We start from the raw sequence: 105,356 nt of genomic DNA on the forward strand, positions 1-105,356 counted from the left end.
GAGGCTGTTCTGAGAATCTTAGGTGCTTTCTTTACTCACCATACTGAATAGCTTTTCAACATCCTGGTACCAAAATGCTTCCTGAAGTGTCTTGGGGACAGTAAGTTATAACTAAAGGCACTCAGTAAAGGGTACAGCTGCCTTTTCTTCATCCCAAGTTAAGATTCCAGAAGACAAACTCTGCATTTTGAGATGTACACCTTGCCTTTAAACAACCATTAATTTCTTAGTCTTAATTCTATAATATAAAGACTATCCAAAGTTTGGATATGCCATATCCAAATGCCATAAAATTAAGTTATGCATCCAATAGAATGGAATGTAGATTGCAGAGAAGATAGTGGATATGTGAAAGACTTCTTCCATTATTCTACAGTGCCTCTTGATCCTCATTTCTTTAGCCACACTTTAGTAAGAATTAAGAATATCTCATTTCATCAAATAGACTTATTCTACTGTGAAGGACAGATAACAATGATATTTAAGTCTTGTAAGGTAAGATCTTAAATCTTGTGAGTACTGGAAGATATGGAACAAATATAGAAATGTATTAATGTTTGCAAAGTATGTGAAAGTCCTCTGGTGACACTTATTGTTGAGTCACTAAGAATCATTACTAATTATGTTCTTCACATGGAAGCGGAAGCATGCTATTAGAGCAGTAGCAAAAGCAGAAGAGCCAGTAAATACATTGGAACAGTGGACTGGGGACTGAAAACAGTGATGTGGAGCTCAGTCCATGCCTCTGACATGTGGCAGGACAGAGATGCTCAGGCTCCCTTCTCTGGGACAGGAGATCGGGGCGGTGTTTTTTGTTTCTGCATTCCCAGTCATCCTCCCTGCTCCCACTGAAAAGGCTGTTTTAGCAGAGCATCTTGTAGGAAATCCTCCAGGGAGATCTCCAGCGATGATAGATAGTAGCAATGAAACCGACTCCATCACCACCTTCACCTTTATTCGATACACCTCTCCTCCCCTGGCTTTTTGAGGAAAGGCATCACTTGTGAGCCTGGCTTCCTGCAGGGCCTCCATGTGAATCATTTCTTCAGCTGGCCACACCATTAACAAATGTCTTTCTGGTAATTCTTGCTCCACACCATGGAAAGCTCCCCAGCTTTCACAGATTTTAAAGGCATAACAGCAGATCCCAAGGTGCTAGTCTCTGATTTCAGTGCAGGGAGAAGGATGCACTTTCAGATAGTATTTCAAGGGAAACCAAAAGGCAGAATTAGGCTGTCCCTTGGGCTTTGCATTTCAGAAAGTCAACCAAAGTAGATCTAGCAGAACCATTACCCCTTAATAAGGGTCTCACCTTATACAGGTATGCCTGAAAGATGGAGTACGGGTTTCTCATAGCCCATCTCTCCACATGGGCTGCCTTTACCACGTAAGGTATTACTTGCTAGGGTTAAACTGTCCATTGGGGAAACAGGACTAGGCCATATATACATATGCTCCATTTTAAATAGAATGGAATTTGAATAGGATTAATCTTCTGCCTAGAAAAAAATTGTTCTTATTAGTTCCTTTAATATTTAGACAGCTTTTAACATGTATGTTTAATTTGTATTGTTCTTTTGTTCCATGTTAATATTTAATAAAATGTATGGCTATCAATAGTGCATACCTATACCTGCAGTATAAGTCCTTTGTAGATAGAATTGTTAGGAATATTTTTACAAGAGGAACTGGGAGATGGCAATGAAAGACTTCTGGTCTCCTGCATTCTTTTAAGTTGGTTGTTTTTTAACACAACCACTATAGCTGGCCATTCAGATTACAGTCTAGCTGGCCAAGTGTATGACAGGACATAAGATTGAACAAATCACCAGAAAGCAGAGACATTTGAATTAGTTTCTCCAAATTTGAGTTCTGCTAGGTGTCACATACAATTCTCAAGTTCATGAAGCACATTATAGGCTAAGTCCAATTTAAGGTGGATACAATGGTATAGTGTGCCAAACACCAATAGCAAACATTCCTCTTTGGAGCACTGTTGAGGTGGTAGAGGACACCGCAGAGTTGTTCTGTGTTGCAATATGACCTTTCTTCATCCCAAGACAACCGGCTGGGGCCACATGCTGCTCAACAGACCTCAGAGCTCTTTCTCAGCACACGACTGGGGACCTCTGCCCAAACCGCTGCTCTGCATTTCCATGGAGCAGGTCTCTAACAAGTCAGGCCTTTCCAAGACACAGGCGGAGTGCTGACAGTCATAGATTCAATTAGGAATGGTTCTCTGAAAGAGAGCTGTGCGGAAATTTTGCTGATGAGTGAAACCTCTGAAGACTGCTTGTGTGGTACAGCTGGTGTTTGAGAATAGGCCAAGTGGTAGTGAGAGACGGCAAACAAACCAGCACTGAAACGCCTTCTCCTCGCCTGGCCCACAGCCAGGCTGCCCCTCTGGTGTAACATAGGGCATCCTGGGGGCTGCTCTGCATTATGCTGCCTGTCAGTGTCTTTAAAAAGCTATTATGGCTGCTGGGAATCTCTGCAATGAAGGAAGACTTGAGTAAGCCCTTCCCTGCCAACACATCCAGTGCCAGGCAGCAGCAGGAGGGTGTTTTTAGCATGACTTCATGCCAGAGGTTCTCTGTACGCTAAACAGTCTGGCAAAATACACAGAGCAACAGAAACAGGTGGATCTGGACTAGCGTGATCAAATGGATCTCATAGGGCATTCAGTATATCTTTAATGCAAGTGTGCCTATCAGCCATTTCATGCAATGCACGGTTCTTCAGTGTGAGGAATGATGCCAAAATTGCCCAAATATGAGCCAAGTCGCAAGTTTTTCAGTCACACACACAGGCCTGTGAGTTTACTAAGGAGGTACCATTTTATATGAGAACCTGAACTCAAAATTGAGGCTAAACTTTCACCTCTGCAACTCCTCCGCACTTCCTTGGAAAGTCAGCATGCCTGTCTTGTGGTAGCATCCATGACTGAGTAAGAAATGAAAGTGTTTTTATGGGAGTTCAGGTGTATCTTACAATACATTTTCACACTATGATAAAATTAATTGCATGTTGCTGACAGTATTCTCTTATTTTCATAATCAGGCAGGTACAAATTTTGGTCTAATAGTTGTGTAAACAAGATAAGCTATGATTTCTAGGAACATGCTTCTATAAAAATGCAATAGTCAGAGTATTAACACTAACCACTTTGCACTTATGGAAGATACTGCATACTTAATTGACAAATCAATTAATGCTGATGCATTTCCAACAACCCACATGAGGATAGAAAGAGTTTTTATAGAGTTTTGAGAGGCACAAGAATAGCATTTCTGAAAGCAAACAGGGGATCTCAAACTGTGTATGAAAGCCATTAGATGAATCATTTTCTTCTCCCTTTCTCACTTAACCTCCTTTCTTGCCTTCTTTTATTCAGCAGGGTCAGATTTTCAGAAGTGGCAAGTCTATTTTAGCACATCTGTCATCCTTACAGCTGCACTGAGCAGGCATCAAAGCAGTTATGCAGAAATCCCAACTTCACTGTTTTACTTGCTGGAGGCATTACCAGCCCCCAGGCTCTTGCATATCCCTGTCACTCACAGCAGCTGCTGAGGAAGCTTTCCCCATGCTCTGAAATAGCTAAGATCTTGAAGTCAGACCTTGATCTTCCCAGCCTTACCGGTGATAAGCTGGTGGGGGGCTCTGCAGGTTGGCAGGGCAGAGCCTCTACAGTCACAGCCCACCCCACTGCCCCCAGCCCAGAGCATCAGGCACCTCCATGGGGACAGAGACATCAACTCATGAGTCAGGGTCCAACTAAGCAGGAACCACAGCTAGGCAAAGAGGGCAATTGCTCTGGGCTGAGCTTTAAATAGATCCCCTGCGCCAATGGGTGGAGTGTGGTGGGGGTCCCAGGTGGGGCTGTTCAGGCCCATCAATGGGGCCTGAGACAGGCAGTGTCTCAGCTGCACGTGGAGCCTGTTTCTCCACACAAGTGGTGGGTTTAGAGCAATAGGTTTCACATACCTTATGCTATATGGGACCAGCATTTGGCTTTTAAACAAAATCTGAGATCAGAGGGGCCTGCAAGCAGGAGCTCCCAGAAGGGAAACAGCTTCAACGGGACTTTGCCCTGGTTTCCCTGCCCGTGCTACTGCACAGGTCCGCACTGCCTTCCTTCACCCTCCCTGCCAAACTGACTCTACCTTTGGTTCCCTTGGATCCAACCTGTGTTAACAGACTGCTTCCATAATTGTCTATCTTTTTTTAATCCCTAATTGAGCAGACACCAAAAAATCTTCTTTTAAAGCATGGATCAGGACTGCATTGTCAAAACGGCACAAATGTCAAAGCGGTAATCAGGACTCCAACCTGCAGTAGTGATGGCTCTAAAGGTTCATCCTGGTATTTGTATAGCTCATACTGCAGCAAAATCCTGATCCATCTTGTTAATGAAAGTAAGAATAATTGTTCACAGTTTGACTGTAGGCACTGGTTAGGCAAGTCTTCTCAAACTCTAAAGATGTTATCTGGAAAATTAAGGAGCTGCAATTGAACTCAGTTTCTGGACAAGTGTGGTAAATACTGAGGAGGTTTATTAATTCATCAAAGCTCCTTGTGAGAGGGTCTAAATCCTTCTCTGGAGGCCGGCATAGAAAGAATTAACTTTTTCCTTCTTCCTGTAGAAATGATCGCAACTGCCTACCCTGCATGGAGGGAAGAGGCAGCTGTAATGAATTATTTATCTGTAGCACACTGTAAGAGGGATGTGCTGTGATTAATTGTAGAGCTGGGCAGGAAATGGTTTCCTTGTCCCAAAAGATTTTTGAGATTAAAAATGTGTTGCTATTCCACACTGGGATAAAACCAAAACCCCTTTAAAATAGAAATAGAGAGCGAGCAAAACCCACCTACAAAAAACCCTCATCAGTCATATGTGTAGGATTCTTTTGCAACATGAAAGCCCAACAGAAAATTTTAACACCTAAGAAGAAAGTTTGGTAGAGAACTCATGGGGTCCAAACCATCCCATTCAACCTCCATATCCTTGGGGAGTGCTCTAGGGAGGAGACGAACATGCTGGAGCAGGGACATGAACCTTGTTGATCTCACGTGAATGCCACCTCTACTGAGCCGGGATGGGGCTTGGCTTTTGGCTTTTCATGCTGTCCGTCTCACTTCAGCAAAAGAGTCGTGACTGGTTGTACCTATTTACTTGGTCCTCAGAGAAGCAACCTGTTGTTTATACTGACTTTTCTGTTTTTACAGCTAAATGCTGCAGAGCTGAATGATCTTTTATAAACTTTTTGCCTCCAGATGGGAAACCTCCTTTTTTAAAAAGCTTACATGGAAATGACTTTTTATTTTCTGAATCATTTCCCCCACATGTCTCATAAATAAGAAGCTTTTCTCTAGTTTTTTTGTCAACACTTCCAGTTTAAACACGTAGCCTGACCATACAGGAGTGCCCTGCTATATTTTTAAGGGAGGGTGAGGATTGATTCACTAGATATGACATAGCAGAAACTTCAGAAGTTGAGTCTATGCCATCTAAAATCATTGTCTTGTCCATAAAAGGAACAAGAAAAGCTTTGCCGTATCTTCATTACAGCTGTAGAAGTTCATACTTGACATAGTTTCTCCCCAGGGTACAACTGTGGTAAGGAAAAAAATTATGCTGACTGAAATAACTTGAATGTATATAGATTAAAAACATATGGTCTTTTTAGTAGTGGGTATGAGTTGGTGAGGCTGGGTACCTCCTCAGATTTGTGAGGAGACGTGGCAGATCAGATTGATCCTTTTCCTGGCACCAGTAGAAGGATGTGAGAAAAGCACCAGGTGTCTCCTTTGGTCTTTTTTGAGACCAAGCAGCCAGAAATAAAAAGTAGCGCAGCAATGATTTCAGAACATTTTGCAAAGAATATGCACTTTGAAGCTTTTTGAACGCTGGGACATGGAAAAGGAATGCCTGATTGAGAAGTATTTTGAGCCACATGAGCCAGATTCAGTTTCCATTAGTGTGCAGAGAGCACAGGCTAGCTAAATTCTAGCCTAGTCCAGCTAGCAGCCATGTGTAAGCATTGACATCCCCAATCCATTACCTCCTCTCAATTCCCTGAAGGCTGGCAAAAGTTACAAGAGTAATGTTGTTAGGATCTGAAGCCTTCTTAGTCAGATGTTCAGAATTAAATGTGTTTAGCAAAATGAATGCCTGGGCTTGCCAATATATCTCAACTCTAGTACAGAAGACTTACACTGATGAGTCAGAGGGCCAGTCAGTCTGAACTATCAGCATAGTTGAACACAGACAGGACCGATGCAAAACAAGCCCCAGGACTGACAAACCCAGCAAATGCCAGCAATTGGTGGCACCGTTTGTATGTCATGCAGCCACCGGTGAGGCTCAGGCTAGCCTGCGGCTGATGAAGGCTTTAGGAAACAAATTGCAGGCTGGCAGTGACCGCAGATCTGGGTGTCCTTGTGTGGATGTGACCACTGCCGGCAACATCCAGATATGCCATCACCTTTTTATTAAATACAATGGATTTTAAATTTAGGAAAAAATCTTCAGAAGAACAGGCCAGAGCCATGCTCTTCCAGTTCCTGCTGTGTGCACGCCTTTGAAAGCATGGCTGTCTGCCTCTGCGGTGGGTGAGCCCTGTTGCAGGCCTTAGATCACAGGTGACGGACACAACAGCATCATAGATGACACTGACAACATGCAGACAGGATGTAATGCTTTTTTTCTTTTTTTTTTCTTTTTCTTTCACATTTATGATTAGCCCCAGAGTTGTGATAGTCCTTTTCTCGTGTGGCTCTTGCTGTAACAATTCACACCTGTGAAGTCCCAAATCAGATTACTAAATCTATTTGATTTGGTACTACATTTGAAAAGCAACCAGAAGCACCAGGTTGTCCATTTCTTAAGTGAGACGTGACATTAAGAGTGTTCAACAGTCCTGTCCCATTTTTTTGAATTGTCAGCCTGGTCACATTAAAATGAAAGTCACAGTGCTCACAGTGCTGGTTATAATGACAAAATTTTACAAAATCTTGGACCTATTATAAGGCATCACCCTGTTGCGTGCACTGTGTTTTGGGGTCTAGTCTCTCCAGCATGAGAAAACGGGTTTGATAACCCATTGGTGTCATGTACCTACCACGCTTTTACTCAGCTGAATTTCTAAAGGGAAAGATAGATGTTTTTTATTGATAGGCTTTTAACACTGTTTGATAATTATCATTGGATTTGATACACTCGGACATTGAAGAAAATGTCACCCCACATAAATGGTATAATTCATAAATCCATAAATGTATGGGTTTTAAAAATAATTATTCCAATATCTATGTTTAACATATGGATCTGATAGTAGAGATTGCTGGGTTTAGAAACTGTTTCCATTATCTGGATAGTAACTGGGCAAAATCTGATCTGTGAAGTCATTACAAAATTTAGTGAGATTTTTATCTATTTTCAAATACCACTCTAAACTTTATTGTGGTTAATCTAGCTTACTTGTTAAACGAACATAAAAAAGGGCATTAGGAATGTAGATTTAGTGTAGTACAACCATTAAGGTGAAGAATAATGGCTGGGAAGCCTTAGCTCTCGGGTTCTCCTGCTATACTAATGTCACCAAAATCATATTACTGGGACGCGGGTGTTTTTCATGGGCTGTATGGGCAGAAGGAATGGTTCCTGTTGCCAAGCAGAAGCATCTCTCCTGATCCGCTGAATTCACACGTGGGTATAATTTTACGCACACCCACAGCAGCATGGATCGATGCATTGCAAAGGTCTTTGTTCTCCATGTAAGGGCACAAGCACCCAGGTTAGGTATGTCCCCCATGCTGCTGGGTGTAAGGGACTCACTCTAAGGCCAGGGCCATGGGCCAGACTGCTTGAGTTAGACCTGTTAAACATTTTCATAAGGCCATCCTGGTTAAAAATGATATGCCATCCTGGTTAAAAATGCCTCGGTTTCCAGAATAAACTGAAATTTTTAGTGGTTTATTATTTGTAACACTATGCTTTCTGATGAAGTGTAGTAAAATGATCTATTTTCCAGATGGTGGGAAGTCTGATAGGCTGGTAGAGGATGAACTGACTGTATTTGTTCATGTATTTGTTTGTTTACTTAAACGGCTGGTTTTCAATCTGCTAATCACCAGGGGATGTTGCCTTTTGAGGAAACAAACCCACAAGAAAAACAAAATTGTTTATGAAAAGCTCTTTTCTGGGCCAGTGGTCTAAATTTTTTTCAGTATAAAGGAAGCCTTGTCCTGCTTGCAAATAGTTCTCAGGACTGTATCTCTATCTGAGATTTTAGCACTCTATGCAGCCGTAAGTTTAAGCCAAGGAAGATTCACATGTTGCACAGCTGAGGGTTACTTTGTTCACTTGGCTGGTGCTCAAGAACAGCAAATTATTTCTGGATAAAACTAAAATACAGTAAGACACTGGCTCTGGGAAGTGTATTTTCCTATATATTGTCCAGAATTATTTGGGGGGCCTTTTAGAGATATGGTTGGGGAGGGGGGTGAATAACAGACATTGTTATGATAGGGAGCGGAATGATTTGTCATTTGGTTCACCTTCCTTTCTTTCAACAGGGTGCCTTTTCCTGGCCAAAGACTCCTCTAGTTCACTGAGGAAAACTTTAGGAAAAATCATAAAAAATGATGGTTGAGATTGAGTGAGTCACATGTACATATAAGCTATATGTAGCCATATGTTGCCAATAGAAAAGTATGCGTTTCCCCTAAACTTCAGTCACCTCTTAATGATAAACTGGTAGTAACCATGTCTTATCTGGGGTTTCTCTCCATACCTCTTTCTCCTTGGTCATCAGGGATTTGCAAGTGTTCTCGGGATTTCATTGGAATTTAGGCTAACAGAGTGGTGCAGGACAAATCATAAGTGTGATTTATTAGCTGTTAGAGACAAGTGCTTGGAACTACAAGGAGGTCTTTCCATTTTGTAATTTTGCCTGCAAAGATTTTTCTTAAAAGAGGTAATAGTCTGTTCTCCTCTACTAATAATCTGTACCATTTTATGCATAAGCCACCGTTCCAGGTTTTACCAATAAATAGAGGAAATGGCACACTTTTAAAAGGAGATTAAAATGTGGTGATTGGGTTGCATGTTTTTGTTTTCTGGCTTACTGCTCTGTTCTTTCATGCTCAAAATAAACCTGTATATGCAGCTCATACCATAAACCGGAGTCGTTGGTTTGACCCTCAGCAAAGCGTTCCCTGTGCTATATTTGCAAGCGATAACATACTCATTCAGTTCTGCATGGGAAGCCAGATACCCAAGCAAGCCTGGGTTCTTGCCTAAGCTTGGTTTTCAAAGAGGTGTGATTTTCAGTTATCACTTACCTATCCAAAGGATGTGAAATCTCTACATTCACATATACCACTTAGGAACAGTAATTTTACAACTTTTTTCTCCTTGGAAGCCTTCCAAATCAATATTTTTGTTCTGTTTCAGGCAAAATGGGAACGCATAAAAAAGATTATTTTGTTCATATCCCTTTGTAGCCTGTGGCCCTTTGAGCAATAGTCAGTAGGCAAAAATTAATATACGACTGAAATAGAATGGTCTTTCTGTGGTTTCTAATGATGTTTGGGGGAAAATAAGGCCAGGAAATAGTATTTTCATAATTTGTGATAAATTATATGGTGGTGGGTATATACTGAGGCAAGTCTGGAATATTTTGTTATGATTGCGGTGAGAACTGCAGCTTGTGCTCTTACCTCTATCTGCCTAACTTAAAACCTGTTTCCAACTGCTAGGCATCAAATTGAGCATGTGTGAGACACAACTCTTGGGATTAATGAATCTTAGACCTTATCTATCATTTATTTGTCTCATGTGTGCACCCATGTATATCACAGGCATTTTTATTTAATTATTCAGGAATTGGCACATGACTTGCATTAGCTCCTTCCTCTGGGTATCTTGCTGAGAGAACGGTGCAAAGGAGCAATATCTAATCCTCATACAGTTAAAACTGTTTGTGAAGAAGAAAGATCCTATTAAACTGGCCCTGTCATGTGAGCAGAAATTACACTCAATACTAACTACTGGTTCTTAAGACAGAATATAGTTGTGTTCATACCAGCAAATTGATTCAGACCGCCATAAAAGAGTTGTAAGGTTTCATCTTAATTTGCAAGTAAATCTCTCTATATTCAGGCTGTGTCATTTTGATGGATACAGAACTGTGCACTGCTACAAGGCCGGCACATGTATTTATTTATTCAGGAAAATATATGGCATGAAAACATTCATTATAAAAGACTTAGTGTGCTCTAATGGCCTGATCCAGCACCACTGAAATCAATGAGAATCTTTCTTTCCATGTTGGTAGCACAGGAGCATGCCAGCAGTGTGGAAAACGTTCCTCTAGCCTGAAGTGCCTAGCACAAATCTCAAAATCATTAGGAAAATAAAAGGCTGACAAACCGGCAACCGCATAGACATGTGACAAATTTGGAGGCAACTGAAAACAGAGCTGTTTTCTAAAGTTCGCATGTGAACCATATGCTCTTGGAAAGACGGGTTATTCTGGCTACATGTCTATGCTTATTTGTTGTTCAAAAAACCAAGGAGTACTAACAGGAGACTTGATAAAAATGTACCTTAAAAGCAGCTGAAAAGGGTTGGTTAGTAGTTGACTTGCCTTTAATATTCAGCTTGCAAAATAGATTTGATTTACTTGAATTTTCATGAATTTTACCAGATTTTGCTTTATTCTGCTTTAAATAGCATCTTCTCAAAAACAGGTGGCAGAAATACTACTACCTATTTTTTAATGAATGATCAGCCTGCAGTATAAACACTTGTTTGGTGTCATTACTTTAATAAGGAACTGCAAGCCACATATTTTGGTTGCAACTAGTTTCATGCGAGTACTTCAGTCCTGAGAATTTTTCAGTGATAACCCACGAAGTGAATCAGCCAGTGGGACATGAACTGTAACACCACATACAGAACAAAAACATCCCTGTGTGCATGCACAACCGCGAGCTTCTAGCTTTCTTGTACTTTCCAGGTACAGTCGGGATATGATGTGTAACCAAACATGTCTGTCTTGGGAGGTCCCTTCCCTCAGATGCCCACTGCGGGGGCACCCATCTCCTTGCCGAGGAGGCCTCCTGCCCCCACTCAGCCGTGGGCCTGCTGCCACAGCATCATCCCAACATGCCTGCCCGGCTTTTGGGAGCACACTGTTTCCCAGGGCTCCCACCAACCTCTGCTGAAGCTGCCATTGGTGGTGGCTTCCCAGTCCCTCGGCAGAAGAGCAAGTCTTCATAAGAAAGCCTGTAAGCAGAGGGACGCCTTGGGGAATGGAAGGTATTACAGAGAATAAGTATCCCCTACATTGCGGGCTTTCTGACTTGAGACATCCATCTTCATCTTCTCTCTGTGTTTCTTTTGCCCAGCAAGCATCCAACAAAGACCAACAGCTGGGGCTGGCTTCCAGACAGGAACCCAGTTCTCACAGGTCCCCTGAGATCCGTCTCCCCGGTGCTACAATTTGTTCTTCACCCTGAAGTCCAACACCCAGCAGAAATCTGGAGCAAAGAGAGAGTTGTCCAAAATCATTTTGTCCCACAAATAAATAAAATCACCTTCCTGTAAACCCAGATGTCATTCCTCTCCGCATTGCTGTTGTGCTTTCCCACTCACAGGCAGGAAAAGAGTCTAAACTCGGCTCCTTTGTCCACTTTGATACTGTTATTTTATCTCTGGGAAAGATGAAATTGGGAGAAGTGAGGATCACTGGTGAATTTTGCACTTGTATGGGGTAACCAGTCGTTGTCACTCCTTTTGAACAAGTACCCCAATAAAAGACCCAGGAATCCTCTTGGTCTTTTGCTGGCAGAGGTCTGTGGTCAAACCCAAGCATCTTTCTGCACTTTAACAGGTCTTGAGGTTTTGCATGTGGTAAGATTTGTTGCAAACTGATTTAATATGGTGCATTTCTTTAACCATAAGGTACAATCACGCCTGGGAGAGCCGGATGATCTGAGAGCCTTGCCCTAGATGCTGTAAGAGGCTTTATATCGTCTTGTCCTTGCCCAGGCACACACGAGAGGCGCTGGGAGCCAGCAGAGCGGCTGCTGGCCAGTCCTGGGCAGCCCAGAGCCTCTGCAAGGAAAATCCCAGCACCTCTGCAGTTTGAATGGGAAGAGGTGCTCCTCCTAAGACTTTATTTCTTTTAAAACCTTCCCTCACAGTTACTAAACAGACTTTGGACTAAATCCGCCACATCAGGAAAAGGAATGGGAACAAATGAGGAATAAATACAAGCATAAACAGCCTCTTTTTTTTGCAGCAGTTTTGCGAAGTGTAGGGCAGAAGACAAGGGCCCTTTTTTCAAAAGGGGATCTTGGACTCATACAGGTAGCGGTGACCATCCCTGCCCCTTCCCGTGAGAGGAAGCTTTCCCTGCTCTCCTCTGCTCGGCCTTCTCGGGGTTTCTTCCCCTCTTCTGCATGAACTCTGCCTGAGCCGGCAGATCTCTCTTTTTAAATGCCAAACGAAGAAGGGGTCGGGAGCTTGGGGCAGCCCCCTCGTGCGCCCACCGCCCCGCGGATCCAAAGGAGCTGGCGGGGCTGCTCTCTGCTCTGCCCGGGGGGAGCGGCAGTCCCCGTTAGCTCCCAGCTGCGCCAGCCCGCTGCCTCTGCCCGGCCCGAAACTGAGCAGCAGCGTTTCGGGCTGGCACCTTTCCCTAAATCCTCATAAATAAAACTGTAAATAAGTTGCAACAGAAAAAACAGCGGAGCTACATCGCCGCCGTCCCGCGTGAAAGGACACCTCGGGTGCCCCGCCGGCCGCAGCTTCCAGCCCAGCCCCGACGTCGCCGACAGACCCCTCCGTGGGGGGCGGCGGGGCCTCATGCGGGGCCGCCCGGGGCAGCCGTGGGCGCGGCGGCGGGGGCGGCCAGCGCCTCCCGCTCCCGCTTCTTCTGCTTCATGCGGCGGTTCTGGAACCAGACCTTCACCTGGGCGTCGCGGAGGCGCAGCGAGCGGGCCACCTCGAGGCGGCGGGCCCGCGACAGGTACCGGCTGAAGTGAAACTCCTTCTCCAGCTCCGTGAGTTGCCGGGTGCTGAAGCTGGTGCGTGCGGGGCAGGCGGGAGGTTCCCCCCCGCACGGCGCCGCGCCGCCTGCAACGCCGAAAAACACCGCGCTTCAGCGGGGGCAGGGAAAGGGAGCGGGGCAGGGGTCGGGGCCGGGGCAGGAGTGGGCAGAGGGGAGCCGGGATGGGAACAGCCCCCGCCCGCCCTCCGCCGCCCCACTCACTTCTCCCGGGCGGGCTCCGCTTCGCTCGCATCCACTCGAAGGTGCGGGGCGCCGCCGGGGCCGCCGCGGGGGCCGGGGAGCCGGGCGCGGGGGCGGCCCCGGGGCAGGGCGAGAGGCGCCGCAGCCCCCCGCCGCCCGCGCCGGGGCAGGGGCAGGGGCGACCGGGCTCCGGCGGCGGCGGCGGCGGGCGGCCGCTCCCGGGGAAGATGGACGTGGCGAAGCCCGGCGGCCCGGCTCCGCGGGTCGGCCGGTAGCCGGGGCCCGGCGCCGCGGGGGGGGCGGCCGCGTACCCCGCCGCCCCCGCGCAGGCAGGCGGCAGGGGGAGCACGGAGCTGGCCGCGGTGCCTAGTGCCAGGAAGGCGCCGTCCCCCCGCCGGGAGTAGGGGGGCTGCGGGGTCCCGCGGCACAGCCCGGGCGGGAAGGCGAGGGGAAAGTACCCCAGGTCCATGGCCCGCGGGGCAGCGCCGCTCGCCGCACCCCGCCGGGGCAATATTGCACTAATATAGGGCCGGGAGCAGGGCGGCACGTCCCGCCCCACGGCCAATGGGAGCCCGGCGGGGAAAGCCCGCACCCGGGGTCCCGGGCGCCGCCGGCTCCCCTGCCCACACTCGGCTGCCCAGGGCCGGCGTAGGGCTGCGGGTGGGCAGCCCCCCCGACCCCTTCTGGGACCCCCCTGGGAGAGGGCCGCTCACTCTGGACTCGCCCGAGCCGCCGCGCACTTCGGAGCCGCTTGCCGGGAGTTTGGAGGGTGAGTGAGACGGCGCTTTCCCGCTACCCGAGCTCCCGTCCCAGGTTAGCTCTGCCCCCTCCCCTTGCCCCGCTGCCGGCCAGGAGGCTGCCGGAGGTTCCCACGGGAGCCCACGCAGCCTGGGGGAGTAGCCGGGAGCGCGGCGGGCTGCGCAGGCACCCCCAGGCTGTCCGCACCCGGGGCGGGGGGGTCTTGCTGCACCTCCCGGCACTTAATGGTCTCGCTCCATCAGATAAGTGCTCTGCAGCCTCTCAAAAGTGAATCCCCGGGCTCACCCCGTTAATGGGCTTTCATTTTTTCCCTTGGCAATTCGGCATTGTTTACTGCGCGTTTGCAGCTGGCAGAGAGTGCAGCAAGTTGCACTGCCCAGCCAAACCCTCCAACTCTCTCTTTTGGTTTTCATCCCCCCGGAATGGCAGGAAACAGGAACAGGCCTGGAGGATGTGAAGCCTGGACTCCAAAAGTGATCATCTCTCCCTAAATGGCTCCAAGTGACGCTTGACCATCCAGTCTGAGCTACACATATGCTTGATTTGGGTAATGATGGGTTTCATCCAAGCCGTCAACTGATAACCATGTGTCAGTGCAGTTCAGAACAGCAAAAGGTTGTGCTGGGCAGAACATGCTTGGGCTTTGGTGACATAGGACTGGACAGGCAAGGAACATGAAGAAGGGCTACATCATGCTGCTTCGAATTAGACAGGTAACCTTCTAAGTCTCAGGAGGTGGAGGTGGACTCAGCTGGGAAATGCAAGGGTGGTACCTTATAAAAAAGATATTTTATTTCAAAATAAAAGCCGGAAATTGAAATACCTTCATCCATCATCCAGTGCCTTCCACTCAATAGCCCAAAGAGCTCTACAAGCTCTTGGCCAAAGTGCTGCTTGCTGTGGTCAGGAAGAGGCCACAAATTTTGCGAGTACCAGACATGGTGTCAACCACCCGAGGGCAACCAGGATCCCCAGAGAAGGAAAAATTCCACTGGGTCTTTTGCGGATTTCAGAGGGCTGGGCTGGTGGCAGGGAAGGGACACCATGGGGAGACACAATCAAACCATTTCACTGACTCAGCCTCAACTCTTTCCCATGGAGACTTGTGCTCTGCCGCTCAGCCCCAGCTGCCCCACCATTATGCCCAGCTGATGGTTCAGAGCAGGCCTGGTTTTCTTTCCTGCAGAGGCCCTGAGAGGACACATCCCTGGGACAGGCAGACATAAGCCTGCAAGGACATGGGAGCACTTCCCTGCATATGGGTTCTGACAAGTGATGTGGCCTTCTACCAGCCCTGCTTTCTCCCTAGCTCATCCATCCCATCTGCTATAAAGCAACTATTACAGAGCAAAGGCTGGCTATACAGATTACTGCTTTAATGTGTTTGGGACTGAGAGTCTACAGACAGAGCAGTCACTGTAAGCCCAGAGACCCGAAGTTAGGTGTTCTCCAGACACAGACTTGTTCACTGTTCCAGACTGTGCTACCCTGCTGCACTAATAATGGGATATCACCTGTATTTCCATTTGCAGAGGATGCAGGTATAGATTAGAAGAACAGTTTAAATCAAATACACCTTGTCAGGAACCTACATTTTGAGGGAGGCGTTAAATTCTATATGATACAAACTTGCTCAGCACACCCATGGCAATCAGAGCAGTTTGGAAAATGTCATCTTCTGACAAAACAGAAGCGTGGGAACACCACGCTTTAGCAGAGAAAGGCTGTCCACGCAGGAGAGCATCTGTGCTCTTCAGTCTCCCCTGCTGTAAAAACTCCTGCCCGCAGCGAAGCAAACAGCACTGGCTCCAGAGGAGGGCTGCTGCTTTACTTGAGTCTTCTGTTTGCAGAACGCAACTGGTTTAATTACACCTAAAGCTGTGTTTTAAACACTAGAAGAGCTGTCCGTGTTCACACCAACATAAGATCTTTCCATTCACCCAGCTGGATTCTGTTACCGGGTTTCTCGTTCGCTACCCATCTGTTTTTGCAGGACTGTTCAAGGATGAGGAAAGCAGGAATCAGTGGCTAAACACAGGCAAAGCGTCTCTTGTTGCTGCTCTGGCTTTTAAGGGGGATGCTATTTTCTACGCTCCTGAATTTCACAGTGTTCAGACTTAAATAACTAAGTCCCAGTGATACAAGGTTGAGTGACTGCAGCTGTTTTTTTGCAAGAGGTCTAATGGGAAGGAGTCCCTGAAAGTCAAAGGAGGAAGAAGAAAAGTGGGTTAAAAAGAAGAGTGGGAGGAACATGATGCTGTCAAAGGCAATTTGAGAATGACTGGGAAGTTTAGGGACATCTGTGCAAGCAGTGCAGTGATGGCATGAGCCAGGGGAGCTGCTGGGGCAGAAACCTCTGTGAGAACAATGGACCAAACCAACCCTTGTGCCACCACACTTCTGGAAACGTGGGCCACTGCAAAGCCTGAGACAGACACTGTGAAATTAAGACATGATATAGGAACAAGCCCTGCCAAAAAGCCCTAAGCCCTGTTGAGTGCAGACACTTACCAGCAGTGCCCTTGGAAGGCTGCTTGTGCAGCACGTGTGTTGAAGGCAGTGGCAGCCCTAAGCCACAGGGACTACTTTGAGGTTGGGGCATGTTGCCTTTCCTCTCTGGAGCAAGCCTCCACGCTCTGTGCTTGTCACAATAACTAACACACAAGAGATTCAACAGATCCCTCCCCAGCCCTCAGGAAAATGATGTGGAAGGTCTGGTTCAAGCATGACCTTGTCCTTGCCCCTCTGCTGCCAAGACACTGCCAGCTGGGGAGAGCTGGTTCTCAGCGGTACGTGGGGATGTACATCCATGGTGTGGAGATAGCCAGGGTGTGGATGGGCATCCCGAAGAGAGGTAAGCAACCACTGGGCATTTAAGCAGTGGCCCTGTTAACACAGGCAAATCATCAAAGGCCCCTGGGAGGAAGGCTATCAGAGAAGAAGGAGGAGAAGCTCTGGAGAGTTTATTTTGTAAAGTGTGACTAAAACCAGGGATGTACAGAGACCCAAGGGCAAAGAAGGGGAATCGTCCTGCTGCTCCGGGGGAGCCAGGCTCAGCTCCAGCACAAGCACAGCCCTTCCAGGTGGGCAGGGTACTTCATGCTCTTCCTGAGGAAGGTGTGTTGCCCTCTGCCATTGATACTTCCCTGCCACAAGCTCCCCTTTCCTGGCTGACCCCTGGGGCAGTTTCACCAGGACTGGGACAGGGACCTCTGCTCTTCCAGTACATGAGATTAACTACAAAGATCCTCCTCATGAACACAGAGAAGAGGAAAGTCTCTCCCTCCTTCTGTAAGGATTTCACCAGAAGAGTGATTCCACACGGGCCCCTGTGCCATGTAATGCCCTGTTTCCTGTCCTGTGGCTCTGAATTTGGTAGGAAGAAAAAATTACGCATATCAGTAACACAGAGGTATCAAGGTAAGCCATACTGCTGTGTGCAAAACAGAGATGTCAAAGGGTTTGCAGCCAAGATTTCTGCCTTGCCTAGCCCTTCTTGCTTCCAAAGATCCTAAAAGGTGGCCCAGGTTCCTTGGAGGAAAGATTGAGGCTACACGCCTCACTCAGCATGGGGTTGTCTACCCTCTCCGAAAGCTTCAGCTGTTGCAAGAAAAACTGCACGTCAGCAAATAAATTAAAAATTAACCCAAGTGTTCAAATTGTACATTCAGGAGTACTTTTACCTGGAAGACCTCCATCCTGCCTAGTACAGATCCCATGCTAATTTAATTCAGCTTTGTGCTTATGGTCATTGCAGCTGAGTCTTTTTGGGGTTCATCCCAGAGCAGTTCAGGGAGCTGGTGCCCTGGGCTCTGAAGGTGGAGACAAAGGCCCACCTCTGCTCCTGAGCAGCATCTGCAGAGGTCTGGGGACATGCAGGCACAGACACCTCACTGTGTCCCCTTTTGCATCTCAGCCTTTGTGACCGAAGGGGTTTGGTCCTGTCCTGCCACGTTACTCCGTGGCTCTCGGGCTCCGGGACTGGGCTCTGCCTCTGCTGGACAGGGTTTCTGGTCGAGTCCCAGCTGGTTCAGGCCCAAGCAGAAGTAGGAGGAACTGCTGTCAAGTGAAAAGTGCTCATCATGTGATTGATGACCCTTTATAGAGCCAGCCCCCTCCCTCCTCCACCAGCCCCACTCCCAGCGAGGACCACGGCATACCCACTGCCGCTGCTCACATGGGAATGGAGAGCTGTTGCCTGTTCAGGGATTAACCTGCTGCTCAGTCCCTGGAAAGTGGCTGCAGCCAATGGAGTTCTGGTCCAGCCCATCTCGCGCCTTTTAAAAGCAGAGGTAGCCGGTTAATCAATATATAACATCACGTGGTGCCCAGCCAACCACCGCGGCCCTAATTGCCCCGGCAGCACCAGCCCCTTTGTGCTGCCCATCTGGCTCCGGCTTTTGTTCCCAGGCAGGTCTGCGGCGGCAGTGCCGGATGCCTGGGCCTCTCCACTGCACAGCACGCTGCGCCTTTGCCAGGCTGCCATTGTGTGCAGCCACTGGGCACACACGGCAGGCTGGCACGTAGAAGGACGGCATCGCAACCTGCAGCTCCTTCCCTCCCTCCCTGGCCAACAGCTGTCAGTGAGGCACCATCCCAGTGGCAGCCTGGCAGCCCCATCCCCTTTATGCTCTTTTTTCTCTAGCCAAGTAGTGTCTGGACCTCCTTCTGTGTCTGGACCTCCCTGCAGGGCTTCCCATGGGGCTGGAGGGGTGCAGAGACCCCAGTGGTGGATCCTGCCTTCAGACTTCTTGCCATGGAGCTCCAATGACTCAGCTGGTCCCCAAGAAAGTTGGGGGCTTCTAACTGGTGCTGGTGGGCTCCTTCTTAGCCAGCCTCCCTCCTGCCTGTCCTTGCCTCCTGGGTGGGCAGCCAGCTGCCTCCTCTTCACCCGTGGACAAGGTTGCCTGCAGCCCCGCGTGACTCAGCCGTGGTCCCATGGTGGCAGCCATGTGGGATGCCCAGGAGTCCCTCCCCAGCCTGCCCAGGGACCAGCGCTGGGAGCCTGCAGTGCTCTGCCCAGGGAGCACTTGCTAATGGAGCAGGAGACATTTGGCTTTGTTTTCCCAGCCCCACACAAGTGGTACCTGCAAGACAGTGGCATCCCTGGGAGCCCCTGGCTGTGCCTGCCTAGGTCGCCCTGCCCAGGTGCAGCTCACCAGACCCTAGACAGAGGGACATGGATGGGACCCCCCTCAAAAGAAACAGGGTGCAAAGGGGCAGCTCAGCCCTGCACAGACTGCACAGAGCTAACACAAAGCCTCATCTCCTTTTTGCAGCAGGGAAACTGCTGCAGCCCCATTAAATGGTGGGTTACTGTAAGGGCCAGACCAACCAGTGGAGACCCAAAACCCACTGATCTGAACAGGAGAACCTGCATGGCCTTGCTGAAGCTCGGTGGTGCATCCCTGACGCCTCTCAACCGGTGCTGTCGGCAGCTCCCCATCCCAAACACTGCTGCAGCGCTGCTGGCATTTAGAGGCCCTGGCTCAGTGATCCTGTTACGGGTCTGGAGCTGATGGAGGGAGCAGGGAAGAAGGGAAAAGGGTGCTATGGCTCCTATTTGCAAAGAAAGGCAAGGCTGGGATCAGCCCCAGGCCTGGCCTTGGCTGACGAGTTGTGTTTTAAATGGGTGACCGGAGTTCAGCACATCAGATGCTGTTGCAAAGGAGCTGAGTTCCTATTGAGTGTGAAAGGGGATTGTTTATAATTTATGGGTTTTAAATGATGGGCCAAGAAAAAGTCTGGCTTGTGCCAAAGTGTCTCTCTCTAGTTTGCTGATGCTTGTACAAACATTGTAAAAATGCCAGCAATCTCGCTAAAGTAACATTACTTCTAATAATTAGGTTATCATCACGGAATTCTATCGCGTTACAAACGAGACGCCTCTGCCAGAGTCACGGGGAAGAAAGTGAATTTATTTACAAGAAGATTCCCCCTCGCACATGCTCCTCCTCCCCCACTGGAAACCAAGTCTGCAAACCCCATCTCTCTGCAATATGAAAATAATTCAGGGCAGTGCGCCTCAGTAACACTGTGTTTGTGGTCAGGGTTTCTCTGAAACTCCTTTCTTCCTCAGATCTGGGGAAGGGCTGTCTATAAACGGCCTTTCCTTTCTTAACAGATTTAATGAAGGACTGATAGTGTAAGTCAGAGCAGACACTGCTTGAAGAACAGCCTACAGAGCACGAAGGTGGGAAACACTTGGGAAAAGCACATTGGATTACACCAGGGACGGCCCTGCAGAAATGGTGGTGCTTTGCCTTTTTGCAGATAGAAGCAGGTGATGTGAAATACATTGTGTTTTCAAGAACACACAAAAAAACCCTACATGGACAATTTCAGTTGCGGGTACATTGATTACAGAAAGTTTTGGAGATACAAACCTATATATATACATTTATGGAATATTATAGAAGTATAATTCACGAGTGGTGTTTAGCCTTACTTTTTGTGTTGTCTGTATGTTTTGTTTACTCCTGGATGGAGCTTCTAAGAAACAATTTGTGTGAAAACTTCTGTAGAAAACAATTTTAGGGCTCAAAATGGTTAAAATATGTCTCCGAACAAAGTAGTTTATTCTGTTCTGTTTTGTTTACAGATCTACAACACATATATCCAAATTTGCTTGGGTAAAAGTGAAATTTAACAAAAGATACACTTCTCAACGTAGCACGACATTGTTAAAATCGCACAGAGGGGAAAATAAAATCCCAAGTAATATTTTGAATTGTTACTGTCCAGCCAAACACAAATACCAGAAGGCGAGGAAGAAAGCACAGAGGAGAAAGAAAGGAAGAAGAAAAGAAAGAAAGAAAACTTGTCTGTGTTGACCAGAATTGGAGGAGTTAAAATATTTCTCACAATAGGAATGCCAGGTCCTGTCATTAGAGGATGGAGTAGGAGCTGCAGTGTTTGTCAAACTGGGAAGTGGCGCGTCAGACGGTTTGGTGGGGAATACAGAAGTTCGGATTAATCTCTAACTCGACAGTTTTAGAAAGAGATAAGAATAGTCTTCTCGGAGCGACATGTACCGTCAGGAAGAGACTTTAATGACAACGTTTACAAAAGAAGTATCTCTGTAAATCCAGCGAGGGATTCAACACAGCCGTGTAACTAGAGAGGAGGAAACACGAGGGTTCAGAGCACCGATCCTTTTTTTTTCTGTTTTTTCTCTCCTTTTTTTTTTTTTTTTTTTTTAATTCTCCCCCGTGTTAGCTGTCCCGTTCGTGGCAGAGAGAGGCGGCGGTGCCCCTCTGCCGCGGGCAGAGGGGACGGGACCGTCCTCGCCGGGCGCGGGGGGGAGCGCGGCGGCACCGTCCGGCCGCTGCCCGCACCCCGCCTCGGCGGCTCCCCTTCGGCTGTATATATCTGATTGTCAATTTTCGTTCAAAGTGTATTTTTATGAAAAACAAGAGGAAAAGCTCGGGCTTCCAAAGATGTCTAAAAAATTGATTTATGGTTAGTATAAAGACAACAGTATAAATAACAAAGGAGGCGGCAGCTGCTGCGCGGATTGCTATGGAGACCCTAATGAAATTAGCACTATCAGAGGGCTTCTAATTTTTTTGCGTTCTAAGCTTCTAATTTCTTTCCTATTTCAGATAGCCAGAGTGTAATTAAAAAAAAAAAAAAAAGAAAGAAAATAAAAGAAAATAGCGCACCGAAATAATAATATGTGCGATAGCTACCCAGTCAATAAATAAATGTTAACCTCACCGAGGTTTTTGTATGCAGGATTTGACCTGAAACAAGATGGCCAAGCGCCCCACTTTGTAGATCGCCTCCTCAAAGCGGCTACGCTTCCAACTAAAGGTGGCTTCACCCGGCCGAGCCAGCTGCCAGCCAAGTCACCGAGGCGCTCGAGTGGGGCCAGCCGGTTAGAAATAAATACTTTAAAAATACTTTCGATTTTTTTTTTTAAGTGTAACGGCTCTTTGTGTGATGTCACAGTTTGTTTTACTCTATTAATGACTCACGACTTGCTGTCTTAATTAATCCTTACATAAACTACAAACACCAGCCACTGTTACAACTGTTCAAGACTACTCTCTCAACTAGCTCAGACCGAATATACTAAATAGGTGAAATGTAAGTCACCACGGACCTGAATCGCTCTCCCGAAGTATTGGTGAAGAAACTCTACAAATACCCACATAAATACATTAAGACGAGGATAAATAATCAGTGATACAAAAATGTCTCGCTTAAAATAATAAATACATATCATTTAGTCCGATGCGATCCTTACGTTTCGGAAGAATCCATAAATTAACTTCTCTGAAATAAGCTTACGCGCGGGCGAGTTCCCACCGCTCACGACTGGTCTAAAACACCTCAGCATGACGCGCTGCTAACGCTACGGCATCTCTAAGACTTACCTTCAAGTACATCATCAAGCTTACCAGTCCCTCGGTTTGCAGTATATTGCACTGTCATGCTTAACACAGCTCTAAGAGAAAGGCTCCTGCTCACGGACCTACTCGGGGCTGCGGAAGAAAGAAGGGAGCTGCTAGGGGAGACAAATCCACTAATACTGTTGGCACTCGAGAGCAAAGTAACACTGTCCCGTCAGAAAAGTGAGGTAATTGAGAGGGGAGCGGGCCCCGCCGGCCGCCGCCCCGCTACAGATGCGTGAGCTTGGGCGCCTCCTGCATCCGTCCCTGAGAGGTGTGGTGAGAGGAGAGGTCCGTGTAGGTGGGGTGGGGGTCGCAAGGTCCGTGGTGGTGGCCGCCGGGGATCTGGGCGGCGCAGCTGTAGTCCACGCTGGCGGAGGAGGGGTGCTGCAGGTGCCCCAGGTTGAACATGGGGCCCGAGGCCGGCATCGAGTCCACGAAGTTGCCCCCCACGTAGACGGGGCTGCCCTGCAGGCTGGGGTTGGCGAAGCCGCCGCCGCCGCTCTGCATGGGGTGGGGGTCGTACTCCGCGCCCGCGTAGCGCTTCTGCTGCGGCAGGCAGCTGCTCAGCGGCGCCGTGTAGGCGGCCAGCCCGTACATGCTCTGCTGGGATTTGGCGAAGGAGGTGGGCGAGGGCGCGTCGTAGCTGAGGCTGTTGACGCTGGGGAGCTGGCTGGAGTAGCCGACGTGGTTTGGGCCGCTCAGGGGGGGGCTGCGGTCCGGGGACTGTCCGACGGGGGAGTGCATGATGCCTTTGGCTTTCTGGTCCTTTTTGTACTTCATCCGGCGGTTCTGGAACCAGATCTTGATCTGCCGCTCGGTCAGGTTGAGCAGGTTGGCCATCTCCACCCGGCGCGGCCGGCACAGGTAGCGGTTGAAGTGAAACTCCTTCTCCAGCTCCACCAGCTGCGCGCTGGTGTAGGCTGTGCGCACCCGCTTGGAGGCCGGCCCGGGGGGGCTCTTGTCCTCGCAGCTCTCTCCTGCGGGGAAGAGGCACAAAGAGCCGTTGGTCCCCCCCGAAAGCCCCCCCGGGGTCCCCCGGAGCCCCGCCGCCCCCTCCCGCTCTGCCGGCGCTCGGGGGGGCGGGGGGCGCAGGGAGCCCGGGGACGGCCTCCCACCCCTCCCTGCCCGGCATACACACACCCCCGCAGCTGCCTCCCCCCAGGGGCCCCCAGCGGCCGCCCGTCCAGGCGCTGCCGGGACCCGTCGGGGCCGCGCCTGCCACCGCTGAGCTGGCAGGGGGAGCAGGGCGGGAGACCCCAGCCTGCCCCATCCGCAGCGCCCGGCAGGGCTGGGACCCCCGAGCGGGGGTGGGGGCGGTGGCAGCTGGAGGAGTAGGGGACAAGGCGTAGGGCCAGGGGGCTCAGCTCGAGGGGTTCAGCCCGAGGGGCTCAGCCCGGCTCCCCGGGCGGGCAATGGGCCGGGGCGGGGGTGTCGGGCTACCTGAGGGGGCGCAGGTGCTTTTCTGCTTGGAGTTCTGCCGGGACTCCTTCATCCAGGGGAATATCTGCTTGCTGAGGGTGGCGGTGGCCGAGCCCGAGGAGTTGGGCCCCCCCTTGGCTTTTTTCGGAGGGGGTGCGCTGGGGGGAGGGTTGGGCGGGGAGGAGGGCGGCAGCGCCGGGGGCTGCTGCTCGCTGATGCCCGGGGGCTGGCTGCCCCCGGGGCCGCCCCCGGCCGTCCGCATGCAGCTGCCGCTCAGCTCGCTGCCCTTGTGGGCCGGGGCGCGGCCGGGCGCCGAGCCCTGGACGGAGCAGGCGGAGCCGGGGTACTCGCCGTCCAGGCCGGCCTGGCCGTAGGGCTGGTGGGCCGCGCCGTAGGGGTAGGCGTCGGCCTTGCTGTAGGTGTAGCCCCCGAAGAGCCCCGCGTTGTCGTAGTAGGCGGCTTTCTGCATCCTCCGCTCTGCGATCGCCGAGGCCCGCGGCCCCCGCTCAAATAACATTGACCGCCGCCCCGCGCCTCACGTCGTCGGCCCGGGCCACTCGCAGCCACCTGGGGAGGGGGACAGCGGGGACACAAAAGAGACCTTCAGTGGGGGGCGCCGGCTGGGAGCGGCCAGGACGGCCCCGGCACGCCCCGCACCCCGGCACCCCCAGCCTCGGCTGGGCGGGTGGGCCCGGGGGCAGCGGGGCGGGAGCGGGAGGCAGCGGGGAAGGAGCGGGGCACGAGGGAGAGACCGGGGGACACCAGGGAAGGACCGGGAGACATCGAGGAAGAAGCAGAGGACACGAGATTAGGAGCAGGGGACATCAAGGAAGGAGGAGGGGACACCAGAGAAGGACCAAGGGGCACCAGAGAAGGAGCAGGGGTCATCAAGGAAGGAGCAGGGGACACCAGAGAAGGACCAGGGGACACCAGAGAAGGACCAGAGTCGCCAGGGGGGGAGCAAGGGACACCAGGGAAGGAGCAGGGTCACCAGACGAGCCAGGGCAAACCAGGGCACACAAGGGAGAGAGCAGGGCACGCTAGGGAAGGACCAGGGGACAGCAGGGAAGGAGCCATCTGAGAGCGATGTGCTGGGGGGAACGGGGACACATTGGCGGCACTTGCCAGAGGCCACTTTTTGAGGCATTTTGGGGGACGTTTTCTTGCTTTGTTCTGTCTTTGGACCGTCCCCGCACGAATTTCGCTGGATCGGCCCCCGCGGTCGCAGGCAAGGGCTCTCCGTAAGCGACGCGAGGCCGCGCTGGGTGGTGTCCCCAGGGACCCCGCCGGGCCATTTCGGCTGAGAGCCCCCCCGGCGCCCCCTCGCCCGCCCGCCCGGCACGCGTGCGCACGGCCGCGCACGGCTGACATGATGGATTGAGCCCGGGCTGCGGCCGGGCAGAGGCAGAAAAATCCCGTCCCCTTTGTAAACCCGGCCTCCTTCTTCCCCCGGATTCCTCCGGAGTTAAAGTATAACCGGCGCCATTCACTCCCTTCACTTTGCACTATAAAGGAAGTCGCAGGTCAGCTCCCCTATTTTAATTCTGTGATGAATTAAATTCCCTCACCCAACGTTTCTCGTCCCTTTTATTTGTCCTCAGTAGAAAGAACCTGAGACATTGGAGATCCTTTTTAGGGGTTTCTCTTCTTTTTCTAGCCCGCAAACTTATGGCGCTCCCCTCCCCGCCCCCCTGGCCCCCCCATCAGGCTGCTCAGACTGAGAACGCACGGTCCCCTTAGGGCAGACGTTTTGGGGCAGGGTGCTGTTACCTTTCCCCTTGCTGCTCCCGAAACTTCGCTGCGCTCGTTGCAAGATAGAAAGTCGTCTGCAATTTTGTTGCGGCTTTTTAATATTCCCTGTTCTTATTTTTCTTGTCGGATAGGGGTTTTCTCCGACATTTTTAGTTATTTTGTAAATTAGCACATACTTCACCTGACAATGTAAGTCTGTAACTCAACGTATCTTAAGAGTTCATTGTATTTCTTCAGGGTTTAAGCCTATTAACATACCAGAGAAGAGTAGCTAGAAATTTTTGAAGTGTTCGATAATTATCATTCTCCAGCCTATACTTAAGCAATACTACCAGAGTACTGCTTTCTCCCGCAGCAACCGGTACCGCCAAGTACCGCTGATATGTTTTCTAAAATTCACCGGGAAACACATCTGTGTAACTCCGAATAACCTCAGCGTGCTGCGATCCGCGGCTGCTGTCGACGGTTTATCCCCTGTCACAAACCACCGCCGCCGTCCTTTTCGTCCCTGAACAAAAGCCTGGGGTGATCTGCGAAGCTGATGGAAACGGGAAAAGAGCTATTTTCCTCTCCTGGAAAATTTTAGTAAAAAAATATCCATGGAAATGGACGGTGGCGATTCAGATGGGTTTAAATGCGCTGTGATAATCTTGACGAGTCTTGAAAGTATTTTTGTGCAAAATAACTCTGTCGCTCGTTTTCCACTTCTATCATCTACATTTTCAGGAGCGGTCTGGACTGAGGACTTTTGTTAGCACAACACTGCCTTAAGCGTAGCTTTTCATGTGCCTTGTAAAATATAGTTCCCAAAAGAATACGCAGAATCTTAAGAAAGAATATTGCTGTTAAGCTGTTAAAAGCCTTATTTCTTTTCTGAAATACCAACTGCTTGTGAACTCTGCTTGAACCTAAAAAGGAGGCTATGGGCCATAAATCACATGGACAATGCTCAACTGTTTGGTGGCTCATCTTTAGATCTTAAAAAGGGAGAGAGGGAGAGAAAGAGGGAGAGAGAGACCTTTCCAGGTTTTGATTTTCCACGAGTGCAAGGCCCGGGGTGATGTTTTTATAGGTAACACCAAAGCAGGGGCTCAACACTTGGTGGTTTGGCCAGAAACAGCATCCAGGAAAAGAAAAGAAAGAAAGAAAGAAAAAAAAAAAAAAAAAAGAAGTGACATCCAAATGGCGAGGCCGAGCCGTGGGAGGTGGGCTCGGAGGCACCGAGGGTAGGACACCGCAAAGTATCCATGTCTATGTTTCAGATTTCCCTTCCTCCTCTCCAGAAAGGTTAACCTCATCTGAACTGTTAGGCGTTGCACACGATAATGGGGGTCTGTGTCCCGCCACTGGTTCCAAGTGCTTTTGGAGGTTGCCGACCCTCTCACGGCTCTATCTGGGGAGCAGCCGGGAGCCCACGCGTCCACCCCGCGCGTGTGCGCGGAGCGCGACCGGCCCACGCTGACACCGGCCCGGCGCTGCCAGCCGCTTTCCTCCCGACACTTTCGTATTAAGCAGTTCTCTACTAAAACTTCCACTACACTTAATTCTGCTTAGGATCAATATCTAATATGATACCGAATAAATAAGAGGCGGTGAGAGCGGCCAGCGGAGCGGTTATTAAAGCAGCCGGAGCTCTCAGGGTGCATATCAATGCACCTGTCATTGCGGTTTGTAACAAAATTTATGACTGCTAGCGCCGTGGCAGTAAACGCTCCGGCCAGGAATGAAAAGGAAAACACTTCCCAAGCCCCGGCACTTTCAGAAGTGCAAAGCAGCCGGCGCGTAGGAGGGAGCCCGGCAAAAGAATCCCCCGCTCGGCACGTTTCCCGGCCGCCGGCTCGGGGCAGCCCCGTATATAAGGAAAGCGCTGGAGCCGCCGCAGGACCCGGCCGCCGCGCCGGGCCGCGGGCAGGGGAGCCGGGCGATGGGGAGCCTCTGCCCCGGGCGGGCCTCCGCGGGCGGCCGGGCACCCACCGCTGGGGCTGCGCCTGAGCCAGGGGGGGGTCTCGCCTTTGGCGGGGCTGAGAGCACTGGGGAGCACGGAGGGGCCCCGCCGTCGGAGGAGCGGCGGGGGGGGCTGGCTCCGGCACGGAGCGGTGGCCGCCGTGGGGCCTCTTAAACCAGCTGCGGAGACCCCCCCGGGGAGCCACCCGCTCCCCCCCCGGCTGGGTCCACGTCTTGGCTGTTCCCCAGCCGGGCTCGGCTCCCTCTGACCACGGGCTGCTTTCAGCGGGGCTTTCTCCGGGCTGCTATTTATTTGGCGTGGAGGGCGGCGGCACGCCCCGGGCGTCTGCGGCGCCGGGCTCGGCCGAGCAGCGCTCCCGCTCCGCGGGCCGGCGGCCGGGTCCGGGCTTTGCTCCCTGCGAAGGGCCTGTCACGCTGGGGGAGCGAGAGGTGGATGGAAAAGGAAATTTAGAGAACTCACCACACTTATGTTTTTTCTTGATTTTTGACTTTAACTGTGTGGGTAGGATCTTCAGGTTCCTTTGGATAATCCGTGGGCACGGACCTGCAACAAAAGTGAGAAGTCTCAGCGGAAACTGCTTTGTTTGGGACTTTCTTCCTTAGGACTCTGTTAATAAACGCACCTCTCGTCGGCAGCCCCTCACCGTGTCTCTCCATCCGCGTCAGATCTTTTACCAGACAAAGCGCAGATGCTTCTCTTCATTTATTAATAGCGCTTTGAGAGAGGCGGGGAGCAAAGAAACGAGCAAAATACCCCGGCTGCGGGTCGGACCCGGGCAGGGCGGCCCGCGGCAGCCGCTCCGCCGGGCCCCGCGCGCCGGGCGCGGCCGCGGAGCCGCGCCTGCCTCCCCGAGCGCCCAGCCCGGGCCGAGGCGCGGAGAGGCGCGGAGAAGCAGCGCACGGGGGGTCGGGAGCGCCATTGCAGGGGAGCTGCGGTCACCGCCGTCGGTCACAACCACCGCACCCGCCGCCCGCACTCACGGCCCGCGGAGCGCTCCGCGGGAACGGAGCTAGCGCGGGTCTCTCTCCCTTCCTCCCCCCGGGTAAGACAGAGAGAAAGATAAGCGAAGAAACCCCAGCGCTGAAAATACGCCGCAAATATTTGCGGCTCGAAGTGAGCATTTTGCATTTGGCTGTGTAACGTGTCGACTCAGGACTTTAAGAACTTGAGCGCCAGAAAATCCCCCACAAAGAAGCCCGGGTCATTATAAAGACGATATCTAGCCACCATAAGCCTTTGAAATGACCTTTGGCTCGTATAGCAATAACTCACCACTTAATGAACAACCAACGGAAGCGCCTCCAATAGCTCACAACACAACAGACCTTACAACTTTCTACCGAGTCTTCTCTCTCCCTACCCAAACCCAGTAGGATGCAACATTCCCCCTCCAAATCACCTTAATTTATGCTGGCAAACTGGAGTTAGGGAAGTGGAGCTTCATGATTACACATGATGCTCGCTCAGGTTCTTGGCCCGGGCCTGTCCCGGTAACGTCTTATATAATGTATTCACGTGGGCGTACGTCAACTTTAAGTGCTTTATTTTTTTTTAAAGAGAGTTCATTAGAAATAGCACTTTACAGGGTGTCTGAAGGCAGCGTAAGTTGGGTTGCACCTTAGCCCCTGAGCGAAGAGATCATAATATTGCAAACCGAGTCATTGTTAGCCGCTGTTGATTAACACGGTAAGTTTTCATTTTGTCCCTAATTAATTATCGACTTCTCATCCCTTTCCGAAGCAGCTCCTCAGCCTCACAAGCGATAGCCTTCTTGCTCTAGACACGGTTTACTTCGCAAGAGCCTGGCCAAATACCGAGATTTCCACGGCCACAGGAATAGCCCCCAAAGTTTGCTCTGCGGAGAGGGGAGTCCGGGCATGCCGAACTGCTGTTGTGCTCTGCCCCCAGCGCCGCTCCTGCAGAGCCGACCTCGGAGAAGAAGTTGCCAGACCTAAACCCAGGGAAATCTTTAGAATTATTCAGGCGTGGGCCCAATATGGGTATTATTGAAATTTTAGGTGAAGTTATAAGTGAGTGCTTCCATCGAGCCAAATGAAATGCTGCTTGCAGTAATTGGATTCAGCTGACTAACTTGGCAGGCCAGCAGCTTGGAGGCATACAGCTAAGAAAAATGTTCACTGCCTTTAACTTCTGATCGAGCAGAGCAACACGCAACAGAAAGGAAAAAAAACACCCCAACTTTCTCCCCTTCCCCTCACCCCCCTGTCCTGCTTCCCGCGGGACGCCTCGGCCACCGCGGAGGACTCGCCCGGGTGACTCGGGGCAGGCAGGGTCCGGCGCAGCCTTACACCCGCTCCTGCTCGCCAGCACAAAGCCGGGCTTTACGCGGGGACTCTCTAATAAACATAACCCGCGAGTTCACCCGGGCTCCAGGCAGGCCACAAGCCAGTGGAAACAGGCGCTCCTGGGAGAGCCGGGCTGGTTGCAACAGCCCAAGAGGGAGCTGAGCTGCAAATGTATGCGGGGAGGCTGTGTGGCCGCTTCCAGCCCCCCAGTCCGCCCAGAGAGGCACCGGTCCCCCCCGGGCACCTTCCCACCGCCTTATTGATCAAACCTCACAAACGCAGGGCAAGAAACTTCGCGGTAGATAAATATCAAGCCGTGCTTCAAACAGCGTGTGTAACTCGAAGGCGTGAGCGTACCGGTAATATCAACACTACAACAACTGGGGGAGGAAAACAACAGCCACTGAGGAACACGAATGCACGGCGAGGGGAAAAGGTTCGGGAAGCCACTTGGCAGGAATATTTAAGAGACCCTATGTAGGGGCTACATTACCGATGAGCCTGTTTTAAATCGCCCTTTACAAATCAACACGGCTACCCCCTGCCCGGCTATCCACGGCAACGCATTAACGTGATGCTCAATCTTACTTTGGCAATGGGAGCATCTAGCAAAGTTGTCTCTCCCTCGTTTCTTTACTTATTTGTAATTCCCTTCCTGAAACCACCGAAAATTGGGAAGAGGATAGGGGTAAACGTCTTCCCCTAGCCTTTGGGAAGGAGTCCACTTTTTATTTAAAGAGCATAATAAAAAGAAGATACAGCTTAAAACGTTCGAGGAGGTGGAGACCACTCCATGCGTTCGCAGCCGTTGTGGGCAGAGATTGCGAACAAATTCCAGACAGTCTCTGAGTAAAGGCGATAATGCAGCCCCTGTGGTTAAAGGTCCCATTTTGTCATGCAGTTGCTTACCTGTGTATCAATTTATCATAAACCTGGGCTCCTCACTTTTCAGGATCTGCGCTTGCAGTTGTTAGAATATATCCTTCACCCTTTGTCTGCAGACAATACTCTCCTAAACCTGATCTTGCGGTTTTACAGACATTTCCATACACCAGAATTCCCGATAGAACGAAAACAGGCTGAGGCTCAACTACCAATAAAAGAGAGCGAGTGGAAATCGGAATTTGTTGGGCTTTAAAAAAAAAAAAAAATCAACACACAACCCTTTAGCCATCAGCCTCCTGGAACCAAAGGCAGCAATTGGCCGGCTCGTGTTTTGTTTTGGTTTTAAATCGTGCGGCCATTGATGAATTTTGGGGGCGAGCAGGAGAAACCCCTCTATAATCAGAAATATAGGCACTGCCTTAAAATACAGGCATATTCGCCCACGTGATGGCAGGAGCCGCTCGCCGGGGCCGAGGCTGGCGCGCTCCCCGCGGCCGCCCGCGCCCCCGCGCAGCGGGGCTGCCGCGCCGGGCCCCGCGGGGCGGGCTGCCCCCCGCGCACCGCGCTCCGCGCACCGGCCCGCCCGGCCGCGCTGCCGAGCCCGCTCTCCTCCCGCAGAGCTCCGCGCCGCTCCGCACCGCTCCGCTCCGCACCGCGGCGGCCGGCGCCGGCGGCGCCCGCACTTACGCGCCCCGCGGGGCCAGCGGAGCTGGGGAAAAGGTGAATTCCGCGGGATGATCCCAGGACGCAGAAATTCCCGGCGGAGAAGGAGGAGGTATTTGGGACCGGCTGCAGCCGAGAGTCTGCGCCGGGGGCAGCTCCGCAGCAGCGCTGCTCTGGCGGAAAGGCGCTGGGGCTCACTGGCGTGCGCGAATTTTTGTTTTCTCCTTCTCCGTGCCGGGAAGATGCGGGGCAGCGGGGACTACCCTTGTCTGGAAGCTAAAGAAGCGCTGGGGGAAAAAAAACCTCATGGCATTTGTGCGTGTGTGTGTCTGCCCTGAGTCTGCCTCCCCCCTCTGTATGTATGAAGAGACATAGAGCAAACCCGATGTATATCCGTCATGTGTGCCCACAAAGCTCCCCAACAATTCCAGTTCGGCCAAAAAAAAAAAAAAAATTTGTATTAGTTCCTCTGTTTGATTTTTCTAACGTATCTGTAGCTATAAATACACCACACCTAATCTAACATCTGCTATGATTTCATTACCATCCAAAGCATGGGGATGTGACAGTAACGTATTACCTTACAATACTAACCGTAAGTGCATTGTAACATTTATCTAAATTACATTGCTTTTCCTGACTTTGCAAACCAGTTATAAAAAGATTGCAGTCCAGTGATGGAAACATAAGTTCAATGTAAATTATTGTGTACGGCTTCGGATTTATAATCCTATATTTCTTCGAAACGATGCACTTAAATCTCGCCTCAAGTAAGAGGTAATGGTTCTTTATATCCTTTTCCGTCAGCCATATATTTCGGCGTCTGGGTACTTTTGCAGAGCCCCCCGCGCTCGCGTGTCTGTGTGTACATACAGCAACCCCTACACGCACAGCGTGTTCTGCATACTTGTGTACATACACACAAAGCCGAACATAATTCTGGCGGCTGTTTAGACATTTTGGATGACGGAGAGGGCTTTCGCTTCCCACACAAAAGTGCGAGAGAGAAGTTGGGCACCGGTCGAGCAAAGAGCACGAAGAGGATTCAGAAGAAAATGCCTTTTTGGAGGGCAGTTCGGAACCCCCTGGAAAAAGCCCCACAGCCCTCGGGTGTCTTTTCAGAGGCTAGGGCTAAAAAAAAAGAAAGGCGAAATTTAATGTAAAAATGGAGGACGGCTGAAAGGAAGGTGCACCTTCGCCACCGCCACCAGAATTAAGACATCGTAAAGGGGACTGAAAAAGTATTAAGGAAATGTTAATCCTTTGGCTGGTGGGACTCCAGCTTTGCGCGAATTTGTCTCCAGTAAAGGATCTAAGACTTCTTCAATCGGAGCATATGTTCATAGAGCAATAAAACAGAAAGATTTACAGTCTCCGCCCGCCCCCCAGCAGCCTCGCACCCTTTCAGGAATTACTTATGATGATTTATAACAACAACTCCGGCAATTGTCAAACTGATAAAATAGCCCGGGTTATATGCGGGAATAAACGCTCTTATGAAAGGGCTGCGATTTATGTTCGGGTCCGTTTTACTGCGTGTCTTGGCGGAGTTTGGTTTCTTTCCCGGACCAACAGGATAATATAAAACTTCATTGATAAAAATGTAGGAGTTCTCGTGAAGTAGCAAATCTGTTCCTTAGTCACTACCAAAGCACATAAACATTTGTCATCTTTGAATAATTGAATTAATGTGTTATTGTTTGAATGTATAATTCATAACATAGGAAACTTTGTCTCTGTCCTGCCACCGAAACGGAAGTAATAAAAAGCTACAATCTAGGGCTTTTTAGAAATTACTCCAGCAAGGGATAATAAAGAATATCCTGTTTGCAGAAAGTATTTCCAGCTGACTCTGGGATTTCACAGAGAAATCTCAGTCTCGTTGTCCATATTCTGTGGAGTTTATAGAGAGTGGCTTTGTAGAAAAACACAAATCCCATTTCCCCCTAGTCCGGGCTATTGATCGAGGGCTTGAAAGGCGGCGTGCCCGCTTCGGAAGCTGGATGCGCCCGGGCTCCTCCGCAGCCCCGCGCCGGGCGGTGAGGCTCGGGCGGAGACGGGCGGCGGCCGGAGCAGGGGCAGGGCTGCCGGGGCCGGGGCCGGGGCCGGGGCCGGGGCCGGGGCCGGGGCCGGCCGGCCTTTGTGCGGGCGGCGGGGGGAAGGCGCGCTCGGCGCTGGCTCCGGCCCCGCTGCAGCCCCGCTGTCAAGACGCACGGCAAAATTTACGACCCCGCTTGCAAAGGAGCTGAGGGCCTTTCCCCGCCGGTGGGACCGGGCAGCGGCTGCCCTGACAGCCGCATTGTTCCTGCCGCGCCGCGCCGCTCCGCGCCTCCCCGCGCAGGCGGCCGCGGTCAGCGCCGCCGCCCCGGGAGGCGGTCAGCCTGCCTCCTCCGCGGGGCTCCGCGGCGCTCCGCGCTCGCCCTCTTCCCCCCGCTCCCTGGGAAGCAAAGGTCACCGCTTGCGCCCGGTCCGGCTCCCGGCCGCTGCCGAGCTGGAAATCAGGAAGCAGCGTGCCCTATTTGTCAAGCGTTTGACAGCTGAGTTCATTAAGGCTTAAATAAGAAGGAATAAAAGTAAAAAATATTTACGTACCGGGCGTCTCTTTTTCGGCAGCTACCAAAGACCTAGGTGTGCAGAGAGAGGGACTGCACCCTTTGTATATTATATTCTTGGGATCTCTTCAGTTTTCAAGTCTGATAGAGTCCTTTGCTTGGCAGATTAATGACGACTCCGTGTTTCTTAAGGGACGTGCTGAATTAATTATTTCGCAAATCACGTGGTCAGGACTTGTAGAAATCTATTCTTATCATCTTCCTTGCACTTTGAAATTCTGCCTGTTATGACTGTTCCTAGCAAGATTATTTTGGTCTCTAGGCTTGGGGGGGGGGTGGAGGGGGGGGGGGGGAAAGGAAAAAGAATCAGGGGAAAGGGCTAACAAACATGGCCGTTGGAAGCGGTGTGGCTCTGCACCGAGAGGTCCCTATTTACTGTACTGTACAGTGAGAGGGGTTTGCTATTGACTCTGCCTTTCCTCTTCATTCTTACCTTAACGACTAGTGGTGATATAATATACAGAACTGTATTGATGTATCGGGAGTAACAGGAGGAGCCATTAAACAGGAGAGAGAGAAAGTATAATCACAAAATGTGCCTCGATATTTAAACTTAGCGAGTGTGTGCTTAGAAACGCACACGCACCCTCCCCTCCGTGGACTCCAGGCAGCAAGGGCACATGCCTTATTCTGTGCACCACGCTCCTGTCCCGGGCTGAGCAAGAGACTGTCTTTTTGGACTCGTGCCTTGACCACGCTCCAGGAGAGGGCAAGTCCTCAGTGACAAATACTTATGACAAAAATAGTGCAATCGACTTCTCCTGGCCAGAGGTATGTGTTATTGTCTGAGGTGCTTACGCAGGGGAGAAAAAAATGATGTTTGCCTTCTGTGCACGGGAAAGTTTAAACTCTCTAAGTTTGTGTTTTCTTGCGATCTTTCGTTTGCATCGGCTGAAAAAGTGGCGCTTACTGCTTAGAGACAGCTACTCACTGCATTTCAATTTCAGATTTTCGTCTCTTTTTAAATCGATTCCTTCCAGGACTCACCTAAAAGGCACACATCTGTGTGGGGATCGAGGTGACTTCAGGTGTGGCTCCTCGCCTCCTACCACACACACATAAATCCGGGAGTCGTTCTAGGAGGGCTTGTTAAATGCAAAGCAGTAGCAAATGGATGACAGGCACTTTTAACTGCAGCCTAAATTTAAATATAGACTCCAGCTTGGCCTAGAGTCACACCATTGTGGCTGGGGCAATCAGCAAACCTGTTCAAAGGGACATTTGGAAGGATGCTATGCAGAGTCACTCATCTTTTAACACTGTCATGATGGGAGGGACCAGCATTTTCACAGAAGAGAGACCCACCTTGTAAGGACTGTTTGTTCAAGGTACAAACCAGAATCTATTTCTCTACACCTTTTATTATTTCAAATGTATATGGAGGGCTTACATCAAAACTACAGGCGACAATTAGTATAAATAACGCTTTAATCAATGGCAGCAAAACATTGGCAAAGTCTATGGAAAGCATCACACTTTAACAGAGATGAGAGTATTGCTGGACAATGTGACCGTTTAACAAAGGCTCCAATGCACAATGTTTCACCCATGATAAACAAAAACAACCAGCTTCCCTTCCTACACAAAATAACTCTGGAGGAGAGTTAAAAACCAATTTAAAAAAACCCTCAGGTTCGTTTTCCACGGGATATAATGAGCAGTGGGTGCTCCTGGTCGTTATTACAGACATTCCTGACCCTTCAGAGCATTGGCAACTGGACACAATTTCTTTAGGTACTTTCTGCCTCCAGTTCACGCATTCTCTCTGCGAGGCTACAGCGCAATTACAGCTATGTAAACTTACAGTGCCCCAGCCTCGCTCAAAGGGGACTTGCGAACAGGGTTGTAAGAGCTGTGCCTGCTGAACCCAACACTCCTCCTGGAGATATTAACATTTCAAAAGACGATGAGACAAATTCTGCTCGCAGCTACATCCCTGTTTGACTTCAGTGGGCGGGGGAAGGAAATCTGGGAGCAGAATTTGGCCCTTTAACTTCGGGAGCCGTCTCGGTCGATAAGAAGCACAAAGCAAGGATTTGCTTATCCAAGGCCATTATTTTCCAGAACTGTACCACAGATGCCAAAGTTGGTAGCTCTCCCTCGAATAACACGTTTGCCTTGCTCCCAGCCAACTTATCACAGACTTTAAGTAAACAGCGGGGGTCCGGGAGGGGGGATTTTCAAGAAGAGCAGCCAGAGAAGTTTATCTTCTCTTCCTCCCCCCCCCCCCCCCCCCCCTCCTTTCTTTCCCTAGGTTTGTATGAAGAGCAAAGGGAGGGCTTTGGACAACTCTGGAGACGAAAGGCCGCTACCGCAGGAACCGGGTGTAACAAAACTTGAAAACTTGTCTCAGGAATTCCCTCCTCAAGCGCTGCTGCTAGCTGCTCTCCATGCCAGAGAAAGGGAAGGGTAGTTTGGGTCCAAAAGGTTAAGGGTTTAGAGGTCACTCTTCCCGGCTGAAATACAACTAATCGAATAGAAAATTTGTCCTCTGGATGAACCTGTTCCTGCAATTTAGCCGAACTTCAGTAAAATACCTTTTCAGCTTCTCAACGTGAAGGCGTCACAAAAAAGACGTCTTTACTATGTATGAACTCGGTGCTTTTTGTCATAGAAACAATGATGCGAATAATGCGGGAATATCCATCTTTAATATCACGACGTGGAGATATTCAAGTATTGCCATGTGCAAGTCTGAGAACTGGGCTAACCCTAAGGAAGAACAAAGAGTTTTCTCCAGGCTCTAAAACAAAAGACCAAGTCTTACAAGACACTTTGCGGAGTTCTAGGGATGAGAAAAGGGCAGAAATTAACCGCTGGCCACAGTTAATGCTGCCGAATACACTCCTGTTGAAAAGCTCGTCTTTTATTTTCGAATTCATTCAAGCCCATTTTGGCCAGTGTTTTCCCGAGCGAGCCCAGAAAGCAGTGAGTCCTCGGTGGGGAGCACCCAGCCTGGAGATGGGCACGTTAACTCACCCCCTGCTCTTTCCGCCTCCTTTCAGCGTTTGCTCTGGGTTTTCTTCTTTGCCCCTTTTCTCTTTAATAAAGGGATCATCTCGTTACAATGTCGATGATATGGTCTCTCTCCCAGGCTGCCCTGAGGGTACAGGAGATAAAGGCTGAGCTTTAAAATCGCCTGAGCGGAGGTGTGAGTGGCTGAGGGAGCTGGTTTGGCTGGGTTTGGTAGTTAGAGCGCACTAAAACTTTGGCACGATGCAGCCAGCAGCCAGGGACAAATCCGTGGGTATTAGACCAGCTCTGCTCCCATCCAAGCCTTTCCCCTTTCCCTGAAAGCAACTTGCTGAGATTTCCAACCATTGCAGACATGTGTCGTGGTTTGCTTAAAAACAATCACTGATCTTCAAAAAAAACCACCCCAAACAGACCAAAATAACCCCAAAACAAAGCAAAGCAGCAACACACATAGCCTCTCTCCCTCTTGGGCAGAAAAGAAATTTAAAATCTGATTTAAAGAATGCATTCAGCTTTCAGCTTTGAATGGCTCAGGTTATATCAGAAATCGCATTCATTTTTCACTCTGGGGTTTGCTTTTTATTTTTTTGTTGGGGGGGGTGTGATTTTTTGTGGGTTTTTTTTTCCCTTCCCCCCCCCCCCCCCCCCCCCCATTTTTAAATGAGGTATCAATGGTTTAAAGCACAGCGCTGAGCAGAACAGACTTTGGAAACATATTTCAAGCCTGTTAGCCCTGGATGGCACACGGTAAGGAGCAGGGACGCTTTTCCTATTCACAAAGAAGGAAATTCAAAAAAAGGGACAAGAAAGTTGTGTACGTTCAAGACAAGTAAACATTATACATGTGTTCATGAGACTGGCAAGGAGAAATACTGTATTCCAGCTCCCCTCCCCCGTTTTTGGTTTGACTATTTTTCTTTTTATCTTCACTCTTCTACGTAACAAATAAATAAATATGCTAACACCATCAGTACATAAAATAACCCGTTTTCACTTATTCCTATGCACATCTTCTGAGACGTTATGGAAATGAGCAATTATTTTCATTACACCAAGAAAGGTAAAGCAGCACAAAAAGTTCACAATTACTAGTCTTTATGTTCAAATAAAAGACTATGCTACAAATTTCCTGTCCTCAACTTGCCCAAATGCATCCTCCCGAAATTGCACGGGATAAAAAGACAATTAAAAGTAAAAATCCCAGAATAAAGCATCAAACCTTCACTTTCGAATTCAAAACTGAAACACAGGACAGTTTCATTTTCAATGATTTATTACTTTTTATGGACAGAAGGTCTCGTTTAATATTTTCCCAATTCCCACTGCCTGCATGATGTTTCTTTTTTTTTTTCCTTTCTTTCCCCCCCTTTTTTTTTTTTCTTTTTTAGGTTGTGCTAGCAGAGGCAAATAAAATAAAGTCCAAAGTAGCGTCATTTTGTCTCCTTTGTACAACAGTACCTTAAAGAAAGATGACAGTTTCTCGAGTCCTTAGCTGCTACATGCAGGTTCTGCTTGGGCAGTGTCAGTTATGTACAGTACTGGTCAGAAGCGAAGGATGAAATGGAAAATTTCACCTCTTCTACAAAGTTGTCAAGTCAGTCTGACGGTCCTTGGAACCAGTCTGTAAATGGGGGTTTGAACCAGAGGAAGAAGACCTGCCCTTCGTGTTGGGCAGTTTGTGATCTTTTTTCCACTTCATTCTTCTGTTCTGAAACCAGATCTTGATCTGGCGCTCAGAGAGACACAAAGTGTGGGCTATCTCGATACGGCGGCGCCTGGTCAGGTACCTGTTAAAATGAAATTCTTTTTCCAGTTCTAGGACTTGCTGTCTGGTGTAAGCTGTGCGGGAGCGTTTAGGTTCCCCTCCGTTGTAATTGGGATTCACTGGGAAAAAAATACGGAGAACTTTACAAAGCTAATCTTGACTTGCCGGTTCGACTTTACAAAAGAAAACCTTACGAGCTGCGAGCATGTGGCCGGGCTGGATTCGTCCCAGTTGCTTACAATGGACGGGCTGCTCTCCCCCTCATTTAAGGCAGGCACTACAGGCACACGCAGCTAGGTAGGCTGGGAGCCTCTAGCAGGCTCCTAAAATGGAGTTTTCTCCTGCACGGCAAAGCCCCGCATGGCCAACGGCCTATTTCCTCAGCAATAAAAATTTATGACGAGTGTAATTGGCTACCTCGGCTTAAAAAGCTCGTCCACGAGTCTGGCAGGGACTCGAGCGAGCGTCGCTGAGGACGATCGGAAGCAGGGTAGAAGAGCAAAGTAAGAAGAGGATCCTTACCCGAGTTAACATGGACTTTCTTCATCCAGGGATAAACTACTGCTGGCTGCTTAAGTGCTGACCCGTTTGGGGGTTTGAGGGCCGGCTGCTGGCTGCAGGCTCGCGAGTTGGACATTGGAGGCGGTGGACAATGCTCTGCTTGGCCGGGGAAGTGGCTCGCTGGGCCGGATTGCTCCTGTCCGTGACCCCGCGGCTGCACGGCAGAGCCTTGGGCATTGCTACAGCTAAAGGGCTGCTCGCTGTAGTTTGACCGTGGGTAGAGTCCCTGGTGCTGGAAATCAGAGCCCTGCGAGGCACTGTAGTACTCGGCCCCCTGCTCGCCTAGGTAGCTATTCTGCAAATATTCCTCGCAAGGAGGAAATTTGGGATCCACATACTTAGAGTTCACCATATACGAACTCATGGCCATTAATTTCTGAAGGTAGAAAATACTAATTTTTCTCGTGTTGTCTTTTTTTCCCCTGCCATAGAGCCCTCCTACTTGCTGTCAACTGAATAAAGTTAGGCGGGCATGTGACCGGCCCGGCCAATGGGGAGGCGGGAGCCGATCACCGGATTTCTCCGCAGCTCAGCATTTCCACCGATTTCACTCAATAACATCCCTGTAACCGAGTGACCCCCTTCTCCGGCGGGTCGCACCCCCCAGAGCAGGTACCAGAGGTGTGGGGATACTCCTCGGGCGGCGGCCGCCTCCCCGGCCCGCAGGTAGGGCCAGCCTTTTGTCTGAGCTGGCTTCCCTCAGCCCCGATGGATGATGCCCCGCCGTCTGATTTACCAGCCGCAACCGCCACCGGGGTTTGTGACCCCGCTTTAAATAAAATATCGAAAGAAATATACGGAGCGAGGAGCTGAAGTGGGGTTAAAAGGGAGGAAACCGATAGGGAGGCGAGGAAAAGAAAAGCCGTCAAAGAAGAGGGTAATATGATGTACAATAGATCTGTCCTGTCTTTGTCTCCCAGAGGTCATCCAAAAGTTACCAGAATTTAGTTGTGCTGAATAAAATTAGGCAATCAGTAACTTCTCATTCACTTTCAAGCCTCAATATATATGTGTGCATACGTATGCGCGCACACACGCAAACGCACACGTGTATATATAAATCTGTACGCCTATGTATGTAAAATCATACAGGCGGCAAGGAACCGTTCACTTTTAACTACTAAAGTTCAATCAATTGAACTGAAGACGGCATTTAATTAGGTTAAAAATATCGCGGGTTTAATGAGATAAATTCGGTCTTCATTCATCAATATCATTCCTGGAGCACAAGTAAACACATTCCAGTGAGGCGAATGCTGCTTTTGCTGCTGTCGTAAATATTTTGATGCGATCTGGACCCTTGACAGGAAAATTTTGCTAACGTCTGGCATATCCAGATAATTTATGAGTATCTTTTTAAAGATTCATTCACCGATTGGTAGATAATTTTTTTTTCCAGAAAATTTGGTGAGATTAACTGTTCAAATTCACAGTCTGTCAGTGAAAGTCACGACTGAACGACAACTGAAATTTTAAGAGACGTCCTAAAACCTAGCAAATAGGAGCGAGGCAGCAAAACTTTTATAATTTCTGAGTGTTCAGCACGCACATGCCCTTTGATTCCGCCAGTATTTAAACTTCTAACCATTTGCAGAAAGGTGAAGTTTTTGCATCGACCATATATTCCCCTAGAATCGAATCTGTGACTATATGAATATCACACAAATTCGGTTCTACAGGGTATATATAGACAACGTAATAACATTCTGTTTTCATCTACAATATAGCAGGTCTTTGCAATTCTCTTAGTCCTTACTGTCTTCTGAGGAATGCAAACTATTCTGCTGGGACTCAGTTCTGAAATACGGATTTGCAGGAAGGTGGGATTTCAGAAAAGATTCACGCTTGTTATTATTGCTGCAATAGAGCTATACGACTCTCCACCAATTTATAGCGATGAATATCGCCTACCAAATTCTCAGAAAGACCTGCTGCTCACTTTAAATGCTCTGCCGTTTACGTCCTCGCTACGGAAAACGGACGTTACCGGTCAAATTGCGCTATTTAGGATAATAATGGTTAAAATAATTTAGAAAAAAGCCTTTATCTATTTAGGCTACCACGAATCTGAAGAGATTCTCCATAATTAGAAACACACACACCCCCGCCCCAGACAAAAAAAGAATTAAAAACAAAATCGAAACAGAAGTAAAACAGCCGACAACAGAAACAGCGATTGGTGAAAAAGAGGAGATTAAAGGCTGGAGTTAGTTGCTCTCGGGAAGAAGAGAGTTTCCAAATTTACCTTCGTCCCATTATGCTGGTCTACTATTATCCCCGCGAGCTGCCTGCGAGCCGCAGCCTCGCACCCTCCCAGGTTCTCCCCGCCGTAGCGTTTATGGTGAAGGGCAGGGCGAGAGGTCAGCCGAAATCATTTACAAACATATCACAAAGTTTCATTATTTTTACTTTGTCGACAGCGGCACACAGGAGTACAAAAGTTCATGAATTGTGTCTGACCCAGCTCCTCACTGCTGTCCTGCGGTCAACCTCTTCTCCTTCCACTATTTAAAACAGGCACCATAAGGACAAATAATGGTGCGGGTGTGATACATCCAACCACTGCGGAGGGCAGATTTGGGGGTGTTGCGTTTATCCGAGCGATGTGTACCGGTTTGCTTGCCTGCCTCCAACTCTCAGCTGCCTGATCTGGGGGATGCTATTTTTAAACATCTGCTTTCTTAGCACTGCGGTGGTGTCTTCTTCACAGCAAGTGCAACTCGAAACGACTTTGTGTCCCTAATCTCCCCCCCCCCCCCCCCCCGGATTATTTAAATCTCCACCCAATTATTTTCAGCGGCTCGCCCCGCTTTCTCCTCCTTTCTCTGAGGGGAGGGTGGATACCTCCCCCCCGGGGGGGTTATTAAGCACCCGGCTGAACTGGCAGGGTAACACTCACCCCCCAAAACCGAGCTTGCGTTTGGGGCAGCCCCCGGGAGCGGACAAGCCCGCCGAGGGCTGCCCGGGGAGAAGCGATGGGGCTGGGGAAGCAAGCAGCTCCCCGCTCTGCTTAATACTACACATTTTCATATTTGTTAGACGCTGTGACCTGCGTTTCACCTTATTGCACGACTTGCTCAGACAGGTCAAAGCCAAAGAGTTATTGATGAACAAAAGCGTTATATATTCACCTCCTGTTCAACTGCCCATACGAAATGCTTTTGATCTATCAGGCTTTTTGTATTCTGGTTCATAATCAGTATGCTAAATGTACGTTGGCAGAAAACAAGTAATCCATACATTTAGGGCCGGCCCTGGAATAAAATGCCAAGGGCATCTACATAGCGCAGGGCTGAGCTGCGGGGGGAGGAAAGTTACCTATGGTAATTAAAACTGCAACGCTGGAGGCGATTCTTCAGTTCGTATTTAAAGGGCTCGAAAACCAATATCTCAACGTAAGACAAAAAGAGAAGGAGAAGCTTGGCACAAGCAGTGAAAGAGATTATTTATCAGCAAGCAAGGAGAGGAAACAGGGAGAAACGCGAACACAGCTCCGCTCCTCTACATGCTCCCGGTCAGAGCGGGGCTGGCAGAAGCAGGGAGGGCAACGTCTACCTAATGAATCTCCAAATATCGCAGGCTTCCTTTTCCTCCTTGAGAGACAAGCCGGTCTCAGTCTGAAGCACCAGGACTGATGCACTTAGCTCCCTCCTTTCTGCAGCCAGAAAGGTTCCACTGCACTTCCTGCTCCGCACTGAGCTGCTGCCCTCCCCTCGGTCCCCCCAGCGCAGCTCGTGCGGGACCATCGGGGATGCGAAAACCCCTACGGTACGAGGTTGCCCTCCTAAGCTCAGGTACCCATTCCCCTCCGTGCCTTCACAGCATTTAAATCCACTTTTGACTCTCCCTTGCCCGGAGAGACCTAGTACCGGAGGATCAGCGCTACCGCCCCGCACGACCCGGCTGCGGCGTGGGCTGGCCCGGCTGGCTAGCGCCGACAGCCTCCAGAGCTACCGCCTCTTTCACTCATTCACCAGGCTATGCCAAACGAGGTTAACATTCGATAGCAGGCACAACTCTGCTTTGAATCCCGTCTGGAGAAAAGAGGGGGAGTAGCCAAGGTTATGAGGCGCTGGGACACAACGTGATCCGTCCGGGCTCTGCGCGGGGAGGCGCTGTACGGTCCCACCGAGTTAAAATGGAAACGCTGCTAATTGCCTCGGAGTGTGAGAGCAGGAGGACACCTGTACAGCCCTATAATAAACCCTCAGGAGACTGCACCTCTACCTTTAACGCTAGCCAGGATTATGACACGGTACCGCAAGCCGACTCCACAAGAGCCTTCACATGCTGACATAGTCTTTTTTCCTTTTTTTTTTCGGTAGCAATATTCAGCAGGGATACATCGGTTTAAATTCTTCCAGTCTGAAGGGAAGGAACAGGATTTTCAAGCATCACAAACTCTACGAGAAATAAGAGGTTACTTACCGTGGGTGTCCTCCCATGCTGCCGAACCTGTTGCAATAAAAACGTTTGTTACTGTTGTATTCCACATACGGGTGATATTTCTGGAGAACAGTTAGAGACCACGTTTGATAGATGAAGGCAGAGAGGAGCTGGTGGTAAATCCTGCGAGCAGCGGAGTGGTGGGGTGGAAGCCCCTTCCGAATGAGGACCACGTTGCATTCAGGCAGTTTTTTATGAATACATGCTTTCCCTGTGTCCGGGATGTGATCTTTCACTTTTAATATTCATAGCCTAGATTTTATACCGGATAATTTCTAAAGGGATGAAAAGTCAGACCTGCCTCTTTCACTGATGGAAAAAAAGAATAACAAAGGCCTTTTTTTTTTGTTCTGTGGCGATCCAGTCACTTACAAATGAAATATTCAGATCACCTTTGCTAAACCATCACCCATAAAATGTCACAATATGCCACGCAGCATCGTATCCATGCTGAGCACAGAAAGAACTACAGTTTTATAAGAATAAATCTCGGATTACTCTAGGATAGGTCCCCTTTAAGATCACCTAATTAACCAAACAGTAACCACGAGACATGCGTCTTTGTTTGCATTATAGAAGGACGAATTTGACTTGAACTTTCCTTCAAATCTTTTAATAAATACTTTCAAAGATCACATTAAGGAAAACAAAAACGCGCTCAGTCTAACGCTCTTGAAACGCGTCGTATATTTGAAAGTAAAATACTAATATTGGGGGTTTCTTTTCTGTAAGCGATTTTTCACCCCTTCTATTGCCTTCCTGCGATATCTTGGAGACTTACTGTATTGCACACAGAGCAATTGCCTCGGTATCAATAGTTCACTAGATAGAGCTTCCCAAGACTGTTTTTGTTAAAAAAATATTTTTTTAGTTCTGCCCACGCTTGATAGCATTCAGAGCTTGCAAGGACAGTGGAATAATATCAGCGTTTCGGCACTAAACATTCCCTTACCATTCCTTTCCTTTCTTTTTTATCCTTTTTTTTTTTTTTTTTAATAAAAAAGGTCAGCTTCAAGTAAGATGTCCCATGACATTCGGAAATCTCAGGCGGGAAGCAGCCCGCTCGTCCCGGCGCTGCCCTAGCCACCTGAGCTCTACCTGTCCATTTTCCCCAGCAAAGCCGTTCCGCATTGCCGGGCGGAGCGGCGCTGGTACCCCACTCCCACGGAGTTTCCAGGGGCACAAAGAGAGCCCGAGCGCGGCGGTGGCAGTGGGGAGGCTGGTAGCGGACTTACTGCGCGCTCCCCCCCCGGCCGGGGGGAGCCGGGAGCAGAGGTGCCTGCACGGCCGCATTCCCGCAGACGGTTCCCTGCTAACACTTTCCCGATTACTGCTTCCAGGAACGAAAGCATCTGCACTTGTATGCTCTTAAACTAATTTATGGTGGGAATTATATTTTGGCTTGTCAACTCTCAAGCCATAAAACAAAGTTTATTGGAATCACGTGCTTCTAAATAGCCACTCAGGACCTATCTCTGTGGAACCATAAATAACCTTCAGCTTTAAACTTTTATTCGCTAAATAAAGGTTCGCTGAATCTGTCCTGTAAAACGGGACTGGGTCGGAATAGCGGGGATGGGCGGAAGGTCAGCTGCGCGGCATTATGCCGGCCTTTTTGAGGAGCGTGTTGTAGGGAAAGCTGCTAAGAGGGGAGTTAGCGCTCCCAAATTGCTCTCGAGAAGGGAGCCGGGTGCCTTTTGCCGTGGGTACCCGTTCAAACCTTTCTTTGCATCTCTTCGGGGACAGGGAAGCCCATCGTCGGGAAAAAACCCAGAGGTACTGCGGGGAGAGGAGGGGGTCCCCTCTCTCCCTTCCCGTGATGTTTACGGCATTTTGGTCAGGCGCCCCTGGAAAATGGTTTTGACTCATCCACCTCCTGAGCCGTTGCTCAGGCGAGCTGTGCCAGGGGCTGCGAGCTCGCCAGGCACCCGACGGACCTTTGCAAGCGACCAAACTGCTGGAAACAGCGAGGGCACCGGGCTTTGGAAAGGGAGAAAGTGTGAAGCCTGCCACAATGAGATCTTTGAGGACTGGAAGTTTAAGGAGGGTTATAAAACAATAAAACAGCCCTGGTGTGAAGGGAGCAGGGTGTGAGTTAGCAAATGAGAATTTCAAGGAGCCCGAGCACAGGAAGTCAAATGTCCCTGGCAGTCACACAGCATAAAGGAACCCGGGCATCAGCTCCCAATCTATCACGGCTAAGATGAGGAAGTCGGAGCGGCCAGCAGCTCCTGGTGCCTCCAAGGAGGGACTTGTCCCTTCCCCACAGGGCGTGGAGCCGCGTCCGCCCCGTTGGGGACCGGCCGCGGGCAGAGGCGACCGGCCGCTCCCACAGCCCGCGGGTGTGGATGCGCCTCCGCGCAGGGGCTCAGCTCTGAAAAGCGAACCAACTTCAGCTCCTTGCTGGGTGGTGGCACCAGCTGTCACCAGCTGGGTGGTGCCTGTCTAACGCCAGAGTTAGGTCCCTCCTGGTCTGCTCTTACTTGGCCATTTCCTACCGAATCTGGCTATACAAGTTTGAAATTGCCTAAAAGGGGTAGCTTAGCTCTCGCCGTACTCTTTAGGTGGCTCAAATCACAGTTGATCCATTCGTTTTTCTCCAGAGAGCAAGAGGCGTCCTGAGCTCCTTTCCGGCTCCTTCTTTCCGACGCGGGGTTATCTTGCATTCCACTATTTTCCTTGCTCTGTGTCAATGCTTTAATCATACGGCATCACCTTCGTGTTTTATTAATGGCCTAAGCTGGGGAATGGCTTTCTGCCTGCGCCCTCCCCTGCCCAGGACAGCTGGCGGGGGCAGTGCGTAAGGTGACATTTCAGCAACTTTATCGGGCGGCCGATGAAAGCCCGGGGGATCCGGCCAGGCGCCCCCGGGAGAGGGGTGGGCTGCCCTGCGTGGGGCTGACTTGTGGGTCGCTTTCAGCTGGAGCACGGCCCGTGCTCCCAGCCCTGGGCAGGCAGGGGAACCGCTCCACGGGGCTATACCGCGCTCCCTGCTTAGGCACCCGGGCCTGGGCACCACAGGCGCTGGACCAGGCACCGTGGCAGCCTCCAGTCCCGTCGTCCCCCCCCAAACGCCCGGTCCTCACTGGCCTCCGGGGGAACGACTTCAGCGACAGGCAGCTGCAAAAAGACAGGACGCCCGTTCCCTGGGAAGGTGGGGGAAAAGGCTACGGATCGGGACGTGAGGGTGCCACGGGAAAGTCCAACAAAATGTGGGGAAAACAGGCCGGGACGACAAGAACCACGATGCAGAGTCAAATGCGTTTGCCCCGGGCCTGGCAGCGGGTGCTGGGTACGACGGAGGTCCGGTCCCGGGCAGCGGGGGCCACGGGTGGGCTCCAGCCCCTGTGTCGGCACGGGGAGCGTGTCACGTCCTTCCCCGCGTGTCTGCGATGGCTTTTTGGCGCATCTCGTGGGCAAGAGACGCTCACGGTTTCGGGACAGGGTACTGTCCACCAGCTCTGTTCAAGTGGGTGCGGGAGGAGAGGAGCCGTGGCGAGGCAGGCAGCGTGGCCGCACTGCACTGAAGCATCAACCCCTGGCAAACGGGGCGGGAGCGGCGGCCCGGGCCGGGCATGTGCTTCGGGCAAACGAGTCCGGGAGGCTGGGGCTGGGAAAGGTGAGGCTGTGGGAGAGTGAGGAGTTGATGAGCGAGATTCAACTCCCTGTGATCTAGGGGCAAGATGAATGATTCTGCAACTGAGTAATTCTAGCCCTGAGATTTTGAAGAGGGAATTTGGAGATTTTCGCATTTCCTATTCTAAAATGCAGATGTGGAAGTTGACTTTGCAGCTCTGGCCAGTTCATTCTCCAGGCTTTTATGCGAGTTCTCATATTCGGGGCTGACGATCTGGAGATGGATAAGATGTGGAATGAGGTAACCCAGTAATAGTTGGTTTCCCTCTGGTAATTGTCGCGATAAAAGGGTTGGGGAAATTGAATCGCGTGTGTAAACCACCGTTGCTTTCGATGCTACTTGACAGACACGAAGACCAGCATCCTACCCCGAGGACCACACCGCCAGAAAATGACAGGTTCCATCTCTGACTTTGAAGACCTACCGAACGCCTTGATAGCGTCCAACGCATTAGCCCTCTCTGCTTTCATCATAACCCCGACCTTTCAGCAGTCACCTCGCCGCCCATGCCCTCGCCGAGCAGGATGTGGGCATGCAAAGGCCCCTGCCTGCAGCACCCCGCGCCCGCAGCCAGATCCGGCGGCAGCAGAGACCCGGAGCGGGCAGGGCGGCGGCGAGCCGCGCCTCGACATCAAACGGGGGCAGCGGCGGCGGCACCCAGGGTCCGCGGGGGAAGAGGGCGAGGAGCACGGGGCAGGGAGGGGAGGCCGGGGGCCGTGGGAGCGTCTAGCTGGGGCAGGCACGGCCCGGGGAGCCGGGGCCGCCAGGGTCATGTCCGGGCACGGCTGGGGAAGATGAAGCCTGGAGGCAACAGGTGAGGCGGAGGCAGGGAAATCTGCCGGGCCCCAGCTTGCAGCGGGCAGGGGGGATGTGCGGGGGCCGGGGGCTCTGCTCGGGGGAAGGGAGCCGGCAGGGAGGCGGGTGCGGGCCGCCACGGTGCTCTGGCACCCACATCAAAGGGGCAGGGAAGGAAGCGGTGGCTGCCCGACATCAAAGGGCGGGCCGGTGACCGGGAGGGCGACGGGGCACTCGAGGTGAGCCCTGCCGGCACCGTGGGGAAGGCAGGGAGTCCGGAGGGGCGCGCACGGGTGCGAGTAAGGGCCCGCGGACCCCGGGGCGGGCGGGAGGCCGCAACGCTGGAGGTAGTGGGACAACTGGGGCCCAGCTGAGGGGGTCTCCGGGGACGCCCGAGAAGGGTGGCGGAGCCCCACCCGCGCCCCCCGCCCGTCGGTGGGCCTCTCCCGTGGGCGGGCGGGCGGGCGGCCGGGTCCGGGGCCCGGAGCAGGCGGCGGGGGGCGGCGGGCCCCTCGCCCAGGCGGGGAGAGCGGCCAGGCTTGTCCTACAGCGCCTTCTCCTGGAAGAGGCCGTGGAGACAAAATGGCTGATGCCGGCGGCCAGGGCCTGTCGCGCCCCCGGCGGCCGCGCCGCGCCCCGGCCCAGCCGCCCGAAGGGCGGGAGCCGCGGGCAGGTGACCCCGGCCCGGGCCGTCGGGGCGGGCGCCCACCCGCTGGCAGAGGCGGCGGAGCCGAGCCTCGGCGGCGGGGCCGGGCGGGCGGCTGGGCTGCCCCCTGCGGACCCCGCACCCTCGCGCACCCTCGCGGCGTCCAGCTCGGGTCGCCCCCGGCGTGGGGCGCTGGGCGGGCGATGCGGGCTGCCTCCCCCGCCTCTCGCCGCCCCCTCCCCCGCGGGTGATGGGAGGCGAGTGCTGGGTTTGGGCAAAGCCTGCTGCCTCTGAATGCACTTTTATTGCCTCTTGTCTCTGGCAGAGACCCTTCCTCCGCGCCCCGCCCGGCCCCCGCGACCTGCTGCAATGTTTATTGTGCCTCATCTTTTCCTTTCGCTTCCTGTTTTTTCCTCTCCCGCTCCAGCAGCATTGAGTGCCGCACTGCAGTAGAGCCGTAAATACCTTTAACAGCTGCCTGCCAACCGAGGGGTGAAATACTGTCTTTGTTCGGATTTTTTTCTGCCCCAAGCGCTCATAAAACACCCCGTGAGAATTATATTTGTTTGGGGAAAGAGAAACGTTATTGGGAAGTGAACGAATCGGCGGGATTTGCTGTTCTTCAGAGCGCAAAACCAGCGTGTTTTCCTCGCTGAGTCTTATCGGGTTTCCCGGGTCCGCAGTCCACATCGCCTCCCCTCCTTGCACCAAACCCCTGCCAGACTCGGGGAGCAGAAGCTGCACCTCTCCTCCAGGCAACTTGCAGCAGCTAAGCGGGACCCAACCTGACTTCCCAAATGGCAGCCGGCGCCAGCGATACCTGGGCACTGCCAGAGAGCGCAGGCTGCCGTTTCCTGCTGGTTGTTTTGTGGTGGTGTTATTTTACTGCCCGTGCGTCAGTAAAGTGTGGGCTAGGGATCGGCTGTTTCCTTTCGACAAGAAAATGAGATGAGTCATAAATTCTGTCGAACACGTCGGGAAACAAAGCAGGTGTGAGGAATGTGAATGTGAATTCTGTATTCCGAAAATCACAGCACACCAACACATCTACACACATACAGGCGCTCACATTACATAGGTGTATAAATAGATATAAAAATACAGTACTCATGTGTCATATGTGTATATACACGTACATACAGAGTTTGTTATGAATACTCACGCACATAGGTATATTTAAGAGCATACACATACCTACGTGTGCTTCAATGCTAATGAAAGAAATGAAAGAAAAAGGAGGGGGGGGGGGAAACCAAACAAGAAAAAGAGAAAAAGCAAGGAAGGAAGGAAGCCGTTTAGGAGGGGCCGAACTCCCACATAAACCAGTGGGATCATAAATGCATATGTGTATCCGTATGTGTCAGCATATGGACCCGCACACACACATGCACATTAGAATTCGTTAGAACATCCTGCTTTTGTTTTCTTCTTTTCCCCCAGGCTACGAATAATTTGAAAACAGCTCAAGGACGGGATTTTTCGAAGTTTTTGGAGAGATTTATAGCCGAGCAGCTATAATTACTGTGTCACCTAGGAGGGATTCTGAGAGTGAAACCTAACGCAATACATACTTTCCAAGTTACTCTTGAAGACTGTTGCTATGTTGAAAACGATTCCTCCCAAATAATCCCCAAGTCCTTCAGCAGCGCCGGGCGGTCGGCTAGCGCAAAGAGCCAAAGCATGAGGGAAAGGCAACCTTTCGCTTACTGTAGCGGGGCTCGGGCTTAGCAAGCTGGGGATGGTTTAAAGAAGAATTTCTTCTGCGGTTTCAAAATATGTAGCTGCGGCACGTCCCACACCTTTCCACCCTCACGCGGTATGGTTTAATCAGGCATTTTGCTTTACCGTTAAATAAGTGTCTGCTTTTGAGGTAAATGGCGATTCGGCAAATTCCTGCAGTGCAATGGCACGGTGCGTTTCCATCACTGACCAACGATGTAAACACTAAATACCAGGCAGCGGGTTTTCTACTGTACATTAACATTTTGAAAATGAAGAGGAGATGTGTAAAATATATATACGTTCGAAATAATATACTTCCAAAGAATATATGTTCTAAAAGAGAAGTAAAGGTGTAGATACGTATATACACGTATATAGGTAATGCGGATATGGACGTATACACATACATAGGTAACGCAGATACAGTTTACGTGACTGTTCTACCTCCTCTACATATTTCAAAATAAACCTGGCGGGTTTTTTCGAGAACTCGTCCCCCATTTAGCCTCTCATGACTTCCACGTGGGTTAGGAGCCGTGCTGCGGGGGTGCGCTCCCGGCCGTGGCTCCGCGCAGCCCGCCCCCGCGCTGCCCGGCGAGGAGGAGCCCGGGGCTGGGGCCGCCCGGGCGGCCCCGGCACCAGCCGCCCGCCCGCTGCCGAGCCCGGCCCGTGTGCCTCCCGCCGAGCCGGTCGGAGCGGCAGCCCTGGCTCATGCACGGTACAGCGGGAAAAGGGTGTGTTAACCGTCCCGGCGGGGCGGGCGGGAGCTCCCGGGGCTGGCCCCGGGCACAGCCCCCGGCCCGACCGGCTCGGCGGGGCCGCCCCGCGCCCTCCGCCCCCGCGGGAGCACTGACCCCGATTCTCCTGCGAAAACACCTGTTAAGCTTTAAAGTTACGCGAGCGCCCTTCCGCCATGGGGAAAACAAACCACGGCATCACCGCACCGCGCTTCAGACCGGCAGGGGGAAAAGTACCCAAAAAAGGCCTTTTATTGGAAGAAACCCAGCGGCAGGAGAGGCGCTGCCTGCGCGCACTGCGCCCGAGCCTTACGCCCCTCGGCGCGGAGGGTCGCGGCTCGCCGCGCCATCGCGGCCCGCAGCGCCTTTCCGCGCCAGACCGCGCAAGACCCGCACGCACCCCGCGGCATGCCCACAACTATTATTGATAATAATAACAACGATAATTACAACAGCAGTAACAGCAACAGTAATAATAGCAATAATAGTAATAGCAGTAACAGCAAGGATAAGGGGCTCCGAGGGACAGGTGACCAAGCGGGGCAGGAGGACAGGGGAGCCGGCGCCGTGCCGCGGTGCGGGACGGTGCGCGGGCGCGGAGAACCGGCGGCCAGCCCGAGGGGAGCCGAGTGCTTACCGGTTCGCGGCACTGCCCGCCTGCGGAGGAGCCCGGGAGGATCGCTGTAATCCATTTTGCGCCCGCGTAGCAATCCGTGTGCCGGAGGAGATAGCGTCAGCGGGGGCAACAAGCGGCGGGAGAGGAGCGGGGGGCTGGAGGCGGCGCGGCGGCGGGCGCGGGGCTCCGCGCATCCCCCCGCGGCCGCGGGAGAGGAGGCGGCGCGGGGCCGGGGAAGTGTCAGCGCGGCGGCGGCGGGACCGGCCGCGGGTTTCGGGGAGCGGGACACAAACATGAGGGCGACTGCCATACACCTCAGCCTAGACAAAGGTTAGGAAAAGAGGGGCTGAGGCTCTCTGAAGGCAGAATGCAGGGGGAAATTCGCCAGGGAAATCAGGAAAAGGCCATGAAAGCGCTCGCTGCCTGCACATGACCAGCCGCAGCCAATGACGAGCCCAAATAGGTCATAAAAAGGTCTATTACCAAGTTGTAAATTTTCTTCAAACAAAAAGGAATTTACTGCAATTCCTTGCGGATTTTGCACATACTGCTTCCCAGCGCCATGTTTCTTTCGCTGCGCGCTGCGCTTTTACTGACTCCTCGGTCCCGCCTGCCCGCGGCCAACGCGCCCCGGGCGCGGTGGCGGGGCCCCGCGGGCTCGGCCGGGGCGCGGGAGATCCGCGCGGCAAGCGGCGAGCGGGGCGAGACCCCGCGCAGCGGCCGCGGAGCCTCACAAAGGGGGGGACCGCGCTGCCCCGCTGGGTCCGTGTCTTGCCCCAACGAAAGGGAGCTTTACCCGCATCTCCCCCCCCCCGGCTCCGCCGGGCCCTAAAAGAAACCGCATTTCCTTTAGCGCCCACTACTGAAGCCGAAGCCGTCGCCGACCTAAAAATAGTCTGAGCCGCTTCCCCACCCCGAAGCGTGCGGTTCCCACAGGTTGCGCCGGGCGCTGTCATCGCGCCCAGGCTGCCCGCAGCCTCCCCGGGAGGGGCTGCCTCCGCCCCCCATAAAACCTTCCCGAAGGCGCTCGGACCTGGGGCACCGACAGGGAAAATCCTATTCTTGGAAAGTGCTCGAAAAGACTAAAACCGGTCCCGTGTCCACAGGGAATGCTCGGCTCGGAGACGGAATATTGTGGGTGTTTCTTGCGCAATTTTTGTTTCAGGGAGTAGCCAGAGCCCTCCATCAGCGGCCTCCGTGTTGCTTGTACCTGCCTCGAAAATAAAGCTAACAAAAATAAACACTCCTAAAGCTGTAGAGTCTTTTTAAAACGCTGCTTCTGGCAGTTGCACACCCGTGAATATCACACCCGTGCAGCGTGTCCCTCGACCGAGGCACCGGCACCTTTCGCCGTGGCTCCGCAATACCCACGGCCGCGCAGAGCTGCTCGACGTGGGAACGGAGAAATTCCGCGGAAACCAAAGGCGCGGTACATCCGCGCTGCGGCTGTCACAGGCGGCCTCTCGCCGCCGCTACAGCCGCGACCCGCGCAGCTACCGCTTTTCCCTGCCAAAATACCCCTGCTTGCTCCGGAGCTCGATGGCTACAGTTTTAACGAGGGTTTACTGACCGCCCGGGCCAATTTCTGGCTCGCTTTTCTTTTTCTTAGCAGGACTCCAAGTAAGAACGAGGGAGAGATTCAGCTGCCAGGCTACGAGGGGAAATACCTTAACAACTACAGGAATTTTTTTTCTTTCTCTTAATAAATAAGAGAGGGACGATCCCAGTTACCACTAGGCCTTCTCAAATGATGTGTGCACAAGGAAGTCAGTTTTTGCCTGCGTGGCTGCGTTCCCAGTCGGCCCAGGGAGAGCGACGCTAACGGAAACTTCGTCAGGAATATTTTAATTTTATTCTCTTTGTCTGGAAATTAAAAACAACTACGGCAGCAGCTCTTTCCCGGGCAAATATTAGCCTAGGAAGTACTCCGCTCGGATGTGCAGGTCTCCGTTATGCGTTTCCCCCCGCAGGCAGCCCGGGTTTGCAGTGGGCGGCAGCAGCCCGGCTTTTCCTGCGGCAGGGCCCGCCGAGACCCTGCTGCGCCCAGCCTCGGCAGCAGCAGAAGAAAAAGGCTCTTTCCCTGCCCGGAGACCCATCATGCCGGTGCCACTGGCAGCGGGTATTTTTTTGAAAAGCGAGGTTTTTTTCCGCGTCAGGCGACTGGGTTTCCTTAAACCTGCCGCCACCAGCCCCACATCCTTTCTGGACACTAGGGATACCGGTGTATTTATGCAAATCCATGCAGCAAAATGTTTACTTCACCCCTTTGCTGCAGTTTCCCTGCGTTTACAACCTTTAACCAATTACGCGATTAAAATAAACCCAGAACAATAGCTCCACTCGCTTGTGCCTCCCTCTAGAGCTGGCGCTTTGCAGGAGTGGAAGCGTGCCTGGCTCGGTGGCGGGGAGGGGGGAAGAGGAAGGGAAAGCCAACTAAACCCGCCGTACAAATCCCGACGCCGGGGACGGCTGTTCCGGAGCCGTGGGTGCGGAGCAGGGCCCCGGTCCGAGGCCCCTGGATGTGACTTTCCGAGCGGGGCCCCGGCTCGGTCCCTGCTCCGTCGGGAGCACGCTCGTTCCTCGGGCAGATAATATAAATTTGTCATGTTTGTCGCAGCGGCTGGCGCGTCCCTGCGGTTCCCTTCACGGAACCATCACTCACGGGGGCGTGAGGCGGTGGGGAAAAAAATGACGCAGAAATCTTGGTAGGGATTTATACTTCATACCTTAGCCCTCTGCCTGCTGTTCCTAAAAAGGACTGCTCTCGGCCGTCCTCTCAGATACCGCGGTCCGCGGGACCCCGCCGCGGAGCGGGAGAAAGGGGAGGGAGGGGAGAGGGGGAGATAAATTAAACCGTTTTACTGATCAGAGCGGACTTCTCTTCCCGTGGCTGCGGGCAACGGTACGGCAGGCTCTGCCCTCGCCGGCTGCGGCCTCCGCTGGGAAACGCACCCAAACCGTGCGATAATATTTAGGGGGGAAAAAATGCCCTTTTTTCCGTTTACGCATGGTTTGGGACCACAGGCCATTACAGCCCCACGCAAAGCCACAAAACCTTTGCATTTATCTGCTCGTCCGCCATCCGCGGGGGAAGCTAGGCCTGGTGTGGCCGCGGTTTGCATAGCGGGGCTGGAAGCCCCGCACCGGTCGGGAGTAGCCGTCGGGGCCGGCGGGGGCCCGTCTCCCCCCAGCCGGGCTGGCAGCGGACGGCTCCGCGGGGTTAGAGCCCGTGTTTGTCGGCAGCGGCTCCCCTGCCCCGCAGCCCGGCAGCCCCGGGGGAGTACAGGAAAAGGCGAAAGCAGGGCCCAGGCGCGCACGTCGAGGGGCTTCCAGGGCCGGGCCGCAGCGTAGGCTTAGCCCGCGGGCGGGGCCGCAGCCCCCGCTGGCCGCTGCTTTGAGCCCGGCCTCGCAGAGCCCGTGGCTGGCGGCCTCCGAAATGTCGGTGGCGGTGGCAGGGTGTGCAGGCGGCAGGGAGCGAAAACCAGGTTTTGTACCCGATGTGCCCTTCCCAGACCAAACAGAAACGTCCAGCGTGGGAGGAAGGACGGGGGAAAGGCGCAGGAGAGAGTTAGTCCAGACGCGGAGAGGCTCTGAAGGGTACTGGAGGAGTGGATTACAAAAAGTATATCAGGAAGCCGATATATTTTATATCTGAATAAATTTGGTTTATTTTAATCAAATATCAATAGCAGAAGGTTAAATATATTTCTAAGATCTTTTCTTCAAATTTATTAAATTTATTTAATTTACTTAACATAAGATAAGAACAAGAATTAAAATAGTACAAGTGCACTTGTCTTGATTAATAAAGCATTGTTAAATGTCTTGCTTATTGGTATTTATTATTAGGAAGTTTATGTCGTTTCCCGCAATCACCGTCTTTTAAGACTGCAAAAAAAAATTGTATTTATATATATCATTAGGAATGTATTGCTACAAACTCTGTATCAAATTTCCAAAAGAAGTAGATGAACTGTTAAATCTAGAGATTGTTCCGGATACGGTTAAAAAAACAAAACAAAACAAAACAAAACAAAACAAAACAAAACAAAACAAAACCACAAACAAGTGAAGCACCCGAAGCAGAGAAATGTCAAGCGGAGGGACACGGGGTCACTCGTCCCCCGGCAGTACCACGTACAGTGGGAGACGGGCCGAGATGTTGGGCTATGGAGCTGGTTATTTTTTGTAGCTTTTCACAACGGCTTTTAGGGCAAATTTTAATTCGTCTGGCCTTCAGCTCTGTCTTCTTCCAGATCATGTGCTTCCTTTTTGGCTTCCCCTTCCTTTCCCTCCTGTCTGGAAGCGGGGAATTTGTCCTTGTTGTTCTCCTTTTTCCATTTCATCCTCCGGTTCTGAAACCAGATCTTTACCTGCCTTTCGGTGAGTCCTAGTGCGTGGGACACCTCAATCCTCCTCTTCCTGGTCAGATAGGGGTTAAAGAGGAACTCCTTTTCCAGCTCTAGAGTCTGGAATCGGCTGTATGTTTGTCTTCCTCTCCTCCTACCCGGCGCTGCTGTTTAAAACAAAAACACAGGGTTTTGGAGGTTGGTGTGGTCGTTCAAAACGAGGCGCAGGCAGGGAGCGAGGGCTCGAGTCCCTCTAGAAATCCCTCGAGAGAAGTCCCGCAGAAACGCGAGGGGGAGAAAGCAGAGGGCACGGAGGAGTCTAGAGCTTTACACGAGTGCGGGAAAAATAGCGATAGCAGATGCACGAAGCGCCTCAGCTCTCCCCCTGCATCGGGCTTTACGGGACCGAGTTTACGGGGTCACTTTATTATCTGGTAACCGGCACCCCCCGGCCCTGCACCCTTCCCGTTCAGACAGCGGCGGCGGGAGCCGGGCGACCGTGTCAGCTGCGCCTCTGCGCCCGAGAGGCGACTTGAAGGCTGCTTTTGGGGTGGCAGCCGCCTTCTGCAGAGGTTTCTCTTTGCTTACTGTATCGCTTTATTATCGCAAGGCACCGCGGTGATAGGAATCGCGGGGAGAGAGGCAGGGAGAGAGGGAGGCAGAGGCAGGGAGCGAGAGACAGCGAGAAAGAAGCGGGAGAAGGAAAAGAAAGTTTCAAACTCAGACGTGAGATGGAAGCAAATTTTTTACTGCGTCCAACCTTGTGGTCTCATCCAGGGAAACATTTGAGCAGGAGACGAGCTCTGATTTAAGTGGTCTGGTTCCTCGCCAATATTAGCACTGGACGATTTACAGTCAGGATATTGTACCAGCTCGGCCTCTTGCTGTGTCGTAAAAATCTGCTGTCTCTGTAAGTTATCGTATCCGTAAAATTTAGCGGGCTCCCCGTGACAGGTAACCCCGCTGCAGGGGGCAGGAGGCGGAGGCGCGGCGGGGGGAGGAGGAGGCGGCTGGTAGGCGGCCGTGGGGCTCCCCCCGGCCGGGTGGTAAAAGTCCGCGGCCGCGCCGCCGCCGCCCCCCGCCCCGCCGGGCGCGGGGTGCGGGAAGCCGGCGGCGGCCGCGCCGTTCCCGTAGAGCAGGGCGGCGGCAGCGGCGGCGGCGGCGGCGGCGGCGTGGCGGCCGCTCACCTCGGGCGCGAAGTGACAGTCGTAGTACGGGGGATTGATGGGCTCCCCCGCCGCCGCCGCCGCCGCCGCCGCCGCCGCCGCCTTGTACTTGGAGTACAGCGGGTTGACAAAGTAGGAGCTCATCGGGGAGGAGGCAGCGGCGGGCGGGGGCGCGGGCGCGGGCACGGGGCGCTGCTCCCGCCGCCGCCGCCGCCGGTGCCTCTACGCCGCGCTCATGCTGCCGCCGCCGCTCGCCCGTGCGCTCCCCGCTCCTGCTCTCCGTGTATGTGGTGACCAGGACTGGAATATAATCGCTCTCAAAATGACCTGCCTCACTGCTTTTACTATTTCCTATTAGGCACACAGCAGCCCGCGCACGCACACGCGCACACACACACACACACACACGCTCATGAGCTCAGGGGGGACTTTTGGCTTCAGTTTACATGTGCCGCTCCTCAGGCAAGAAAAAAACCCGGCCCAGCCCTGCCCGGATCCACCCCAGCCGCGGCGCCCCCGCTCCCCCCGCCGGTGCGCGCTCGCCAGGAGCCGCCGAAACCCCCGCCGCGCAGGGGCGAGGCGGCCGCGCAGATCCCGCGCGATAACCGCGGGCGCGCTGCCCGGGGCGACGCCGCCCGGCCCGCCCAGACTGCGCTGCCTGGGGCTCAGGGCCGCGGCTAAGCACTGAAGCGCGGCCTGCGCCGCCGGCCGGGAAGGGCGGAGACCCGCCGAGGGAGCCGGTGCCCGGCGCAGGGAACCGGGGGTGTCGGCAAGGGCAGCTGGGGGGTCCGAAGGGCGGCAGCGTGCAGCGGCCGGTCCCCGGTGCCTGTGGGTCATTTCCTTGCAGGCGAGCTGAGCGCTGGGAAATGAGATGCACATTTACCCTTGACGCCGTGCACGCATGGCTGAGGCTCCAGGTTAATTGATACTTAATGGAAATCATGCCTATGAATATACTTTCCATCATTTCACCCTTCGTGGACGTCATTACCGAGGCAGAGAGAGGGAGGAAAGAAAAAAAAATGTGTGGGTGAGCGGTTAGCACCGCTCGGGGACGCGGTCCGAAATAAGCAAGCCCTGTTCTCCGGGAGGAAGGAAGGAAGGCGCTTCCCGGCAGGCTCGGCGCTGCCCCGGCTCCTCGGGCCGGCCGCCCCTGCGGGGGGAGCGCGGCCCGGCCGCCTGCGCGGGCCCCGCTCCCCGCGCTCTGAGAAGGGCCGTCTCCAGTCCTCTCTTCCCCTCTTCGTCCTGCAGTGGGAACCAGCTTTTCGGACAGACACCCCCAGGAGCTCGAGTCCGCTCTATTTTGAAGAGAGACAAAAAATGTAGGTGAAATATAATACGGGCCCCGCCAGAGCCACGTGTGACCGGCTGGTGTGAATTGACAAAAAATATTTGTGGTTACATAAAAGGCCTCGCAGGCTCCTTCCCCACCACAGCTCGCTCCCCCCCCCCACCCCGCCACCCCTGCCTCCATGCCAATTAACTCGCTTTGTCTGAGTGACGAGCCCGGCAGCCCCGCATATGAGCGCCCGGACGGACCCTAGGTCCGCAGCGACACCCCCGCCCGGCCAGGGGCCCCGAGGCCCGGGGCACACGCCTTTGGGAAGCCGGCGGAGGCTCAGGGACCCCCGTGCAGCCCGGGGGACAGGCGGGGGGGTGGGAGAGGCCCGAGGGGGGCACACGGAGTTTTGGTGCTACAAGGACAAACTGCAGCAAAAGCCTGTCGCAAGAGAGCAGCGGGAAGGCAGGAGGCCAGGCCAGGCCGGGCGGGAGCGGCGGCAGAGAAACACCGCCTCACCCTGCGGAGCGGCGCGGAGGGGCAGCGGCTGCTTCCCGCATCCGCGCCGGGGCCCCCCGCCCCTCCGCGTGCTCATCCCGCCGGGGCGCCAGTCCCGCGGGCCAGCACCGCCACCCGCGTGGGTCTGCGGTGCCAGCAGCGAAACCGCGGTTCCCCCCGGCCGGGGGCGCGGAGAGCAGTGCGCGGTGCGCGGAGCGCTGCGCGGAGAGCGGGGCGCGGCGGCGGCGCTAGAGTGGAGCGCGGGCGCCCTCTGGCGGCGCGCGGCGGCGGCGGCAGGCAGCGCCCTCCCGCCCCGCGCTGCCCGCGCTGCCCGCGCTGCCCGCCGCTCTCCCGGCCCCGTCGCCGGCCGGTGGTTCCGCCAGAAACCCAAACGGCTCCGCAAGGCCCCGGTGCCACTGCGGGACACCGGCGCGGCTCTGCACTCCTCCGGCGGGGCGCTCGGTGATGAGCGGCTCTTCCTTTGCTTTCTGTTTTTGGGTTGGTTTTCTTCCTTTTTCTTTTTTTTTTTTTTCTTTTTTTTTTTTCCTTTTTTTTGTCGGTCGGAGTTTACAGTGACATTTTCTCAGCACATTTCGGTGACCCTCTTATTTTTTTGCCAGTGCTATAATTAACTACATACAAAGAATGCGCCTCGTTTACACATGGCAGCCAGGAAAGACGCCTGAGCTTTGAAGACCGCTGCTATCGCGTTTTCGATCATGTTTCCCCACATATTACACCACGAATTCTCCATGTGTGGTAGTTTCAGAGTTATACGTTTTTGTCTTGAACGTGTTATTTTGTTTGCCCGCGCATTTATGTATTTACGGATTGATTTATGTAACCGAAAGTAAAGATGAATCTTTGTTCACCCCCCCCTTCATCACACATGCCTGTGAATTATTCGGTATAAAGCGTGTGCGTGTGCGCGCGACTTGTGCATATGTACAAACATATATTAACACAACCAACGGGTAGGAGTTAAATTATTGTTTACAATAATTTAATGTTTGACACTAAAAGTAATTTCCATGGGAGAACTGCGTTTCGTCGTTCGAGACGTTTGGTTTTCTTTCTGCCATTTTGAAATAAACGCACACAATATTAGAAATAGGTAAACAAAGGGGGGGGGGGGAATGTACAAGGTAAAATCTGTCAATCTGCCTGAGATAAAATATTAAAAAGAGATGGTGTGGGCTTGGTGACAATTTCTTACCAGAGCCTCTGCTAGAATCAACATAATAGAGTGTTGAGGGGCAAGAATATTGTGTACGTATTGTTAGTTATAGATCAGCCCCCTCCGTGGTTATTTTCGAAAATATGGAGGCTAACGTCGTAGGATTCATGGCAGTAGAATATCCAGTAAAATACATTTCAACAAATCAGTGGACTTTGTAAAATCTCTCTGTTTCGTGACCTTCGGGTCTTTTTCGAGTCTGTTGCCTTGGCCCAACGCTGACATACTGAAATTTATAGTCCAAGATTTTAAGACCTAGTTTGTCTGCATTTTTTGGCTTTTTTTCCCCCTCTAACAAACACAAACATCAAAATAAGGTGGTTTCAAAGAAAAGCGCCATAGCATATCGTAAACTCATTAGGTCCAGACGTCTAGCCATCTCAATGGTTTTATTATACCACGGTTCTTCCTGTTTTAAAAGAATTATAGGTATCTTCTCGACAATGGATGGGAAGCAATGCAACACCTTTTCCTGGCACTGCATGCTTTTGCCTTTTTTTTTTTTAATAGAGGTAAAAAACATTAAACACCAGGTCTCTCAGCTCTCCCCTTAATCTTGAATTAACCGAACTGCTCGTAAATATTTACGGGTCCTTCATTTTAATGGTTGCTCTTTAAACAAAGCATTTTTTACAATGAACTTCATCTCAATTATCTTGATAAAGTCATGTGTGTTTATAAATGCAGAAGGCATGAGACGCGTTGCTAAATGAGCTCTCGCCAACAAAGCTGGACGTTTGGAAGCAGCCGTGTGTCCCCCCAGAGCTTCCCAACCTTCCGATTAAAGAGCGCAGAGGTTAGAAACGGGCAAAAAAAAAAAAAAAAAAAAAAAAAAAGGTTTAAGCGAATAGGCATCATTTTGCTTCACTGGCTCTGGAGGACCGGTGCGGAAATATTTCCTAAATTATCCCAAGAGACGGCTGGTGTTTCAAAGACCGCTCGTACGTAAGGCATTCGGGAGCAGTACGGCAGCGGGCGCACCTACACGGCGCGGCCGAAGCCGGCCTCTCCGCCACTGACCTCCAAGAGCAAATGTCTATTAGGCACGGGGGGGGGAAGTGATTTTCCTCCGGCCTTTGTGGCTGCCAGAGGTGCGGCTGCCCCCGGCAGCGCGGCCGGGTTTTCCCGCGGCCCCGGCCCGGCAGCGCTCGGCCCGCGGCGGGCTGCGCGGGGGCTGCGCGGGGGCTGCGCGGGGGCTGCGCGGTGGGGTCGGCGGCGCGGAGGGCATCGCGAGGGGCGCACAGATTTCTCCTCTCACGGCAGCGCTGTCGTTCGGTCACGGCAGACTTTATTGTGTAATAACTGACAACAATTACAACAGGTCCGTAGTTCGAGACACGGGGTGGTTAATTAATGCAACAGTCACCGGGGGCAGGGACGCCAGCTAGCCGGGGGACCGGGAGACGTTAGGCCTATTGCGAACGGCTTCAAGGATGAGACAACCTCCTAACAGTGCACTAAAGGGGGGGGAATAGCTCGTGGCCTCGCTGTGGCATCTATTGCGAAGGAGCGAAATTCAGACCTAGAAAGCAGAGGTTTTGGGTAAGGTTTCCTCTTAGTAAGTCGTGGACAACACAGCACCCCCATTGATTTAAGCGACTGTAATTTAATATATATTTTATTATCGTAATTATAATTAATTTCCTTAGCTTTATTTTGGCAAAGTAACTATCTAGACTACATCACTTTTAAGAAACATGTCAAACATTTAACATCAGGTAGAGTTCCCAAAGCTAACGTGCACTCACAATATCATTAACCAAACGGTCTGGGAAGGAGGAGAGGGGGATGAAGCGACTCTGCAAAACACGTTGGCGAGCAAGACAAAATTTCCCAAAATACCTGACATAGACCACGTTTCACTTCTATCTAAAAAAAAAAAAAAAAAGACCAGATTGATTTAAAGTTCCGGGGGGTGGGGGGTGGGGGGGCGCGCAGGACGAGGAGAAGAAACGTATGGGGGGCTGAGGAGGCAGGGGAAGAATAAAGCCAAACCAGCCAAAAAAAACCCCCAACCCCAACAACCAAAAACCCAAACCAAAACAAAACCCCAAAGCCCCAAACTCAAAACTAAAGCAATATTCCCCAGCTGCGTTTCTACCCCAGCGTTAGTCTCCTTTATTGCCTTTCTCCTTGTTCATCTTTTTCATTTTCATTCTTCTGTTCTGAAACCAGATTTTGACCTGTCTCTCTGTGAGATTTAAAATCCTAGCTACTTCGTAACGGCGGTCTCGGGTGAGGTACATGTTAAAGAGAAATTCCTTTTCCAGTTCCAGAGTTTGATACTTTGTGTAGGGACAACGCTTTTTCCTCGTTGAACGAGCGTGGATCCAGTTTGCTGCAGGGTTATCTGGAAGAAGGGAGGTATATAGGGAACGGGGGGCGGGGGGGGGGGGGGGAGAGAAAGGTCGTTAAATTAATTTAACGAAGGATGGACTGTTTTCACAACTTTGGAGGAATTATCATAAAAGCCTTAATGCCCAAGTCTGTTTACTGTACAAATGATGTCTTGATGGTAGGTGGTTATGTGGAGTCTTTTATGGGTGCTTGTTGCTGCTTGTGCTGGGGTAGGCGTCTAGACGTTTTTATAGGTTAGTAAAACTATCAGTTTTGCACATTCGAGCCTTACAGGTTTCGGCAATAAATCAAAGGGGCAATTTCTTTCTTTCTTTCTCTCCTTTCTTTCTTTCTTTCTTTCTTTCTCTCCCTCTCCCTCTGCCCCTCTGTCTGCCTCTCTCCCTCTCTCTCCCCCCCCCTTTTTTTTTTTTTTTTAAACTTACTTGGGTCAAGTTGCTGCTGTTTCTCCTCCTTCAGATCGCTGCTCGGGCTGGGGTTGTGGCTGCAGGCGGCGGGGTCCTTGGAGCTGCCGGCAGCCGCCTTCTCCCGGGGCTCCTGGAGGAAGGAGCTGCACGTGTACTCGGGCACACCGATCCCCTGGGACTCCCGGGACGAGGAGCACTCAGTCCTTTTGGAGGAGGAGGAGGAGGAGGAGGAAGACGAGGAGGCGGCTGCTCCCGTCTCCGGCTTTATCCCGTAGTGGCGCCCGTTGGAGGAGCCGGAGCTGGACGCGGAGCCGCCGCTGCCGCCGCCGCCGCCGCCGCCGCTGCCGCCGCCGCCGCCCGGGAAGCCCGGGAAGGGCTCAATCCAGGAGCGCACGTAGCGGCCGGCGTCGGCTGCCCCTAAGTGGGGCTGGTGCATGTAGGGGTGGTAGATCCCGGTCATTGCCGCAGACGGCTGAGGGTGAACCGTGGACCAGGAGGTGGAGAACACGGTGGATTTTGGTGCAAAGCTACAGGAGGAAAAATCTGAACTCTCTGCAACACCTGATGGCCTGGAGGTTGCACTGTGACCTCCCTGGACGAATCTACTCCCGTAAACTTCTTCGCTTTCATGGCCTATGAGAGAATCGACATAATAGTTACTTATGGTGCCACTAGACGACATTTTAGGCTCCCCTCTTAGTCATATAAAAGGTTACACTGTTAACTGTATATGATACCCTCCCGGAGAACAATCGTAGTATTTTGCAGACTGCAACCCTCAACCATTGGTTGCGGAGCCCACGTGATCATATTTACCAATACTGCGAGTAAATCAATCCGCTAAACTGGGGCTGCTGTGATTAAAAAAAAAATCATCATCAACAACGGCCCCGCACAGCGCGCCGCGCCGGCTGCGCGCCCGGACCGCGCCGGGGCTGCCCGCCCGCCTGCCCTGCCCGCCCGCCCGCCCTGCCTGCCCTGCCTGCCCGCTTGCCCGCCCGCCCGCCCTGCCTGCCCTGCCCTGCCCGCCCGCCTGCCCTGCTCGCCCGCCTGCCCTGCCCGCCTGCCCTGCCCGCCTGCGCTGCCCGCCTGCCCTGCCCGCCTGCGCTGCCCGCCTGCCCGCCCTGCCTGCCCGGGGCGCGGCGGGCGTGGCCGCGCTGGCAGCCCACGGCCGCGGCGGGCGCGGACTATTTCTTCACCTCCTTTGAGTGATTTCTGCCATTCATTTCTTAATCAATGAGAGGCAGGGTGTTTAAATAAATCCAACAGCCTTGGCTTGCTAATCACACTCCAAGCTGCTGAGGAAACCCGCTGGGAAAGGGGGATTCTTGCCTGTAAAAACAAACCATCGCAAGCTGGGACTGTAACGACTTCTCATAAAACAGGAAAATGTTACAGTAAAAGCACATTGCGGTACTTCCATATTTCAGAGCATGTGCGGGTATTATTAACCGCTCCCCGCCCCCCCCCCGGACAGAAAGTTTCCATGGAAAGGATACACTTTCTAAAAGAGATGCCCATTGTGTTGTTTTAAAACAGGTGGAAGACCTCTGTAATGATTTTATGCCTTTCAATAAAAATTTTATGAGGTGTATTTGATTATAGATTAATGTGTCCCTAATAAAATGGACGGATGGAAACAGCAAAGCCTGTGTCTCCGAGCACAACTGACGTGTGGCTGAACACATGCTCCTGTATCTGCGAAACTTTGGGGCTACACAGCTCCAACACAGCCCCCCTTACTGTGCCCAGCGCAGCCCGCTGAGGGGACGCGGGCAAACGCTGCCCAGAGGAGGCCGCCTGGCCCCGCAGCGGGCAGCGCCGCGGCCGCGGGGCAGGGGCCGCGCAGGCGGGCGGGCAGGCAGGCGGGCGGGCGGGCGGGCGGGCGGGCAGGCAGGCTCCGGCCCGCGGAGGGGCGCGGGGCTGCCGCTGCCCCCCGCTCGCCGGCAGAGCTGCTTCCTCCGCTCCTAGTTCAGGGGGAGCCGGGCCGGGCCGCGCTGGCCACGTTCAATGCCTACGCGAGATTTTTGCCCGCTTTGCTTTCTTTTCCTTCCCTGCCTCCCCTCCACTCCCTCCCCGGCCCGGTTATCCTTCCCCGAGCGAAACGGTGCCCGGTTAGTATTGAAAACTAGATTACCCATGGTCTTCTGCCCATGCCTGCTCTCCCGAGCGAGGGACGGTGGCTGTGTCGGGATCTGGAGGAAACGCACACAGTTAGTGGAGAGCCCGCAGCACAGCCCGCCGAGGGCACAAACAACAGCACTGAGAAAACACTTCCTACTCGCGGGCCGGTATGAGGAAGGGACTGAAATTCCTGTTTATTTAATGATTTATTACTCTCTTAGGTTGTTTTCTTCCTTTTTTCTTCTTTTTTTTTTTTCTTTCCCTTTTTTTTTTAAGTGGGTGATTGGGTTTTTGTGGTTTTTTGGTCGTCTCGCTTTAGTATTTTCCTTTGCGTTTTCATACTTCTCTTATATTTTTCTCTAGAAGCAGGGTTTGTGGTACGGCGAAGAATTGCCCCTCGCTTCACACAGATATAAATTGATAAAGCAGACAGATTAGAGTGAGCCTCCTTTTTTCTATACGTTAAACACTTGGTATGGAGCCAGCTAATTACTTCCCACTGCTGAAACTTCTTTGGTGATGTAGCGAGTATCTTTAAAGGAAAAGAAAAGACGGTTCAAACGTATGCAATATTTAAAGAGGGGTTTTTTTTGAGCACCGTTTTGTTGTTTGTTTTCGAAACGAGAGCAAGCACAAAATACCTACGTGCTTGCGGCTCCCGCAGCTTCGAAATGATGATGCTTTGGTTTGAGGAAAATATACCTCCGCCCTACGAGTGAACATGCACATGAGAAAGTATTGGCTTAAATTAAATATCAGCGACAAGAGAGCGAAATACAACGCCACCAGCTGCAATAGGAGCAGTGTCAGTGTCACCAAGTCAGACAGCATTGGCACTATCTTGCGTTTCATTTCTTGATTTAGAAACTGCTTAGGGGAGGAATGGGCGTTGATTGTGAGCAAGCTGGTTTCCCAGCGCAAACAGTAGCCACGCTATTTTTCCAGTACTGTTTGAAGGTGAAAGTATGCCCAAGTATTTGCACTTCAGTTTGGAGTCATGTTCATTTGCAAGCCATTTGCAGTTCTGCTGAGTATTTCTTCTCGCACAGGCACCCACCCGCTCTCACACACACACACGCCCTTCCTCAGCTTCCAGTGCAGAGCCTTGCTAATAACATTTTTCATCTATGTACAGAAACGGTTAAGAGTCGTGAACTTCAGTATCTGGATGTGTGCTACTAAAATGGATTTGCGCGAAATAAAACGATCTCTGAGCAAAGAGAAACGGTGCAGGGTGACAAAAGTGGGTCTGAAGAGGCTGGTGTACTTTTGTAAGCACGCTTGGGAGCCTTTCTGCTCAAAAACGCCAGTCTTGCCAGATGTTTGAGGGAATATTTCCCCATCCACCATCTTCTGAAAGCTCTTGAGCTGACCAAGAACCGAACATTTACTTATACCCAGCTTCGCATTTGGTATGATGGTTTTTTTTAAGCGAGTAAAGACACGAAATCAAAGTCTACACATGGTAAGCACGCAGTGACTGATATTTTTTAAATCAACATACGAACGTCAAATAAAATGACACACATATTGCTGACAGCTTGTAGTAGAAAGATTTTTTATCACTTACCATTTATGAGTTGATTGGATGAGGATGTCCAGTTTAGGTCATAATATTTTACTACGTTTTTCTTTTTTTTTTTTTTTGTTCCTTTCCCTCTTTTTTTTTTTTTTTTGCGTTCAGTTTGTCAGACTGCGAACATCACACAACATTTTATCAATTAATCGTTTGTTTACAGGCACAATTATAAATGAATTAGGTTTACATCATTTCCCGCCCCAGTCTCCACCCCACCCCTAAAAAAAGGAAGGGGGGGGGGGGAGAAAGGGGTGAAAAAGAAAGGAAGAAAACCAGGCAGACACACACAAAGACCAGAAAATGGCAAAGAAGGTACATCAGTCCAAAGAGCTGCTGATAGAGAAAGGTCAGGAGACCAACCTGCATCCGTACTGCAACATTTGTAGAAAACCAAAGGAACCGCAGTAGTTTACAGAGTTTATTGCATTATACATGCGAACAGAACATGCACAAGAAGGACATATTGCTGCTGAACGACTACTATTCCACATATGCACCACAAGGAAATGTCTACAATGGAGAAGAAGGAAATATTCCATTTTACGAAGGACAATCTCTAAGTTCATTTGCGAGGATAGTTACATTATAATGTGCTTCTCTTTCCCCCCGCCCCCAAAGTTCCCCCCCCCCCTTTTTTCTTAAAGTATTGAATGTACTCAAAACGTTATGGCCCGTGTAACAGCCCCACATAAATACCATTTTGTTAGTAAAAACATGAAAAAGTCACATTGCTTGGATGTTCGACAGTTCCAATAAGTTAAGACCAAATGATAATATTCAATAATAGTTACCCTGCATTACGATGAGAACAAAAATAAATTACACGTGCTAGGTTTTATATATACTCATCATAGTAATACATATTCACTTGCAGCGCTAAAAGAAGGACGAAGAGTCACATTCTATCAGAAAAAAAAAAACCAAAACCGAACTGGAAAACGCCGGGTTTTGCCAGAGTCTCTCCTGCCTTTAGCAAGTGGCGGTGCTGTGCCCGTTCCTCACTGGTGCCCCCCCCGGGGTTAGGGTTTAAGAGAAGGTCAGATTAGCGGTCAGTTCCCGGATTCGGTTCTCCCTGCTCATCTTCTTGAGCTTCATTCTGCGGTTTTGAAACCAAATCTTGACCTGCCTGTCAGTGAGGTTTACGCTCTTACTGATCTCTAGACGGCGCTCTCGAGTGAGATACATATTGAATAAGAACTCTTTCTCTAATTCCAGTGTTTGGTGTTTAGTATAAGGACACCTCTTCTTTCTGCCACTCTTTGCAGTTAGCCAATTGCTTGTTGGAGTATCAGACTTGATTTCCTCTATCAAAATCAAAGAAGAAGAAGAAAAAAAAAATCAAAAATACCTCAGGCTGTTAGAGGGTACCCTTGGCCATGACCCCTCCTCTGCAGTGTCTGGCAGATATGGTGGATGTGGGCATTAAACACAGCTCGGGTGAGGTGTGGGCACAGGGAAGGGACCTGCTGCCAGGCTGGGCTCGCCCGTCCCCGCCACACGGCACCCTGCCTTGCGGCCGCCCCGCTCTCCTGCCCCTTCCAGAAATGGGCTCTCAAGTTTTCAGCTGGCGTTTAGCATTTCAACAATATTTAGCCTGCCATCAGCCCCGTGGCCACATTTTAACGGGTCTAGCCTCGCCATGGACGCCTCGGGCTCCCACGACACTTGCTACGAAAATATCCCAGTTACAAAATACCCTCGCGCTCTATTTCGAAGCAGCTTCCCCCCAGCCATCAGCTGAATTACACCAGCACACCTAGGAGCAGACATAGACGTTTTCCCAGCCAAAAAGATACACAAGAAATTAACACCCTCTGTCTCGGATTTTTTCTTTTCTTTTTTTTTTTTTTCATTTTCCTTTTAGTTGTTGTTTTTTTTTTTCCCCCGCCAGAAAGAAATCTGCCCCACATCAATCTAGAACCTGGGCTGTTAAATATAATTCAGACAAAAAGAATCTCCATGCACACGTAGGGTAAAAATCGACCTAGAGGTTGCAAAGTACATTTTGATAGGAGAAAATTTCCCGTTTTGGGATTCTTCGACACACGCCGTTCGAAAGGAAGGCTTTAGTGCACTTTTAAAGGGAAAATAAAATCAGATTACCACCACCTTTAGCTTTCAAACGCATTTTAAAATACTGTTGCACTTTTGGAGACCAACCCAAGGTTATCTAAAGCACCACATTGAAATATTCCACCTTTGGACCAGGCGGATAGCGGGCTGCTGCTTTCATTGTGCATTTGTTTCCAACTTTACCCAGCCTGGTAGCACCTATTCCTCACCTATTTTAATAGGATCGTAATTAACTTTAAATGCAATCAAACCGCAGTAAGGCTCAGTGGAAAAAAAAAAAAAATCAGCGAAATATTACGAGAGAAAAGTTGAGCTGGTCGTATTTTACAACCTCCAGACCTGCTTTTTTAGAGGTATGGGGCTGCTTTTGGCTGCTGCAGCGCACTAAGGAGCACACGGCTATATTCTCCGCATCACAGAGGCGGTCTGCATGCACGAGAGAGGCAGATCTCTTACAGAAAATCTTTGGACCCTTTTGTGTAGCATTTTTGCCTGCCAAAATCTTCAGAGACACAGCACCTGCAGCCCAATACTCCTTAGCATTAAATGTGATGGCTGTGATGCTCGTTAGTATATTCGAGCGTGCTTTATGGTGCTGGCGTGTTGGAGTTACACCACGGCACGGCTTAAACTCGGTAATACAGACCTTTACTCTCCTTCTCCTGGACTTCTGGGCTGGACACGGAGCCTTCGGGCAGGCAGCTCCGCTCGTCTTGCAACGTGGACTTGGGCTCGGGACTTTCCACTTGAGAGACTTTAGCGGTGCTGTCTTGGTTGTTCGGGTTTTCATTCATTTTCTTTTCCAGCTGAAGTTGAGCAGATATCTGCGGTTTGGAGCTGCCGCGAGGGTTTAACTGTAACATTACAGTTGAACTCGTTTCAGGGCTATTATTGTACTCTTGGGTTTTCCCAGTGGCGTAGGTCTGGCTCAGTCTAAAATATCCTGGGACGGGAACCTCGGGGTTCTCAATGGGGCATGATTCAGACACCAGCCTCTGGTAGGAAGGGACGTCTGCAGAAATGAGTTTGGATCTCTTATCGGAATACATGCAGCAATTGCTTTCTTCTTTAATATTTGTAGTGAAGGAACAAGTGGGGACCTGCTGTGTAACAGGTTGCTCTATTCGACAAGATCTGTTCGGGTCTGTCCAAGTGTCTACTTGAGGTATATAAGGATGTACATTCATACCCATATTTTGGTGATTAACTTCTCTTTTAGCCAGAGACGGAAGGAGTCCACAGGTTTGCATCCCATACGTCCCAATGTCTGTGCTAGGTGGCATATACATGCTGGCGCTGTTGGAGTAGAAACTGTCACTCCTGCACGCACTGATGAGAGAATCTACTAAAAAAGTATTAGCGGCAGGAGAGCTGTTGGGAAAGGACATTTTGGGGCGGAATTTGAGGAAGAGAGATTGTGTCCTTTGTAGGCTGACATCTCTAGGAAAACATTCCCGTGTAATTGCGGATGCCTCCGCGCGACCACATGACAGCCGGGCCAATGGCAGCGCCCGCCGCCCCGCGCCCCGCCGCCCCGCCGCTGACGCGCCCCGCCGCGCCGCCCCGCCGCGCCCCGCCGCGGTCAACAGCGACCCCTAGGCCGCCGCGCCGGCACCGCACCGCACCGCGCCGCGCCGCCCCGCCGCGCCGCGCCGCGCCGCGCCCGCCGCCCGCCGCCCGCGCTGCGGCAGCCGGCCCGGGCCCCGCCGCCCCGCGCCGCCCCCCCCCTCCCCCCCCCGCCCCGCGCCGCGCCGCGGAGCCTCCGCGGGCGCGGAACCCCCCGGCTGGCACGGCGGGCGGAAAAACGTGCCTGCCCGCCGCGGCTCCTGTAAAAGCCCCGCTTCTGACAAGTGCGGGGACAAAAGGTTGCGGGATTTATTAATGCGTATTAAGGAGAATCAGGGGCGATCAATAAAAGCCTCATCTACATTCTTGGGCTACTTGGTAATTTTCTTGCTTCTGAAGCTTTTTCAAGAGTTATACCCTCTGTTGCCGCGCACGGGAAGATATTTTATTAACAAATCAATCGAGACTTTGTAAAGGATAAGATTAATAGTTAAGATTTAGCATAATGGCGTTCGCGTTATGAATTATTGAAAATTATACTATTGATTTTTTTCCCTCGCTGCTAACCGAGAAGGTCAATTTTTGTTTTAACACAAATCGTCAAATATTAAAAGCTAGACTTCTGTCATAACTCGAGTTTTATAGGGAGGCTACATTCCTAAAATTATTTTACAATGCTCTCTCCCGACCGCCTGGGAAAAAAAGTGGGGTTTTCACTTGCCCTGGAAACTGAAAGCATCATAAAGATAATTTCTCCTTCTGTGGTATTGCTCATTAAAAAACATACAGGAATTCATACCCTCACTGCAACTCTTCGAGCAACTTTTTCTTTTTGTTTTCTTTTTTTTTTTTTTTTTAAGAAGAATGATCAATGCATCTGTATTATTAAAAAAAAAAAAAAAAATAATGCCAAGGCAACAGTAACTGTCTACACAGCTTTTTCCGTCCCAACATTTTAAACGTGTTTTACTGTTTTTCCCCCCACTTCATGCCCATATTCACACCCGCAGCTATTACATTTTGAATAGTGATAGTACAAACTGTTTATTACTCTTTCCTTTCTTCCTTTTCTTTTCTTTTTTTTTTAACTGTCCTCAAACTGGAGTATTTCTTATCTGGGACTAATGCTGTCAAGGACTCTCATGCAGACAAAGTGAACTTGTTGATAATTTTTGTTTCGGATTCGTCCGCCTGTTTATTTTGGGCCTTTCTAGCATCAAAACCCCTTCTCAGGTCCCCAAGAGCGGGCAGCACGTGAAAGGATTTTAAAAAATTTAAACGCGTCTTTCGCACAGCTGAAAACGTGCGTTTTCCACCCGCGTGGATTTGAATTTTCCCCCGTTTCCTGGCATTTGGATGTTTTGCGCTTTACCGTACACTTTAGACCGCTGGAAACAATAACCCTATTTAAAATTTCGCTGTGGCAATGAGACAGACCGTTTAAAACCTTATCGCAGCTGTTCAAATACAACATCATTGTCAGGTTAAGAGCCAGTGTCTTTTATGGCCGCGGTCGCCAGCTTCTGGGTTGCCGGAGAGTTTAAACATTACCTTCGCAATATTCGCTGCTTTCAAGATCTCCTCGCAGCGTCCCCTGCGCCTGGCGCAGCCCCCTGCCCTCTCCGGGCACGCTTCGCCGCCACCGAGGGTTGAGCAGAGGAGCGGGCGCTCCGGCGAGATGGCTATTTAAGATCATTATCAGAGCCATTGCTAAGATTTGCCCGCGCCGGGAGAGAAGCCGCGGCGGAGCCCACGACGCGCCCTCCGAGCGCGGCGTTCCCCCCCTCGCTTTCTAGCAATTTCCTCTTCTTCAACAACAGCCCGGACGACCCACGGAGTTTAAAGACACAAAATACTATTTTCCTTGACGCGGCTTAGGACTTGACTGTTAAGTCTAATCAGGAATTTTATGCCCATCAAATGGCTCTTTCATAATCTTTATTTACACTTTAAGAAAAGGGGGTCCCAGAAATACCCCGGCTGAAGTGTTAGCCCAGAGCTTTGCAGCGGGTTTCGCCCAACGCTAAAGTTAAAACAAAAAGCAAATGCTGAGCTGCTTTCCGCGCCAGCCTCGCTGGTGCTAGGGGAGCCCGCTCCTTGGCTCCTGATCAGGGACGAGGGCTCTTTGATTTTTTTTAATTGAAAATATGAATTCCTTGCGTGTCACTACACGGAAACTCGGATGATGGCTGTGATGATAATGATTTAAATGTCGTATTCAGGACTGGCAAACAGCTCCGTCAGACCCTTCGCTCAAGATAAATCATGAGGGTTTTTAAAAACAGGCGGCAATTTTTTATTGAAAATGAACAGTAGGAAAGTTTAAGTTTGATGTAAATAGAAGTTGAATAAACATGGGAGAGCCACCGGGGAACTGGGGACTTAGGCTCTGGGCATTTAATGTCACTCTTGTTTTAAATCATATTAAAATGGAATCAAGTAATTAACATTAATAAATAAATCAATATTGTGCAATAAATGAGATATACAATCTACATTAATATAAAGGTTTTGCTCTCAGAGTCCCATATTTTTCCGAACGAGGGAGGGAAGGAAAAAAACCACCCAACCAATGGGTCCATGCAGATGTAAATTACTGTTTGTAATAAAGCATAGGTGGACATTACAGTTTTCTCCTCTAGCAAATGTCAGGGCTAAAAACTTGAGGCTACCAGACGTGGCAGCGGGGCTTAATTTTCACTGCCTTATCTTCCTAAACCTTATTAATGGTGATATGATTTTTTTTTTGCTCGGCTCTGCTGAGGATTCTCATAGTTGCAATTTGCTGTGTTTGTGTCTCATTATGGGAGGGGGATGGGAGAGGGGTACGAAAGGGGCTAGATATTTTGCAGATGCCTTCAGTAACAAAGGTATTGCGAGAAATACCTTACTTTAAAACCAGGCTGGAACCCAGGAAGCTTTTAGTAAAATTCCTTCCATTTACTCGATTTCAGCATTTTATTTAGGTTGTCTTTAAACGCGCGGAATGCATATTTTATGCCACGCTGTTATATTGCAGGGAGATTGAAGAATACTTTTTATTTAAGGAAAAAAAAAAACCAGAACTGGCTACGGTATTGTGTCCTTTCTTCTTTTAATAATGCAACTGTCACGTTGCCCAGATTTCTATGTGCCATATTCATAGAAAGAGTCGGCGTCTGGGCTGAGGGCTCAGATTCCCTGGATTTTTTTGACCGAGGGCGGGGGGACACACACACATACTGATGCCATTATGCCTTTTCCTAAATATGAAAGCTTATAAAATAAACAAAATAGCACGCTGGCCATTTCTTCAAGGTGTTATTTCTGAGCGTGGGGATCGCACAGTAGCACTGACTGTACTCCCAGCTTCGCCCGAAGCCTCAGCCCTTCCTCTATTGTATTTCTATATTTCTCTGGACACAGAAGTGCATATCTGGTATGATGAGATTTTAGCGTGTAAGATTGGTCGCCGATTCTGCCCCCAGCCTCGGTATTTGGGCTGCACATTTATCTTTCGGCAGATTCCTGCCGCATTTTTAGTTTAATCAGAAAATAAGCAAATGCCCTTTTCGTTCTCCTTGAAGGACAAGCCCAAAGACATCTGGAAATGGCTCACAGCCTTTTCTGTCTAAAGGAATAAAACAGAGAAAAGGGTAAAAAAAAAAAAAAAAGGAAGATATTACAGACTCGCACAGAATCATCACATTCAGACGATGGTTCAAAAAAGAAGAAAGCGGCGTTTCCATATTCCGGTATATTTTTTTTAATTAGCAACACATCCTGGCTCCCATCACTCGTTCACATTCGCTGAGATCGGCCTCACTGTAATTGCGAGGGGTTAAAGCACCTCGTATGAAGCCTAATGGGGTTGGGGTTGGTGTGGGCTCTCGCAAGGAGCCCTCTCACGCCAAGAAAAACAAACAAACACAAAAACTTCGCTAAACGTTTCCCTCTCGAAAGGGGTATCTCCACCGAGAGACCAGCGGATTTTCCTTCGGGCTCCGGCTGCGCCTGCGAGGGGTACCTTTGGCGTCAGGGATCCCAAGGATTTCAGATTGTACAATGCCATTTTATTGCCGACGGAAAGGCTATTTCTAGGAAACTGTTACCAATGAACTTCTAAAAAAAAAAACAAACCCCGACAAGCCAGCGGACAAAGTGCCAACAAATGCTTTCACGAGAGACGGGGCTTTAAAAAATGCGGAATATGGCTGAGCCAACGTGAAATAGATTTCGATGAATTCTGCAAATAAGCAGAAAGCAGCGAAGCCCTTTCTTTCCTCAGATTCTGACCAAAAGTGCGCACTGGAGGGAAAAAAATAAAACAGAAAACCAGAAAAATGGAACATGCTCGGTCACTGGAAAGCGTCCAGGAAATTCATAAGCTTCACTTTAATTTTCTAATCTCTCTTTTGATTTTAATAGATCTCCATAGTACTTTTAAGGAGAGGGATTTCATTCAGCAATGCCTTGGCAAGGTGATGTTCGGATATTAAAAATATCTTCTTTTCGCTTTAGTCTCTCTGTCTCTCTTTAAAAAAATAAGCACTCTCAGGATCTAACGTTAATCTCGCTTTTAAATAAAATATGTTTTTAAAATTATGTTTTCTGTACCTAGAGGTTTATTTAAGAAAAGCCTCGAATAAGAATCGAAGATAAACTGTGGAAACGCACGGGTTTTATATTACTTTTGTTCCATCCGCGTTAAGGCTGTCCTTAAAGAAGTAAATAGATTTTCGTTCTAGGAAACGAATACTGAATATCACTGGGTTGTGGTTTTTTTTTTTTCCTTAGAATTATGGGATTTTTTTTTTAAAGCTCGGATGCATTATAAAAGATTACGACCCCCCCCCAAAAAAAAAATTATTTTAAAGTGGCATATTTCTCCGGCACGTCACGGTTATGGGTTATTTGTTTAATAAATCTTTTTGATGCTTTATTTTCTCATTTGGAAGGCCCTGAAATCTTATCGTTACTTATATATTAGATATTTTATTAGCAGTGGGATTATTATTAGGGGGAAAATAGACTTGAACACCAGGGCGGCCGCGGGCATTACAGGACACGGGCGCGCCCTCCTGTGGCCGCTGGCCGCCAAGCGCCCGGGAATTTCCTCCTCTCCCGGCGTCTTTCTCCTCAGCTCAGTTTGCTCTCACTCATGGGTTTCTCCCTTTCTTTTTAAACAGAAACTTAAAACTGCTATAATTGAGCATTTACGCAAGATTAATGCTAGGGTGTTTCGGTTTCCGCGGCCCTCTTTTGCGGTGCCTCAGCGTTTTAAAGGCGTACTAATCCGCTAAGATAGACTGTTAAAGCACTGCAGGGAACAGAAAAGTCAAACGACTCGTTCTCGCCCCGTGGATTAAGGCGCGGGAGAGACAAGAGCATTTTGCCGTAAGGTCAGGCGAAATGCTTTGAGAAATTCCCCGCGACTTTCCGCGTTTCTAACTAACGGGCTTTGTGGGGAAAGGCACATCCGCAGAAAAGCTGCGTAGCAATACCATCTTTCTCCCTAAATTACGAAGCGTTTCCTACAGCCCCCGCATTTTTTTTTTTTTTGAGCGAAAAAACATAAATTTTTTTTTAGAGCTAAAAAAAAAGGAGATTTGGGGCGAATTCCCGGGGCGCGGAAGGGAAAGGCGAGGGAAGCGGGGAGCCCGCCGTGCTCCGGCTGGTGGGGACCGGAGCGGGGCACGCTCCCCGCCACGCCGCGGAGAGGCTCACCTCGACCCGGCTGGGATTTTCTTTGCGTTATGATGCATTTGCTAATATGGCCAGCTATGCGGTAATAAGTGTGTGTGTGGTTGTGCGTGTGTGTGTGAGAGAGGGAGGGAGGGAGACAGAGAGCGAGAGGGAGAGAGAGTGGGTGGTGGTTGAAAATAACAGAGAACCTTAAGGCGCCTAATTATTCAGAAAGGTTAAAGGTGATGACCTTGACATTTTGGAAGTTCAAAGGCATACACTTATGTTTTTCTTGCTAAAGGGTTTAAAAAAATTTTTTTTTTAGTCATGCCTCCCTCCGCTTCCATTTCTCGATTTTTTGAATTCTCGGGCTTTTCCTGACTTATTTGGGCACTTTTGCCTTCCCTGCCTGCGAGCGTAGCGAGAGCCGCTTCGCCCTATTCAAAAAAGGCAAATTCTTTTCTCACTCCTCGCCTTTATTGCACATTGCGGAAATCTCTTTTTCGCCCACCAGAAGGTGTATAATATAACCCAATTAAGCTGTTTAGAACCTCGGGTTTTATGGTGTTGTCTAGACAGTTCAAGGTTTTGTAAACAGCCCGGCCAGGTCAGGCAAGATAAAGCGGCGAGGAGCGGAGCGGACCTCCGCCGGATGCCTGCCCCCGCGCAGGGCCCGCCGCGGCCGGGGCAGCGGGCTGCGCTCCCGGCCGAGCGCCGCCGAGCTCCGCTCGCCCTGCCGAGGGATGATATTTAAGAGATCCACCCCTCTGCCTCCAAAGTGTTTTTTCTTTCTTTCTTTTTTTTTCTTTCCCCCTTTTCCCCCCGCTAGTGCCAATTGTTTACAGCGCTCTCTTCTCTGACTCGCTCCGAGCCCTCGGTCTTTCTGCCTTACCCTTCACTAACAAGCAAACAGTCGTCGGCGTTGGGGATTCTGGGCTTACTGGGAGCCTGGCCAGTTAAAAAAAAAGACTTTTTCGTTGTTTATAGTAATTGTAGCACCATCAGAAGTGATGGTCCGCAGACAGCCATGTTGGCTCTGCCTCACAGCGAACAGGGAAGGTTGCGCATACCTACAAAGGGAGAGTTAGACATCTAAACTATTATTTATTTAAAATGCATTTAAAATAACCCGACTAGGGTTCCTCCCGTTATTATTTAACTGAACTTGGCTCTAGCCCGGGAAACGCTAGGATCCTTCGGAGATGGAAATCCATACAGCGCACGGAAGTTATAACCTTAACTTTACTAGAAACCATTTATTCACATGAAAAAGACAGTGGCCCGTGCTTTTGGATGACAATAGAAACATATATATATATATATTTTATATATAGCGAACGTACATTTACCATCTCTTAAATAAACCGCATTCACTTAAAGGGAGGAAAGTGTTATCCTAGCTCAAAAGCAACAACAGAGCCCCCCCGAACTCAATGAATTGTAAGCAAAAACTACCAGACACACTGCAGGTCCATGGCTGGTACTGTGGGAGAGGAAAAAAAAAGCACCTTTGGCGAGAAACACTTGAGAGTGGACAGTTGGATTTACCCTAGTTTCCCCTTATCAGGAATCTGCTCCGCCAAGCCCCGAAATCTCCAGTGGCCATTCAGTGTGTGGAGTTGCACATGAAAATGAAACTTTGAGTTCCGCAGGGTGGATGTGTCATGTAAACCAATTTACTTTTGCATTCAGATGGCAGGTCAGAGGGACCGAGATATTCTTTTTTTTTCTTCTTTCTTCCTTTTCTCTTGCTCTCTCTTTTTTTAAATTTTTTTTCCCTTTCTTTTTCTTTCTTTTTTTTTTTTTTCTTTTCAAAACAAGGGATTCCCAGTGAAATATTGGAGTCGATCTCTGTTCAGTTTCTTTTCTTTCATCCTTCGATTCTGGAACCAGATTTTAACTTGCCGGTCAGTGAGGTTGAGCATTCTGGACAACTGCAGTCTTTTCTCTTTGTTTATGTACACGTTGAAGAAAAACTCCCGTTCCAGTTCTCTTATCTGATATTTGGTATAGGGACACCTCTTTTTCCTTGATCGCTGGGGAATTGCTGAAATTCAAGAGAGAAGAAACTGATTTACGCTGCTGCTACGAACGTGCTCAGCTAGGAAGAGATCAGGGACTGTGACAATATCCCATTGCCTGGAAAGCAGCCCTCTAGCAGTTCAAAAAAATATTCCTGGGGCTTTTACTTTCTGGGTGACTTAGCAAAAAAGCAAATATTTCCCAACTTCTCCTTAAAGGAGAGCACTTCGAGCAATACAGAGAGATATTTAAATGGGCTGGAAATATTCCAAGTTTCTCAAACTCCTCTCACATCCCCCCCCTCCCCCCCCCCGCCCCAAACGAACGAAGATCTTAAGCTCTAAACCGAAGGCAGCTCTGAGGACTACCTGTGAAATCTCCCCGTCTCCCCCCCCGCCAAATCAACAATTTAATAACAATTAATATCCTCTTCCAAGAATACCTTAAGCCCACCTAAATTGGTTTCCTATCGTAAACACGCTTTACAACGGTAAAGGAAATCTTATAGGATATATAAAATCCTTTGGATGCTTATAAAATTGCACATAAAATGCGGCTTGACAAAGTGTTGGCCTTGTACTCTTGCCCCCAATTTACTACTGATACCTACCTGAACTGTTGCTCTTCTCTGCAACAGCCTCACCAGAAGGGGAATCGGCGCTGTTTGCTGGTGTCACTTTCTTCTCTTGGTTGGAAGGTGTTTTACTGCAAGTGCTGTTCTGGGCTTTCAAGTCGCCCTTGTCCGCGTCCCCCTCGCCCTCGGAGTGCTGCTGGTACGGGGGTCCGGGGGCTGTCTCGTAAAACTGGTCGAAGCCTTGCGGCAGGATGCCGTTCCTCCCCACCGAGCTGTAGAAGTTGGAGGCGGCGGGAGACGGTCCGTGGTGGCCGCAGACAGGGTCCGTTTTGAACAACATTTCCGTCCTCCTGTTCGCAGGCTGCAGAAAGTCTCTGTGCATCACCTCTTCAGCTGAGTAATAAGGAGCATAACTGCCCCTATACTGCCATTTGCTGCGCTCTAATCCGTATTCCCTGAATGCTACTTCGCGCACAGGTTGGACATGAGGTAAATTAGAAGAATAAGGAAAAGTCATTTGACAGGACGACGATTGCGACAAAAAAGAGGGTTTCGTCGAGAAATCTGAGGGTGAGACGTAATAAGCGCACCCTGGCAGATACATATTGGATGTGCCGTGACTGCAATCGTCAAACTCAGTCATGTCTTCCTTTTTGCGATTGCAAGCAACCAGGAGGCTTCAATGCATTGAACAAGATCCATCTATTGCACAAGAGGGTTTGGACAGGATCAACTAAGAAAAAATCCCCACCGTGTGCTGACGTGCAATTCATCTTGATTGATTCTAGTGGTAATTATGTCACGTGACGCGATGTAGAAATGTCCTTATATCTATATCAGCCCCTCGGAAAGGCTCCTAAGATCTCTCCAAAGAGCCCTCCCAGCACGGAGAGACGAGCGCAGCGTTTGTACAAATAGAGCCGCTTTTCCCCCTCATCCTTTCACCAGGCGATGAGATACACGTAGGTGGTGCGGCTAATCACCTGGGGCCGCGCCGCCCGTGCAGGCGCCTGCCCACCGCCGGAGCCCGGCGCGGAGCCCCGCGGCGCGCAGCCCCCCGCCCGCATCGCCGCCCAGCCCGCCCGGCCGCCGGCCCTCCGCGGGCAACGAGGGGGCAATAGGGCCACCGTCGGGGAAGGTAGCCCTCGGAGCGCGGGGTGCGGGCGCCCGGCCGGGCACCCTCGGCTCGGAAACGTGATCGCTGCTCGTCAGAGGGAGCGATGCTCGCTGGCCGCCGCTCACGCAGATGATGAGCGGGTGATGGTTCACTCAGGAAAGCCAAGTCCCATTCACACGCTCGAGCGTACGAGTGGATCTGCCCGCCCGGCTCCAGCAATCCACGGCTGGCATCAAAACCGGTCACGAAATTCAAAGCCTGAGTCCCGATCACCTCATTTTCCCTCGCTTATGAGCCCAAACACTGCGCGCTTGTGTAAGGGCGCCAGAGACAAACTGAAATGAGAAATACGCAAACAACATCTCTCAGCAGCCGGTTTTATGAAAGGGAGACACTTTCGGGCTCTTCTGGAAAGCAAAGGGCTAGGGCAGGAAGAGAAGTCCACCAAGCACGGTTTCCTTGGGAAGCAGAGCGGCACACAAAGTGACCTCTGTTCCCGTGTCTCCAACTCCCACCAAAATGTTCATTTTCATTGGAAGGGAAAAGCAGGGTTGGAAGCGGGCGACATGCACAACACCCGCCAGCCCCGCGGCCGCCCTGCCTTCGAGGGCTCATTTTTGTCAATTTTCTTTTTCTCCTTGAAACATCATTTTACATAGACGAGCACAAACCGGATCACAAAGGCTGAAAAGAGAAGAGAATAAATAATACGCGCCAGCAATAGCCCTGTGCTCGAGCAATTCCTCATTCCAGAAACGTTTGCCAGCTCTCTATGGGAATGCCTTTTTCCGCCACTGTACAGCATAGCCAGAGTAGCCCCGCCACATGCCGCTCTCCAAATAAACCCGAAATCTGGGCGACCTCTCCACGCCGAGCAGGGTCGCCCCCTGCCACCCAGGCAACCCCCGGGCGCACCGGCCAGGCGGCAGGCCCCAGACCACCTCCAAAAAGGCAGCCTCCGAGTCCCACAGCAAGCAGAGAGCTCGGCAGGTAGGGAACCGGCCCCAAAGCGCCGCGGACAAGTGGGGGGAAGACCCGGGGCCGCCCCGGCTCTGCGAGGCGGCGGTGCCCGCGGAGGGCTCGGCCAGGCGCAGGCTGCGCGCCCCGCGGCCCCGCCGCGACAGGCGCCTCCTTGCGCGCCCCCGGCTCCGCGCTGCGGAGAGGTTCCGGGGGCGGGAGCCCCCCAGCCCGGGCTGCGCCCCGCACCCTGCCCCCCGCCCCGCCGCCGCCGCCGCCACCGGCACGGCCCCTCCTGCATCCCCCGGCCGCCCAGAGCAGGCGAGGGCTGCCCGGGGGGCTTCCACACCCCAGCCCAGCCTGCCCTTTCTAAAAAGCAAAAGACCAAAGCCAGGCAGATAAGATGAAACTCATTCCTTCCCCCTCCTTTCTCTCCTTTTTTCTTTTCTTTGTACAGTATGGTAATTTTTGCCTTGGTGCCTCGCTCGCAAACCACCTCAAACGCCACACATTGCTCCCAGCAGATAGACTCTCGCAAGGTATCACTAGAAATCAGGGCACGAAACCACCATTCCCTGCCTTTATCGGTAACTTTCGAGCCTTCTCGATTCTGCTGCAACACATGAACAACCTCCTAAAAATGATGCCTGCGCAGTTAAAATGGCTCCTGTATCACTTACCACCCTGAGCTTGCAGCAGAGCAGGGCAGGGATCCTTTTGGATTGTGCCCCCAGGTTTCTGACCGCCTATCTCATCAGGAAAGATGGCTCTGGGAACCTATGGAGCTTCATTTTCTTCACCGTTCAAACAACTCCTTACGCCTTAGACAGAATCCTTCACCTTCCTTTCGATGCAGCAAGCCTAGCATCAATTAAATTTTGGCGCAGGAGCCAACCGGTTTCAACTCATTCAAGTTCAAAGACATGGCGACGATTTGTTAATACGAAAACAGCCCTTTTAGGAAACAGTCCCTTAAAAAGCGATCTAATTTGGGGAATGTGAGTCTAATATCGTAGCAGGGACTCCGCTGGAATAAGGCAGAGCTGGGGGTCCCCGCCTGCCAAAGCATTTTCACCCTGGGGTCGGTTCCCAGCCCAGCTCTGAGCATTCCATATCCCCCCCCCCCCCCTTTTTTTTTTTTTTGCCTTACGCAGATTAAATAGCATCGAAACATAAAAGCACATCGTGTAGACAGTCAGGCGAATACTTTACCGTTAGGCGTCTTGAAACATCTGCAACCGTTGCCTGGAATTACCAAGTATTCAGGTCCAAGTGACATTTCCAAAAGCCCTCCGTGGAAATCAAGGCGACTTGCATATCATTCGGGTTTAAAAATATGCCCAGTCCGGCTGGAGAAGATGCGGTATTTTTGTGCCACCCAAGATAAGACACTAACTTGACCTTAACTTTGTTATGGCGCCCCTAGTATCTGGAGAACGTGAACAGACACTGTCTGGCAGCTCTCGTAAAAACCGACTGGAGAAGAGATTCTGAGTCATTTCATTTATTGCCACTACAGTTCTGCAAGAAAGCTTTTCCTCCCTGCCAAACTTTAATTATTTATGCTCTTTTAGGAAGCACAAAGGCATCCAGAGCCATTCCCAACGAGCCGAGTTGCGTTTGCAGCCTTATCAAACGAGGAGGAATGGAGAGCCCCCTCGGAAGGGCTTTATCACGTTTAGGCTGCGGTCGGAATGCAAAGATGTTTATGTTGGAGTAAATAAAGGGATGGATGGTCGCCTTGCATGCTGCGGGGGGACGCGGGCGTGGGCGCAGCAAGCGGGTGCCCGCTGCTCCCCCCCCCCCCCCCCGGCACCGCACGCACCCACAAAGCCGGGGCAGGGGGCGAAATACAGCTGGAAGGACACCCGAAATAATCCAGCCGGAGGGCGTGGAGTACGTCCACCTCACTCGGGTGCATCTCCTGCGCGCCCACCCGCCGTGCCGCACACGCGTGTGCACGCACACGTGCCCACGGGGCGGCTCAGGCGGGTGGGCGCAGGCAGAGCCGCACAGGCAGGGCGCGCCCCGTGTCCGCAGCTCCTCCACATGCGTGTGAGCCTCCCCAAACGCCCGGAACGGCTGTCGTCGCCCGCTGCTTCAGAGGAACAGCTGAAGCCTGGAGTATGGGCACGCGTGAAATCATGCACCATTTTCTCCCGCCTATCTCTCTATGCACAGTACGCGCCCGCAAGTATGTACGTCTGTGGCTGCGCACACACGGTTACACACAACGGGCGCTGCTGAAATAAGTGCATCTATGTATATACAGGCACATACACACGTACATCATACACATACTTTTGCATCCCATCGCGTTTTAGATCCTACCTCCTCTGTTTTTTCTCCTTTCGTGGGCGATTTAGACTAGAAGCTTTACAATAAGCCATCGTCGTGGATCAGATGCGCTTACTAAATAATACATTGCCTTTCACATCGTTTCACCCGAGGTTCCTCTTCGGATTTCACATCACCCATGTAATAAAGGGACTGGTTGTACTGGGGCGCGTTAGGACAGGGAAGGACGGCATAAAGGATCCATTTCTCATGGACTGTAGCCGGCTGAATAGTATTCCAGGAGGGAATAAGAAAAGGGGCTTTATCTGGTTTTTGCTTTTCTCCTGGCTTGCATCATTGGGGTTGCTTCTAGTTTTTTTAATTAGGGAAAAGCTACTGAATGAAGAGACTTTTATTGTCCGCAATGCGCCAGCTCCCAGCACAGGGGCTGAACGCCTCGAAGATTTGGAGGGACCCAGGCGTGGTGCCTCTGGCTGTAGGTGGCTAGGTGTGCATCCCCTTCCCTCGGGGAGCTCTCACCCGGCGCTGCTTCGCCTCCGCTTTTCCACTGGCAGTCACCCCGCCATGAGCGAGGTAGGTTTTTGTCTGCATTGGGCAATGCGGTAAGAGGGGCCATTCTGGACGGCGAGAAATGCGCCTCCAAGTTGGGCTGGTTTTCCTTCTCCCTCCCGAAACACCACCCGAGCGTTACCTTTGGGGCTCTCTGGAAACTTTCGGGAAGATGGCTGTATTTCTGCCCTCCTAGAAATCCGGCATTTACCTCCAAAATCCTCTGGACCACTGTGCCCTGGCGAGCAGTACTTGCAAGCAAAGGAGTGGGTAGGAGCAAAGTTCAAATATGCCTCTTTATGAAATAATGAGTTTATTGCCTTCAGGAAGGCAACAGCCCCGTGTAAATAGGTAGCTGCTTTGTGCCGTTCCGTGAGGTTGTTTAGCCTTGTTGCGTACACCCCGAACAACCATATCTGAGCCTACTTTATATACCAGAAAATAAGGCAGGCTCTGCCAGCGTAATTATTATTACTGTTGGGAGAGGCTACCCAAGGTTTTGCGTGTGGAAACGCCTCTTCATTAGAAACAGATTTAGGTGGAAATTGCAGCCAAAAGGCGTTTTAATCCGGACCTAAAATTCCGTGGGAAATTTTTTTTTTTGTATTTTCTGAAATATCAGACCAAGGCAGTATCTCGCATTTCCCCTGGCTCTGCAGCTCCGGCCAGCCTGAGTGCGCTGGTGCTGCAGAGGCTGGAGGCTCCCGGCAGAGAAAGCCTGTCAGCAAGATGCGGGGAAAATCGATTTCATTCTCGTCCTAAAACGATAATCAAACGGCTTGGGCAATGCTCCCAGTCCCTCTGGTTGGGTTATCCTCTGAGGTTTGTATCTGGGAAAAAAACCGAAAGCGTTCGCCCCTTTCCCTCATAAAAACCTCTGCGGAAACGGCCATGGGAACGGTCTCGCAAAATAATCAAACCCACTAAAACCTCCGGGCTCTCCCCTCCCCTGCGCCTGCAGCACCTCGGGGTGAGAGGGAGGCCCCGGCTCCCCCCAGCCCGGGCCCCTGCCCCGGCCCGCCGCGGCCTCGGCACCGCCCGCTCTCCTCCGCCTGTTTGTTTGGGGCAGCGCTTGGACAAGGCCAAAGTCAGCGGCGCTGGAAGGGCAGGGCCCGGCCCGGCCACCGGGGGCGGCACCGGCGGCGGCGGCGCCGCGGGGGCCGCCCGCGCCCGGCTCTGCGGCCCCCTCTGCCGCCGCGGGACCCCGCGCTCCCCCGGGGCCCGGCTGGCGGGAGAAGGGGATGGAGGGGCGCCTCTTCCCGAGGGGGGAACCTCTCCTCTGTGCCCGGGGAGCAGCCCAGCCCGCGCCCCGGGGGCGGCGGCCCCCCCGGCGGGCACACAGGGCTCCCCTCCGCCCGCGCCCCAGCCGTCGGGGCGGGCAGCCGCAAGCCGAGCGGCGGGAGCGGCCGCCGCCGCGGAGCCGGCGCGCGGGTTACGCGCGGGCCTTGCGCGGGTGTCACGTGCCCTCTCCGCCGGGCTGCGGCCGGATCTGCAGCTCCGAGCGGGGGGTGGGAAAAAAAAAAAGAAGCAAGAAAAGGGTTTATTTATTAACCGCTTTCCCCCACCGCTGCTCGAGCAGGTTACTCCAAACCGCAAAACAAGCCGGCGCCGCAGGCTCGCCCTGGCGTGCAGGGCTGGAGATGAAGGGAGCAGCCGGGACTCACGGAGCTGAGGTCTTTACTAGGCGTTATTCCTTTATTTTGCTGCAAAATGGTGTTTACATACAGATAAAAGACATCGATTTTAGTTTAGCACCGCTCGTTCTCCGGGGAAAGAGAGGGTAAGAAGCAGAAGATCTATATAAAAGGAGAAAGAAAGATAAAAAGCTGATAATACAGGTTTCCGTGCTGGTCTGGCTTGTCGTCTTCATTTTGGCTAAGAACTCAGCGTTTGCCAATTTACGCAGGGATCCTACGCGTTTCGAGAACTTGGTTTAAATGGTAAAAAAAACACACTCCCGCGTTTCACTCGCAAATACGCTCTACTCTAGGGGTGAACACTCCGGGCACGAGTTCATGCAGGAACGGGCGGACTCTGCTCTAGTACATGGAAAGCGCCTGCTCACGCATTACTACTCTTTTCTTTTTCATCCGCCGGTTCTGAAACCAAATTTTAACTTGCTGATCGCTTAAATTCAGTCTGTTTGATAGTTCTTTCCTCTTCTGTCGGTTAATAAACTCATTGAGGAGAAACTCGTTTTCCAATTCAGCAATTTGTTGTTTTGTGTAAGGTTTCCGTTTCTTTCTCGATCTCCCCTGGGTGGGGCACCAAGGCAAACCTACAACAAACACGTCGATAATTTAGTGGATCAGGTCTGGGTATTAAAGAGAACACGCAAGAAACCCGCAAGACAACAGGGCTATACTAGGTCGGCAAACCTGGCAAAGCACAGCTGACAGCACAATTTCTATCTACCTCCGAGTCGGATTAAGCGATTATCGCTCCGAATGGGTTACAGGAGGGTTACAAAGCAATTACAGGCATCTCTTAGAAAGCAAGTATCGCTAGGTCGCCTCTAACTAAAGCGAGATATTTAAGGCATACCATCCTGCACTGAAGGTCTGAGGCATGACTGGACTGCTGCGGGCTGAACTGTCAGGTTCAAGTTGACGGAATTCTTGATGTCCTCCTTTAAGCTGGAAGTGCAGGAATTCACTTCAAAAAGAGCAGCCGAGCCGTGCAAACTTCTCTGCAGGCTCGAGTGGTCATACTTTACGGGCTTTAAGTTGGCTGCGTGAGTAACGGTTGGGTCATTTGCAAAAGATTGCCTCTGCCTGCATCTCTCCTCTTGTTTGGAGCTCGCATCGTGGGCGTAATATTTATTGTTGTCTTCCAGGCACTCTTTGTTGCCGTTGGAGCTGATGTTGATTGGAACGGAGCCGGGGAGGTAAGGCTGCGCCGCGCCGCTGAACGCGTGGCTCTGCGGCTGGGCTGCGCACGAACTTGAGCAAGTCCACGGGATCGAGCTCCGGGGGTAGGAAATGGTGGGCAGAGCCGCCAATTGACTGCCATTAGCCCGCAAATTAGGAAAATAAAAGGAATCTGGAGATTGCAAATTCAAGAGAGAACCAACGTAGCCAGATCTGTAGAGACTGCGATCACACATTTCCAACAAAGGACTTCAGCTGTTCTTACAGCAGTATTTAGTTACAACAGGGAATAAGCGGAAAGCCTGAAACGATTGGACGAAACTTTGCAGACAGGTTCTTCAAAGCCGGTAATTTCAGCACCGCCTCCAGCCACCGAGCCACAGAGTCCCCCCCTTTTTTTTTCTTCTCTTTCCCCCCCCTTTTAAAAAGTCTTATGATAACACTTGAAATATGAAAATACCGAGCTCGCGAGGGGGAGGGGAAAACATGGTCTCCGCTTCTATAAAAGTGGCCGGGGCTGGCTGGCAAAGCTGCGGCGCTAGCGGAAAGATGAGGGGAAAACAAACATTTGCAGAGTTGCCGAGGGGACAGGGCAGCCCCCGGCGCAGCCCCCGGCCCGGCGGTGCCCCCCCGGCTGGCAGCACCCCCAGGGCCAGCCGCCCTGCGCCGGGCAGCTGCCGGGGCGAGAACTATACCCACCATAAGAGCGTGCACCGCGGGCCGGGAATAACCTACGATGGCTCCTTCCCACTCAGAGGAAGGAGATGTGACTCTTTAGGGTACACATATGTATTTCTGTCCCTGTACAGAGGAGTACACCTTGTGCGCGCGCGCGTGTGCGCGCAGAACACGTATTTTTGTCCGTTTTGTATACGCGTTCGTTTTAATTGCGAGCAACATGATACGCATCTGCATATGCTTGCAATTAGAATCTTAATTGATCGGATATTACCAGGTTCGTCATTCTGGCACACTAATGACTGGTATTCTCTTAGGTCCGCACGTCTGCCCTTTTTACTCTTTTTACCATTCATCTTCACTCCGAAGCGAAGACAAGCTTTTAAACAACGCTTCTAAAACGCGGGGTTTATTTTGTCTTTAAATTACAGTCAAACAAACATCGACAAACCGAGAATAACAGCAGCAATGACACGGAATTACTTGAGCAACCCGCCGAGATAAAATAAATATAAATAAATAAATAAATAGAAGCGAAAGACTGCGAGAAAGAAAACGCCCGGGTCTGCTCTGCAGCAGGGAGGATGGGAGTGCAGCGGTGGGCAGAGGAGAATCAGCCTCAGCTGGGTACCCCGCTGCTATCTCCCAGTTGCGTATGAGGAATTTTTCTCCCCTGACAAGAAAATTGTCCCTTACGGTGTTATTACAGTGTTATTTTGCTATTTTTTTTTATTTTTACATTTTTGAGAGCTCAAACAAGAGCCTAGTTACTCCGTTATCTCTCCCATTTTCCCGGTAGCACCGGAGTAAGTATGAATAAAATCATATCTGAGAGCATTCTCACAGGAGGTTGCTCGTGTCCTTTCCCAAACCGTGCGGGTCGGGAGACAGTGTACTTCCCACGGAGGCAAGCCGAGGCCCCGTGTGCTGCACCCGGAGACACCCGCAGTGGGCCAAGCGGCTGGACCTCTCGGGAAGGAGCACCCCGCTAGAGCCCAGCCGAGCTCCGCGGCGGCCGCGGGCACCGCGCCCGCAGACGGCTCCCCGCCCCGCAGCCCCGCAGCCCCGCGGGAGACTTTGGAGGCCCATCCGTCAGCCGGACCGGGTGTTTCTGTCCTCGGCCTCTTTTCCAAGAGTATCTCCCCTGGTCTGAGCGAGCCCAGCTTCAAGCAGAGCCTTAATGCCCGGACTTCGCCACTTTCATTACCTCGGTTAAAAACTTGAACCTAGTTAACAGGTAGGGTTAATTTTCCCTGTTATTGTCCTGTTAATCATAGTTTTAATCTCGGTTTTATTTCTACGCCGAGATCAGAGACGCTGCCCCTCTTGACATTCTCCTAATCAAATTCATCTTTCTGTTTAATGGGAAATTGGGGTAAATTCTGCAGTAATTTCATTGCGCTGGAAGAAATCTTTAAATGATTGCTCTCTCCTAGACCACACAGGACCACACAAGCACCGCTGGAGGATATTACTGACCACTGCCTTTAATTTTTATTGTTTGAGTTATGTCTACCAATTGATTCTCCCTCTTATTAGCTTACTTGTTTTCTGCTTTTTTTTTCTCCCTCAGAGGATGGGTAATAGTTTATTTTCATAATCGCCTTTTACGAAAAAGCTGACTCTGGTTTTCGGTTCTCGGAAGACAGAAAGAACATTTTGTGTTCAAAGACTATATTTTTGCTCGCAGTAAACACAAGGAATGGATGTGAGTTCCCAGTTACCGGAAAGAAAGGTGACACTTCAAACTAACTTTTATGGGGTTAGAGAAAACAGAGCTTTCAATTAATGCTCAACTCATCTGTAATTGCTAATTAATACCGCGAAAAAATATGAAAAGCAAAATCTGGAGTAGCTGGAGACACTCACAGCTGCGGAAAGCGATGTTTATGTTTAAATCTGTAGGGAAAAGTAGACAGAAACATCTTGTTCCAGGGGCGACTGGCCGCTGCCGCGGTGCGGAGAGCCTCGGACGGACTTGTGCTGGTTTTTCCAGCCACAGCCCGCTTCTGGATTGGGGGGCGGTGTTTTAATGCCGCGGGTGTCCCCCTGCCTGTGTCTATACAGGAAATATCACCGCTGAGGAACAGAGCGACCCGGAGGGCTGCTTTCACACGCTCCTTTCCGCCCTTTTCTTTTTTTTTTTTTTTGTTTTTAAATAGGCAACCGGATCGGCCTGAACATCAGAGCTGACCACACGCTATAATTTCACCGGCATATTCTTCCAGTTTACAGACGAAGGTTGCTCTGCGTGTGACCGAGTAGTCTCCCTCGCTCATTTATCACTCGGAAACGCGGCTCCCGAAGCGAGGTGAAGGCTTCCCCTGCCTATGCCGGGGGTTGTCCAGGAGATGGCAGGATTGCCTCAGACATGGCTGGGAAATCGCGCTGCCTGACAGGAGCCGAGCTCCATGGTAGCTGCGGGGCAGGCGAGCCGGCCGGCCTGCAATGCATCATTGTGCCACTGCGCATTTGCAGTTCACTTTGTCGAGGTACATATTAATCATCTGTAATAATGCGCGCTACGTTTCAGGCGAATCATTATGCCCTTTTCTCTAAACACGGACGGTTGTGACCGGCCGCAGCTGGGGCTGCGCGGCGGCAGCCCGGCTCCGCGCCCGCGGGCGGGCAGCGCGGAGCGCCGGGTCTGGGCCGGGTCCGTGCGTCCTGGGAAGAGCCCAGGCTGTGGGCACGGGGATTTTGAATAACGCTCGTCGATGCCCCGGCTCCAGGCTTAGAAAAAAACCCTTTTAATCTTCGCTGGTAGGTGGACGGGCTGATGTGCCCCGGCCCGCCGCCCTGGCCTCGCCTTCCTCCTTCCTGGCTGTAGCTGCTGTTTTCCTAATGTTTCTGCACGTTGTTACGAAATTAAGAGGCGACTCCTCTCCATCTGGTACCGATTTGCCAGCCATTTCGGGTTTCCTCCTGCCCTGGGAAGGGAGCTTTGGCCGTGGCAAAGCTGCGTCTTCTGAGAGCCTGGAGACCGGCAAAGCCAAAGGTTAAGCCTGGAAGGAGGAAGGGAACAGCCCGCGACGGCTCCGCGGCCGGGAAACACAAGGGCTCTGGCAGCGCCCGGCCTTCCGCCTGCAGGGAGAGTCGTCGGGAGGGAAAACTTCTCCGGAATTAACAGGACCGGAGTATGTGTGGTTGGGGGGGGAGGGAGGTGCCAAGGCGGGGGGAAAGAAGAATTTAAAACATTCAGAGAAAACAAGGCTGCATCAGGAGAGAGGGCTGTTCCAGGTACACAAATTATGTGCCCCACAAGTCTCCTCTTTTCCCAGAATCAAACAAAAATGCACTTCGCGTAAAATCTGAAACGCTGAGAAATGGACTTTTTTCGTCCGTTCGGGGAAAATAAACGCCTCAAAAGCCGTGAACGTGCAAGCGGAAGAGAAAGGGGAAGGAAGAGGGCGGAGGAGGCGGAAGATAACCCCCCGCTGGAGCCAGCCGGTTGCGGAGCGAACCCGGCAAGTGCCGGGCCGGCTTGGGAGGGGAAAACAAAGGGGCGCTGGGCCGCCGCCGGGCACCGGGCAGGCGGAGCCGGGCGCGGGGGGAGAGGGGAAAGACAGACCATCCCCTGCCTCCCACCCCGGGTATTTCTCGCCGGCAGCATTTCTTTCTCCCCAAAAACCTTTCCCCAGCGGCAAGGCTCTCTCGGATACGCCTTTCCCCCCTTTAACGCGCCTCGCATCGTATCTACCTCTCCCTTCCCAAGAACCGCGTCCTGTAAGTGGCCCTGGGAAGGTCCCAGGCAAGCCTGGATCGCGCGAAACGCCCTGCTGCGAAAAGAAGGCGAATTTCTTCCTCTCTTTTTATATGTATCGAACAGAAATCGTTTTATTAAAGACGGTTCAGGAACAGTTTGGCAACATCGTTAACAGCTTGGAAGTTCAGCCCATATTTCCAACAGAAAATAAAAGCAGACTTTAAGACAAGAAAAGAAAAAGACATGGTTTATGGAGAAACAGTCTTACCGTATGTCTTACCCACATACACTGGTAATCAAAGTGTTTAGAGCAATAGTATATTATAATAAATAATACTAGTTCGGAACACACACGTTTTAATAATTAGACGAGGCACATTAACAGAGAGGATATCGCTTCTCTCTCTCTCCTAGTAGTTGACTAGCGTGTCTGATCACCCTGTGTATATCATAACATGCACACTAGGTTTAAAATAACAAAAAACCAACAAAATCCTAGCCTTTCGGCCTATATAAATTATGGCATCTTTTGAAATTCCTTATTTATTGCTTCTGTCATTAACACCCGTTTATTTTTGTAAATTAAAAGTTAGCGGTGAAACCTCACTTCTCCGACCAGGAGGGTTTTTTTTAAGCGCCGTGGCGGGAAGAAGAAGAAGAGTCTTGTGCTTGTCCGGACAAACAGGCTAGAGCGGGCATTTTACACAAGGTCTGCGCAGGTTTATACACACCTCAGTAGCGGCAGCCTCTCCGCCGGCAGCAGGACGAGCCGGCCAGTCAGTCCCGCCGAAAGCGCTTCCCCAAGGTGCCCCGACCTGCGCCTCTGCGGAGCGCCCAGCCGCGCAGCCCCCGCGGCCGGCAGCGCCCGCCCGGGCCCGAAGCGGCCCTTCCCGGGAACAGGCGGCTCCTTTTTCGACCGGGGAATATGAAATCCTTCCACTGAAAACGAAACCGCGGCAAAAAAAAAAAAAAAAAGAAAAAAAAAGAGCAACAACCAACAAACCCGAACCTGCGGAAGCGGGGAGCGCGGTGGGACGTGCCTGGGACTGTGCTTTGCGCCCCGCAACCGCTCGGAGAGATTCTCCCTCCCTCGAAAAAGCAATTAAAAATCCGGCTGCAGACGTTACCCCTCCACGCAATTCGCAATTCTCTCCGGGTCCCGGTGGGCTCAGCGGGTTTTGGCAGCAGCCGGGTGCTGCCACGGGTCCGGACTCCGGCTTTCTTGCGTTTTCCGATTGATTCCCCCCCCCCCCCTCCACTCGACGTGTTTTGAAGTTTACGATACCAAATCAAAACTGACACTTTTTGGCACTGGCTGTTGTTCAGAGAAAAAAAAAATACAGAAACCCCCCCAAAGAGTTAAGCATTTAAGAAAGTTATAACTGTAATCGTTCAACATATTTAAATTCGTTTATACTGGCCTAGAGGGAAGAACAGAAAATATAATTAATATTAATATTATTATTGTTTTCGAAAGGAAGAAACAGAACTATAATTCAAGATTTGTCAGCACTCCCTTCCATTGAGAGAAAAAAGCTGACTTTCATGGCAAACAATTCCCGAAATTTCGCCACCGCTGGAAGGAGAAAAAAAAAATTAAATATATTTTCAAGTCTTTCCAAAAGTCTTTAGCTGGTCGTAAATTGAGTTTATATATCCACCACTGTCCGCAACTAATAGATCAAGATACATTGTCTTTCAGTTTGGAGACTATTTTCTTATCCTTCACCCTCCTGTTCTGAAACCAAATGGTAACTTGTCTCTCAGACAGGTTTGTGGCTGCGGATATCCTTCGCCTCTTGTCCTTGTTAATGAACTTGTTAATGGCATATTCATTCTCGAGTTCTTTAAGCTGCAGTTTTGTGTACGGCACTCGCTTCTTTCTCCCACGCCGGTAGACACACATATCGGGCTGGTTTAGTGCAACGTCCCCTATTGTAAAAGACATTATGTGAAAAATTAGAATTTTATTACAGGCGTTTAAAGCTTAACCGATACTTGTTGGGCACTGGTTTTCACGGGCAAATAAATAATGCCGGGTTGTTTACAGTTTATTATTATTTACACTGCCACATTATTTGCACGTTAGTAAAGCACCAAAACCTTGATGGACTGTCATCACTTTTCAGGCATGCATCGCTAGCGAGCATGCAGGACGGCGAGGGCATTGGCTGGGGGGCCGAGAGCAGGTCCGTCCTGGCAGCGCACACACAGAGATCGCTTTGGTGTGTGTTTCCCCGGGTTTGTTTGCATGTGGTTTGTGCCTCTGTGCCCTCACTACTCGCAGTCTCTTAAGTGCTCTGGGGCCGGGTCAATCGCCAGCCGGAGAGGCAGAACAGCGCGAGCCTTCGACCCATCGTCCTGCAAACTGCAAACGCGAATACAAACCCGGCCGCCGAGGGAAGCAGCAGGAGAAGGAGCCCGAGGCCGCCCCGGCGCCCGCGGGACGGGGATCCGGGGCCCTGGCGCTGGGTGGCGGGGGGGCTCTGGGGTCTGTCCCGCGGGGTGGAAAGCAGAGGGTGAGGCTTCCTCGGGGGTAGGTGGGGGGGGAAGGAAAAAGGAAAATCCACCGTCCCCCCTTCTCTCTCCGCTCTGTGCGTGTCTGTGCAGCGTGTCCACCTCGGCAGGCCGCCCCTGCAGCCCGGGGGGCGGGGGAGGGGACGGGCAGGCGGAGGAGGCGCGGGGGGGGGTTCAGCTCAGACCATTTCTCTCCCTCTCGTACCTGGAAAGGACGATTTCCAAAAGTGTGAGCTCTGTGTCTGATCTTTGGCACAGTAAACCTGACTATTCCAGCCATTAGCCAGAGTCCAAGACTGATAGCCCTCCATTGATATGTATGTTTCGTGTCTCGGTTCCCCAGAGCCAAACGTTGAGACCATGTCTATGTACCCCGGAACGTGCTGGTAGGGGGTTGTATAGCCCTGGTAGAAGGACACTTCCTTCGCCCTGGAGGAGACTTCATTGGCGGGGACACTCGTGCTGGTCAGACTGGAGACGTCCATGTACTTTTCCACGGGAAAGCCGCCAATGGAGGCATGGGGGGGAGACTTCAGGGCGTTTTGCTGGATCCCAACCCCGTGGGACATCCTGCAGCTATAGTATCCATTGCCAAAGTGATACCCATAGCCGAGCGCGGGGGCGGCGGCCGGCGCGGCGGAGCCCGGGCAGTCCTTGGCCGGGGGGTCGGGCCTCGCTGCCGCCCCCGAGCGCTCCCCTCCGCCGGCGTAGGCGAACCCCGAGGCGGCGGCGGCGGCAGCGGCGGCGGCGGCCGCTCGGCCCGTGTGCGCCGCCCCGAAAACGGGCGAGGAGAGAAAATTACGGCACTGCCCGGGGGCTCCGCCGCCGCCGCCGCCGCCGCCGCCGCTGCTGTCGCCGCGCAGTCCGTCCATCTCCCAGCTCGCTGCTTTGCTCATGGCCTTGCACATCGCGGGCGGCGGCGGCGGCGGCTCGGTCCCCGGCCGGGCATGATGCAAATGGTTATTTGCCTCCAACAGGTTGGATCCTGGCGGTACGTTTATAAAAACGAAGTCCAGGTTGGGAGGGGGGACGGGGGTGGGGGCGGCCGGCTCCAGATTAGTTTGCCGCAGCCCGGGGGGCTGCTCATAGGCTGCCTTCGAAACATGTGACCCTCCCGCCGCCCGTACTGCCCCTTTCGCCTCGCAGCCCCCCGGTCCGCACCGACGGCGCCCCCCCCCCTTCCCACCCCCACCGCGCCGCCGCGCTCCCACCCCGCCGCGGCCCCGGCGCTGGGGAGGGGTTGGGCGGGCGGGCGGCGGTGATGCCCCTCCGGGCCAGCCTGGGCCCCGTCGCTTTCATCCCCCCCCCCCTCCTCCTGCCCGCGGCTTCAAAAGGGCCAGCGGAGGACCTCCGCTGGCCCTTTTGAAGCCGCGGGCAGGGGCCCTTTTTGAAGCCGCGGGCAGGGGTCTGACCGGATCCCCGGCGAGACCTTCCCCAGCCCATTGTTGCGTCTTGCGGCAGGGGGAAAAACCCGACCCGGTCTTTGTATCCCATCCTCCGTCCTTCCCGGCGATGTATGGAGGAGAAGGGCTTTGTTATAGGGGAGAACGGGTCCCCTGGCTCCACCGAGCTCTCGGTCCATGGGAGACACCCCCCTTAGCCCCCCAGATATTGCTACCAGCCAGGAAAAGGCGCCGGGTCTGTGCTCAGCGCAAGACGCTAAACCTGGCACTCATTAGATGTGGCTTTTTTCCCCTTGCAGTGTCAGTTCATGTCGTGGTAAGGCAGCCTAGTTAAAACGCAGCGTTTGCTTATGCTGACGGCTGTTCTGGGGGTGACTTCCCAAGACTGTGGCAAATCCTTCTGTCGTCTCTCTCGACTCTCCCGCTGAGCCGGGGTGGAAATTGCAGGAGGGCGAAGAGCTGGAAATGGAGAAAGCTCCGAAGACGAGTCCCAACCCCAGCCCCAACCCCAGCCCCAACCCCTGCCCCAGCCCCTGCCCCTCTGGGCCGGCTCCTGTCGCTCCGCGGTTGCGTATTGCAGACACTTAACCCTCTCTCGGGCGCGGAGGGCAACAAGTTGCTGGGAAAGGCGGCAGCTCCGCGGGGAAGGGCAGGGAAGCTCCGCGCCCGCTGAAAAGCATATGGCTAGGGCCGTGTTTACTGTCCCGGCGGAGGCTCAGGCTCAGGCTCAGGCGAGAAGACAGACAGCCGCCGTGGAGGTGAAACTCCGTGCTGACACGATTTCGGGGCTGGTGGTGCCCTTGCTGAGCAGCCCGGGCAGGCAGTGGTGGGTCCCCCGGGCTGCTGGGCTGCCGCGGGCGCGGAGGGGCTGAGCGGGAGCTCGGCAGGTCGCGCAGCAGCCGCCCGTCCCGCAGCCCTGCTTTGTAGCCTGTCTAATAATCGTTGGCAGTTTCTGGAAGCGGGGTGAGGTATGACAAGCGGGTGCCAGTAATCACAGCAACAACCGGATGGCAAACAGGAGTTCACGTTCATTAGCTCCAACCACTTAATTGCTATTAATCTTTCATAATCAGCTAAGAAGTGAGCCAGACATGATTACGTTTTTCGCTCGGTTATAGGACGAGTCAGTATTTACTCTCAGGACATGAAACACTACATAACTAGGAGGACGGTTTGTGGAGGCACACGTTTCTCATCCTTTTATGTCCCTGCACGCAGCTTTCTAGTGAAAACATTGCTAACACGCTGAAGTCCCGAGAAACGAGAGACTTTCTATCTCCGGGCATCTGTCCATTTGTATTCCCATCTCCCGTTGTGTTTCCTCTGGCAATAAATGCGGTGAGATTTTCTCTCCCGTCACGACATTTTAAATAAGGCCGCCGAAAAAAAGGAGCAACTGAAGCACAGGGTTTTGGAGCTTTTTGAGCTCCGTTACATCAAAGCAAATCACGGTGCAGCCGCAGCGACTCCCACGGAGGACCTCAGCTCTGCCGAGACCTCTGCTCCAGCGAGAGACCCTCGCTGTCCCAGAAAACTGTGTCTTTGGGCGGGTTTATAACCAACAACTTCAATTCCATAATGAGCCGGGTTGTGGAGGGTGTAGAAAACAGCATTGCCTTGCACGGCAGGATATTATGCACGCGAATAAAAATAATGAGCTCATGAGCCAAGGACGGATCTCTGAGAGCATCCACCCAGTTTACAAGTGGCAGGACGCGTCCCGCACCCCCGGACCCCGGGGCCGTGCTGCGGCCCCGGCGGGGAGCAGCCCGCCGCCGCCCCTGCCCAGGGAGGGCAGTCCCCATCGAGACTTCTCTCCGCGGCAGGCAGGGCCACGTGCCGCGCTTGCCGGGCTTCTGCCTGCGGGACAGTCCTTGCCTTCCCCCGGCAGCGGCTCCGCGGGTGCCCAGCGCCCCGCGGAGCCGCATTGCATTTTCCATTGACACATTGCACGGGAATCTGCGTAACACACGAGCTACTCTTTTTTTTTTTTTTCCCCACCCTGAAATTATCTCATTTCCTCAAATACATTTGCCATGATTTAACACAGTTAGGACTCCGTTCAAACTTTTAGCACAGGCTTTTAGTATTTGCTGTCTGTACTTCGCCTGGTCTCTCCCAGGAAAAAAACCCCAGTTTTTTCATCACTTCCCTCGCCAGAATTTGCCGTTGGTAACTGTAGCTTTAGGAAGTTGTTTCTCTTGTTAGTGTTTGCTGCAGAAGGAAAAAAAAAAAAAGTCCTGTCGTCCAGGACAAACGGAGAACGCAAACGAAGAGAAAAACAATCGATTTGTATTCCCTCCAAACCTTCCCATGCCCACTGCGTTCCGTTGTTACCTTTTAACTTGCGTGGACTTCTAATAGCTAAACAGAAGAGCTTTCATTTTCCCCTATCCCTTTAAAAAAAAAAAAGCCAGTTACAATAATGAAAAAATTTAGCAGCAACGCGGGGAAAATTGTTAAACTATTTTTTCCTCCAGATCTGTGCCACAGCTGCTCATCTCTTTATTTACTTCAGCCTTACAAAATCCATTTCGAGTCGGAGCAAGTTTTCTCGCGACTCCCTGCGTGGCCTCGGTGCAGCGCTTACGGGCGGCTGAGCACTGCGGGCGTTGAACTTGAGCTCTCGGGTCACGGGCTGGGGCTGGCCGCTCCCTGGCTCCCACCTCTGCTCTGAAGCAGCGCGGGGACCTCGGGGACCCTGACCTGGGACGAGCTCGCCGACCTGCCGCAGTGCGACCTGAAATGAAACGTCGGCCGAGTAGCCTTGCGACCGGAGTAGCGCTTTATCGTTTAAATTAAAACCTGTTTGTGTGCAAAGGCAGCCCCAGAAGACATGCAATCATTAACCTCGCAAAGCGAGCGCCTGCGGGATCTCAGCCTGGATAGCGTGGGGAGGGACGGTGCTGCAGGGCCCGCGTGACTCGGGGACACGCTGGGTTCGTGTCCTTCACCGCTCTCGGGTGACATTTCACGGAGAATCAGGACTGAACACGCAGGTAGACGCCCCGAGACTGGCCCTTTACATGTATGACGGCGCGAGGCGGGGGGGAGAGTCGGGTCTGAGAGGGAGCGCGGTGCCCGCCGAGACACGCGGGGCAGCGGCTGCGCGGGCGCGGAGCGGCGCTGCCAGGCGGCCTCCGGCGGGCAAGGCGGGCAGGGCGGGCAGCGCCCGCGGCCCCGCCGCGCCGTGTCGCCGCTGCACCGCCAGGTGGCGCCGCCGTGCCTGCCGCCGGCGCCGCCGCGGGGGCTGCGCGGGCGCTGAGCGGGCCCCTCGCCCCGCGGGGTCCCTCGGGGCAGCCCCCGCTCCCCGGCGTCCGCCGGACCCGCCCCCCCGCGCCCCCGCAAGCCCCGGGACCAGCGGTCCCCCGCCTGCTCAGTCCCCGCGGGGCGCGTCCCGGTGACCTTGCGCTGCCGCGGAAAGCCCGCCGGCGCTGCGCGCCGCCCGGGGCCCCTGTTGGCAGCCTGCCCCGCCGAGGAGGAGGAAGCAGGTATTCCCGTCCGTCTTCCCAAGCACGCTCTGAGTGGTGAAAAGCTGGCCGAGATGTTGTTTGGCTGACTTAATACGAACTTCATTTCAATTAAGTTGCGTGACCTCTTTTTCCCTGCTCAGATTTAATAAACGAACACTGAAATACTCTTTGATGTCTCGAGTAATAACTTTCAAGGTAAAAATGAAAAGAAGTTTGGCCATAGGCCTAAGCAGCTCTTTAAACTTACAAGAACAACTGAGTAAACAGCGTCTAACAAAACCTCGCATATTTCGGCGGTCTCTGTAACTTCCTCCCCCTTTGCCCACTAATGTCACTGTAATGCCGGAGGTTCTTCAGGCTGAGCTGTTGGTTTTGAAGACCTATAAACATACGCCGAAAGGTCTTTAGGCTCTGCTGTTGTTTTTGAAAAAAAAAAAAAAAAACAAACCCGAAACAAAACCAAACCCGATAAACATCGGTGCAGTAAATGCGTATAGTTTGCTGGGAATATAAATACCAGATGACTAGTTTATTAGTGGGTTGACGGTTTGGGGTGAACTGATTAACTGCATGGCGGGGAACGTTTTTGTTACCTCACATCTACTTAGTGTAAGATTATTAACGTCTTTTATGACATGTTATTTCCCTTGCATATGAATGTAGCTATGTTTTAAGATACATTGTACATAACCTAAGGTATCAGTATTATTTAAAAGGTGTAAAATATAAAATAACACTAATAAAGATCATTCACAGCCGCACTTGCGTTTAACTTATTTTTCGCACATTGAGACTTTTCATATAGTTTTTCCCACCCGCTCCGAATAACATAAAAAGCGTTCCCTCCTTTTTAGTGGCGCAGTAACATTTCTGGAGTCTGAAGTTGTGCCGGCTTGCTTGTGTGCACACACGAGTGCCTCGGAGATGTGGTATCTCGGCTGCGGTTTTCCGAGGAGCAGGGGGAAAGGTGCTCGCCCTGTTACAGGCTTTAAGAAAACAGACGAGGGCGCCAAACGACAGCAATAAACCCGGCCGCAGGCTTCCGCTCCGCCTCCCGCCCCGCCGGGCCCGGCTGCCGGGGCCGACGGCTGCTGCGGGGCCGGGCGCGGCGGGGGAAGCGGGGGCTCCGGGACCCCGGCGGGGCTGCATGCCCCCCGGCCTCGCCGAGCGGTGCGGTGCGGTGCGGTGCGGTGCCTGCCGCCGCCCGCGGGGCGCCCGCTCGGCCACGCTCAGTAAGACCCGATCTGGGGTGTAGCAGCGGGGAGACCCTCCGTCCCTCCGGGTGGGCAGCGCAAAGCCCCCGTGCCCGTCCCGGCCGGGGGCGGCGGGGGGAATCGTGTGCAGGCTCTGCCCGCCGCCCCGCGGCTTGCGGCCCGCTCCGCTCCCCTCCGCATCGTCCCGCTCCGCCGCCGCGGCCGCGGGCAAGGAAAAGTTGATATTTACTTTTGTCTGGTTTTGGGGCTGTAAAACGCAGGACACCACACTGCAGTCTACATTCACATTTCAAAGGGCTGACATAAAACGCTCATTAATGGAAGGCTAGATTTTGCAAACAACGCCTAGAATGTTTCCTAAATATTTGGTGGAATGTTTAGGGAGACTTTAACACGTTATTAAAAAAAAAAAAAATCTGACAAGTATCCCATTTTCGAGCTATGAATCATGCGCAAGAGCACAAGAGCTTAGGAGATGTGTGTGACTAACATTAGCAGGAACAGCTCTCCTCGCAAAAAATCAACCCCGCGTTTAATCACAGGAAACATTGGGGTGTTTCTCCGGGCGATGAAACTCAGATTCCCAGGGTCTAAATGCTAGATGATGCGGGTGAAAAAAAATCGCGGCGAGAATAAAGGTTGCGCAGCTATCGAAGAGCACTCCAGAGATGCTAACGACAAAGGATTTATCTTCGTTTAAATGGTTGCCATCAGCGTCATTATTACTAGCAAAGTTATCACTGAAGGGAGACTTTCCGACTGTCACGTCTGCCGAGCGCGGCAGTCCGTGTCCCCTGCAGCGCGGCGACGCTGCGCCCCGCAGCACCCGGCAAAGAGCGGAGGGATGAGCTCACTGAGCCACAGGTAACTTTGGAGAGAGGGTGCTAGAGGTGATGTCTCTGCTAGCTCGAAGCCCGCAGGCGATAAACCCCCATCACTTATTTATATTATTATTTTTAATTTCTAAATGCGCAGACTTTCTTGGCGGTGGGGAGGGAAGAAGCAGAGGGCTGGAGAGAAACCTGCCGGGAGGATGAAATGGCACGGCCGCGGAGTGTTTTAAATCACGAATGCATTTAATGTCCTTCGGTTATTTCCCCCCCGTCATACCGTACTACAGCCGGTATTGTCCCAGAGGGGAGAAAAATCGCAGGCTAGCTTCGTCGATAAGCAGGATTACAGAAAGTAAAAAGGAGATCGTATTTAAGGACGCGACGAAGAAAAGTATATTAGAATTATAATATATTAGATTATAATAAATATTTTAATTTCCAGGCAGCTGCTGTAGGTGCCCTCGAATCGGTGCGTGCCGGCAGCAGCGGTCTTATAAAGTCTGGGTATACGGTTCGCGCGTGTGAGGGGGTGCGTGGGGGTGACAGAGTAAATTCCTAAATAAAAGTACTAGTGCGGTCTGGAAATGGGAGGAAAAAGTAAAGAGATATCAGCGGCAGGAGGTTCTCGGTCCTCTGATCCTCTTCCAGCGTTTCCTCGCGTTGTGATCTAAAATCCGCCTTAGAACTAATAATAAAGAAAAGCATTATCTAACATTTAGCATGTAGTTCTGTCCGAGGACAAATGAGAAAGAAGCTGCATCATTAGGACCTAAAAGGCAACAAAACAAAAATCAGAGCATAATGATGCACCTAAATGAAGGGGGAAATGTTGCACAGCTCATTTTATTAATCAGACTGTCAATTCCACCCCAGAGGCCAAACCCCAGAGCAATTCAAGCAAGATCTGATCAAGCTAAGGACAAGAGCTTTACTCCTCACTTCTTGTCTTTCTTTCTTTCCACCTGGATATATTTGTCTGCTCTGAAGCCGCCTTCATTATCCACTGACAGGAGCTTGTATTTATTTGCTTATAAACCTGTTACAATAAATGATTATTCGAACAGCGTCATTCGTACCTTAATGACGAGCACCACTTTTTGATGAATGACATTTCGGGCTAGAAAGGATGTATGGGTCATTTTGACCAGTCATTCCCTCGCTTTGGCATCCCACAATTTTTACGCCTCCCTCAAAAAGAGATAATAATATTTAGAGACACTTGCCGGGCTGAATGTGAATTAGCCCCTGCTGCAGCTCATCATTAGTACAGGACCAGCCCTGCAACTTTGACATTTTTTATAAAGCTGAGATGATGGAAAGAATAAGAAAAGAGATGATCCTGATGGAAAGAGGGCTGCACAGCCCTACAGCTGGCAAAAGGCTCTCGAATTTGTCAGACTCAGCTGGAAATGCGGTGCTGGAGGCCCTTGAAAATTCTCCGCACAGTGGTCGCCTCAGCCCGAGACTGACTGCCGCCTCCCTGCACAGCGCTATAGGGGACATCTCCGCCAAAGGCAAATTTGAAATAGACACTTTATTCAGTCTTCAGCATCCGAGCAGTGAAAGCACCGTCTCCTCCGAAATCCCGCCGTCGGAAAGCAGGAAGAAAATCAGCCTTTATTCCGAAGTTGCTCAAGAGGCAGATATGAACAGTGATGTGGAGGTGGGCTGCTCCGCGCTCCGCTCCCCAGCCAGCCTGACTTCCTCCCAGCTGAAGGAAAACAGTAACAAAGGTAACTCTTCCTTTATCATCTCCATCTAAGCCCCGCACTTTGCCAACCGGCTTTAAAAACCAAAGCAAACCCACCGCCACCGCCGAAGTTGCTCGCCTCCGCACCGGCGCTCTCTCTTCTGCGAAGACAGAGCTCCAGGCTGTAAAATATTATTGCGATTACTGCGCTATCCCGATAGCCGAGACACACTGCCCGGGCAGCTCCTGTGCGGGTGCGTGCGTGTGTGTGTGCGTGCCCAAATCCATTGGCATGTAGATACATATCCAGAATATATGCGGGCACGAATATCCACCCACCTATATTTAGGGAAAGCTTTCTCCTTATTTTTCCTCGCGCTCTTGGAGCTCTCGGCGCCTCTCGAGCTGTACATGTGTGTATGTACATACATAGATTAAATTAGAGGGAGAGAGGGGAGTGCGAGGAAACTGTCCGTATTTGTCTGTGTGTGTCCTTCTCTGTGTATACGCAACGTGCCGTCCTGTGTCCACCTCGGGGTAACTGGGCATTGTTCATTTCCCCCCCGTTTATAACAGAGGGTTTGAAACAGCCTCGTCTCCTTCCCGTTTTGCGGGGCACGGTGATGGACGATGGTTGTTATTATTGCAGTAATTGGGGAGGGGGAGCCAGGTGAGCGCTGGATTTCCTGGGGGCCACAGTGCATGCCTTTTATGTCAAACGTGCCAGAGAAAGGAAGGGATCCTCGACGTAACGCTGGAGGGAAAAAAATGGCATTTATGGCTGCTCTTATTTCGTACGTCTCCAACAAAAATAAGAACCGCAGTCGACGGGGAAAAGGCTAGCGCCGAGCCCGGGGCTCCTCGCTGCCTGGCGGAGCCGGGCCGAGCCCCGGCCCGCGCCCTCGCCCGCTCTCCCCGGGGCTCGGCTGCCCTGCAGTCACCAAATCCGCCCCATTTACCGAGAACAACGCGGTTATGAAGTGACTCAAAAAAACCCCACCCCCACCACCCCAAATCCAACTTTATCGATTCTGTTAGCAGCAGCGATTCGTAAGGATGACAGCTGGCGTTAAGGACGGGCGCGCAGGGCCCGGCCCGGCCCGGCCCGGCCGGGCGGGCTGGGGGGCCGCCCCGCCGCCCGCTCTCACCCCCGTGCGCTCGCCCCGCAGGCTACGCGGAGAGCAGCCCGGCGCCCAGCACCCCCGCCGCCGCCGCCGCCCCCGCCGCCGGCATCGGCAGCCTGCACAGCGGCGGCGCGCTGGGCGGCTCGGCGGCGGGGGCCGACCAGGTGCGGCGGTACCGCACCGCCTTCACCCGCGAGCAGATCGCCCGCCTGGAGAAGGAGTTCTACCGCGAGAACTACGTGTCGCGGCCGCGGCGCTGCGAGCTGGCCGCCGCCCTCAACCTCCCCGAGACCACCATCAAGGTACGCCGCCTCCCGCGCCCCGCCGAGCCGCCGCGGCCTCGGCGCGGCCCCGCGGTGCCCGGCTCCCCCGGGCCGGCTGCCGGCTTCGCTCTTCGGTTGAAGGACTCGCCGGGCCCCTAGCTGTGATCATCCCTTCTGCCCGTTTGCTTCTCCGCACCGAAAACTTTTCATTTGCTTTTCAAAAATTAGTGTCATTATTATTTATTTTCCTCGTCACTTTTTATGGCGTTAGCGTATTTCCTAAAGAGAAGAGGGGGGAGGAAATAAACGCAGCTACTGAACACGGCGGGATGAGCGCGTCAATACCGTAAAGTCGTAGTCCTGCGTGGGGGGGAGGGGACGACTGGAAGGGAAAACGTTTGTTCAGATCGAAGGGGTCCCCCCGGGCCGAGGGGGACCGTTCCCACAGCTCCCCTCGGGCGAGGTCACAGGCTACCGCTCCGGGCAGGAGCGGGGTCGCCTACAAGCGAGGCGGCCGCGGCGTAGCAGCGGGCCGCGCCGCGCTGGCGATGGGTGTCGGTGGGTGCCCGCCGGTGCCGGCGGCGGGAGCGGATGCGGCGGGGCGCGGAGAGGAGCGGAGCTGAGACCGCGCTGTGCTTGTCTCCCCGCGCAGGTGTGGTTCCAGAACCGGCGGATGAAGGACAAGCGACAGCGCCTGGCCATGTCCTGGCCCCACCCGGCCGACCCCGGCTTCTACACCTACATGATGACCCACGCGGCGGCCACGGGCAGCCTGCCCTACCCCTTCCACTCCCACGTCCCGCTCCACTACTACCCGCACGTCGGGGTCACCGCCGCCGCCGCCGCCGCCGCCGCCTCGGGGGCCGCCGCCGCGCCCTTCGCCACCTCCATCCGCCCGCTGGACACCTTCCGCGCCCTCTCGCACCCCTACTCCCGCCCGGAGCTGCTCTGCAGCTTCCGACACCCCGGCCTCTACCAGGCGCCGGCCGCCGCCGCCGCCGGCCTCAACAGCAGCGCGGCCGCCTCAGCGGCGGCGGCGGCGGCGGCAGCGGCGGCGGCGGCGGGCTCGGGGCCGCCGGGGGGCTCGGCGGCCTGCTCCTGCCTCAGCTGCCACAGCAGCCAGACGGCGGCGGCGGCGGCGGCGGCGGCCTCGGCGCTGGGCTCGCGGGGCGCCGCCGCCGCCGACTTCCCCTGCACGGCGGCGGGGCAGCGCTCCGAGAGCGGCTTCCTGCCCTACTCGGCCGCCGTGCTCAGCAAGGCCGCCGTCGCCTCGCCGGACCAGCGGGAGGAGGCGCCGCTCACCAGATAACTACCCCGGCCCGGGCCCGGGGGCGGGGGGCGTTTTGTAGGGGGGGTCGGGGGGGCCGGGTCGGGGGGCGCCCCCGGGCTCGGCCAAAAAGTTCCGTCTATTTTTTTATTGCTGACCGCCCCGCCGCGGAGGGGTGCGGGGGCCGGCGGGGAGGGCGCTCCGCGGGTCTTGCGCCCCCGCGGAGGCGGTTCCGCGGTGCGCGCTGCCGTGCGCTGCCCGGAGCCGGGCTCCGCGGGGCTGCGGGCGGCCGGGCCGGCGGGTGCAGGGAGGGGGAGCCGGCGGAAGGGAATGTGTTTCTGGCTTTTTTTTTTTTAATTATTATTATTATTAATTATTATTATTATTTCGGGTTGAGTTCGAGTAAATGGGAAACGTCTCGCGTATTTCTGTACGACAAGCGGTAGCTAATGAGGCTGCCGCGGCCGGGCCAGTAACGGGAAGGGAAGTGTGAGACTGACAGGATGGGGAGAGGCATTTTTTAAGCTCACGCTTTCTAACTACCATAATCCACGCTCTCTGGGAAATACTTGAATCTCTCTAG

The 105,356-nt window shown here is 52.2% G+C and overlaps 10 protein-coding genes across 17 annotated transcripts; 1 reads left to right on the forward strand and 9 right to left on the reverse strand.

Annotated features, from left to right (window-relative positions):
* Positions 1 to 12,872: 12,872 nt before the first annotated feature.
* Positions 12,873 to 13,728, reverse strand: HOXD1 (homeobox D1). The gene is made up of 2 exons (XM_076340749.1): positions 13,281 to 13,728; positions 12,873 to 13,144 (listed from the first exon to the last, which is right to left on the reverse strand). The coding sequence occupies exons 1-2, from the start codon at positions 13,726 to 13,728 to the stop codon at positions 12,873 to 12,875; spliced, it is 720 nt and encodes a 239-aa protein (XP_076196864.1).
* Positions 13,729 to 20,468: 6,740 nt separating this feature from the next.
* HOXD3 (homeobox D3) lies at positions 20,469 to 52,004 on the reverse strand. Of its 5 annotated transcripts, none has more exons than XM_076342560.1 (4): positions 51,943 to 52,004; positions 28,014 to 28,097; positions 23,858 to 24,403; positions 20,469 to 23,394 (listed from the first exon to the last, which is right to left on the reverse strand). In XM_076342560.1, the coding sequence occupies exons 3-4, from the start codon at positions 24,351 to 24,353 to the stop codon at positions 22,643 to 22,645; spliced, it is 1,248 nt and encodes a 415-aa protein (XP_076198675.1). In that variant the 5' UTR covers positions 24,354 to 24,403; positions 28,014 to 28,097; positions 51,943 to 52,004; the 3' UTR covers positions 20,469 to 22,642. The 5 variants fall into 5 exon arrangements, with proteins under 5 accessions (XP_076198675.1, XP_076198678.1, XP_076198679.1 ...); XM_076342563.1 differs by lacking the exon at positions 51,943 to 52,004 and adding an exon at positions 34,001 to 34,051; XM_076342564.1 differs by lacking the exon at positions 51,943 to 52,004 and adding an exon at positions 28,954 to 28,988.
* On the reverse strand, positions 37,688 to 40,056 carry HOXD4 (homeobox D4). Its single transcript, XM_076342566.1, has 2 exons — positions 39,284 to 40,056; positions 37,688 to 38,880 (listed from the first exon to the last, which is right to left on the reverse strand). The coding sequence occupies exons 1-2, from the start codon at positions 39,690 to 39,692 to the stop codon at positions 38,576 to 38,578; spliced, it is 714 nt and encodes a 237-aa protein (XP_076198681.1). The 5' UTR covers positions 39,693 to 40,056; the 3' UTR covers positions 37,688 to 38,575.
* Positions 52,005 to 55,562: 3,558 nt separating the features above from the next.
* Positions 55,563 to 57,860, reverse strand: HOXD8 (homeobox D8). Of its 2 annotated transcripts, XM_076340751.1 has the most exons (3): positions 57,458 to 57,595; positions 57,031 to 57,178; positions 55,563 to 56,437 (listed from the first exon to the last, which is right to left on the reverse strand). In XM_076340751.1, the coding sequence occupies exons 1-3, from the start codon at positions 57,578 to 57,580 to the stop codon at positions 56,142 to 56,144; spliced, it is 567 nt and encodes a 188-aa protein (XP_076196866.1). In that variant the 5' UTR covers positions 57,581 to 57,595; the 3' UTR covers positions 55,563 to 56,141. The 2 variants fall into 2 exon arrangements, with proteins under 2 accessions (XP_076196866.1, XP_076196865.1); XM_076340750.1 differs by having other exon boundaries at positions 57,031 to 57,860.
* Positions 57,861 to 61,716: 3,856 nt separating this feature from the next.
* Positions 61,717 to 66,924, reverse strand: HOXD9 (homeobox D9). Of its 3 annotated transcripts, XR_012995683.1 has the most exons (5): positions 66,907 to 66,924; positions 65,350 to 65,407; positions 63,231 to 63,845; positions 62,199 to 62,800; positions 61,717 to 61,972 (listed from the first exon to the last, which is right to left on the reverse strand). XR_012995683.1 is itself a non-coding variant. In XM_076342567.1 (4 exons), the coding sequence occupies exons 1-4, from the start codon at positions 66,907 to 66,909 to the stop codon at positions 62,559 to 62,561; spliced, it is 918 nt and encodes a 305-aa protein (XP_076198682.1). In that variant the 5' UTR covers positions 66,910 to 66,924; the 3' UTR covers positions 61,717 to 62,558. The 3 variants fall into 3 exon arrangements, 2 of the variants coding, with proteins under 2 accessions (XP_076198682.1, XP_076198683.1); XM_076342567.1 differs by having other exon boundaries at positions 61,717 to 62,800; XM_076342568.1 differs by lacking the exons at positions 65,350 to 65,407; positions 66,907 to 66,924 and having other exon boundaries at positions 61,717 to 62,800; positions 63,231 to 64,123.
* Positions 66,925 to 67,583: 659 nt separating this feature from the next.
* Positions 67,584 to 70,420, reverse strand: HOXD10 (homeobox D10). The gene is made up of 2 exons (XM_076340752.1): positions 69,635 to 70,420; positions 67,584 to 68,219 (listed from the first exon to the last, which is right to left on the reverse strand). The coding sequence occupies exons 1-2, from the start codon at positions 70,374 to 70,376 to the stop codon at positions 67,942 to 67,944; spliced, it is 1,020 nt and encodes a 339-aa protein (XP_076196867.1). The 5' UTR covers positions 70,377 to 70,420; the 3' UTR covers positions 67,584 to 67,941.
* A 7,026-nt stretch (positions 70,421 to 77,446) lies between these two features.
* HOXD11 (homeobox D11) lies at positions 77,447 to 79,457 on the reverse strand. Its single transcript, XM_076340753.1, has 2 exons — positions 78,851 to 79,457; positions 77,447 to 78,265 (listed from the first exon to the last, which is right to left on the reverse strand). Exons 1-2 carry the CDS (start codon positions 79,455 to 79,457, stop codon positions 78,030 to 78,032), a joined length of 843 nt encoding a protein of 280 aa, XP_076196868.1. The 3' UTR covers positions 77,447 to 78,029.
* A 5,954-nt stretch (positions 79,458 to 85,411) lies between these two features.
* Positions 85,412 to 86,841, reverse strand: HOXD12 (homeobox D12). Its single transcript, XM_076340754.1, has 2 exons — positions 86,280 to 86,841; positions 85,412 to 86,013 (listed from the first exon to the last, which is right to left on the reverse strand). Exons 1-2 carry the CDS (start codon positions 86,839 to 86,841, stop codon positions 85,775 to 85,777), a joined length of 801 nt encoding a protein of 266 aa, XP_076196869.1. The 3' UTR covers positions 85,412 to 85,774.
* Positions 86,842 to 92,670: 5,829 nt separating this feature from the next.
* On the reverse strand, positions 92,671 to 94,414 carry HOXD13 (homeobox D13). Its single transcript, XM_076340755.1, has 2 exons — positions 93,712 to 94,414; positions 92,671 to 92,921 (listed from the first exon to the last, which is right to left on the reverse strand). Exons 1-2 carry the CDS (start codon positions 94,412 to 94,414, stop codon positions 92,671 to 92,673), a joined length of 954 nt encoding a protein of 317 aa, XP_076196870.1.
* Positions 94,415 to 101,738: 7,324 nt separating this feature from the next.
* EVX2 (even-skipped homeobox 2) lies at positions 101,739 to 104,815 on the forward strand. The gene is made up of 3 exons (XM_076340756.1): positions 101,739 to 102,162; positions 103,289 to 103,545; positions 104,159 to 104,815. Exons 1-3 carry the CDS (start codon positions 101,739 to 101,741, stop codon positions 104,813 to 104,815), a joined length of 1,338 nt encoding a protein of 445 aa, XP_076196871.1.
* Positions 104,816 to 105,356: the final 541 nt, after the last annotated feature.

Source organism: Aptenodytes patagonicus, chromosome 6 (assembly GCF_965638725.1).
Source record: "Aptenodytes patagonicus chromosome 6, bAptPat1.pri.cur, whole genome shotgun sequence".
Classification (NCBI taxonomy): domain Eukaryota; kingdom Metazoa; phylum Chordata; class Aves; order Sphenisciformes; family Spheniscidae; genus Aptenodytes; species Aptenodytes patagonicus.

Excerpts from the sequence above, each read along its gene's own strand:
- HOXD1 (XM_076340749.1), bottom strand. The coding sequence starts at position 13,728 with ATGGACCTGGGGTACTTTCCCCTCGCCTTCCCGCCCGGGCTGTGCCGC. Across the intron at positions 13,145-13,280 it reads GCGGAGCCCGCCCGGGAGAA|GCGGCGCGGCGCCGTGCGGG; the intron begins GTGAGTGGGGCG and ends TCGGCGTTGCAG.
- HOXD3 (XM_076342560.1), bottom strand. The coding sequence starts at position 24,353 with ATGTTATTTGAGCGGGGGCCGCGGGCCTCGGCGATCGCAGAGCGGAGG. Across the intron at positions 23,395-23,857 it reads AAGCACCTGCGCCCCCTCAG|GAGAGAGCTGCGAGGACAAG; the intron begins GTAGCCCGACAC and ends TCTTCCCCGCAG.
- HOXD4 (XM_076342566.1), bottom strand. The coding sequence starts at position 39,692 with ATGGCCATGAGTTCGTATATGGTGAACTCTAAGTATGTGGATCCCAAA. Across the intron at positions 38,881-39,283 it reads GAAAGTCCATGTTAACTCGG|TGAATCCCAATTACAACGGA; the intron begins GTAAGGATCCTC and ends TTTTTTTCCCAG.
- HOXD8 (XM_076340750.1), bottom strand. The coding sequence starts at position 57,580 with ATGAGCTCCTACTTTGTCAACCCGCTGTACTCCAAGTACAAGGCGGCG. Across the intron at positions 56,438-57,030 it reads TCCCTGGATGAGACCACAAG|CAGCGCCGGGTAGGAGGAGA; the intron begins GTTGGACGCAGT and ends TGTTTTAAACAG.
- HOXD9 (XM_076342567.1), bottom strand. Across the intron at positions 63,846-65,349 it reads GCATGGGCAGAAGACCATGG|GCCATGAAAGCGAAGAAGTT; the intron begins GTAATCTAGTTT and ends ATTCTCTCATAG. Across the intron at positions 62,801-63,230 it reads ACAGCAGCAACTTGACCCAA|ATAACCCTGCAGCAAACTGG; the intron begins GTAAGTTTAAAA and ends CCCTTCTTCCAG.
- HOXD10 (XM_076340752.1), bottom strand. The coding sequence starts at position 70,376 with ATGTCCTTTCCCAACAGCTCTCCTGCCGCTAATACTTTTTTAGTAGAT. Across the intron at positions 68,220-69,634 it reads CCAGGAGAAGGAGAGTAAAG|AGGAAATCAAGTCTGATACT; the intron begins GTCTGTATTACC and ends TGATTTTGATAG.
- HOXD11 (XM_076340753.1), bottom strand. The coding sequence starts at position 79,457 with ATGACTGAGTTTGACGATTGCAGTCACGGCACATCCAATATGTATCTG. Across the intron at positions 78,266-78,850 it reads AGAGAAGAGCAACAGTTCAG|CAATTCCCCAGCGATCAAGG; the intron begins GTAGGTATCAGT and ends CTTGAATTTCAG.
- HOXD12 (XM_076340754.1), bottom strand. The coding sequence starts at position 86,841 with ATGTGTGATCGCAGTCTCTACAGATCTGGCTACGTTGGTTCTCTCTTG. Across the intron at positions 86,014-86,279 it reads CAGACCTTCAGTGCAGGATG|GTTTGCCTTGGTGCCCCACC; the intron begins GTATGCCTTAAA and ends TGTTTGTTGTAG.
- HOXD13 (XM_076340755.1), bottom strand. The coding sequence starts at position 94,414 with ATGTGCAAGGCCATGAGCAAAGCAGCGAGCTGGGAGATGGACGGACTG. Across the intron at positions 92,922-93,711 it reads TTGGAAATCGTCCTTTCCAG|GGGACGTTGCACTAAACCAG; the intron begins GTACGAGAGGGA and ends CTTTTACAATAG.
- EVX2 (XM_076340756.1), top strand. The coding sequence starts at position 101,739 with ATGATGGAAAGAATAAGAAAAGAGATGATCCTGATGGAAAGAGGGCTG. Across the intron at positions 102,163-103,288 it reads GAAGGAAAACAGTAACAAAG|GCTACGCGGAGAGCAGCCCG; the intron begins GTAACTCTTCCT and ends CTCGCCCCGCAG. Across the intron at positions 103,546-104,158 it reads TCCCCGAGACCACCATCAAG|GTGTGGTTCCAGAACCGGCG; the intron begins GTACGCCGCCTC and ends CTCCCCGCGCAG.